Raw genomic sequence first — 144,179 nt, forward strand, 5'->3', positions numbered from 1 at the left:
AACATCCGACATAACTGGCCCCCCGTTTAACTTACTTGAGCCCGTTCACCGGCTGTGCTCGCCCCCGACGTCGTCTTTGCCGCTCAGCCTCGCCGTTGATTGGCTAGAGTGGATGGATTGAAAGCAGCGCAGCCATTGGCTCGCCCTGCTGTCAATCACATCCAATGACACGGCGGGCCCGAGGGATACAGTGAGCTGTATCACGGGAGCGCGCCCGCAACAAGAACTAACCACCATGCAAGAGAGCTCGCATGAAGGTGTTTATTTCTTGCGAGGAGGAGCCGAGACAGCCGCCAAGGGACCCCAGAAGACCAGGTTTGGGGCACAGTGGAGGTAAGTATAACATGTTTGTTATTTTAAAAAAAAAATTGCCTTTACAACCCCTTTAACCACTTAAAGCCCGCTGCACGCCTATTTACGTCCACAGAATGGCACGTACAGGCAGAAGGACGTATATATACGTCCTTGCCTTCTAGCGGGTGGGGGGTCCGATCGGAACCCCCCCCCCGCGGCGGGCGGATTCCCGCAGGGAGCGTTCCGGGACGACGGCGCGGCTATTCGTTTATAGCCGCTCCGTCGCGATCGCTCCCCGGAGCTGAAGAACAGGGCTTCCCCGTGCTTCACTGTGGCGGCTGCATCGATCAAGTGATCCCTTTTATAGGGAGACTCGATCGATGACGTCAGTCCTACAGCCACACCCCCCTACAGTTGTAAACACACTAGGTGAACCCTAACTCCTACAGCGCCCCCTGTGGTTAACTCCCAAACTGCAACTGTAATTTTCACAATAAACAATGCAATTTAAAGCGGATCTCCCATGCCAAATCGTTTTTTTTTTTGGGGGGGTAGTTAAACGGATATCAGGAAGGGTTAAATAAACTCACGTTTCGCTGGTTAATCGTCCGCTCCTTTCTCTTAGGGCTCTTTCACACGTCCGTTACGTTCGTCCGTTTTTTGGACGTCCGTTAACGGACCGCAATGCTTCCCTATGGGCTAGCGTCCGTTAGCGGATGAGCATCCGCTAACGTCCGTTAGCATCCGTCTGCGTTCAGTTCCGTTTTTTTGGACGGAAGAAAACCCTATTTTTCTTCCGTCTAAAAAACGGAACAGACGTTAACGGATGATCCGTTTATCATCCGTTCCGCTAACATCAGTTTTTCTATGTAAAAAGCCCCCCCCAAAAAAAAAAAAAGGATGAAAAAACGGATGAAAAAACGGATGGAAAAACTGATGCAAAAACTGATGGAAAAACTGACGAAAAACTGATGGAAAAACTGATGGAAAAACTGATGGAAAAACGGATCAACTGATGAAAAAAAAACTGATCTGAAAAACTGAACGGACGTGTGAAAGAGCCCTTACAGTCTGCAAGAAAGAGTTATATTCACCTGTGTGCGCCGTTGCCATCTTCACTGTGGGCATTAGAATCCCACCAGCAGCGACTTCCTGGTTTCGCTGACGCTGTAATCCCAGCACTGCGCTATCTCGCGCATGCGCACTCTTAGCAGGGAGCAGCGGCGTCAGCGTCTCTGTTCCCCTAGCAGCGGCTGGCGTTTCCGTCCCGCCCCCCGCCTTGCTGTAATGGAGGTTTTTGAGAAGCCCGCCCTCCTTCCTTTGTTTATCTCGGACGTCACTTCCTGCATACGAAATCCCGCGATATTTGAGATTACGGCTGCGCATTGAAGAAAGGGAGCTATGCATATTAGCTCCCAGAGTACACTGCTTTAAACGGGAAGTGACGGAATGCCCGTTTTATTCCCGCAACGTTGGAGACCGGAAGCCTCTTCTATTACACAGCTACTGTACATTTTTAGAAATTGAAAACATCGGTTTTTAGCACGCAAATGTAAAAGAGGCAAGGTTATAATTAGGGTGGAGCTCCGCTTTAAATGCATTTTTTGCTGTGAAAATGACAATGGTCCCAAAAATGTGTCAAAATTGTCCGAAGTGTCCGCCATAATGTCGCAGTCACGAAAAAAATCACTGATCGCCGCCAAGTAGTAAAGTAGTAGTAGTAGTAAAAAAAAAAAAATTAATAAAAATGCAATAAAACTATCCCCTATTTTGTAAACGCTATAAATTTTGCGCAAACCAATCGATAAACACTTGAGTGAAACAAAATCAAATAAAATAATTTATTTGCTGTAACACAGAGGGAGTTGTATACGCACTTGAATGTAGTTGCGGATTACAATATATAGGTCGGACCAAAAGAGCACTACGAGTGCGCATAAAAGAACATGTTCAAAACATCCTTAAAGGTTTTGATAAACATAGTGTATCAAGACATTTTCTCACTCATCATAATAAAGATCCGACACATCTCAGATTTTGGGGCATAGAGCCCTATGTGAGACATTGGCGAGGCGGCCATAAAGTTAGAACATTGAGCCAGTTAGAATCTCGCTGGATATTCACTTTGGATACTTTTGCCCCTCGAGGTCTTAACATAGATTTTGATCTTAATTGTTTTTTAAGTGACCGCTAGGATTACATTTTTTAATTTATTTTAATATCTTGCTTCATTTATCTCCTCTGTTCCACTTCCTTGCTATCCAATATTGATGACGTAGTTTGTTATAATATTTACATGTGGATCTATTCGCACACGTCATCTACGATTCTTAACCTTATGTGGCATACCTATCCAATGCAAAAATTAATATATTTATATGTTGCCATAAATTTTTTTAAATCTTTTATATTTTTTAATAAATAATTTTATTCGGGCTCCTAATACCTCTTATATGTGGTATTATTTGAGTTTTAACTCCTCTAGGTGCATCACGAGCTATTAAATACTTTCCCCCTCGTTTTAAATGTTTTTAATGTCCCCTTTGGAGGATGTTGTTTACTATCATTGTAATTGTAGCTCCGGAAAGATGGCCGCGGCTCCACTTCCGGTGGCTGCAAAATGGCCGCGACTCCACTTCCGGCGGCGCCTGCCCTAAGTTTTTAAATATTAATTATATAAATGAGATGGCATGCTTGTCACCCATCCCTTTGAATGCCATTAAGCCAAATATTTGCTGGGTGGGATATTAGTATCTCTACTTTTAATAAACACCAGCAGGCTACGGGAAAATGGCTGCAGCTGCACTTCCTGTATGACAAACAGCTGAGTTAATTGACAGTCTATCAAACAAGTCACCCTATATAAGGTATCTCCCCTATGCCTCTCACTACTCCTGAGGAAGTCACATGATAGTGACGAATGCGCATGAGACCACTGAGAGGTATCGGAGGTGACGTTGGCGACAGACTGCCCCCCTTCTTTTTTACATGCTTAATTGTATTTTTAACAATGTGAGTACCCTTGTTTATTAGTTACGAGAATTAAAATTTTAAAAACGATATCACACTATCGATGCTTCATTCCTTTGGGGCGAGATACTGATCAATCTGGGACGAGACTTCCAAGGAGGACCTTTCGTTTCTGGATCAGAGCCCATCTGGTTAACCATCTAATGTGGTTGGATCTATATGCTGTTACCTTACAGCAGTAAGGTAAGGGGACATCCTCATTCATTTTAAAAGGATCACTGGATACCCATCCCCCTTTCACCTCACACTGCGGACCTACATCAGCACCCTTTTCTCAATTTTTGGACTTTTAAATTAATATTTATATGTATGTATATATATATATATATATATACAGTGGGGATCGAAAGTTTGGACACCCCAGATAAAAATTTGTATTAATGTGCATAACGAAGCCAAGGAAAGATGGAAAAATCTCCAAAAGGCATCAAATTACAGATTAGACATTCTTATAATATGTCAAAAAAGTTAGATTTTATTTCCATCATTTACACTTTCAAAATTACAGAAAACAAAAAAATGGCGTCTGCAAAAGTTTGGGCACCCTGCAGAATTTATAGCACGTACTGCCCCCTTTGCAAAGCTGAGACCTGCCAGTGTCATGGATTGTTCTCAATCATCGTCTGGGAAGACCAGGTGATGTCAATCTCAAAGGATTTAAATGCCCAGACTCATCTGACCTTGCCCCAACAATCAGCACCATGGGTTCCTCTAAGCAGTTGTCTAGAAAACTAAAACTGAAAATAGTTGATGCTCACAAAGCTGGAGAAGGCTATAAGAAGATGGCAAAGCGTTTTCAGATGTCAATATCCTCTATTCGGAATGTAATTAGGAAATGACAGTCATCAGGAACAGTGGAAGTTAAAGCAAGATCTGGAAGACCAAGAAAAATATCAGACAGAACAGCTTGCAGGATTGTGAGAAAAGCAATTCAAAACCCACGTTTGACTGCACGATCCCTCCAGAAAGATCTGGCAGACACTGGAGTTGTGGTACACTATTCCACTATAAAGAGATACTTGTACAAATATGGTCTTCATGGAAGAGTCATCAGAAGAAAACCTCTTCTACGTCCTCCCCACAAAAATCAGCGTTTGAACTTTGCAAATGAACATATAGACAAGCCTGATGCATTTTGGAAACAAGTTCTGTGGACCGATGAGGTTAAAATATAACTTTTTGGCCGGAATGAGCAAAGGTACGTTTGAAGAAGAAAGGGCACAACTGTCCAACTGTTAAGCATGGGGGTGGATCAATCATGCTTTGGGCTTGTATTGCAGCCAGTGGCACAGGGAACATTTCATGAGTAGAAGGAAAAATGGATTCAATAAAATTTCAGCAAATTTTCGATGGTAACTTGATGCCATCTGTGAAAAAGCTGAAGTTAAAGAGAGGATGGCTTCTACAAATGGATAATGATCCTAAACACACCTCAAAATCCACAGGGGATTACATCAAGAGGCGTAAACTGAAGGTTTTGCCATGGCCTTCACAATCTCCTGACCTCAACATAATTGAAAATCTATGGATAGACCTTAAAAGAGCAGTGCGTGACAGACAGCCCAGAAATCTCAAAGAACTGGAAGACTTTTGTAAGGAAGAATGGGCAAAGATACCTCAAACAAGAATTGAAAGACTCTTGGCTGGCTACAAAAGGCGTTTACAAGCTGTGATACTTGCCATAGGGGGCAGTACAAGATATTAACTCTGCAGGGTGCCCAAACTTTTGCAGACACCATTTTTTTGTTTTCTGTAATCTTGAAAGTGTAAATGATGGAAATAAAATCTAACTTTTTTGACATAATATAAGAATGTCTAATCTGTAATTTGATGCCTTTTGGAGATTTTTCCATCTTTCCTTGGCTTCGTTATGCACATTAATACAAATTTTTACCTGGGGTGCCCAAACTTTAGATCCCCACTGTATATATATATATATATATATATATATATATATATTTTTTTTTTTGACACAGCTTAAGCCTTGTTTATGGACTGTTCATCACCTGTTTCATATTGTTACCCATCACAGTTATTTGGGTGTTGTGTTATACACAAATTTTTTGCACTATCCATTACCTCAATTTTTAGTGTATTCTATCACACTAAGAGAAATGTGTGGAGTTATATGATTTGCACCATTATTGTTCACTGATCATTTTTTTGTTTATGCTATTTTTGGTTTTCAGTTACACCAATTTTATTCCCTTCCCCCACTTGTCCATACACTTGCCCACCCACTACCCATTAGCGCAGCACTACCTTCCCCATTAACAATCGATAAACACTTATTGCGATTTTTTTTACCAAAAATAGGTAGAAGAATACGTATCGGCCTAAACTGAGGAAACATTTTTTTTATATATATGTTTTTGGGGGATATTTATTATAGCAAAAAGTAAAAAATATTGAATTTTTTTCAAAATTGTCGCTCTATATTTGTTTATAGAGCAAAAAATAAAAACCGCAGAGGTGCTCAAATACCACCAAAAGAAAGCTCTATTTGTGGGGGAAAAAGGACACCAATTTTGTTTGGGAGCCACGTCGCACGACCGCACAATTGTCTGTTAAAGTGACGCAGTGCCGAATCGCAAAACCTGGCCTGGGCATTTAGCTGCCTAAAGGTCCGGGGCTTAAGTGGTTAACTGCTTTCCGACCGCCGCATGCCGATGTACGTCGGCAGAATGGCACGGCTGTGCATATTGGCGTACAGGTACGTCCCCTTTTATATGCACAGCCGTGGGTCACGTGTCGCCGGGGGCGCGCTCGCGACCCGGTCAGAGAACTCCATGACCGCTCCCGTCGGCCCCGTTGGCTGCCGGTGTCCCGCGATCGGGTCACATAGCTGGAGAAGGGGGAGAGGTAAGCCTAAACAAACCTCTCCCCGTGCTTCCTGGTCAGACTGTTACTGACCGTCTGTTCCCTGTCATAGGGAACGATAATCAGTGACGTCACATGCCAAGCCACGCCCCCACACCGTAAGAATCCCTCCCTTAGGGCACACTTAACCCCTTCATCGACCCCTGCAGGTTAACCCCTTCACTGCCAGTGTCATTTTCAAAGTAATCAGTGCATTTTTATAGCACTGATCGCTGTAAAAATTACAATGTCCCAAAAAAGTGTCCGATGTGTCCGCCATAATGTCGCAGTCACGATAAAAATTGCTGATCGCCACCATTCTTAGTAAAAAAAATAAATAATAATAAAAATGCCATAAAACTATCCCCTATTTTGTAGACGCTATAACTTTTGCGCAAACCAATCTTATTGATTGGTTTGCGCAAAAGTTATAGCTTATTGCGATTTTTTTTTTTAGCAAAAATATGTAGAAGAATACGTATCGGCCTAAACTGAAGAAAAAAAATGTTATGTATTTTTGGGGGGATATTTATCATAGCAAAAAGTTAAAAATATTGTTTTTTTATTTTTGTTTATAGCGCAAAAAAAAAACCCCGCAGAGGTGATCAAATACCACCAAAACAAAGCTCTATTTGTGGGAAAAAAAGGACATCTTTTGGGTGGAACTCCACTTTAAATGTTATTAAAAATTACCTTTCCTCTTCAATCTGCAACTCTGTAATTTTCTGTAAATGCAATGCAATATGGCTACCTGGGGGTGTTCTGTACACAGAGTGCCCCCCAGAAACACCATTTCCTGATTTTGTGATTGTCTCACTGATTTTCTCAGAAGTCTGCATTGAGATACAAGTCAGATTTTAGGCATCCCCTGGGACAACAATGTCCTTTTTGGTGATATACTCCCAGTAGGAAATCATGTCTAAAGCAATGCAGACCCTGCAATTTTCCTCATTAGAGCCCTGCAGGTGCAGCAGCTGGTTGATAATTATGAAACCACTTCCATTTGATTCACTTTCCCTATGGATAGACAAACACACACTGGGATTTCTTTAAAATAACAAAAGATAATAATCTTCAACAAAGTTTGTTAAAATCCTTGCAATGTACATAGATCACCCAGAGGGGAATGTTTACTCTTTAATTTTAATTTACTTTTTAACCACTTAGGCCCCCTTCACTCGGTCGGTCCGTTCAGGTCCACCTGTCAGTTTTGTCGACGGACCTGAACGGCCGCTCCATGCAATCCTATGGAGCGTGTGATGTCAGCAGAGACATGTCAGCTGACATCCGATCCGCCAAAATCAGACGTATGGCGATACGTCCCCATCCGTTCATGGCGGATCGGGTGAGAGCTGATGAAAATGGACATGCTGTCCGTTTTTATCAGATCTCTCCATAGGAGACAGCGGCACTGCCCAAGCCCCTCCCCACTCAGTGAGCAGGGGGAGACTTCTCATCCGCCGGCTCAGCGGAGAGATCTCCCGCTGAGCTGGCGGACTCCGTAGCGACAAAGTCCACCTCGTGTGAAAGAGGCCTTAAGGACTGAGCCTCTTTTTCAGACTCAGTGTTTACAAGTTAAAAACAAGTTTCTCTTATCGTCCATGGACGGACACAGCTCCTTAAATCTTGACAAGTGGGTTATGTTCCTGTTCACAGGAGTCCTCTCCTGTGAACAGGAACATAACACACTTGCCAAGATTTAAGGAGCTGTGTCCGTCCATGGACGTCAGAGAAAAGGATTTTACGGTGAGTACAAAAAATTCTATTTTTTTTGCTAGAAAATTACTTAGAACACCCAAACATTATACATATTTTACCCTTAAAAGTCTCCATAGGTGATGTTTAAAAAATTCTACAGGTTGCATGTTTTCAGTTACAGATGAGGTCTAGGGCTAGAATTATTGCTCTCACTCTAACGATCGCGGCAATACCACACGCGTGGTTTGAACACCGTTTTCATATGTGGGCGCTGCTCACGTATGCGTTTGCTTCTGCGTGCGCTCGGCGGGGAGGGGCCCTTTAAAAAAAAAAAAAGATTCTTATTTCTTTATTTTATTTCTTTTTACACTGTTTTTTACACTCACTTTTATTCCTATTACAAGGAATGTAAACATCCCTTGTAATAAAAAAAAGCATGACAGGTCCTCTTAAATATGAGATCTGGGGTCAAAAAGACCTCAGATCTCGTATTTGGACTAAAATGCAATTTTTTTCTTTTTTTTTTAATTGTCATTTGAAAAAAATGTCCCTTTAAGAGCTAAGGGCGAAAGTGACGTTTTGATGTCACCGCTGCCCTAATCCATGCGCCCAGCCCCTAATCTACATGCAGGGCATCGGACACATGGATTTCAATGTGTTTTTTTTTTTAAGCACATGATTAGAGTCTGAGGCTCTAATTGGCTTCAAAAAGGGTGTACTCGGGTTGCAGATTGTGTACCCCTTTGAGGCAATCTACCGTATTTGCCGGCGTATAAGACGACTGGGCGTATAAGACGACCCCCTATTTTTCCAGGAAAAATGTTGGTTTTGGGATATACTCGACGCTTCAGATGATGTCACAAGACGAAACCGGTCGAGCAGCAGATGATTCCAGTCGCAAACACTCATGAGATACTGACAGGCTTGTTTTTCATGTGGCAAATGTGAGTACCTGGACTTTTTTCTTCTTGTAAAATAGAAACTTGTTAAACGATATCACACCATGTGGGCACTCTCTCTCTTTTGAGTCATATCACAGACTGAATGAGCATAAGTGGAGGTTTCCAGAGAGCGACACAGGGCTAACACTGTGAAGGCTTTATACCCCTTGAGGGTACCTGGATCTGGTGAGTGAGGGAACTACCAGAGCATGCGAAGAGGGAGCACAGAGTGAACACCTGCTAAATTGCATATTATAAGAAGCACGAAGCACTTTCCTCCTTTTCTTTTTGCATGGACTGTTGTTATCAGCACATGATATTGGTTTAATACCAGTATAGCATAGAGCACTTTCATTAATTTTCATTTATTTTTCCATTCAATATTTTTTGCTTTAGATTATTTTTTTCATAACACGGATTGTGCATATTTTTAATAAAAGGTTTAAAACACGGTAATTATCACTAGCGGATTATATCACAGTTATATGTTGGATAAGCATTGTTTTTTGTCATTTTACCTAATTTTTATACATCTATATATATATATATATATATATTTTTTTTTTCACTTATTGAATAGGAGGCGCCACCACCTACTATCTCATCCTTATTCACTCGCCGTATAAGACTACTCCCTTCCTACTAGTCTGTCTTGAAGCTGAGGGGTAGCCAGAACAACCGCTGACAGGAACAACCACTGACAGAAACAGGCATTTTTCAAATCTCACTGCACCATTCCATTACATGCCCCACTGTGCCATGTCATTACATGCCCCACAGTGCCGTGCCATTACATGCCCCACAGTGCCGTGCCATTACATGCCCCACAGTGCCGTGCCATTACATGCCCCACAGTGCCGTGCCATTACATGCCCCACAGTGCCGTGCCATTACATGCCCCACAGTGTCGTGCCATTACATGCCCCACAGTGCCGTGCCATTACATGCCCCACTGTACTGTGCCATTCCATGCCCCACTGTGCCATTCCATGCCCCCACTATGTCATTCCATGCCCCCACTGTCCATCACATGCCTCCACTGTGCCGGCAAGACGATCTCCATGTTTCAGGCTGTGGACATCCATGTTTCAGGCTGCGGGCATCCATGATTCAAAAGCAGCGTCTCCTCCTCAGACTGTTCCGTAATATTCGGAACACTAATTTTCCCAGTGGGGCCTCTGTTCAGTGTTCCGCCTATCACGGACGTCCTCTCGTCCGAGGATGAGAAGGCATCCCTGATAGGCAGAACACTAAACAAAGGCCCTGCTGGGAAAATTAGTGTTGTCCCGTGACGAGAAAAAGACTGACAGGAAACACGACAAGAAAAAAGAGAGCTGTTTCAATTCTTTGCGGGCAGTTTTTTCGTTGAGAAAACTGCTAGGGAGCACACGACCGGTTTTCACGACAAATATAAAAAATTGCAGTTTTCTCATTGTGAAAAACGGTTGTGTGTACAAGGCATTACCTTTAACCCCCAGTTTGCTATACTGGATGTTTAAGCATATTAGATTTTTAGATTTGAGCGCTTGTTAGTACTAGTCCCCTTGTCCGCCATTCAGGTGCCTCTTCTGTGCTGCCTTTACCACTTGCTGGTTAATCTGGATGACAATGATTGACTCCTGAGGAAGCAGTCTATACCGCGAAACATGTAGAGGACCATGTCAAGATCTACTACATCTGGTATCCCCAGTATTTATTGGGAACCACTGATCCTTTGAACTAATGAATGATGATGCACGGCTGTAACCATTTATTTTATCTCTCATAGTTTTTGAATCTGTATGTTGGCTTTTTTTTAACCTGCTTGCTGACCACACTACAGCCGAATGACGGCTACAGTGCGGCTCGATAACTCTGGGAGGGCGTACATTGACGCCTAGAATCGGGGTATCCAGAGGACCCGGCGCATCACAGATCCCGGTAAATGGCCACTGACAGCGGCCATTTAGCACGTGATCGCTCCACGGAGCGATCACTTTTAACCACTTGACCACCAGGCCTATTCTGGCACTTCTCTCCTTCATGTGAAAATCACAATTTTTTTGCTAGAAAATTAATCAGAACCCCCAAACATTATATATATTTTTTTTAGCAGACATCCTAGGGAATAAAATGGCAGTCATTGCAATACTTTTTGTCACACCGTATTTGCGCAGCGGTCTTACAAGCGCACTTTTTTTGGATAAAAATCACTTTTTTGAATTAAAAAATAAGACAACAATACATTTTGCCCAATTTTTTTATATATTGTGAAAGATAATGTTACGCCGAGTAAAATGATACCCAACATGTCACGCTTAAAAATTGCGCCCGCTCGTGGCATGGCGTCAAACTTTTACCCTTAAAAATCTCGATAGGCGACGTTTAAAAAATTCTACAGGTTGCATTTTTTGAGTTGCAGAGTAGGTCTAGGGCTAGAATTATTGCTCTCACTCTAACGATCGCGGCGATACCTCACTTGTGTGGTTTGAATACCGTTTTCATATGCGGGCGCTACTCGCGTATGCGTTTGCTTCTGCGCGTGAGCTCGTCGGGATGGGGCGCTTTAAAAAAAAATTTTTTGTTTTCTTATTTATTTTTATTTAGTTTTATAATTTTTTACACTGAAATAAAAAAAATAAAAAATTATCACTTTTATTCCTATTACAAGGAATGTAAACATCCCTTGTAATAGAAAAAAGCATGACAGGTCCTCTTAAATATGAGATCTGGGGTCAAAAAGACCTCAGATCTCATATTTAGACTTAAATGCAAAAAAAAAAAAAAAAAAATTAAAAATGTCATTTTTTCAAATGACAAAAAAAAAAATGTTTCTTTAAGAGGCTGGGCGGGACTGACGTTTTGACGTCACTTCCGCCCAGCAGAGCTATGAGGACGGGTGAAGGAGATTTCTCCTTCAGTCCCGTCCCCGCTCAGCTGCCGGACACATCCGATCCCCTCCGCCGCTACCGACGGCTCCGGTAAGCGGCGGAGGGCGCGGGAGAGCGGCGGGAGGGGGGGGCCCCTCTCCCGCCACCGATAACGGCGATCTCGCGGCGAATCCGCCGCGGAGACCGCCGTTATCGTGTACACCACCGCCCCCTGAAAAGATGAATATCTCGGTTGTGGCAGCAGCTGCTGCCGTTATCGAGATATTCAACTTTAAAAACAGGACGTCTTTTTGACATGGGGCGGTGGTCAAGTGGATAAACAAACAGGTGTCATGTCCGGTTCCTCTCTCCTCTCTCTGTACCGATTGGTACAGTGTGAGAGGATGAGAGATCGGTTGTAGCATCGCTGTGGGCTGCATGTGCAGTGCCCACAGCGATGCTCTATGACACAGAGCCACATCGATCCCTGCATACTCTGCCATGCATCCATATCCCTGCATACTCTGCCATCCATCACTGCATACTCTGCAATCCCTGCATACTCTGCCATCCATCCATACTCTGCCATCCATCCATCCATACTCTGCCATCCATCCATGCTCAGCCACCCCTCCATACTCAGCCATCCATCCCATCCACCCCCAGCCTTACTCAGCGATACCCGGCCATACTCGGCGATACCCGGCCATACTTGGTGATACTCAGCCATCCATCCCATCCACCCCCAGCCTTACTTGTCGATACCCGGCCTTACTCGGCGATACCCGGCCATACCCGGCCATACTCGGCGATACCCGGCCATACTCTGCGATACCCAGCCATACTCGGCGATACCCAGCAAAACTCAGCCATACTCGGTGATACCCAGCAATACTCAGCCATGCCCAGCCATACTCAATGATACCCAGCCATACTCAATGATACCCAGACATACTCGGTGATACCCAGCCATACTCGGTGATACCCAGCCATACTCAGCCGTAGACAGCCATACTAAGCCTCTGTATGTGGCCAGGCTGTGGAAGTCTCCCACATGTGATATCACCATCCTCAGGAGGAGTAGGAGAATCTATTTTGGGGTGTCATTTTTGGTATGTACATGCGATGTGTTAGAAATATTGTATGAATGGACAACTTTGTGTAAAAAAAAAATAGTTTTTCATTTTCTTTTCACATTTTCTAAAAACTTTTAGAAAAAAATGACATGTTTAAAAGACTCATAATGCCTCATAGATTATACGTTGGGGTGTTTTCTTACCAAAATGGGGTAATTTTTGGGGCGTTTCCATTGTCCTGGTGCTCCAGGGCCTTCAAAAGTGCAAGAGGTAGTCATGAAATTAGATGTGTAATTTATGCTCCTAGAACGCTGAAGGTGCTCCCTGCATGTTGGGCCTCTGTATGTGGCCACGCTGTGTAAAAGTCTCACACATGTGGTATTGCCATATTTAGGAGGAATAGCAGAATGTGTTTTGGGGTGTAATTGTTAGGGTCTCAAGAAATTAGATAGGCCGTCAGTACTTCAGGTGTGATCAATTTTCAGAGATTGGCACCATAGCTTGTGGACTCCATAACTTTCACAAAGACCAAATAATATACACAGATTTGGGTTATTTTTTTTACCAAAGATATGTAGCAGTGTAAATTTTGGCCAAAATTTATGAAGAAAAATTACTAATTTACAAAATGTTATAACAGAAATTAAGAAAATGCATTTTTTTTACAGAATTTTCAGTCTTTTTTTCTTTTATAACGCAAAAAAAAAAAAAAAAAAAAACCAGCAGTGATTAACCGCTTCAATACAGGGCATTTTCACCCCCTTCCTGCCGAGACCAATTCGTTTTCAGCGCTGTCGCACTTTGAATGACAATTGCGTGGTCATGCAACACTGCACCCAAATGAAATCTTTATGGGTTTTTTTTCCCCATAAATAGAGATTTTGTTTGGTGGTATTTGATCACCTCTGCGGTTTTTATTTTTTGCGCTATAAACAAAAGAAGAGCGACAATTTAAAAAAGAAACACAATGGGCCAGATCCACAGAGAGAGTACGCCGGCGTATCTACTGATACGCCGGCGTACTTTCAAATTTCCTGCGTCGTATCTTTAGTTTGAATCCTCAAACCAAGATACGACGGCATCTGGGTTCGATCCGACAGGCGTACGGCTTCGTACGCCTTCGGATCGTAGATGCAATACTTCGGCGTCCGCTGGGTGGAGGTTGCGTAGTTTTTCGCGTCGGGTATGTAAATTAGCTATTTCCGACGATCCACGAACGTTCGCGCGGCCGTCGCATTTTCTTACGTCGTATCTAGTCGGCTTTTTCCGGCGTATAGTTAAAGCTGGTATTTTGCGGCGTATAGTTAGACTTGCCATGTTAAGTATGGCCATCGTTCCCGCGTCAAAATTCGATTTTTTTTTTTTTTTGCGTAAGTCGTCCGTGAATAGGGATGGACGTAATTCACGTCTAAGTTAAAAAAATTACGTTGTTGCGACGTCATTTAGCGCAATGCACGGCGGGAAATTTAGGGACGGCGCATGCACAGTTCATTCGGCGCGGGCGACGCGCTTCATTTAAATGACACACGCCCCCTACTCGCCGATTTGAATTACGCGCCGAGAGATACACTAGAGAGATACACTACGCCGCCGTAGCTTACGGCGCGAATTCTTTGTGGATTCAAAGAATTAAAAAGTAAGTTACAGCGGTGTAGCGTATCTCACATACGCCTATCTAATTGTATGTGGATCTGGCCCAATATTTTTTACTTTTTGATTTAATAAATATAATTTTTTTTTTTTTAAAACAATTTTTATTCCTCAGTTTAGACCGATACGTATTCTACATATTTTTGGTAAAAAAATCGCAATAAGGTTTGCGCAAAGGTTATAGCGTCTACAAAATAAGAGATAGATTTATGGCATTTTTTATTTATTTCTTACTAGTAATGGCGGTGAACTGCGATTTTTTTTATTGTGACCGTGACATTACGACGGACATATCGGACACACTTGACACGTTTTTGGGACCATTCACATTTATACAGCGATTAGTGCTATAAAACCGCACTGATTACTGTGTAAATGTAACTGGCAGGGAAGGGGTTAACACTAGGGGGCGATCAAGGAGGTAATATGTTCCCTAGTGAGTGATTCTAACTGTAGGGGGAGGGGACTCACAAGGGGACGAGACCGAGGTGTGTTCCTCTGTACTGGGAACACACATTGGTCTCCTCTCCTCTGACAGGACATGGATCTGTGTGTTTACACACACAGATCCATGGTCCTGCCGTGATTGTGGGCAATTGCGAATGCCCGGCAGACATCAGGGCCACCGGGCATGTGCACCGGGTCCCGAGCGATGCGGTGGGCGCGTGTGCCCCCTAGCCTCCCGGGAAGCTCAGGACGTCATATGACGTCCACCCAGAGAGAGGGAGGGTTCCCGCCGGCGTCATTTTACAATGACTTGGTAGGGAAGGGGTTAAATATTACCAAAAGAAAGCTCTATTTGTGTGAAAAAAAGGACAATTTCATTATGGGTACAGTGTTGTATGACTGAGTAATTGTCATTCAAACTGTAAGAGCACCGAAAGCTGAAAATTGGTCTGGTTAGGAAGGGGGTTTAAGTGCCTAGTGGTCAAACTCGTCAAAACCCACAATTATGTCACTTCCGGTGAATTTCCAGCACCAGTAATTGCAGATTTCAACGACTTGGCTGTTTTCACAGAACACCAGCACCGTATTCACTACAGTAGGTACATGATGAGTTGGCCAAGTTATAAAAAAGTTGTTGCCGCCTTGGAGGCAGCCATGTTGTTGGTTACTAGTGGGCGGACTAACAATGTTTACTCATTATATTGTCTCCAGTGGTGTATATGCTGCCGGTGTTCTGTGAAAACAGCCAAGTCATTGAAATCTGCAATTACTGCCGGATATGACATGGTTGGAGATTTTGGTGAGTTGGCTGTTTTGACAGAATACCAGCAAGAAGCTCTGAAGTTCCGACGCGGTAAGCCAGACCTTTAGAGCGCATGTGCCCATGACATCAGCGGCGGCATGCAGGGTGAATATCTCATAGGAGATATTTATTTTACCTACAGGAAAGACTTATTAAAGGCTTACCTTACCTGTAGCTAAAAATCACCAAGTGGGCAATACAAGCGCTTTAACTTTGCGCTGACACCTGCTGAAGATGGCAAGGGCAGTGCGGTTGGAATGTGGTGTTGGAAACTGGCACAGAACATGGATTTCCCACACCACTTTCTAGTGTGACCCTAGCCTTAGTTCTGCTTTAAAGGGGCCCATTTATTTGCTGTCATAGTACATGGTAGTGACACCCTCAGACCACTCACACTTTCTGTAGCCATTGCTGAAAATGACAAGAAGGGTGTGTCTGCTCTTGGGAGTGCATTCCCCCTCCTCGGGTCATTACAGACACACTCCTGGGTGCCATAATAGCCAACCTCATGAGGAGCTCACACAAGGAGCACCCTCCCTACGAATTCAGGCTTCCCTCTCTTTCCAGGGCATGGAATCACATGGCGCGGTGATGTCACACCGAGGTCCGGTCACGTGACGGTGATGTCATCTATCGGTGGAATTTACATTATCGGCGGCGGCGGCGACTGATGGTTGTCTGTCAGAGGTCGGGGCGGAGGGAGAGAGAAGAGCGGACGGGGTCATGAAGGTAACGGGGCTGCTGGAGGAGATGTGCAGGGGCTTCTGTGATGAGGAAGAGGAGGATGATGATAAGGACCAGGGCAGGCTGTGTGTTGTCATGTTGTTACATATGTCATTTCTAGGTGTGACGCCATAATCAGGCCGGGCACGGCTCATTACATTCACACTGTGCTGGTACACCCGACACCCATCTTCTTCCAATAGGGAATGAGCTGTCTGTACTGAGCAAGTCCATGTATGCAATGATTGTGTGTTGTATACATACAGACACACACATCTCACTCTCTACCCCTCTCTCTTTATCTCTCTCCTCTCTCTCTTCCATCTCTCTATCTCTCTTTATCTCTCTCCTCTCTCTATCTCTCTTTATCTCTCTCCTCTCTCTCTCTCTCTCTCTCTCTCTCTCTCTCCTCTCTATCTCTCTACCCTCTCTCTATATCTCTCCCCTCTCTCGTCTCTATCTCTCTCCCCTCTCTCTATATCTCTCTCCTCTCTATCTCTCTCTCCTCTCTATCTCTCTACCCTCTCTCTATATCTCTCTCCTCTCTCTCCTCTCTCTCTCTCTCTCTTTATCTCCCTCTTTATCTCTCTCCTCTCTCTCTCTCTATCTCTCTCCCCTCTCTCTATATCTCTCTCCTCTCTATCTCTCTCCCCTCTCTCTATATCTCTCTCCTCTCTATCTCTCTCTCCTCTCTCTTTATCTCTCTCCTCTCTATCTCTCTCCTCTCTCTCTCTCTCTCTTTATCTCTCTCCTCTCTATCTCTCTTTATCTCTCTCCCCTCTCTCTTTATCTCTCTCCTCTCTATCTCTCTCCCCTCTCTCTTTATCTCTATCTCTCTCTCCTCTCTATCTCTCTCCCCTCTCTATCTCTCTCCCCTCTCTCTCTATCTCTCTCTCCTCTCTATCTCTCTCCCCTCTCTATCTCTCTCCCCTCTCTATCTCTCTCCCCTCTCTCTCTATCTCTCTCTCCTCTCTATCTCTCTCCCCTCTCTCTATATCTCTCTCCTCTCTCTCTATCTCTCTTTATCTCTCTCCTCTCTATATCTCTCTCCCCTCTCTCTTTATCTCTCTCCTCTATATCTCTCTCCCTCTCTCTTTATCTCTCTCCTCTCTCTCTTCTATCTCTCTCTTTATCTCTCTCTTTATCTCTCTCTCTCTTTATCGCTCTCTCTTTCTGTTTATCTCTGTCTCTCTATTTATCCCCCTATCCCCCTATCTTTCTATTTATCCTGCTCTCTCACTATTATCTATCTCTCTCTCTCTACCTATTATCTATCTCTCTCTCTACATCTATCTATCTATCTATCTATCTATCTATCTATCTATCGTTATCTCTCTATTTCTCTCTCTCTCTATTATCTCTCTCTCTCTATCTCTTTATCTATCTATCTATCTATCTATCTATCTATCTATCTATCTATCTATCTATCTATCTTTCTCTCTCTATTTATTTCCCCCTCTCTCTCTCTCTCTATATTTATCTTTCTCTCTCTATTTATTTCCCTCTCTCTCTCTCTCTCTATATTTATCTTTCTCTCTCTATTTATTTCCCTCTCTCTCTCTATATTTATCTTTCTCTCTCTATTTATTTCTCTCTCTATTTCTCTCTCTCTCTCTCTCTCTCTCTCTCTCTATTTCTCTCTCTCTATTATCTATCTCTCTCTACCCCTCTCTCTCTATTTCTCTCTCTCATTCTATCTATCTATTATCTCTCTATGTCTCTTTCTCTCTCTATTTATTTTTCTCTCTATTTCTCTCTCTCTCTCTCTCTCTATTTCTCGCTCTCTATTATCTATCTCTTATTACCTCTCTCTCTCATTCTATCTATCTATCTATCTATCTATCTATCTATCTATCTATCTATCTATCTATCTAGCTATCTATCTATCTAGCTATCTATCGTTATCTCTCTATTTATCTTTCTCTCTCTTTATCTTTCTCTCTCTATTTATTTCTCTCTCTATTTATTTCTCTCTCTACCTCTATCTATCTATCTATCTATCTATCTATCTATCTATCTATCTATCTATCTCTATTATCTGCCTCTCTCTCTCTCTCTCTCTCTCTCTCTATATCTATATATATAAACGCTCGCGCGCACATACACACACAAATATATATACCTAATCACCAATGGCTACTTTGTCATTTAAAGAGAACCAGTCACCACTTGGTAAACACGGGTTGGTAGTACAGATCTTGGCACCATTATGCTCATAGAAATAGAACCTCAGATGGATCCAAAGTCATCTGGTTCAGCAGGAACCGTCTAAATTTCCACCCATCTGTGGCCATATACAAAAAAAAAAAAGAAGCAGACAGCCCCTTACGGTACAAAGCTTCCACGGGGAGTAACCAAGCGGTTGATGACACAAAAAAACTAGGCTTATTTGAGTATGTTTAAAAGCATGAAATAATGAGTATAGTAACTCATTTAAATAACACACAGTGTACCACAACCTATGTTACATCACTAAAACAATAAAACCAATGTTACTATTAAATGTCCGTACTAAAATGTATCTATGTGAAATACACAGATCGGTGCGATGCAACATGGTATTGCTGGAGTGTGTAGCTCACGTAGGCCCCCGGATATCCCCCTTATACTCCTACTGCATAGATCACATACGTAAACAACACTTAGGTAAATAGAGCTAATAGCCCTTAATTCACGCAGCAGCCTGAGCTGCAAAATCCTGTATATGGCCAAGCATTAAATCACAGCTGACAGATGATGGTTGCTAAAGCCAGTATGTAGCTGGCAGGATTATGAGCAGAAAAGCCGGTGTGGAAACACTAGTGTGATAAAATACACTGTTCATTGCATGCCATCCATAGTGCTGATATACTTCTGCAGTATAAACGGAGAGAGGGGGAAGGAAAAGCTGTATTATCAATAGTGTCAAGTCCCTGCACTTAGGATAATCTTCAGTATCTGAATAACTTGTAAAATGAGGAGCAAGCCGATCTTATTGTACCCCAACGAGTCCTCAGAGCGTGCTGTTCGGCAGTCTATGGCCATGCCTGGTCTTCTTCTCATGGACATGTTGAAGGATGTTTGTTGGATAAGTGTATTCTGATAACAGAGAGCCCCTCTGTCATTATACAGTAGCTCAGAGGGGAGGATTTTTCCATACACCTTGCTTCTGTGGACGGGGGAATCCGTTCATTTTTTGGGGGGCTAATTGGAGAAAAAACGGATCAGGGTAGCACAATAGCTAAGTGTTAGCACTTCTGCCTTTCGCCACTAGGGTTGTGGGTTAGCATTCCAACTATGGCACTATCTGCACAGAGTTCTCCCTGTGCCTGTGTGGGTTTCCTCTGGGTACTCGGATTTCCTCCTACACTCCAAAGACTGGTAGGTTAATTGGTTCCTGTCTAAATTGGCCCTAGTATGTGTCAGTATTAAAAAAAACATGGCATGGGTTCCCCCTCTTATGCCCTGTACACACAGTCTGACTTGTGACTGGCCAAAATCACATCGGAACCATCCCAGGCCCTTTGTCTTTAACATGGGGGGGGGGGGGGGGTGGCTGCTATGTTGATGAGGACAAGGGCCTCTTCCCGACAACCCTGGCCGTTGGTTGTTGGGGTCTGCGGGCGGGGGGCTTATCAGAATCTGGGCGACCCCCTTAATAAGATCCTGGTCCCCCACCCTATGTGTACACCTACCCATTCACCTGGAAAAAACAGTGTCAACAATAAAACACACTGCACAGGTTTTTAAAGTAATTTATTAGGCAGCTCTGGGGGTCTCTTACAACTTCGGGGGTCTCGTCCGACTTCTCTGCTCTCTCCGGCCTCTTCTCCGCGCTCTCGGATTCTTCACCCGCTGTCCGGTGCCTTCTGCCGGGTTCTTCTGCTCTTTTGCTAACTCTTGCCCATTCTTCTTCCCTCTGCTCTTCTTCTGATGTTGACGCAGCGCTCTCTCTTGCTGTAATGCCATGTGCATGGTGCGCAACGACTTGTATTGGCATGGGGCGTGGTCACTGGGTGATGTCACCCGGTAACCCTGCCCCTTATGACTTCACCACCGGAGCACCGGGTGAAGAACTGGAGAGAGCGGAGAAGAGACCAGAAGACTGGAAAAGTCGGAAGAGACCCCCGAGCTGCCTAATAAATTACTTTAAAAACCTGTGCAGTGTGTTTTATTTTTGCCACTTTTTTTCCAGGTGAATTGGTAGGGGTACGGTGTACCCTATACTAATTCACATAGGGTGGGGGGCTGGGATCTGGGGGCCCCCTTATCAAAGGGGGCTTCCAGATTCCAATAAGCCCCCCGCTCACAGACCCCGACAAACAACGGCCATGGTTGTTGGGAAGAGGCCTTTGTCCTCCTCAACGTGGGGACAAGGTGCTTTGGGGTGGGGGGGCACAGGGCCCCCCTGCCCCTAAGCACCCACCCCCCATGTTGAGGGCATGCGGCCTGGTATGGTTCAGGAGGGGGGGGGGCGCTATCTCGTGCTCGTATAAGTGTCTGGTATGAATTTTAGGGGGACCCCCACGCAGTTTTTTTTCGGCTTCCGGGTTCCCCTTAAAATCCATACCAGACCGAAGGGCCTGATATGCTCTTGGAGGGAGAACCCATGCCGTTTTTTAATTAAAATTTGTCGTGGAGTTCCCTCTCAAGATTCATACCAGATACAGTGCCTGGTATTGTCAGGGATCAAAGTCGGTTCCTAGGTTATGGATGTCAGATGCATGTCGGACTTCAAGTCACAGGGAAAAGTCAGATCCAAAGTAGTAGGACTGTCGTGTTGTACCAGTGTGAAACCAACCTTATTCACCAGTTTGCTTCACTTGATTCTATCATCACTCCATATCTGGTCTTACACAAGGTTAGGCTTTCACCTCAACCAGGACATTGTTCTATATTTGTTCCCTTCAGCTCCAGTTTATCATTTGGACATTTCCCTTCACTGTCTGGATGTAGTATGTGCAGGCTTACCTTTCAGTCACTGCTTCTATTAGAAAAACTGACACCTTTAATTTTGTCATTCTTGATGGAGCCTGCAAAGGGGGAACAGGCCTTTTGGTGGCTCAAAACAGATCATTGTACAAGCATATGGCCTTAAAGTGATATTAAAGGCATTAAAAAAAAACAAAAAAAACAAATATGTCTTACCTAGCTGCTTTGTTTAATGGTTTTGCACAGAGCAGCCATGTTCCTCTTCTTCTCGGGTCCCCCACCAGTGCTACTGGCTCCTCCCCCTTGACCAGTGGCGCTTGCTATAGGAGCACTGGTGTGTGCTCGCTTTCCGAGCCCTGCTCTATGTGTCCATAAAACACTTAGAGCCGTGGCTCAGCCCCCACCCCTGCTCTCCTCATTGGCTCACTGGCTATGAGTGACAGCAGTGGGAGCCAATCGTTCCCGCTGCTGTGTCTCAGCCAATGAAGAGAGAGACCTGGGGCAGCCGAGGCCCCCGTGCACATCGCTGGATCGAGAGGGGACTCGGGTGAGTATTAGGAAGGTAAAAAACCTTCAGCCTTTACAACCATTTAAAGGACAAGTTCACACCATTTCCTACAAAGATGCACTCTACTCGACCTTTGATTCCTAAGCAGTTAAGCATCGAGCACCTTTCCCAGATTACAAGGGCACCAACTGGCCTTCTTTACATACAGTGGCCCAGATTCACGTAGATGGGCGCAAAATTGTGCGGGCGAAACGTATCTCATTTACGTTACGCCGCCGCAAGTTTTTCAGGCAAGTGCTTTATTCACAAAGCACTTGCCTGTAAAGTTGCGGCGGCGCAGCGTAAATCACCCGGCGGAATTCAAATTCGGCGGGTAGAGGGCGTGTTTCATTTAAATGAAGCACGTCCCCGCGCCGAACGAACTGCGCATGCGCCGTCCCTAAAATATCCCAGTGTGCATTGCTCCAAATGACGTCACAAGGACGTCATTGGTTTCGACTTGAACGTAAATAACGCCCAGCCCCATTCACGGACGACTTACGCAAACGAGGGGACGACGGCCATACTTAACATTGGCTGCGCCTCATAGACCCAGGGGCAACTTTACGCCGGGAAAAGCCTAACGTAAACGTCGTAACTTTACTGCGTCGGCCGCGCGTACGTTCGGGAATTCGCGTATCTAGCTAATTTGCATACTCGACGGGGAAATCGACGGAAGCGCCACCTAGCGGGCCAAAAAAAAATTGCAGTTAAGATACGACGGCGTAAGAGACTTACGCCTGTCGGATCTAATGGATATCTATGCGTAACTGATTCTAAGAATCAGTCGCATAGATACGACGGCGCTACGCAGAGATACGACAGCGTATCTGGAGATGCGCCGTCGTATCTCTTTTGAGAATCTGGGCCAGTATGTCTTCTAAGTTTTACCATGTATTGGAGATATTCAGGCCTCATCTGATGTCAGTTTCAGGCTTAAAGTGGTTGTAAAGGAAATTTTTTTCCCCCTAAATAGCTTCCTTTACCTTAGTGCAGTCCTCCTTCACTTACCTCATCCTTCCATTTTGCTTTTAAATGTCCTTATTTCTTCTGAGAAATCCTCACTTCCTGTTCTTCTGTCTGTAACTCCACACAGTAATGCAAGGCTTTCTCCCTGGTGTGGAGAAAGCCTATTGAGGGGGAAGGGGGCGAGCAGGAGTGTCAGGACTCCCACTAACACACAGCTCCTTTCTCTATCTGCAAAGTAGAGAGTGTCCTAACTTGCCTGCTCGAAGGAGGACTGTACTGAGGTAAAGGAAGCTATTTAGGGAAAAAAATGTTTCCTTTACAACCCCTTTAAGGTTCTTCAGGCAGTTGCCCCCAGTTTTACTGTTTTGTTATGTGGACCTGTTAGTGTTTTGTGACTGTTGGCCACCCCTTGGTGGACTGCTTTAGATTGTCTCGGAATAATTAAAATCTAACTACTTTAATTAAACGTAAAAACTATTATAACATCGGTGCCATCTGTCTGTGTTGTGATCTACTCCTTGTATTGCTTTTCTGCAAAGCTGAAGCATGATTGTAGTGGGAAGAGTTAGGCCTCGTACACACGACCAGTTTCCTCGGCAGAATTCAGCTTCCGACCGAGTTTCTGGCTGAATTCTGCCGAGGAAACTGGTCGTGTGTACACTTTCGGCCGAGGAAGCCGACGAGGACCTCGGCGAGGAAATAGAGAACATGTTCTCTATTTCCTCGTTGTTCTATGGGAGCTCTCGTCCCGCCGAGCTCCTCGGCGGCTTCAGTGCTGAACTGGCCGAGGAACTCGATGTGTTTGGCACGTCGAGTTCCTCGGCCGTGTGTACGAGGCTTGACAGTATAGTGCCAGTGTCCAATTCCTTCATATGGGAGTATAACCCAATTTTCTCAGAATAACCAAATCCTGTGTTCATTAATGAACTCTATTTCTGGTGTTATTCCACCATTTAAACTCTCTTTGTAAAGGTGAACTAACACTCTAAAGTGTTTGTTTACCTGTATGTTGTTGGGGTCCCCCAGTGGCGCTCCTGGCTCCTCCTCTACTTGAATGCCCCAATTGAAAGCTCAATGCGGGTGCGCTCCAGAGTCCTGCTGCTGCGTCCATTGACACAGACAGCAGGACTTGGCCCCACCCCCTGTGTCACTGGATTTGATTGACAGCAGCGGGAGCCAATGGCTCCCGCTGCTATCAATCTCTCCAATGAAGAACCGAGACAGCGCCTGGAGCTGCTATGCTCGTCCCCTTTGCTGGTACAATCGGGTTCAGATAAGTAAAAGGAGGGGGAGTCTGGGGGGCTGCTGAGAATGCATTAAGATGTAAAATCTTGAGGGTTTACAACCCCTTTTAACCTTCACCTCCCAGCCTGGGGGATCTTCCCTTTCTTTCCTCCTTTCCTTGCTTTTCCCCCCCTTTCCTCTCTTACTTTACTCTCTGGGCCAGATCCACAACGAGCGGCCGTAACTTAACTTTTCCTATTTAAGTTACACCGCCGCAAAATCTCTACCTAAGTGCCGATCCACAAAGCACTTACCTAGAAATTTTCAGCGGTGTAACTTAAATCCGTCCGGCGCAAGGCGTGCCCAATCTAATGGGGCGAGTCCCATTTAAATTAGGCGCGCTCCCGCGCCGGATGTACTGCGCATGCTCCCGACGCGATTTTCCTGACGTGCTTTGCGCGAAGTTACGTTGCGCCGAGTTTTGTGAATCGCGCCGGGTAAAAAAAGTTGCGTCGGGGAAAAAAAAGAGATGCGGCGGGGGAAAAAAAAAATTAAAAAAAAAATTTGACAGCGTCGCGGGAAAGAAGGGTATACTTTTACAAGGTGTACTAACTTCACACTTTGTAAAAGGTACCCTATCTTTGCGTTTGCAAACTAACAACTTACAGAGACTTCACGAAGGGAAACCGCTTTGTGGATCTCCGTAAGTGCTAATTTGCATACCCGAAGCGGAATTTCGACGAGAAATGCCCCCAGCGGTGGCCGCGGTCCTGCATCCTAAGATCCGACAGTGAAAACTATTACACCTGCCGGATCTTAGGAATATCTATGCGTAACTGATTCTATGAATCAGCCGCATAGATAGAAACAGGGATACGATGGCGTATCAGTAGATACGCCGGCGTATCCCTTTTGTGGATCTGGCCCTCTATTCCTCACTCTTCCTCTCATCACCCTGCCACTACCCCCTTTTTTTCTCACCCTCTTTCTCAATTAATTTTTTATTTATTTTTTATTCCCTTTTTATGTTAGATTTTGGTCCTGTCTACTCAAATTATGAGCGGGCAGATCTGCTCCACTCACCCACCCCCTGAGTCCTAGGGCTCAGGCTCTCTGTGTTGATTCCAGGCATGGTTGGAACATCATTGTTGGTTAATAGTCTACACTCTCTGGCACATTTTTCTTTCTGTGTTTTTTTCGTGAATTTATACATTGGGGGTTATTTACTAAAGGCAAATCCACTTTGCAATGCAAGTGCAAAGTGCACTTGGAAGAGCATTCGCTGTAGATCCGAGGGGGACATGCAAGGAAAATAAAAAACAGCATTTTAGCTTGCACATGATTGGATAATAAAATCAGCAGAGCTTCCCCTCTTTTCAGATCTACCCCTCAGATTTACAGCGACTGCACTTCCAAGTGCAATTTCAGTGCAATTTAAAGTGCACTTCGCACTTCTAGTTTGCACTTGTAGTGCAAAGTGGATTTGCCTTTTGTAAATAACCCCCATTGTGTTTATTGTTCATATCCGCTGCATTGAAATTTTATGACTGTTCTCTCTTTTTTTATATCTTAAAGTGGTAGTAAACTCTGTACTACCACTTTAACCTACAGGTAAGCCTATAATAAGGCTTTCCTGTAGGTATAAAGAATATCTCCTAAACCTGTAAGGTTTAGGAGATATTCCCTCCGCAATGTGCCGCTGACTGCAGCGGCGCATGCGCATCAGGGATCCTCGGCTAAAGGGTCGGCAGCCGCCGGACCTTGCCGGAGAGAAGTCTCCCGCACGCATGTGCGTGAGTGACGACATCGCCGCTCCAGCCAATCACAGCGCTGGAGCGGCGATACCTGGAAGACACGCCGAGGAAAGATGACATTTCCCTCGGCGTGGACCAGGCAAGTTCCTCTCACCTCAGGTTTCAGGTTTTCAGGTTTAAAAAAAAAAAAAAAATGACAGCCGGTATACAACCGCTTTAATAAAAATCATTGTACCAGAAAAACAGACTTACTGGCAGGATCACCAGGTGAAAATAAAGGAAAGAAAGCCTAAAAAGGAGAACTAACACAGCCATCAAATCTAAGAATTGGTATCCTGTAATTTAATATATGTTTGCTTTTTGGTTTAACGCTACTTTACAGTATAAGTTCACCTTATGTAACATATCTCATCCATATTCAGGGTGTAACATGTTACGAACGGAACGGCCCCCTCCCCTCCTGGATTTCCCGATTTGACAGCTAGCGGGGATCTCTCCCTTCTGCACCCTCCCCTGGCTACATTCACTCATTCAGTGGGCAGCACAATGGTGTAGTGAGTAGCACTTTCGCCTAGCAGCAAAAGGGTCGCTGGTTCGAATCCTGACCATGACACCATCTGCCTGGAGTTTGCATGTTCTCCCGGTGCCTGCGTGGGTTTCCTCTGGGTACTCTGGTTCCCTCCCACACTCCAAAGACATGCTGGTAGGTAAATTGGATCTTGTCCAAATTGGCCCAGTATATACGTGTATGACTGTGTGTCCCAAGCGTGTCGAGATCCTACGGGGTAAAATGACCGCACCAGCCAAGCAGACACTGGCTGGGAAAAAGCGCCTAGAGGCGATTCAGTTCACATGTGTAGCGCTATACAAGTCATTCATTCACAGTGTCCTGTGAATGGAAAACTACAAGTTCCGGCAGCCTTTGCGCCTGTCATCTTGTAGTTTTCAATGAACTACCACAGCACTGTGGGGCACACTGGTAGTTAATGCTCTCGTCCTGTTGGATTGTATCTGCTTGCCTGAGATGTGCGGACACACAGATACACTGGCAAATCTGCAAGAGACCTGCCAAAAAATGAATGCACATTTTATTCATTGCACACAAAATTTCTTTTTTTATTTATTTTTAAAAAGTGAACTTGTCCTTTTTAATTTAGTTTCTTGCAAGGTTTGACAGCAGGCCACTTGAGGCAGTGTGAAGTCCATTAGTATTAAACTGATTACGGCTTCTACAGAACCAATCTAGCAGGCTCTGTGTGGTTGTGTTTCTTACTACTTCTACAGACCTGTTTACATCCTTCATGTTTGTGTATAGTGTTGCTTTCTATTAGGTGTCATATGATTTATGGGAGGCAGCTTTATTCTCCACAGGGACTGCTGATTGCTCCATGGAAATGATCAGATGTATCTAAAGTGGTGTCAAGGAGCCTTTCCTATTTTTATCATAGCGATGTTGACAACAAATAAATGCAGAAACCGATTAGCTTGGTAAATAGCCGATTATAAATGTCACACTGAACTCTTTGATGCAGGCTTTTGTTCCAGGCGTGTTCATGAGTTATTAGTGTTTCAGAAGTGTAGTTTACCATTTTATGACAAAAAATATTGTACATGAAGGTGTTTTTAAAGTGGATGTAAAGCCACTCTCCTCCTTTCTAAACTACTGCCATAGTGCTGATCTATACGGATATAAACGCTTCCTGTATGTATCCTTACCTGTCAAATGTCTCCCCTCTGTCTGTTATAAGAACTGAAAAACTGCAGATTCTGTGGGTGGGTTGTCTGGAGCTCGGTGGGTGGAGTCGTGATGTCAATAGACTCCCCGCCCTCCTCTACACTCCCCTTGTCAACATGCATTTTTCCCTGTGTATTCCTTACACTAAATTCTGCTATGATCACCAACATCCAGTCTAAATCCAGAAAAGTAACCACATGACTTCAGAAAAGGAGTGGGGGTGGGAATTAAAAAATAATGCCTGTCTCAGGCTAGTGCATGAGATATGTAAATAACCTGTCATTCACAGCAAGGGGGAAGAACGGAGAAAAGTTTTCTCTGGTTATTAGATTTTCAATATGAAATTTGGGAACCAACCCCCCACTTTTAACCATACCAACAAAAGCCGGCTCAGTTTGTTTTTTTAAAGTACAGTGAAACCTTGGATTGTGAGCTTAACCACTTCAGATCCGCGCTATTGCCGAAAGACGGCCGCAGCGCGGACCTGAAGTGCCAGGTGGACGTCCATTAGTTTCCCCCTCCCCGAGCGCCCCCGCGAGCGTGCATCAGGGGAAAACTGTGTTGGCCGTGTCCCTTGGACACAGCCAATCACAGATCGTGCTGAATGGCCAATCACAGGGGCCATTCAGCACTCGATCTCGCTGTCCAATGAGAGATGATCTCAAATGTAAACATATGAGATCATCTCTCAACGCCCGCTTGAGAGAGAGCTACAGTTACAGTGAGTGAAAAAAAAAGATTACAGTTAAAACAGTGCTCACAGTCCCTGCCAGTGCCATCAGCCAGTGCAATCTGCCATCAGTGCCAGTTGCCCGTGCCATCTGCCATCAGTGCCACCTGCCTGTGCCATCTGCCATCAGTGCCACCTGCCCGTGCCATCTGCCATCAGTGCCACCTGCCCGTGCCATCTGCCATCAGTGCTACCTGCCCGTGCAATCTGCCATCAGTGCCACCTGCCCGTGCCATCTGCCATCAGTGCTACCTGCCAGTGCAATCTGCCATCAGTGCCATCTGCCAGTGCCATCTGCCATCAGTGCTACCTGCCATCAGTGCCATCTGCCTGTGCCATCTGCCAGTCCCATTTGCCTGTCCCATCTGCTTGTGCCAGTGCCATCTGCCGTCAGTGCCACCTGTCAGTGTCATCAGTGCCACGTGCCATCTTTTATTAGAGTCATTAGTGCCACGTATCAGTGTCATCACCAACAATGGCTAAAAGATCATTTTCAGCCGAGGTGGTGTACGAAATTCTTGCGGCCGACGGGAGCAACGGGGAGCTCTCCGATTCGGATTCCTCCGCAAATTCAGACACCGAATCTAACGTTGACTTCGAGCCAATATTTAGCAGTGGAACAATGACAGCCTCAGAGGAGGAGGAGGGCCCGCCCGCCAGACAAAGGCGTATTGCTGAGGAGGCAGTGCCATCCACCAGCACTGCAGGGCCATCCACCAGCACCGCAGTGCCATCCACCAGCACCGCAGTACCTCGGCAAGCAAGGTCACGTACCAGTGGGGTGTCACCTCAGTCCCAAAGGGTTAGATCCCATGCCAGCCTTCCCTATTCCCTTCAGAACCCCTTGTGGCTTCCTCCTAATTCAGGAGAAGCCAACATTCCATCCTTTCACTGCCCAGCCAGGAGTCCAGGTGGACACAGAAAATGTTGCCCCGATTGACTTTTTCAATTGAATTTTTACTGAGGACATGCTTGCCTCAATTGTGGCCCAGTGCAACCTTTATGCACAACAATTTATATCCAGTAACCCAACGTCCTATTATGCCCGTCCCATCTAGTGGAGAGCCCTAACAGTGGAGAAGTTTAAAAAAATTTGGGCCTCATATTCTGTATGGGACTAAACCATAAAAACCAAGTATGTTCATATTGGTCATCCCGCCCCATCTACCACATGCCCATCTTTTCCTCATCAATGCCCAGGACCAGATATCTAATGATCATGAGATTTCTACACTACAATGACAATACCCAGTGCCCTCCCCGAAATGACCCAAATTTTGCTAAACGTTATAAAATTCGGCCACTACTAAATTATTTTCCCCCCAGTTGTTTACCCCGGACCCACACGTATGCGTGGATGAGTCCCTTATAACATTTTCTGTCAGGCTGGACATAAAACAATTTATTCCCACCAAAAGGGCCCGCCATGGGGTGAAGCTCTATAAATTGTGCGACCGAGCCACAGGGTATACGTATGCCTTCATTGTATACGAAGGAAAGGACAGCCAGCTACACCCCCCTAATTGCCCAGACTACATAGGAACCAGCGGGAAAGTCGTTTGGGAACTCCTAAACCCACTCATGGAGAAAGGCTACGACTTGTATGTGGACAATTTTTATACAAGTTTGCCCCTGTTCCGAAACCTTCACAGAAAGAACACACCAGCATGCGGCACCGTACGGACGAACCTGAAGGGCTTTCCTCAAAGCCTCGTCAACAAGAAATTAAGAAGAGGGGAGACGGCGAGTTTATGTAATGAGGAAGTTCTGGCTGTAAAGTGGAGGGACAGAAGGGACGTATACGTGCTTTCTACCATCCACAACAATACATTCGTTGAGATCAGCAGGAGGAATGGGCGAATCCAAAAACCAACATGTATCCACGAATACAATAAGTTCATGGGGGGTGTCGACTTCAACGCCCAAATGCTCAAACCCTACCTTTCCACAAGAAGATCATACCAGTGGTATAAAAAAGTTTCAATTTATTTGTTTAATTTGGCCATGTACAATACTTATGTAATCTATCGGAAATCCACTCAAAGACCCAAATCCTTCCTTTTCTACGAGGAGGAAATCACCACTGCCCTTTTATACCCGAGCAGCCCACCAGTAAACATTCGATCCAATGTGATTAGCCGACTCTACGAGCGCCACTTTCCAAATAAAGTCCCTCCCAGACCAACAGGCCAAAAAAAATGCCGGGTGTGCTCCAGAGGAGGAGTGAGAAGAGACACCACTTATTGTGCCCAATGCCCTTCCCAACCAGGCCTCTGCGTAGTTGGCTGTTTCCGCCGTTACCATACCTCACTAAATTATTAGTCACTTCCTCCTATTTACCTTCACACCCCTTATGCCTTTGCTTGCTCTGTAACTGATCCTGGCTTGTTATTTGACCACGCTTCTGCCTACCGATTCTGTTTATACCTCTGCCTGATCTGAAACTGATCCTGGCTTATTATTCGACCACGCTTCTGCCTACCGATTCTATACATACCTCTGCCTGATCTGCCTGATCTGGAAATGACCCTGGACTGTTTGACCATCCTTTTTGCCTGCCTCTTGGACTGATCTTTTACCCTGCCAGTGGACTAGTGGGATTCATAGCACATGGGTCTCACATATGTGAGGGGCTCCAGAATTGTTTTTCTGGATGAAGAAAACAATTGTTTTTGTTTTCTCATCCTAGATTAGGGTCTGGAGACTTGGAGGCTTCAACGAGATTTGGGTGGGAGAAGCCTTTACCCCTTTCCCCATTCTGTCCTGAATGAGGCCCTACTTCTGCCTGCTGCCTGTAGGACCTATGCCATCATGCCTCTGCCTGTCACGTGAACTGAACACACCACATGGACCTGCCTACTACCAGAACCAATATTTTGGCACTGCTGACAATCTCTGCCTGCACTGACCCTGGACTGTATATGGACAGTATCCCTGCCTGCTGCCTGTACTGACTATGGACAATATCCCTGCCTGTTGCCTGGACAATTGCATTTGCTTTTGCTGACCTAGTCCCTGCCTGCTGCCTGGACCAGTGCTATTGTCCTGTGGACAACTGCGCTACTAAAACCACAGGTAATCTTTTGTTTACCCTTTGCTCAGCATAATGTATTTTGGGGTGTAATTCTTGGCATGTGCATGCTATGTGTCCCTAGAACACCTGCATGTTGGGCCTCTGTATGTGGCCAGGCTGTGTAAAAGTCTCACACATATGGTATCGCCATACTTAGGAGGATGTATTTTGGGGTGTCATTTTTGCTATGTACATGCTATGTGTTGGCAATATCTTAAAAATTGACAACTTTGCGTAAAAAAATTGCGTTTTAATTTTTTTCTCGCATTTTTCAAAAACTTCTGGAAAAAAATGAACTGTTCAAAAGACTCATTATGCCTCATAGATTATACGTTGGGGTGTTAGCTTTCCAAAATGGGGTCACTTTGAGGGCATTTCCATTGTCCTGGTGCTCCAGGGCCTTCAAAATTGTAACAAGTTAGATGTGTAATTTATGCTCCTAGAACACCTGATGGTGCTCCCTGCATGTTGGGCCTCTGTATGTGGCCAGGCTGTGAAAAAGTCCCACACATGTGGTATTGCCATACTCAGGAGGAGTAGTAGAATGTATTTTCGGTGTCATTTGTGGTATACACATGCCATGTGAGAGAAATAACCTATTACAATGACAATTTTGTGAGGGGGGGGGGAATAAAAAAATATTCATTTTGCAAAGAATTGCGGGAAAAAAATTACAGCATCAAAAACCTCACCATGCATCTTACTAAATACCTTGGAATGTCTACTTTCTAAAATGGGGTCATTTGGGGGGTATTTGTACTTTCCTGGCGTGTTTGGGTCGCAAGAAATGGAGGTACATCAGGTGTGATAATTTTTTTATGATTTGCACCATAGCTTGTAGACTCACTAACTTTCACAAAGAGCAAATAATATCCACTAATTTGGGTTATTTTTACCAAAGTTATGTAGCAGTATAAATTGTGGCCAAAATGTATGAAGAAAAATTAACAATTTGCTAAATTTTATTGCATAAACTAAGAAAATTTAGTTTTTTTTCAAAATTTTCCGTCTTTTTTCATTTATAGCGCAAAAAAATAAAAAGTCCAGAGGTGATGAAATACCACCAAAAGAAAGCTCTGTTTGTATAAAAAAAAGGACAAAAAATTCATTTGGGTACAATGTTGTATGACTGAGTAATTGGCATTCAAATTGTGAGAGCGCTGAAAGCTGAAAATTGGTCCGGGCACGAAGGGGGTTTAAGTGCCCAGTAAGCAAGTGGTTAATTCGTTCCGGAAACATGTTTGGTATCCAAAGCACTTGTGTATCAAAGCGAATTTCCCCATAAGAAATAATGGAAACTCAGATGATATAAAAAGATCATAGCGATGTGATAGGTTGTGTAACCATCAAATGTACATCCACAAATGGCAGCCTCCACAAGGGGATTAGAAGCAAAATCCAGCAAGAGCTACAGAGTAGGGTTGTCCCGATACCGATACCAGTATCGGTATCGGGACCGATACCGAGTATTTGCGGGAGTACTCGTACTCGCGCAAATACCCCCGATACTAAATAGAATACTCCCCCCCCCCCGCCGCTGCCGCCGCCGCCGCCGCATCGAAAACCGCCGCATCGCACCGCCCCGCCGCATGGGTTAAACGCCGTTCGGGAACATCACAGCTTTCATTTGAATAGCTGTAGTGTTCCCGGGCGTATAGACACTCCCCCTTGCCCGGGATTGGATGGGTGATCGTGATCTGTCCAATCCCGAGCAAGGGGGAGTGTCTATACGCCCGGGAACACTACAGCTATTCAAATGAATGCTGTGATCTTCTCCATGCAGCGGAGGCGGCGGCAAACAGGGCATACCCGCTACTAAACTGCTTAGAGAAGGGGGGGGTGTTGTAATTCAATTTTCCCGGGCCCCATCTGGTCTACAGAGGGGCCCAGGAGATGAGTGCAGCGTTTGGACTATTTTTCCTTTTTCGGGCGCATGTACAAAAAGCCGCGCCGCACATTGCTCTGCTAGTTCATTTTTTTTCCTGGCTGCCGCTGCCCATTGCCTTCCCTGGCGGAGTGATACTACGAGGCTCCGCTCAGCCCCGCCTCCCGTGATCAGGTGCTTACTGCCGACTCGAGACTCAGCCGAGGAGACAGTGGATGAAAGGGAGCAAGAACTTGAAAGGACAGTGACGCGTGGCTGCACATGAACTAAACACAGTGAGTGGAAAACAGAAGATAGAATGCTTCACTGTGTCTCAGGCTAACATACAGCATAGCAGGTTATGATTATCAGCATTCTGATACTCACGCAGGGAGCACAGTCAGCATATGTTCTGTCATGGATCTGTTACAGTGTGTCCTATTGCTGTTTGGTGCTTACTTTGTTATGGCTGTACTGGGTTTTAGTTTGTAAAACACAGTACAGTCGTAAGTTAACAAAGTCAGCACCCAAAAGCCATGTGTCACTGAGATCCATGACAGAGCACATGCTGCCTGTGCAATTTTCATAATGCTAATAATCATAAGACGCATTGAGATGTTACTCTACACTTGCGTTTGGGAGGAGGGGCAGTAAACATGTGCCCCCCAACCACCCCCTTTAACCGCTTCCTGTCCAGCAACATACTGGTACATTGCTGGATTGGAAGGGTGATATCTTGGTCATTGCTGCAGCAATGATCAAGATATCATATTCTAGCCTCAATGAGTCTGCACAAAGTAAAAGTAATCCTATTGGCTAAGAAGCCCCTGGATTACTTTTAAAGGCAGTAGAAGGGGGTTCCACCACCGTCCCTCCATCACCTTTACTGGGCTCTCCCGTGCAATCAGGGGCCCCATTTAAGATGTGAACAGCAACATCTAGTTCCTGGGACACAGAATGCGCGCATATGTAAACGGTGACAAATCTGCAGAGGTTGGGTCAGGGGTGGAGCCTGGTGGGGTTGAGGGCGGGGTTAAAGGGGGCCCCGTCGGGTAGGCTGTACGGGGCCCTGTGATTTCTAACAGCGGCCCTGGCGGCAAAGGTATGGGGGACATTGCTGGAGGGACATTGCATTGCTGGAGGGACATTGCTGGAGGTCCATTGCTGGAGGGACATGCCATTGCTGGAGGGACATGGCTGGAGGGACATGGCATTGCTGGAGGGACATTGCTGGAGGGACATTGCTGGAGGGACATGGCTGGAGGGACATGGCATGGCTGGAGGGACATGGCATTGCTGGAGGGACATAGCTGGAGGGACATGGCTGCATATGTGAGGGACATGGCTAGAGGGACATGGCTGCATATGTGAGGGACATGGCTAGAGGGACATGGCTGCATATGTGAGGGACATGGCTAGAGGGACATGGCTGCATATGTGGGGGACATGACTGGGGGGACATGGCTGCATTTGTGGGGGGACATGGCTGCATTTGGGGACACATTAAAAAAAAGTATCGGTATTCGGTATCGGCGACTACTTGAAAAAAAGTATCGGTACTTGTACTCGTTCCTAAAAAAGTGGTATCGGGACAACCCTACTACAGAGTATGAAAGAAAAGAGAGGCGTAGAACTAAAGCTAAAACTTTTTTTTTTTTTTTCAATTATGTGGATTTATTGACACTGATTATTTCCCAAAACCGTTACATTCAAGGCATGCTATTAATGATAACTGTCACAGTTGAATGTGCTCTCAACCGAACTGCAAGTCATCAACTGATGACATGGCAACTGCAGATCAAACAGAGGCTCAGATGGCAGCTTTCTTGGAGGTAAAGGATAGGAGGGTTTAGTTTCGGATTTAAATCCACAGATGAAACACATAGAGAACTGTTTTACTTGCCAAAGGCTATTTTCACATTGACGTGTTAGCGGTAAAGCACCGCTTTACCGTTGTTTTAGCAGTGCTTTTTAGCCGCTAACGGGGGGCGCTTTTAACCCCCGCTGACGGCCGAAGAGCTTTTCAGAAGCACTACCCATGCATTCCACTGGGCAGGGGTGGTTTAGGAGTGATGTATACAGCGCTCCCAAACCGCCCCAAAGATGCTGCTTGCAGGACCTTTTGTAACGTTATGCAAGCGCAACGCCCCAGTGTGAAAGCACTCTGGCTTTCACACTGTGATTGCAGATGAGGCATTTTTCAGGCGCTTTACAGGTGCTATTTTTTGCGCTACAGCGCCTGAAAAATGCCTCCAGTGTGAAAGGGGTCTTAACCACTTGAGTTAAATTTTTGGTTTACATTAGCGCTGCACGTTTCTGAATAAAATGAGAATCACAATTTTTTTGCTTAGAATCGCAATTCTCGCAGTGTAACATCTTTTATATTATACAAAAAAAATTGTGCTAACTTTACTGTTTAGTTTTTTTTTAATTCAGTGAGGTGTAATTCTTCCCAAAAATTTGCGTTTAAAAGACCGCTGCGCAAATACAGCTTGACATAACAAATTGCAATGTCCGCCATTTTATTCTCTAGGGTCTAGGCTAAAAAAATCTATTATGTTTGGGGGTTCTAAGTAATTTGCTAGCAAAAAAATACAGATATTTACTTGTGAGCAACAAGTGTCAGAAAAAAGTTTAGGGGTAGATTCACGTAGATCGGCGTTTCTTTGTGCGGGCGTAACATATCCTTTTTACGTTACGCCTCCGCAACTTTTACAGGCAAGTGCCGTATTCTTAAAAGAAAGTTGCGGCGGCGTAGTGTAAATAGGCCGGCGTAAGCCCGCCTAATTCAAATAGTGAAGAGGTGGGCGTGTGTTATGTAAATTAGGCTTGACCCGACGTGATTGACGTTTTTCATGCGCCGTCCGTGGAATTTCCCAGTGTGCATTGCTCCAAAGTACGCCGCAAGGACGTCATTGGTTTCGACGTGAACGTAAATGACATCCAGCCCCATTCACGGACAAATTACGCAAACAACGTAAAAAAGTCAAAATTCGACGTGGGAACGACGGCCATACTTAACATTGGTACGCCGCACTTACGCCACCATATAGCAGGGGTAACTATACGCCGGGAAAAGCCTAACGTAAATGGCGTAAATGTACTGCGTCGGCCGGGCGTACGTTCGTGAATTCGCGTATCTTGCTGATTTACATATTTCGACGTGTAAATCAGCATACACGCCCCTAGCGGTCAGCGGAAAAATGCAGTTACAATCCGACGGTCGGATCTAATAGAAATCTATGCGTAACTGATTCTATGAATCAGGCGCATAGATAAGACCGGCCGGACTCAGAGATACGACGGCGTGTCTGTGAATCTACCCCTTAGTCTTTAAGTGGTTAAACTGACCTCATTTACAGACTGAAGGTCATCCCTTTGATCCGAGAGATACATTGGGGGTTATTTACGAAAGGCAAATCCACTTTGAACTACTACAAGTGCAAGCTACAAGTAAATCTGAAGGGTAGATCTGAAATGAGGGGAAGCTCCCCTGATTTTATCATCCAATCATGTGCAAGCTAAAATGCTGTTTTTTATTTTCCTTGCATGTCCCCCTCGGATCTACAGTGACTGCACTGCCAAGTGCAATTTCGAGTGCACTTTGCACTTGTAGTGCAAAGTGGATTTGCCTTTTGTAAATAACCCCCATTGTATCTCTTCTCTATCTCTCTGCCCTGAGGAATATCTTTTTTTTTTTTTTTTACATCTCTGGCTCTGCACTGTTTATTTAGAATAGGGGACATGTCAAGTCAGATGGAGAGGGGGATTGAATCCTGATATCTTTTTTAAGGGTTAATCGTGCAGCTCTAGTATGCCTGTGTATGTGGGAGGCTAAATCTTTTTATTTATTTTTTATTTATTTTTTTCTGCTTATTTTATATCTATAACACAGGTGACCAATAGTCTTCTATGTGATAGCAGATATGTGGCAGGTCCTGTTTAGTGGGGGGCAGTGTGTACACGGAGAGGTAAGTCTGTATAGACAGGCTCCCTCACTTGCCGATGCTGACTGTCATTGTCAGCTCTTCTATACTTAATAGCGTAGAGAAGAAGCTGTCATCGAGCCCGCCACTAAATTAAACAAAGGGGCGGGGTCACCCAGTGTGCAAAACTACCAAACATAATTTAATAACCTGGATCTATTTTTTTTTTCTTAAATTAACATTTTCTGACAGTATGCATTCTCTGCAGTGCTAATTTGTAATATGAATTGAAGTAACCTATAATATTTGTAATGTTGTACAGTTTTGTCAATAACCACGTGTTTTTGTCTTTGGCTGTTGCAGGCGGGGGCCAGCTCCATGTGGGCGTCTTGCTGTGGGCTGCTGAATGAAGTCATGGGCACTGGTGCTGTGCGAGGGCAACAGTCGGCATTTGGAGGTGGAGCAGGTCCATTTCGATTTGCACAGAACACCGATTTTTCACCATATCCGTCCTCATCCTCCACCATTGTGTGTAAAGCATGTGGCCTGGGCTTTTCTGTTTTTAGAAAGAAGGTAAGCTCATGTTTGATGCAAAATTACATGTACACGAGCCATTCTTTGAGCTGATTGCAGCCTGTCAAGGACCTGAGATTTGTGAACAGTATATTGCCATAAATATGGTATGCAATGAAAGATGTTTTCTCACTTCAAATATATGTATGTACGTATGAAGAATATGTAAACCCAACATTTCATATTCCTGATAAGTGCCTGCTGTACCATGTACATGGATGAAAAAATACTCTATTGTCATTGTATTTCTTCCGTTGTGTGAAATCACTGGTGTTCCTGCCAGTCCCTCTGATTTCCTATTAAAAACAGACCACACTAGACAAGAGACATGTCCTGGGTGTCCAATGTGTTCCTGTGCCCTTAAGGAGGGGTGGGTTACCCTCCAGGCTAACCTGCCCTCTATCTATCAATTTTTATGCATGTGCTTCTACTTTGGAGGCTCTCAAAAATGTTAGGAGTTAGGACTGCAGATAATACAGGGGTGCAGTGGAGTGGCTCTGCCGCTTATGCATGTATTTGCAAATGTGTGCAAACCAAACCCCTGTTTTTAATGCATACTATTAGATTGGATAATTTGTTTGGTTGCAGTCTGGTCGGTAGGTTCAGCTGGGAATTTCTTTGGTTTTGTTTGACATGCTTCGCCCTTTCATGTGCTCCTTGCTGCAAAGGTCCGTTATGCCTCTTACACACAGTCGGACTTTCCGAGAAAAAGAGTCAGACAGGCTTTTTTTCTCAGAAAGTCCGGCCGTGTGTAGCCTCCATCCGACTTTTTTTCTCGAAGTCCGACGGACCTTAGATAGAGAACCTGTTCTCTTTCTTTCCGACGGACTCACAGCGGACTTATGCACGGTCAAAAGTCTGACCGTGTGTACGAGGCATTATAGGTGGCCATTTGTTTGTATTGAGAGCAGTGTGGTCAGTTCTCAATCTGTGCTGGGAACTTAGCGTGCTCTCCTCCAATGATCAGACATGTCCTGACACCCCCCCGCGCAGCCATTCACTGGGAAGAAAAGGGAGCTGCTGTTTCTCCTTCCCTAGCTCTTCTGCAGCTGAGAACAGAGGGATTAAGATCACTTATTAAAAAAAAGGGGAAAGAGAAAGGTATTTATAATTTTATATCTACAGTATACTAGAGCTGCACGATTAATCACGGAGACCCGCGATTCTGCTTTTTCACAGCTGGTTCCACGCAGAGTCATTATTATTATTCGCCGCAGCCGCCGCTAGAGGTCCGCGGCCAGGCGGAGACAATTTTTTGTAGACCAAGCAATAGGAATTGCTCAGTGCAGAGTGGACAGGACGGGAGGAGCCGGCCGGGTGGCTGCTAATAGAAATTGAGCTGCAGCACCGCCCACCTCCCGCCCCACTGATGTCTGTCTGTGAGTGTAATGACGTGGGAAGGGGCGGGGGTGGGCGGAGCTGCAGCTCAATTGTGCTGAGTCTATGCTGCTGGGGCATCATACCTGATGATTTAAGGGGGCCCTGCTGGAAACGCCTGGTGTAAGGGGGGACCCGCTGGGAACGCCTGGTGTAAGGGGGGAACCCGCTGGGAACGCCTGGTGTAAGGGGGGAACCCGCTGGGAACGCCCGGTGTAAGGTGGGACGCCGCTGGGAACGCCTGGTGTAAGGGGGGACCCCGCTGGGAACGCCTGGTGTAAGGGGGGACCCCGCTGGGAACGCCTGGTGTAAGGGGGGACCCCGCTGGGAACGCCTGGTGTAAGGGCGGACTCCGCTGGGAACGCCTGGTGTAAGGGGGGACCCCGCTGGGAACGCCTGGTGTAAGGGGGGACTCCGGGTTTCCACTGATTCTGCATTATGGTGAGTTTAATTATTTAATTCTATATTACAATGTAATAATAGAAATAATGCGCTGCAATCTTCCTGACACCATAACAACCATGGTCTGAGATGATTAAAGCGCCATCTGCTAATTTGTTAAACTTTCTGGAATACACATTTCTATTGTGGTGAAGGATCTGGGCCTGCTCTCTCTCTCTCTCTCTCTCTCTCTCTCTCTCTCTCTCTCTCTCTCTCTCTCTCTCTCTCTCTCTCTCTCTCTCTCTCTCTCTCTCTCTCTCTCTCATCTCAGACTAACCACGCCCAGGTAAGCCACGCCCATTTTTTGCCACCGCAGAGGGCCCCTTAGCAGAATTTTGCTTAGGGTCCCAGGGAGGTCAGGATCGACACTGGTTCCATGTAACCAGCGTGGAACACAAATGACGCCGACAGATTTATATGGGGGGGGTGTTCTATCATTCAGTTTTTGAGAATCGTGAGAGAATCGTGATCTTTAGTCTAAGCAAAAGAATCGGGATTCTCATTTTGACCAGAATCGTGCAGCCCTACAGTATACACAAATGTTGTGCCTTTCATTTCTATTTTAAACTGAATGGTTAGATTTACAAGTTGAGGGTTTACGTATACTTTAGTGACTATTTTAACACCGGTGAGTTAACTAATTACGTACTGCATTGTTAGATTTTCAGATGGTGTAAAAGTATATAAGCTGACGCGTGGAATGGGTTTTGGGGCCTTTACATGTGTTAGTGACCCCTTTTTTTTTTTTTTTACACCCAATTTCTCCTGTTTGGAACCCATTTGAGTAGGTTCTTGGTGCACACCGATGATAGTGGTGTACCTAGAAGCCAGATCTCACTCTGACACCAAAAATGTGATTGCTATTAGACTGACTGTACTAGTTGCTAGTAATGCTGTGGTCCTGTGTTTCTAGGGACACTATCTATATGGAGTTCTTCATTTTAATGTGTGTCCTGACATTCCACAATGAAAATTCTTGGTTATGGAGTTTTGTTTATACCCATATTGACCCTAGTGTATGAACCTCTGTCAGGGTTTTATTGCTGCTATGGAGATTCATGGTCTTTATTTGTTCTTGTAACCATTGTCATAGAGATGGGAAGTGACCCGAAATTCCAAAAGATTACAATTGTCAACAGAACATAATGTTAGGGAAAAAAGTTCTGTGATCCGATGGTGCCACCATTGATTTTGAAGTGACCAATCAAGCCTTCAATTTCACCTCATGTTGCTACAGAAAATAATTTTCATGGCCGGGAATCTTCTTCTTTTTTTTTTCCCAGGTCACAGCTCATGTGCATTTGTTTTGCAATTATATTTCTCGCACGATTCTCCCATCATTGATTAGAAATTTGTTTGTTTTTCAAAAAATTTCCAACATGACCGATCACTCAAATTTGATGGCCGCACAAAAATTGGCCATTGCTGCGGCCCACTAATGTTGAAAAATGTTAACGAAAATTCTTAGTTATGATTTTTAAAAGAAAATTCTTACAACATTCAACCCATGTATGGGCAGCTTAAGAAGGAGATTTTATTTTGCTTCATATTTTTGTCCCCAGAACAGGAAGTTAAGGCATAGCTCTTGAATGGAACACAAATCCCAAGAAAATGCTCAAGAAAGCACATGTACAGGCCTGTGTGAAGTTTGCTAATAAACATCTAAATGATGCAGAGGAGAACTGGGTGAAAGTGTTGTGGTCAGATGAGATCAAAATCAAGCTCTTTGGCATCAACTCAACTCCCCATGTTTGGAGGAGGAAGAATGCTGCCGATGACCCCAAGAACACCGGGCCAAATTCTCAAAAGAGATACGCGGACTTAACTAAAGTTTTCTAAATTTACATGGCGCGTATCTTTGCGCCCGATCTTCAAAACGAGTTAAGCCTAGATCTCCGGATTTTCCGTCCTACCTAAAAAAAATACACCTGCGCATCCCTGGGCGCAAATTACGCTAGTCACGCCGCTGTTTTTGATAGGCAAAGATGCAAATGAGGGAGATAGGGCGATCCACAAAATTAAGTGTGTCCGGCGTAGTTTCCGCCCTGTGCGCACCTGTTAGTTTCCCTGCGCAAATTTACACTTTATAAAAGCAGACCTAATTTTACACATGCCGTGTAAGGGTCTGCTCAAGCTACTGACTAGAGCTAGAGTTGTCAAGAATCTGTCAGAAAAAATGCCCGGGCCATCAATGGTTCTTACGGCAGTTGCCACTTTACAGGCACAAAGAAGGAGGAGGGCACAGATGAGGAGGATGCGGGCACAGGAGAGGGTTTACCGCCCACGGCGCAATCTGTTTGCCATGCCTGATTATGAGGTGTATGGCAACTTCAGATTTGACAGGGAAGCCATCCTGGAGCTCACCCAAATACTTCAGGAGGATCTCACCACCCCAACCAAACAATCCCATGCCCTGCCACCTCTACAAAAAGTTATGGCAACCCTTCATTTTTTGGCCACTGGGTCTTTCCAGCGTGCATCTGGAGGTCTGGCTGGGATGGTGCAGTCGTCAATGAGCCGATGTGTCCATCAGGTGGTCCCTGCCATACTGCGGCGCATGGGCAACCAGTTTGAAAAGCCCACCCAGGAGGAGCAGCGTCTGCAAGCCATGACTGACTTCTACAACATTGGTGGCTTCCCACGGACCATCGGGGCGATAGACTGCACCCATGTGGCACTACAGCCCCCCCATGAAACTGAGCACCTGTTCAGGAACAGAAAAGGCTGGCATTCGATCAACGTCCAAGCTATTGTAGATGCTCATGGCCTCATCTGGCACGTTTGTGCAAAATTTCCAGGGTCGTGCCACGACAGTTTCATTCTCCGGCAGACCAAGATCTACCAAGACTTGGAGCAGAATGTGTATGGAGACAGCTGGCTGATTGGTGAGTGACATTGGTGTCAGGTATGCCCCCCCCATGATGCAGACATCACAAGGGGCACATGCATGACTAATATCCTCCTGTCTTTTCCCTTACAGGTGACTCTGGATATGCCTTGGGACCCCACCTAATGACACCATTTAGGAACCCCCAAACACCAGGAGAACACAAATATAATGAGGTGCACATTCGCACCCGGTCAATTGTAGAGCGGACATTCGGGCTTCTCAAGTCCCGCTTCAGATGCCTTGACAAGACTCTTGTATTCCCCAGACTTTGTCTGTCAAATAATTGGGGCATGTTGCATACTACACAATTTTGCAATGAGAAGGGGCCTGCATATTGAGTTATGTCCTGACCTGACCCCCCCACCCAGGCAATCCCCCCCCCCAACCACCTCTACCCGGTCTGCTGAGGGCACAGCAATAAGGAGACGACTTGCTGAAGGCATCTTTTCCCAGTAAATGGACCTTCATTATCTCACTTTCTTGTTTGGTTTTACACCATAAACGCACAGATATTATGTGACATTTAAAATGTTTCTTTGCACAGTAAATGCACATTAATTATATGACAATGAGAATGTCTTTTTTCACAGAAAACGCACATTAATTATCTCACAATGAGAATGCATGAATGCACACCACTGTGGTCCCTAGCACAGACACATCACATGCACATCGAATTGGATTAGATCCAAGTACCCCCCCCCCCATTGGTACTTGGGAGCAGTAACGCCCCGCCACGGCTCCAATTATGTCACTGTGCATTCATACACCATTCAGGAACCTGGGAACACTTCTCCCTGGTCCTGGGGATCCCTACCCCACCAAAACTGAGGGTGACACCCTTATGTTATCAGGAATGCCACCCCCCCACATTCACACACAAAATTATAAGTACAGTATAATAAAAAAACAAAACAAAAGTACCCCTGCAACTTAGTGATGTTGCCGAGTGCTCCTTCTGGGCTGACCACGGGCGCGGCCACGGCCACGGCCAACTGGAGGATCTTCACGGGGGGGGGCTGTGCAGGGGAGGGAGTATCTTCACGGGGGGGGGGGCTGTGCAGGGGAGGGAGTATCTTCACGGGGGGGGGTCTGTGCAGGGGAAGAAGGAGCCTCCCCTGGTGTCTGTCCTCCTGCTGGCCTGCCCTCCAAGGCCACGGCTATCCTTGTCAGACAGGCAGTGATGTCAGCCGTATTAGCCTGGCCAGCCCGGGTATTGTCCTGCACAGCCCGGGTATTGGCCTGCACAGCCTGGGTCAGGGCAGTCACCTCCTGGGCCACGCCTGTTGTGGCGTTCTTCAGGTCCCACAAACAGGTGATGACCCCCACTGAGTTGGTGGCCACATCACCCAGTGAATCCCTCATTAAACCCAGGCTGTGCTCCACCTTGGTCATTGTTTTTTTAATTTCACCCAGACTGCGGGTCTGCCGGGCATTGTCCCTCAGCAGACTGACCGGCAGACGCTCAAACCCCCCCCTGGTTTCCGGGGTCGGCCTCCTACTTGCCCCTGAGGCTTGTGGCCTTGGAGGAGGGGTTGGAGTGACCCATGGGGGTTGCTGCATGTTGGAGGAGGGTTGGGAGGGGCCACCCCTGATGGTGGCCTGACTGCTGGGAGCCTCTGGGGTACCCTCAGGGGATGACTCAAAGGTCCTATCTTGGCCCATCATGATTTGCCGGCCAATCACAATATTTTCATCCTCCTCCCCCTCATCCTCCTCCCACTCAACATCCAAATTAGGGGAGTTGTGGGCACTCCCCTCCCATGGCGAATCCTGCCCTTCTTGGGACTCAGCATCAGCCTGTCTTGGGGGTGGTGCAGCAGCCTGCCCTGATGGGCCAGCAACCTCCTGCCCTGATGGGGCTGCCACCTCCTGGGCTGATGACCCAGCAACCTCCTGGGCTGATGGGGCTGCCACCTCCTGGGCTGATGGGGCTGCCACCTCCTGGGCTGATGGGGCTGCAACCTCCTGGCCATCTGGGGAGGACACAAAACAATCACAGGTTGGTGGATCCACACACTTGGCACATCTTCCCTTCCCCCACCCACACATGCTAATCACCAGATAGAAAAAAAAAAAACTTACCTGTCCTCACAGGAGCATCAGAGTCAAAGCCAGGCAGGCCCACCACCTGCTGTGGGTGGAAACACTGGGCCACTGCCCATTCCTCCTCACTCATCCTGACTGGGCAGGGTCCCCCTCCTCCAGTGCCCCTGGTATGGGCATGCAGCGTTGCCAGCTTGTTCCGGGACACGCTCTTTAAATCGTAAAATTTTTTTGGATGCCAGCGATGGTCCTGGTCTACCCCCCCCCTCGACGCATTGATCCGATCCGTGATTTTTTTGCAGGATCTCCTTCCTCCTGGCCGGGGTGGTGTTCTGGCTCTCAGGGCCATGGAGAAAGCGCCCATATTTTATGATGCCCTGAGCAAGAATATGCTTCTCTGCCACTGAAAAATGTTGCTTCCTGCGCTTGGGGGCCATCACAGACACCACCCAGCAACAGGAAACTCACCCAAAAAACAATCAACAATACACACACAACAAAGAAAAAAAATCACTGCAAAAAAATAAATAAAAACACAGACAGCTACTATAAATTCAAAAACAAACAGGCAAAAAAGGGAAACAAAAAACAATCACACACCAAAAAACAAACACTTATCAAAAACAAACAGGCAAAAATCAAAACAAATAACAAATTATCAAAAACAAACACCAACTATACTCTACAACTCCTCAACAACTTTTCTCACAAACAAATCTTACCAACAAACACTGACAAACGTTCAAAGCAGAAGCAACTTGCTTTAGGAAGGGAACACAGGGAAATACTTTTGCAAGGGAAGTGTGTTTGACTGGGGCTATTTAGACACAGGGCGATCCTCAAACTAAGTACGCTTGGCCTTTTACCTATCTCACTGATTGCGCTGAGCAAAGTTCTGCACATGCCCAGTGAGGTCCAGATTCGTGCGCGCATGCGCAGTACGGCCGGCCCTTCATTTGCATGGGGTCACGGCTCATTACAATGAAGCACGCCCACTTCCTTCTCACTTGCCATAACCACGCCTTACGCCTCGGAATTTAGGTTACGGATGGCGCAATTTTGTGCGCAAATGCGCTGTGGATACGGCACTTACGACACCAACTTAGGGCGCCGTAATTTAAATGACATAAGTTAGGTAATACTAAATTTGCACAGCTTTTTGAGAATTTGGCCCACCATTCCCACTGTCAAACATGGAGTTGGAAACAGTGGGGCAAATCCTCAAAAAACCTGCCTAACTTAACTTTTAGCAGTTAAGTTACACTGGCGGAAAATTTCTACCTAAGTGCCCGATCCACAAAGCACTTACCTAGAAATTTTCGGCTGTTTAACTTAAGTGCCTCCGTCGCAAGGCGGTCTTCTCATCCAGGGGGCGATGACAATTTAAATGAGGCGCGCTCCCGCGCCGGACGTTCTGCGCATGCGTGTGACGTCATTTTTCCCGACGGGCAGCGCGTGAAATTACGTTACGTCGGGCTTTGTGGATTGCGACGGGACAATAAAGTTGCGTCGGGAAAAAAAAAAGTTACGCGGCGAAAAATACAATTTGAAATTTAAAAAAAATAGCGGCGATCGAAAAAAAGGTATGTTTTTACAAGGTGTTACTAGTTTACACCTTGTAAAAGCATCCCTAATTTTACGCATGCAAAACGTAACTTACGCAGAAAACACAAAGCTAAAAAGCTTTGTGGATCTGCCTAAGTCCTCATTTGCATACGCAAAGCGGCATTTCGACTCGAAATGCCCCCAGCGGCGGATGCGGTACTGCATCCTAAGATCCGACAGTGTAAGGCCTCGTACACACGACAGAGTTTCTCGGCAGAATTCGGCGAGAAACTCGGTCAGAGCCGGATTCTGCCGAGAAACTCTGTCGTGTGTACACTTTCGGCCCGATGGAGCCGCCGAGGAACTCGTCGAGAAAATAGAGAACATGTTCTCTATTTTCTCGTTGTTCTATGGGAGCTCTCGGCCCGCCGAGCTCCTCGGCGGCTTCAGGGCTGAACTCGCCGAGGAACTCGATGTGTTTGGCACGTCGAGTTCCTCGGCCGTGTGTACGAGGCCTTAGTCTCTTACAGATGTCGGATCTTCTGCCTATCTTTGGAAAACTGATTCTGAGGATCAGTTCCAAAGATAGGCACAGGGATACGCAGGCTGAACAGCAGTTCCGCCTGCGTATCCCTTTTGAGGATTTGGCCCAGTATGCTTTGGGGGTGTTTTTCCGCTAAGGGGACAGGACAACTTCACTGCATCAAAGGGATGATAGACGGGATCATGTACCATTAAATCTTGGGTGAGAACCTCTTTCATTTAGCCAGGGCATGGAAATTGGGTCGTGGATGGGTATTCCAGCCTGACAATGACCCAAAACACACGGCCCAAGACAACAAAGGAGTGGCTCAAGAGGAAGCACATTAAGGTCCTGGAGTGGCCTAGTCAGTCTCCAGACCTTAATCTCATAGAAAATATGTGGAGTGAGCTGAAGGTTCGAGTTACTGTAAGGGCTTACCTTGGTTGGAGTCCATAATGCAGAGTTGTATGCTCACCCTTGCAAATACACACAGCCCACGGTAACAAGGTAAGAAGCTACCTGGGCTATCAAGCCCCCTGTGTACGGGGGCTTGATAGGGATTTGCCAAAGGATAGTCGAAGTAAAGCTGAGGTCAGGGATTCCAGAATTCAGAATAAACGATCAACAAAGCCAGGGTCAGAAGCCAGAGTCAGTCTTGTAGCTGAAACGGAACACAGGAACCTTTGGCAATGACAAGACAGAACAATGAACTGACAAATCCCTCAGAGTGAGGCAGTGTTTTATACCCTAGTTGATTGGGTAACCTGCCTCAGCTGAACTAGGAGAGACAGGTGCAGATTGCAAGGAGATCCAGAGAAGGGTGATCAGCACATCATTCAGAACCAGGCTGAGATGGAAAGCAGGCAAAATACCAAACTGAGGAGTGGCTCAGAGGCAAAGAACCGAAGCAGCAACAGAGAGGTCTCGGGTTCAAGACCACCCAGAGCCACTTGGGGCGCGACCACACCTGGCCACTTGCATGGCACGGTAGGAACCGTGACAGTTACCAATTGTCAGTCTGAAAACCTTAATAACTTGGAGAGGATCTGCAAAGAGGAATGGGATAATATCCCTCCTGAGATGTGTGTAAACTTGGTGGCATCTACAAGAAATGTCTGACTTCTGTGATTGCCACCAAGTACTAAGTCATGTTTTGCGAATGGTTCAAATACTTATTTCACTCATTAAAATGCAAATCAATTTATAACTTTTTTGAAATGCGTTTTTCTGTTTTTATTTTTATTTTTGTATTATTATTCTGTCTCTCACTGTAAAATTAACCTACCATTACAATTATAGACTGATCATTTCTTTGTCAGTAGGCAAATATACAAAATCAGAAGGGGGTCAAATACCTTTTCCCCTCACTGAATGAATGTGCGTTAGGGACCTTCGATTGTAAGCTTCTTGAGGGCAGGGACTGATGTGAGTGTATAATATATGTAAAGAGCAGCATAAATTGATGGTACTATATAAGTACAGTGGAACCTCGGATTGCAAGTAACGCGGTTAACAAGCGTTTTCGCAATACGAGCACTGTATTTTAAAAATTCCTAACTCGGTTTGCGAGTTTTGTTTCGCAAAACGAGCAGGATTCAGGCCAAAGCGGTGTGCAGTACCGCGTTTCGGCCTGAGGTGGGAGGGCGTCGTTCGGAATTGCATGGAGAGGCTTGAGGACAGCTTGGCTGACCTCGGAAAGGCTCGGGAACGGAGTCTATCCGAGGTTTGCCAAAGTCAGCCGAGGTGTCCTTGGGCCACCCCCCCCCCCCACCTCTGGCCACATGCGAAATTGCATGCCAATGAAGTCAATGCGGAACAAATTATTTTAGGTTCCATTGACTTCAATGGGGGAAACTCGTTTTGATATGCAAGTACTTTGGATTACGAGCATTCTCCTGGAACAGATTATGCTCGTAATCCAAGGTTCCACTGTACCTATAATAAACACATACATTTAAATGGTCAGCTTCTTTATTGCCAGGACTGGGTGTAAATAGTCTACTTGTGTATACTCTGTAAATCTCTGAAGTTTTTTTGGTGATAAGTTAATTTTATCAAATATTTCATGTTTATTGCACAGTACTAAACAAATCATGGCAAAATTGCAAACTATTTGTCTTGTGTTTCAAGGGAGAAGAGAAAATGGTTCCAGAGTGGTTCTGCAATAAGTACAAACCAGAAAGCTGTAGTAAATTATGGCCAGCCATTTCCTCCATTGAATATCAATCTGTTTTATGGAGGTCCCTGAACAACACTTGTCTGGTGTCTGACAATTATCGAAGAAAACAAAGCCCTAAATAAACCCTTTTTCTTTTCCGTACAGAATGATTTACCTTTGATTATATGCATCCATTAGGTAGAAATGATCGTGGCTTCCTGTGAGATGAAGAGGCATGTAGGAACAGCTGCACGCCCCTGCTACTTTCTATATTGTTCCGTGCTTAGTGCATTTGTCTGAAATCCCACTCTTCATTATTCCAAATGTACCCCGCAGATTCGCACTCAAAAGAAATTCATGTTGAGATTTCATAATAACTTCTAAACGTCCTTTGCAGCACCTGGACAATGGAACAAATTACAGAACTGCAGTTGTATGCCGAAATATGAGGCAAGTATTTACTGGCAAAACCTATCCCTATCAAAAAATATATTTTTCATCTAGTAACTGCAGCAATCATTTCAGATATTTGAAGTTTGACTAAAGCCAAAACATTTCTTTTTGTTTTTGGATAGAGTGGGAAATAGTGAAAATTCCTGTCGGCCTTTTTTTACATACCGTATTTATCGGGGTATTGCGCGCTCCGGCGTATAGCGCGCACCCCTAAAGTGGACCCGCATTCCTGTAAAAAAAAAAGATTTTAGTACTTACAGTTTTGGTGTCTTGCGCGGCGTCCATCGGCGGCCTCGTCGGGTCCGGCGTCCGTCTGCGGCTGGTGTCCTTCTCGTCAGGTCCGGCGTCCTTCTGCGGTGTCCTCCCCGCTCGATCCCCACTTCCCGCGCTGAGTTTGAACTACTGCGCCGGCATATACCGAGCGCTGTACACCTGTGTATAGTCGGGCAGGCTCGGCTCCTCTCGCGGTCACGTCCTGTGCGTCCTGTACGTCCAGGACGTGACTGCGAGAGGAGCCGAGCCTGCCCGACTATACACGAGTGTACTGCGCTCGGTATGTGCCGGCGCAGTAGTTCAAACTCGGCGCGGGAAGCGGATATCGGCCTATATCGCTAACCCACGATTTTGCCCTGAATTTCAGGGCAAAAAAGTGCGCGGTATACACTGATAAATATGGTATATGTCCCATTGTGGAGATTTCCTGTTCTCTAGACACAAAATAAAGTGAGAGCAAATCTCTCCTAAAGTGAGGAAAATTCCATCTTGGTGAACCGTCACCATAACAAGATTTCCCCTGTATTCCTGTTCTAGTGGAAGGTCAAAATTTGTTTTCCCAACTCACTGTTAGCCCCAGTGACAATGGTAACCTTGACAAATCGAGAGGGTATCTCTCAAACGGAGGCACAGATAATAATGAAAACCTTACAAGGGTTTTAACTACTCACCAATCTATCCAAACGTTAATAAAAGTTTTGGCTTGAGATTCACTTTATTAAATGTCCTCCAAAAGGACAACTACTACAACTACTTTATTTTAAAAATCTATATTAAAATGAGGCTAGCACATTTTTGTTAAATCTGCAAAAAAAAAAATTGTTATACCTTTTTGTTAATCGTACATCACAGGACACAGAGGACTTCGTGGACAGTGACCAAATGGCAGGAATTCCTGACCAGGCAAATCCCCCTTCCAGCTCAACTAAGCCTCAGTTGATAGCATTTGTCTTTAGGTGAGGAACATGCCTACCTATGTGTCCCTGAAACTTCCTTCTGTGGGCTTTAGTTCACCCATTTTCTGGCCTATTTTTAGTGATTTTTAAGGATCAGTCACTACAGCCAGTAAACCAAAGGGGGGGGGGCCTGTACCTGAACTCCGCATGCAAGAGTGGAGAAAGCCTGCAATGCTGCTGGTGGGTACTGGATCCTATGGGTGGTGGTCTTCAGGATTCAGTGTACCAGGTAAATTTGCTGCAATGGTGCTTTACAGGTCCAGGGTAAAGATCTCCTGGTGGGGGAGTCAAGTTCCTGAAAGCTCTGTGGGGTATGCCTGCTGTAATGGAAGGATTAGGGGTGGGCTCCTAAATCCATCTGTCAGTTAGGGAGGACCCCCTGCACAGTACATGGTGGATGAGGCAGATAAAAGGTTAGAGGCCCTCTTTAATGCAGCTTTTCTGGTGGGAGGGTCACACCCAGGAGATCCTGCCATCTTTTTCAAGAGCCTTGAGTTTTTTAGTTGATACCTTAGAAGACTCCATAAAGTAGCTTTCCCATGTGTGCACCATCCACATGAGAAGGATTGTATGGCTCAAGTGTTGTGTGGCAGAACTTCTCTGCAAAAAAACATCAGTTGCACTACCCTGTTTTTACCTGTAGGTGATTAGAATAAAATACAAGCCTCTGGCACTAAGCAAAGCCCGCGTTCCAGGTCTGTAAGAAGAACTGACTTCCTAACTACTCCAGCCCCAGAGGAAAGTCCTCCTCATAGTGAATTAACTTGGGCGGGTAGGGAGAGGCCTTCGTGGCCATCTGTACTCAGAACGTCCAGAGGTTAAAAAATAGAGTTTTCTTCTTTCCCCAGTTTCTTCACAGCTTCAAAAAAGAATGATCTTCTTTGCAGCTCTGGAAAGCCTGCTGTCCCAGGGGATCATCCAATCCATACTGGAGGGGGAGAGGTATCACGGCTTCTATTCAACCTTGGTACAGTTCACTGAATATGTCCAGCCTATTCTAGACCTCAAGGTTCTTAACAAGTTCCTGAAAGTGCAGAAATTCATGATGGAATCCACTTAATCTGTTGTTACTTTGTTGCATCAAGGGCATTTCCTGGCATCAGACATCAAGAATGCATACTTGCACTTCCTAATTTTGGCTTTGCCAAGGGTTTCTGTGATTTGCAAGGAGGATTGCCACTTTGAGTTGAGGCATTGCCTGTCCACAGCCCCCAAAGTGTCAAGATGTTGACTTCCTTTTTGGGGTTGTTTAGAACCCATGGGTATCCCTGTTGTGGGGTACTTGGATGACCTGCTTCTAAGGGTGCAATTGGTTCAGAAGCTGTCATCCACTATTAGCAGATGTTACAGGTCCTGTAAAGGTTCGGTTGGGTGTCAATCCTTCAGAGGTTTTGTCAGAACCATGGCCGACTTCTGGAGTGCTTGTCTGAACATCTGGAGAAATGCCTGTCTCTTCAGTCCCAGATGGCATCCTAAGGCTGTTTGAAAATCTCTCAAATCAGGTCTGCATGAAGGTGCTAGGGAAGATGATAGTCACCCTCAATGCGGTCCCCAATGCCAATTTTCACTTCAGAGCTCTTCAGTTCCATAGCCTGTCAATATGAGTCAGACATCAGACGTCCTTGGATTTGCCAATGCATCTAACTCCCAAGACCAGGTCAACTCTAGAAGGCGGATATCAACGCAGATGCTGGATGCCTAAAAATTCTTCCCCTGATGAATTCGAAGATCCTGGAATGCCAACCTGTTGGGCAAGAAGGAGAGAAGTGCGGGTGACTCAGCTGGCGTATCCTAACCTGGTCTGTTTGTCTACATGGTCTTGCCATCAGGGGAACTGTTTTACTGCGTACACACGATCGGAAATTTCTGACAAGAAATGTTCGATGGGAGCTTGTTGTCAGAAATTCTGACCGTGTGTAGGCTCCATCAGACATTTGCTGTTGGAATTTCCGACAACAAAAATTTGAGAGCTGGTTCTTAAATTTTGCTACAACAAAATCCGTTCTCGCAAATTCCGATCATGTGTAGACAACTCCGACACACAAAATTCCACGCATGCTCTAAATCAAGTACGAGACGGAAGCGCTCGGTCTGGTAAAACTAGCGTTCGTAATGAAGATAGCACATTCGGCCTGAAAAGCACAAGGATGAAAAGAGCGAAACTTCACCAAACTTCTACTAACACGACTGGTATTAAACTTCCCTTTAATAGGGCGTTGTACGTGACCGCGTTCTTGGCGATCGGAATTTCCGACAACATTTGTGCGACCGTGTTTATGCAAGACAAGTTTGAGCAAACATTCGTTGGAAAAAAAATCTATGGTTTTGTTGTTGGAATGTCCGATCGTGTGTACGCGGCATTAGAGTTTATCTGAAGTCTACAGCTTCATTTTGCACAATGAAATTCCCTGTTTTGTTTTTGTTTGTTTTTTTATTACATTTTTTTTTTCCTGAGGGTGCTCGCAAGGTTCAGGCTACTATTTCTGTCCACTATTTATAATTTTTTGTTGGTGGGTTTGTCAACTCATTTTTCAGGCCTATGGTATCAAGGTTCTTCCCTTTCTGGTCAAGACCCATTCCAGCAGGAGTGTCAATGCTCCCTGGGCAATTCAGCATCAAGCTTCTGTTGTTTAAAGTTTGTAAAGCTTCTACCTGGCTTCGAATACCAAGTTCTACCTGGTCGATTTTCACGCCTCTGTGGTTGCTAGTTGATGTGTAAAAGGTCTTGCTGGTAGCTTTGTAGAGGGTTTCCCCCTATTCTGTTTTTGGGCATGTTTAGCCTTGTTGCTGTGTTGTCCACTGGTCATTTTCAGTGCTGGGACATGCTAAGTGGTAATAGTTGGGTTTTTGGTTTACCTGTAAAATCCTTTTTTTCAAAGGACAATCGAGATCCTTCCCATCTTGACTGTTTCATTGCTTCATTGCATTCTACAAAATTTAAGCTTAGCTGTCTGGAAGTTATGCCTGAGTTCCTGCTTTTTTTTTGTGCCAGGGTCCATTTACCTGAAGGTGGTGGCATAACCCAAGTAGTCATTATAATGAGGTCCTCTGTGTCCCTCGATCTACAATAAGAAAAGGATTGACAAGCAGCTCCTGAGGCAGAGTTGCTGTTAATCACCGCTCTTGGAGGGTAGAAGCAGAGTGTGTCGTGTGTGTGTATAGCAACTAACTAGTATAACTAAAAACTAAACTATAACACTTTTTCTTTAGATTAGGTTATGAGGGGTTAGAACCACTGCCTGGTTTTAACTGTGGTGCCCCGTTGGGGAGATTTTCTAATTGCCCCCATTTCACCAGGAATAAAAATGAGGGTGAATCCAAAATTTGAGTTGCCAGTGCCACCAGAGCAGGAATTGGTGGGAAATCTTCCAGTGGGTTGTTCCCATGACAACTGTTAAGAGGAGATTTCATACCATATAAAGAGGAATTGAATTGCACAATGGTCACTTTCACTTCCACTTTTGCATGTGTGACTGGTAGGGTGTAGGTCCTGGGGCCTTCCCTGAAAGTCTCTGGAGGGGGTGGACATGGCCTTCTGGCTTAGTTCGCCATCTCTCATGGGGTCTCCCTTTGGGGGGAGCCCCACCTAGTACTTACCTCCAAAGAATGGGGTCCGTCTTGTTTCGGCCAGATGGACCAAGTGTAAGTTCCTTCGATTTCAGAGGAACATGTGTACACCGGTTGCACATTTTGTATATTACTATTTATGTGTGTGCACTTTTTTTGGCACTGTGTGGAGTTTTGGAGTGTGCTCACACACCACGAGTTAAAAAAAAAAAAAAAAATAGTTTGTTTCTACCATTTCGTTAGGCAGACCCTGGGAAAATCTTTGTAAAAAAAGTGTATAGTGAATGTATCTTGAAGACAAAGGTGCAGTTTTCATCCAAAATTATTTTTTATTTTTTTCTAATTTGTGATAAAGGGTTTATTTAGTAACTTAAATGCATAGGATTTTTTCACTTCCAAATACTTTCTACAAGTGGCCAAACCATGGAAAGTATCTCCATGCACAGTTAGCAGAATGACTTTGTCCCAATTCTGTAACTGGCTGAATCTGTGACAGCCAAATGACAGCTGGCAAGAAGCTAACACACCAAATCGCAGAACATTCAGATCTGTTCTAAATTAAAATTCAGAATATAATTGATTGTTTAGTCAGCACTAGCAGCAAAAGATGAAGAAATGTAATTTAAGGTACTCTGATAATGCCTTTTTTTTTTTACAAACTGTCTCTATGAGGTTTTGGTAGTAGATGTACAGTAGGTTTGGGCTGTTTTTTCTCCTAAACGCAGTGTTAAAGTTAGTGATGCACCGAATTTTAAGCCGCGGATTGGCTTAAAGTAGACCCCTTTCACACCAGGGGACCAATTGGGTCCACCTGTCTGTTTTTCAGGCCGGACCTGATTGGACCACCCATTATTCTCTATGGGGCGGAGGATGTCCGCTGTCACCCGCCGGCATTCGATCTTCTAAAAGCAAACGTATGGCAATATGTTCACCATCCTTCGATCAGATCAGTTGACAATGGGATGGAAACAGACATGCAGTTTGTTTCCATCTGACCATCCCATAGAGAACAGAGGGCTGTGTCTGTGTCCACTCTGCATAGCGGACTGTACACGGACATGGGATCAGTGGAGAACTCCCCCGCTGAGTAGGCAGATCTGCTTGGACAAATTCCACCCCATGTGAAAAGGGCTATAGAGTTTTCAGCGTTGTGTCGTAAGGAGAAAAAGAGCAGATTAACCAGTTGCTCACCGCCCTATAGACGAAATACGTCTACAAGGCGGTTGCTTAACTCTGGGAGGACGTCCATGGACGTCCTCCCAGAATCGCGCTCCCGCGCACACGGGAATGTCCGTTACCGCCGGGTCCGGCATCACGGATCACGGTAAATCGCCAACTATAGCGGCGGTTTACCACGTGATCGCTCCGTACAATGACAGAGCGATCACTTATAAACAAACCAGCATCATGTGATGACGCCGGTTCCTCCCTCCCCTCTCTGTACCGAATGGTATAGTGTGAGAGGAGAGGGAGAGAGCGGATGCAGCAGGAGTGCTGTGGGCTGGATCTGTGACAAATGCAGTCACAGATCCAGCCATCCATCCCTGCCCCATACTAAGACTACTCTGCAATACCCCACAATACTCTGCAATACCCCACACTACTCTGCAATACCCCACAATACTCTGCAATACCCCCACAATACCCTGCAACGTCGTCTATGGGGATTTTTAAGTAGCGAAGTTTGGCGCCATTCCACGAGCGTGTGCAATTTTGAAGGGTGACATGTTGGGTATCTTTTTACTCGGCGTAACTTCATCTTTCACATTTATGCAAAAGAATGAAGAAAAAATACTAAATTTGCTAAATTTTATAACAGAAACAAAGAAAAAATCATTTTTTTTACGTCATTTTCAGTTTTTTTTCCTCTTATAGCGCCAAAAATAAAAAACCCAACGGTGATTAAATACCACCAAAAGAAAGCTCTATTTGTGTGAAAAAAAGGACGAAAATTTAATTAGGGTACAATGTTGTATGACTAAGTAATTGTCATTCAAATTGTGAGAGCACCGAAAGCTGAAAATTGGTCTGGTTATTAAGTGGGTTTACGTGCCTGGTGGTCAAGTGGTTAACGGCTGCCGAAAATGCCCACGATTTTACCACCATTTTGCTGTGCTTATGATGTGTTGTTCATAGGTCACTCAAAAAATGCACCAAAAACACAACACAAGTGTATTTTTGGTGCATTCTTGCTGCGTTTTCAATGCATTTCCATGGGGAGGTGTTTTTTTTTAACTGACCAAAAATACTGCAAGCAGGATTTTTAACACTGCTTCCAAAGGTGCCGATAATGGCCGACAATGAATTTATATTCATTTAAATTCATTATATTAACTTAAAAGTCGAATATAATACAATTATTTATAAAATATATGTATATATACCGGTATATATTTGTCAATTTGGGTTTCAGCCAAGTGCATCTGGAATTTTCAGTTTCAGTACCGGAACTTTAATTTCGGTGCCCCACTAGTTAAAGTATAATTTATAGACACAATTTTTTTGTCCTTGCTAGTTCGTTTCAAACAGTGATGGGTTAGGCAACACTTTAATAATGCATAAGAAGTCATATATACTTTGTGCACTTAAAGGCTAAGTTGACCTTTTAAAAAAATGATATGCATTTAAAGTGGAGTTCTACCCTCAAATAGTTTTTTACCAAAAATCCCCCTGAAAATTGAAAATTAAAAAAATAAATGTTTACTTACCAACAATAGCGGTTGCTATGCGGAAGTCCGTAATCTGCCTCTTCATCGTCCGGGGCAGGTCTTCTTCCTCCGTCCTACTCGTGGTGTCTTCTGGTGAATCGGGTGCGCTGCCTTCTGGGAACTGTGTGTATCCCAGAGAGCAGCCCATTCACAAAGTGCCGCACGCAACAGGAAATGGGCAGTGAAGCCGCACGGCTTTACTGCCTGTTTCCCTTACTGAGGATGGCAGCGCCAGGAGCTGCCAGGATCGAGGGATTGGCCTTGGGGGGGGGGGGCTGATATTACGGGCGAGTAGGACAGGTAAGTGTCCTTATTAAAAGTCGGCAGCTACAGTGTTTGTAGCTGCTGACTTTAAAAAAAAAAAAAGCCCTCACAGCTCATTGAGAACTACAAGCCATCAGCAGCAGTGGCTGACGGTACTTGTAGGCATTCATTCACAGGAATCTGTTGAATGACGCATCCATGTGTGACAGCTGGTGTGGGGAGAAGATCCCCCGCCCGCTTTCTCAGGGAGGAGGGGATTGGAGGGGAGAAGAGGCAAGAACTGGGACATGTTACATGTTCCAAAGGTGAACTTTTTCCTTTAAAAAGTCCATGGCTGTATATTGGAATAACAAGGTCAGAATTGGAAATCACATTCCCATGAGCGAAACCATTTTTGATTCTGCAGTTTACCAAGCTGATTAAATTGACTGACTGCTTCCTTTTGAAAGTTAGTTAAAAGCTTGTAAAGCCCAGAGGCACGTACACTCCATTTGGTGTTAAAACCTGCATATATCGTATGCATCACATGCTTTTCCAAAGGAATTATCCACTGATCTAAAAGCAGTTCCGTCTTGGAGCCAACAACCGAGATAGAGAAATGCATCTCAATTAACACCTGTCAGAAAAAGCTTAAAAAAAAACCTGAAATGTGTTGAATACCATTACTGAACGCCTTGTGATGCTAGCTGCCTGAGAGTTTCTGGTTTCAGTACTTCCTGAGTCACTGGCCTAGAATAAGCATGCAGTAAGTAAAGTTAAATGGAAGAGAGAGTGTCTGATGTGCATAGTTTGTCTGGGTCAGTGACTAGTAATCTTGAGGCAGTTATGCCATTAGACCAAACTAGTAGTAATTTAAAAGAAAAGTATTTTTTTTTTGGCATAATCATACTTACCTAGGGGAATGCGCATCGGTCCGATGCTGTATCTGTCCATCTCCGGCTCTAAGACTGAGAACCAAGCGATCTAACACAGCCGATCGCTCGGGTCTCTGGGCTCCCTGAGCAGAGAGCTGGTGACTGTTCGCTGCTGTTTTGCATTTATTCGCACATGCAGTGGTTACCTACGGTTAAGGACAGATGATCCGCCCTTGGCTCAATCAGTGTTCACAACTAATCGCAGGTATAAATGAGCTGCTGAGGTGTCAGAATCCTTCCTGATTAATAAGGAAAGGAGTCTGTTTATTGTTGGAGCGCATGTCGTGGGGGTCAATACAGTGAGTTTGCCTAAAAGGGATTAATTTGCAGAATTTACCTAGGAGTGATATATATCACAAGTTGTATGGGAATGCCACATTCACAATTATATGGACTTTTCTACTTTTTTTTGATTCATTGATAATTTTTTCTGATGATTGCTGAAAAAACACATACAGCATCAGTTCAGACAGTGGTTATTATTACTCACTATGGGTAATAAGCGCAGCATTCATTTTTTTAAATATAAACATGCAAGTGTAAATGAGGTTTTTACCCTGCACTTGTCCTTACACCTATTAAAGTGTATTTTTGGACAATTTTGGATAGAGGATAGGGTTAGAACCACCTGATACGTTTTTATTGCTCTCTGTGTCCCCCTGAATTAATTAATTGTCATTAAAATGAAAAGTGATAGGAAATCCTAAATGTTATGGTTGTCACTGCAGCAGAAGGTGAAAGAAGACCTTCCAAAGAGGACTCTTCTTATGCCTCTTACACACAACCAGTTTTCCCGTCTGGAAAACTGCCATGACAGCTTTTGGCTGGGAAAACTGGCTGTGTGTATGCTCCATGGCATTTTTCCCAACAGGAAAACCGTCGGGAATTGTGGCAGGAAAAATGAGAACATGTCCTCTTTTTTTTCCTGCCGCGATTCCCGGCGGTCTTTTTCACGGCAGTTTCCCTATAGGAAACACTGCGGTGGAGCATACACACAGCTGGGATTCCCGCCCAAAGCTCTCACCGCAGGAGAGAGGATTCTTCTTCACCTCATTGAGCAGTCTGCGCTGTGCTCTTGCAGTCATCTTTACAGGACGGTCACTCCTAGGTAGAGTAGCAGCAGTGCTGAACTTTCTCCATTCATAGACAATTTGTATTATCGTGGACTGATGAACAGCAAGGCTGTTGCAGATACTTTTATAACCCTTTCCAGCTTTATGCAAGTCAACAATTCTTAATCGTAGGTCTTCTGAGAGCTCTTTTGTGCGAGGCATCATTCACATCAGGAAATGCTTCTTGTGAAAAGCAAACCCAGAACTGGTGTGTGTTTTTATAGGGCAGGGCAGCTGTAACCAACACCTCTAATCTCATCTCATTGATTGGACTCCAGTTGGCTGACACCTCACTCCAATTAGCTCTTGGAGATGTCATTAGTCTAGGGGTTCACATACTTTTTCCACCTGCACTGTGAATGTTTACATGGTGTGTTCAATTAAAACATAGTAACATTTAATTCTTTGTGTGTTATTAGTTTAAGCAGACTGTGATTGTCTATTGTTGTGACTTAGATGAAGATCAGATCACATTGTATGACCAATTTGTGCTGAAATCCATATCATTCCAAAAGGGTTCACATACTTTTTCTTGCAACTGTATCTGTATTTTATATGCAATGCAATGTATATTCTGAGTTTGGCATTCACGTCCCTATTATGATAGAATGCTTTTTAATGTTTTTTTTTTTTTTTTCAGCATGTCTGCTGTGATTGCAAGAAAGATTTCTGTTCAGTTTGCTCAACACTTCAGGAGAACCTCAGGCGTTGCAGTACGTGTCATCTACTACAAGAAACTGCATTTCAAAGGCCTCAATTAATGAAACTAAAAGTAAAGGATCTGAGACAGTATCTGACTCTAAGAAACATCCCCACCGACAGCTGCAGGGAGAAGGATGACTTGGTGGAACTGGTGCTTTGCCACCATGGCTCATGTCCTGAAGAGGAGATGGATGTTAATATGGACAGCTCTGCACGATCACAGACATCTGCCTTCTCTTTTTTTTCTGCTTTATCAGCGCCTTCATCTTCCTTATCCTCATCTCAGGGAGAACTATCTGATAGAAGCGGGAGCATGGCAAGTGCTTCTACATCCCAGGTACTTGGGATTGCAACTTCATGGGTGTATCAAAAATGGCACCATTCACAAATCCAAACATATCATGAATTTGCCCGCAGATTACTGTAAACTGCAACATTTTTATTTGAAACTATTCCAGTGTTTCATCAATATAATTGCTTATAAAAAATATCCTGATAATGGAGCAATTATAGTTATGTAACATTGGCTTAGGCTGGCCATACATTCTACAATTGTCTTGTACAATTTTTCTTTAGATTTACCAAAGTTCTATAATATGAGGACAAACATAAACACTTTTCAATTTGTATGCAGTCTGTCAGGACCTTGCACTACACAGTTGAAGGTAAATCTAAAGGAAATTGAACAAGAAAATTGTATAATGTATGGCCAGCTTTAATATGAACTGTTGGGATAGTTTGAGACATTTTTGTGTGCTGGCTTCATCAAAATTTGCAAGGTGCCCTGGGCCCAGTTCTCTGTTCTGTTACCATTAAAGCAGAATGGAAATTATAAACCATCCTTTCCCTCAGTACATATAAGTACACAGTAACAGATCCCAGATGAGCTGTGACCACCCTGGACTCTACCATAGCTTTGTTCACTTCTATTAATCTATAGGCAGCCCTTGCATGCTCAGGGGTCATCTGTATAGTGCTTTAAACAAGGCACTAGAAATCCAAGGTTAAAAACAACGCTGGGAAAGCACATGCATTGGTCACCTAAGAATGGGGTAAGGAATGGTCTGAGGTCTGGTGCTGAGCACTTGTGTGACAAGGAGACCATGGGGATGATTGGGGATAAATGATTTATAATTTCAATACGACTACGGTTTACTTTAGGGAAGCCATACCATTCGTTTTTACCAACCTTGTTCCCCTACCCTCTGTTTTCTTTTGGCTGTTGAATGTTAGGCCCCTTTCACAGCAGTGGACCAATCGGGTCCGCCTTTCAGGTGGACCCAGTCAGACCATCCATTGTTCTCCATGGGGGAGGCGGATGTCAGTGGACATGTGTCCCTGTCACCCGCCGGCATCCGATCCAAGCTCTAAGCGTACACCTGGCTAAGGACTCAACACCATTTGACAGCACTGTGTGCCTGAATAGTGAATCGCCAAGCACCAGCTCTGCCAAGGAACAGAAGGGTTGCTAGTGGAGCCGCAATTGAAGTGAATTTGTTATTGTCTAGCATGGGCAAATCACAGATTCATTTCAACTTTTCATTCACATTCTATGGCAGGGATATGCAATTAGCATTAGCAATTAGCCATTGCAAAACTACAAGTCCCATCATGCCTCTGTCCTGCCTCTGGGTGTCATGCTTGTGGCTGTCAGAGTCTTGCTATAACTTATGGCACTTGTAGTTCTGCAACAGCTCGAGGTCCACTAATTGCATATCCCTGTTCTACATGGACTCCCCCACCCATTCTGGGTAAAACTATCACCCCTAGCACCAAAGTCAAAAGTCTCGGAGTAATTTTCGATACCTACATGACAATGGATGCACAAATGGGGTCAGTAGTCAGCGGATCCCACCATCTGCTGCGCCTACTACGCAGACTCACGCCCTTTATCCCGAAAGAGGACATTGCAGTCGTGGTGGGAACAATCATCAATTCCAGACTGGACTACGCAAATGCCCTCTATCTAGGACTCCCCAAATACCAAATCACTCGTCTGCAAGTCGTTCAAAATACGGCCGCTCGACTAGTGACTGAGAAAAAACCATGGGAATCAATCTCACCTTCACTGAGATCCCTTCATTGGTTGCCAGTAAAAGACAGAATCACTTTCAAGGCACTCTGTCTAATGCATAAGTGTATTCAAGGCAACACCCCCCAATATCTATGCGAAAAAATAAAAGCCCATAACCCCAATCGCATTCTGCGATCCACCAATCAAAACCTCCTCCAGATACACAAAGCCAGATACAAGTCCAAAGGAGATCGAAGATTTGCAGTCCAGGGACCTCGCCTGTGGAATGCACTACCAACCACCATCCGATTGGAGTCGGACCACTTGGCCTTCAGGAGAAAGATTAAAACCCATCTCTTCTGAGGTCAAGGGGTTCCTTACCCATGAAATGGATACAGCGCACAGAGGCGATTCAGTTTGCATGTGTTGCGCTTTCCAAGTCTCTCTCTCTATCTCTCTCTCTCTCTCTATGGTATAATGTTACAATGATTGACAACCCCCCCCCCCCAAACTGCTAACTTCTAATTTGGGTGATTGGCTCTTGAGTTATTTATGAATTTGGGCAACCGTTTAAAGGCTACATTCACCTTTAGGAGCATGTTACATATTACACCCATAATTGGGTTCTAACATGTACTATACTCCCACCTCCCCCTGTGTGAGAGTGGGCGGGGGATTTTCTCCCCACACCCACTGTCACTTTTTGAAAACCACGTGGTTCTGCCAACACAGCCGTGTAATTACCGTCAGCCACCACAGCTCTTGTCGTTTTTAATGAACTGAAGAGGGCGCTGGTTATCGCTCTTGTATTTCATTGATTCTTCCTGCAATTCAGTAACTGTCTACCAGTACGGGAGGTATGAGTAGACAGCTGACTGAGTCTGCAGGATCCTGGCATTGCGGCCACAATCTGCTGATCGCAGGTGCAGTGCTTTACAGGCTGCAATCTAAAAAAAAAAAATGCAAATTTTTTACCTGCTAAAATATGTGCATTTATTTTTATTATAATTTTTTTTTTAAGGTGAACGTATCCTTTTAAATGTGAAGTTGAATTTAATGGAATGAATCCGCTTTGTTTAATTTTAAATTGACTATAAATCTGTGTATAAGCTTGCTTAAGAAAGCTTCATAATCATCCCTTGTCTGTGAAGGTTCTCATTTACTATACTTTATTGAGTGTGATACTTCTGTTTATGTCAGGGGATTGAAAGCGAGCATAAGGTAAACCAGTACTCTATTTTAAAGTTTTAGGCTGGATTCACACCTATGGCAGTTTTAGTGCTTTTTGCATTTTGCAGATTTGCACTACAGTCCATTTAACATGGTTTCCTATGGAACATGTTCTGCAGTGCAAATCTGCAAAATGCAAAAAGCACTAAAACTGCATAGATGTGAATTCAGCCTTAAAGGTCTAAGAACAGACATTACACTATGCCTAAGGCTGGATTCACATCTATGCATTTTTACTGCTTTTTGCATATTACCGATTTGCACTACAGTCCATTTAACATGGTTTCCTATGGAACACGTTCTGTAGTGCAAATCTGCAAAAAGCACTAAAAATGCATAGGTGTGAATCCAGCCTAAGAGCTCATGAACAGTATGAACAGTTTTGTTTATGTGACTGGAGCTGCATGCAAGCAGTCTGTAAGGCCTGGTTCACACTATACATTTTTTTGTGCATTTTCAGTTTCGCAGGAAAACACTTCAGTCCATTTAACATGGTTTCCTATGGATGTAGTTCACATCTGTGCATTTCATGAAAAGGGCCAGGTTTTTTTTCCTGGTTTTTGGTTTCATAGACTTTGATCAACAATGTGTATTGAAAAATGCACCTGGAATATGCAAACTGCAACCTGCATAGGTGTGAATCAGGTCTTATGCCTCGTACACACCATCACTTTATGTGATGAAAAAAAATGACGTTTTTAAAAACGTCACTTTAATTGACCGTGTGTGGGGGAAAACGTTGTTTTATGTTTTCTAAAAAACGACCACAAAAAATTGAAGCATGCTTCAGTTTTATGTGTCGTTTTTCAAAACGTCAACTTTTACTTCACAGAAATTGACCGTGTGTAGCAAAAACGTCGTTTAAAACGACGTTTTTTCACCCGCGCATGCCCAGAAGCTACTTATGAAGCGAGCTTCAATGGAAAAACGTGGTGAACTTAACCTCGCTTTGCTAGAACATTGTGAGAAAAACGATGGTGTGTAGGCAACTTCGTCTTTGAAAATTGAAGTTTCAAAAACGTCATTTTTTACTTCACAGAAAGTGTCGTTTTTTTTCATCACATAAAGTGATGGTGTGTACGGGGCATTACTGAATTGTCACACATCCTAATTTTGACAGATATGTTTGTAGGGGCAGGTGTGTGGCCTTGCACAGAATCTGGTGCCGCTGTGCATATTATTCAATTCGCTCCTGGGTTTTATTGTCCAAGCTTAAAGCGGTAGTAAATTAAAAAACAAATCGGGCCCCCAGCAGCGTTATGACATAATGTGCTGGCGTAAACGGCACATTATGTCAGACTTGCCTGCACACAAAGCCCTCCAGTGCATTGTTTTTACGGCTATCCGGTGTTCTGTCGTTATGAGTCCCCTGTCGCATAATGCCCGGGCTGGACTGCACAGCTGCAAACGGAGCCGCTGAAAATCTCAAAGGATGAACAGCTGTTCTGTACCTGTAGACGGCGCATGCACAATCAACACGCCGCTCGCCCCCGATGCTCGGGGTGGGTTATTTATTGCATACAACAAGGGACGGATGGTTTTCTCAAAGGGGCGGATGTATTCTTGAGCAGTGTTCTTTTGGGAAATGGTTTTCTCAATAAACTACATGTCTTTGCGGGGCGTGTTTACACAACTGAAGGGTGAGTTTTCCAATGTTAATGGGTGGGTTTGCAGGACCTATTTAATGAAATAACACAATTTCCAAATTACAAATGAGAAAACGCTATTTCCCACAGTATTACTGCGAATTTAGATGTTTTGTTACAGATTCATTGAAGGACCCTCTTATTTGCACACTTTTGTAAGTACACTTTTACATGCCCCACAAACCATTCCCCAAAAACACACTGTTTAAGAATACATCCGCCCCTTTGAGAAAAGCATCCGCCCCTTGTTGTATTTCATCCCTTGTTGTATGCAATGAATAATCCTCCCCGAGCATCGGGAGCGAGCGGCATGTTGATTGCGCATTGCGCCGTCTACAGGTACAGAACAGCTGCTCATCCTCTGAGATTTTCAGCCACTCCGTTTGCGCATACGCAGTCCAGCCCGGGCATTATCCGACGGGGGAACCATACCGACAGAACACTGGTGCTTCCATCTTCACCCAATTTTTCTTCCGGGTTTGTGTGCTCCGACTGTATGAATGGCCCGGGAACGCAATGACGTCACTGAGCTCTGAAGGTACGACACAGATTTGCCATCCTTTCAGAATGCATGCGCCAGTGACGTTATTGGCTGGATCCCTTATGAATATCTCCTAAACAGTGCAAGTTTAGGAGATATCCAGTATGCGGCTTGTCACTTGCCAACAGATGCGGCTTGTCACTTGCCAACAAATGCGGCTTGTCACTTGCCAACAAATGCGGCTTGTCACTTGCCAACAAATGCGGCTTGTCACTTGCCAACAAATGCGGCTTGTCACTTGCCAGGTGCAGCTTGTCACTTACCAGTGAGAGTGGAACCGCCGAAACTCAGTGTAGTGTTCGCAGGCCGGCTGTAAGGACTGGACTGTGGTGGGGCGGGCGGTGAGAGATGACGTCATCTCTCTGCTCGCCCGCCACCACCGAACCCCTGAAAGTGCAGCCTTGACAGCGGCCCGGCTACAAACAGGCTACGGGCCGGCAGTGGGCTGCGGCCCGGGGGTTGGGGACCCCTGCTTTTAAAGACAAAAAAGTAATAAAAAAATACCTCCAGACCTTAACTTCTGACCACTTCATAAAGGCATCAGTGATGTCATTGTGCCATGCCAATGTCTGCTGGGAAAGCTGGATCTTGCAGGGGTGCACTACCACACATAAGAGGCACCTTGCTTAAATGTTGGGTTGAAAACAGGGGTCTGAGGTGTTTTTCAATGGTTTTTCTTTTTTTAAATATCTTTTAGTTAATTTTTCTGAAGTAGTGGGGGCTCCCAGTTCCCAGAAAAGCAGACTGCCTTTTTTGTGCAGGGCCTGCTTTAAAGTGATATTAAAGGTAGATTTAAATAACAAACATATTGACCTGCTCTGTGCAGTGGATTTGCACAGAGCAGCCCTGATCCTCCTTTTGGGTCCCCAGCCAGTGCTCGTGGCTCCTGCCCCCCATAGTTAGCCACTGCTCTGTCTGTCCATTCAGACACAGAGTGTGGCCTGGCCTGGCCCCGCCTCCACACTCTCCTCATTGGCTCACTGGCTGTTATTGACAGTAGTAGGAGCTGTCTCAGCCAATGAGAAAGCAGAGAGGCCAGAGAGCCACTGATCTGATGCTGGATTGAGATGAGGTTTGGGTAAAGATGGGGGGGGGGGGGCTGCTGCCCACAAAGTTATAGAATGCTTGAAGGTAAAAAAAAAACGTGAGCCTTTGCAATCACTTTAAAGCAAATCCTCACTCTCCTCTGTAACTGCAGTGCTTCTGCTACGAGGAGAAAGTGCCTATAGCTGCAGAGGTAAGAGATACCTTGTTTTTAAGCTCATTTAGGCTACTTTCACACTGGGGCACTCGGGTGTTAAAAGCACGCCGCTAGCGGTCAAAGAAAAGGTTAAAAGTAGAGGTGCACCGAAATGGAAATTTCAGAACCGAAACAAAACCGAAATAAAAAAAAATGTCTGGCCGAAACCGAAAACTACTTTTCTTTTCTTCCCCCTATTTCAATTTTTTTTTAACAACTTAAAACCCAGACCAAAATGCAGGTAAAAGACCAGGCCCCTTTTTGCGATTTGGCACTGCGTCGCTTTAACTGACAATTGCGCGGTCGTGCGACGTGGCTCCCAAACAAAATTGGCGTCCTTTTTTTCCTACAAATAGAGCTTTCTTTTGGTGGTATTTGATCACCTCTGCGGTTTTTAGTTTTTGCGCTATAAACAAAAATAGAGCGACAATTTTGAAAAAAAATCAATATTTTTTACTTTTTGCTATAATAAATATCCCCCAAAAACATATAAAATGTTTTTTTTCCCTCAGTTTAGGCCGATACGTATTCTTCTACCTATTTTTGGTAAAAAAAAAACGCAATAAGCGTTTATCGATTGGTTTGCGCAAAATTTATAGCATTTACAAAATAGGGGATAGTTTTATTGCATTTTTATTTTTTTACTACTAATGGCGGTGATCAGCGATTTTTTTCATGACTGCGTTATTATGGCGGACACTTTGGACAATTTTTACACATTTTTGGGACCATTGTCATTTTCACAGCAAAAAATGCATTTAAAAAGCATTGTTTATTGTGAAAATTACAGTTGCAGTTTGGGAGTTAACCACAAGGGGGCGTTGAAGGGGTTATGTGTCACCTAGTGTGTGTTTACAACTGTAGGGGGGTGTGGCTGTAGGTCTGACGTCATTGATTGTGCGTCCCTATATTAGGGAACACACAATCGAAGATCAGCGCCACAGTGAAGAACGGGGAAGCCGTGTTTACATACAGCTCTCCCCGTTCTTCAGCTCCGGGGACCGATCGCAGCGACTCTATCGGCGATCGGGTCCGCGAGTCCCGCGGTCACGGAGCTTCGGACCGGCCAGCGGGCGCGCGCCCGCGACCCACCGCTGGGCTTTATACAACCATGTACAGGTACGTGATTGTGCCAGCGGTGCCATTCTGCCGACGTATATCGTCGGTAGGCGGTCCTTAATTGTATGTATTACATGAGACATTTTAATTAGCTTCATTGATTTAAAATAACCAGAATTGAAAATTGGACACAAATACATAGTATATTAATATTAATATATAAAACTTATTGTTGCAAAACAGGAACAACAAATCCAGTAATAAACTCAAACAACAGCTCTAGACTTAAATTTGTTTCAGTGTAAATGGGCAAAATACCATTGTGTTTATTAGCAAACCTGCTATTGGCTATTTCAAAATGCAATAGCCAATCGCAGGTTGGCTATTGTACCCGCCCACTGCCTGCTGTCAGTCAGCAGAGGAGCGGACCTGAAGGAGAACTTACTCCTTCATCAGGCAGAGGGTGGGTCCAATAGCCAACCTGCGATTGGCTATTGCATTTTGAAATAGCCAACAGCAGGTTTGCTATTTTCAGTTACTGCGGTACGACCTTACCTCCGTTAAATGGTATACGGGAAGCGGAGCTGGCAGGGGCCCCGGAGCGGATCGGCCAGCGGGAGATGGTGAGGTGTGATTGGGGGGGGGTCTTGGGAATGGGGTGATGTGGGGGAGCGGAGATGCCTCCGCAGTGCCTCAGACGTCCAGGCTGGAATCAAGTAAAAGACAGCTGCCGGCCGCAAGATTATGCCGCCGGGAGCTGATTGTAAGCACGTCAAATAGCTGCAGCTTAGAGGTGCGGGCCTGAAGGAATTTAGCTGTGCCGATCCCCCCCACTCCCTCATTTTCAATGTGGCCATCTATTGATATACCTGCACTGTATCGGAGAATCTCAGCCGCTCACACAGGTCAGTCTGAGTGGGGTCTGGGCAGAGTCACAGCAGGTGGCGGGGGCTTCAGATTGGTGGGCAGTGTTTGGAGTTTGTAATGTGAGCGGGCAGGGGAGGTGGGTCATTATCGGCAAATTGTTTGTTGTTTCGGCATTTCCCCAAAAGAGCTATTTTCGGCCGATATGTATCGGTCTCCGATATCTCGGTGCATCCCTAGTTAAAAGTGCAGCTGCCGAAGCGCGTTGGCAGCGCTGCCCATTGATTTCAATGGCAGGGGTGGTTTGGGAGCCGTGTAAACACAAAGATGCAGCTTGAATGACTTTTTTTTTCTCCATCCTGCAAGCGCACCGCCCCAGTGTGAAAGCACTCAGGCTTTCACACTGGGGTGGCTTGAGAGGTGCGATTTTTAGTACTAAAACGCCTGAAAAGCGCCCCAGTGTGAAAGGATCTTACTGCAGTGTAGTAATATGAAACTATAAGCATATCGCAGGCACCCCTGACCTCCATGACATGTTATGTCGCTGTGTTATTCATACTAGTACATGAGGGCATAAATATGACTGTATATAAGCCTTGCCTGAAAGAAGATGGATTGTTAATGTAGAGGCCTGTAATTATCTCTTCACCTTTTGTGGTTTCTAGTGATTCAATCTGCCTGCGCTGTGATATTATCGAGTGATGGGATTCTTTATAACCCTCCCAGCTATCTTCTGCTTTAGAAAGTAGGCTGTGGTGTTACAGGCAGCATCTGATTCCGAAACCACGAAATGTTTGTAGGCAAGTGCAATGGGAAATTGCCAGATAATTATAAAGGTAACAGGCCTATAAAAAAAGATTTAATTGTCATTTGTTTGTTATGTGTGTGTTTTCAGGGAACAAGTGAAAACATATCAGTAGCATCAGATACAGAAGCCCTGGAAAACCAAGTAAGTACCTTTTTAACTGACCTACACAGAAGCTCAGACTAGTATGGCCGTGGGGAAAGGTATTTGAGGAAGGGTCCCTTTGTAGTAAACTCTTGTACAGTGCAGCTTATTTGTGAAAACTGGAGCCGAGGAGAAAGAATGGTCTGATTTGCTCACTGTTTTGCTCACTATCAATGTTTAGAGCCTAATTTGTTACCCAAGATGACACCTGCATGCAAGGGCGGACTGACCATTCGGGCACTGCCCGAGGGCCCCATGCCACTAGGGGGCCCATCAGGGTTGCCAGCCTCAGTAAAACCAGGGACAGTTTGTAAAAATCTTTTTTTTTTTTTTTTAAATCCCAAGATTATAGCTGCCCCGTCTCTCCAGTATCTTTTCAGTGTGTGTATGTGTATTCTGTGTGTATGTATATTGTGTGTGTATGTGTATACTGTGTGGCCCCATAATCTCCAATTGCCTGGGGGGCCCCATATCTCCAATTGTCCAGGGGGCCCCATAATCTCCAATTGCCCGGGGGCCCCACGAGTTGTCAGTCCACCACTGCCTGCATGCATGGGGGTGCTAGATTCTTAATTCCCCTTGAGAGGGGAAAATATATATATATATATATATATATATACACACACACACAGTATCTCACAAAAGTGAGTACACCCCTTACATTTTTGGAAATATTTTATTGTATCTTTTCATGTGACAACACTGAGGAAATGACACTTTGCTACAATGTAAAGTAGTGAGTGTACAGCTTGTATAACAGTGTAAATTTGCTGTCCACTTAAAATAACTCAACAGACAGCCATTAATGTCTAAACTGCTGGCAACAAAAGTGCGTACATCCCTAAGGGAAAATGTCCAAATTGTGCCCAATTAGCCATCTTCCCTCCCCGGTGTCATGTGACTCATTAGTGTTACAAGGTCTCGGGTGTGAATTGGGAGCAGGTGTGTTAAATTTTGTGTTATCGCTCTCACTCTCTCATACTGGTCACTGGAAATTTAACATGGCACCTCATGGCAAAGAAGTCTCTGAGGATCTGAAAAAAAAGAATTGTAGCTCTACATAAAGATGGGCTAGGCTATAAGAAGATTGCCAAGATCCTGAAACTCTGATGCAGCATGGTGGCCAAGACCTTACAGCAGTTTAACAGGACAGGTGCCACTCAGAACAGGCCTCGCCATGGTCGACCAAAGAAGTTAAATGCACATGCTCAGCGTCATATCTAGAGGTTGTCTTTGGGAAATAGATGTATTAGTGTTGCAGCATGGTTGAAGGGGTGGAGGGTCTGCCTGTCAGTGCTCAGACCATACGCCACACACTGCATCAAATTGGTCTGCATGGCTGTCGTCCCAGAAGGAAGCCTCTTCTAAGAATGATGCACAAGAAAGTCCGCAAACAGTTTGCTGAAGACAAGCAGACTAAGGACATGGATAACTGGAACCATGACCTGTGGTCTGATCATGAGACCAAGATAAACTTATTTGGTTCAGATGTTGTCCAGCGTGTGTGGCCGCAACCAGGTGAGGAGTACAAAGACAAGTGTGTCTTGCCTGCAGTCAAGCATGGTGGTGGGAGTGTCCTGGTCTGGGGCTGCATGAGTGCTGTCGGTGACTTGTCGTTAAGGTTCCCCTATCCAGATGATTCCTATAAGGACTGCGCAGGCGCAATCCTTGCAGACGGAAATCTCCGAACCTCGGCCGGCATCCAGGCTCATTCCTTAACATCCCCGTGGATTGGAGGATGTTAAAAAAAAGAGCCAGGAGGCGGAGCGAGCCGTCCGAGCAAAGCGAGGACGTGAGGCCGACTGGCCACTTTCCTCAAATTCCACGTCACCCTGGATGCCGGCCGAGGTTTGGAGATTTCCGTCAAGGATTCCGGCAAGGATTGTGCCTGCGCAGTCCTTACAGGAACCATCTCGATAGCCGGAACCATATTGGCAGATCACCGGCACTGGGGAGCTACAGTTTATTGAGGGAACCATGAATGCCAATGTGTACTGTGACATATTGAAGCAGAGCATGATCCTCTCCCTTCAGAGACTGGGCCGCAGGGCAGTATTCCAACATAACGACCCCAAACACACCTTCAAGATGACCATTGCCCTGCTAAAGAAGCCGAGTGTAAAGGTGATTGACTGGCCAAGCATGTCTCCAGAGCATCTGTGGGGCATCCTTAAATGGATGGTGGAGGAGTGCAAGGTCTCGAACATCCACCAGCTCCACAATGTCATCATGGAGGAGTGGAAGAGGACTCCAGTGGCAACCTGTGAAGCTCTGGTGAACGCCATGCCCAAGAGGGTGAAGGCAGCGCTGGAAAATAATGGTGGCCACACAAAATATTGACACTTTGGGCCCAATTTGGACATTTTCAATTGGTGGTCTACTCACTTTTGTTGCCAGTGGTTTAGACATTAATGGCTGTGTATTATTTTGAGGGGACAGCAAATGTACACTATTTTACAAGCTGTACACGTGACTCACTACTTTACATTGTAGCAAAGTGTCATTTCCTGTGAGGGTGTACTCACTTTTGTGAGATACTGTGTATATAGACTTTTTTTTTTTTCGAGAAATAATTCTTCCCTCACAGGAGGGGTGTAAAGGATCGTATTTGTGGTTCTGAGGAAAAGCAATGGAGGGCCTTGCTGTCTTTCAGAGCAGTATATCTTCCTATATTATACACCAGGGATGTAGGCACTGGCAGAAAGGAACTCTATAAACATTAGCTATTGCAGGTAGCAACAGAATGTGAAAAGGGTACATAAATAAATACATACTATCCAGACATTTTTTCTTTGCTCTGCTAAATTTCTTTAGGTTATAGATCCCTCACGAAAACAGGCGAGAGCCTCCCTGTCTGACTTATCAACGCTGGATGAAATCGAGGCGCTTACGATCCGACAGCTGAAAGAAATCCTTGCTCGCAACTTTGTCAACTACTCAGGCTGCTGTGAAAAGTGGGAGCTTGTGGAGAAAGTCAATCGGCTGTACAGAGAGAATGAGGAGAACAGAAAGTCCTGTAAGTGAGGGGATTTAGTGCTTTGTTCTTTATCAGTTTAGCTCTGAATTAATTATTGTAGGCAAAGAATAAGGATTAAGCTACTTTCATAGAGCCTATTTTACCTCACGCTAAAATAGGCAAAGTACTCCTACTTGTCACAGATGTCAAAAGGCAGATTATATGCTACGTATGGCTTGGGACCCTTCTGGTCACAGATTCCATGCTTTCATTTCTCAAAAATCCATAAAACATTCTTACAGGGGTTGTAAAGGTAAAACATTTTTTCCCTAAATAGCTTCCTTTACCTTAGTGCAGTCCTCCTTCACTTACCTCACCCTTCGATTTTGCTTTTAAATGTTCTTATTTCTTCTGAGAAATCCTCACTTCCTGTTCTTCTGTCTGTAACTCCACACAGTAATGCAAGGCTTTCTCCCTGGTGTGGAGTGTAGTGCTCGATCTCCCTTGAGGGGGGAGGGGGCGAGCAGGAGAGTCAGGGCGCTCTCTACGTTGCAGATAGAGAAAGGAGCTGTGTGTTAATGGGCGTCCTGACTCTCCTGTAGTCCAAGGGAGGGGGCAAGCACGACATTCCACACCAGAGAGAAAGCCTTGCATTACTGTGTGTAGTTAGACAGAAGAACAGGAAGTGAGGATTTCTCAGAAGAAATAAGGACATTTAAAAGCAAAATCAAAGGATGAGGTAAGTGAAGGAGGAGGACTGCACTAAGGTAAGGGAAGCTATTTAGGGAATTTTTTTTTGTTTACCTTTACAACCCCTTTAAGTTTTTTTTTCTTTTATGCCAGAAAAATAGTGAAAACAGTCAAAAAGGATTCGCCCCGGGACTTCAAATGAAGTGGGTAACGTTTCCGCCAGTAAAAAGAACAGTAATTGTATAATATATAATTTATTCAAGTGAAATTGTTTACATGCGTGAAGTAAAATTGTTACATAAATAGATAACACCAACAATTGCCAATTGAAACGATACATAAACAATAAATATTAGTACACAAGTATAATAGTGGACAGAGTATACGGGCATCGTACTACCCGACTAGCCTAGTTTCGCAAGATCCAGCTCGCTCTTCAGGGGTGTGTAACACTGTACCTAGGATGAAAAAGTATATATGTTTGGCAATCTGGCAAAGATTTGCCAGATTGCCAAACATATATACTTTTTCATCCTAGGTACACACCCCTGAAGAGCGAGCTGGATCTTGCGAAACTTGGCTAGTCGGGTAGTACGATGCCCGTGTACTCCCGGGGCGAATCCTTTTTGACTATATGTAATAGGGATGGAAGTGTGTCACTGGGGACACCAGACCTTCTCTTTTTTCATATATTTTGGGCCTCATGTACACGGCTGCTGCTAAATACACGTTCAGAGGCAGTTGGACACTTTTTTAAACTCATTCAATGTTATCTTATGTATACATGTACACAGGTTAGTTTACTGTCGTTTTTTAAGCAGTTATGTTTATAGGCCTTTTTTTTAAGGCAAAAAAATGTGTTCAGATGCCGAAGTTTCCAACGTTTCAGACGCCAAACGGGTCTAAAGTGGCAACCTGCGTCTGGCCGCATTTCGTTTATAGGCATTGCTTCTAGACGCAAACGCGGCAAAAAACATGGCATGTAAACGCGGCTAAACAGTCGTTTTTAGACACTGGTTTCTATCTGTCATGTTAAATCGTTCAGGAGAGGTTGAACAACGTCTCGTGTACACAAAGTATATGAGGCCCGAGGTAGCAATATGGTTACATTTATTGAAGGTACAACATTTAGGAACGTATTGCTACACTTAGCGGTGCCTCTCTTCTCTTTTATACACTGTAGAAAAATGCTTTGATATACAAGTGCTTTGGATTACAAGCATGTTTCTGGGAGAAATTATGCTCGCAATCCAAGGTTTTACTCTATCAGCCTTATTTCAATAAACTTACTATAAAAAAAAAAAACAGTAACTGCCTTGTGCTATTCAAAGTCATATGTTTGTAAGAAAATCTTCATGCTAAAACTTGCATCTAAATGAGATAGCAGTAGTAGATTATCCACAGTGATGGTCTAGTCCAGTGTTTCTCAACTTTTTTTTCAGGTAAGACTCCCTTTAAAATGATGCACCTAATCTTGAGACACCCCAGTTTAAAATGTGAAAAAATAAAGCACATATACATGTAGCACACACATTAGAGGCTCATTTTTACAATAAAAATATACCTTTTGTACACTGATACTGTTACGGACTAGTCTTCCAGTGTACCTCATGTCTCTCGGCTTCTCTTCCTTGTGCAGCTAACATGACCCCAGTACTGATAAAAAGTAAACAAGGATGCTGTGCAGGCACCTGACATGCTCCTGCTTTATCAACTAATGACAGTTGTTAAAATGCCGGCAGCTGTCCTATATGGTGCCCAAAGCTGCACAATAACAACCTGTGGCTTGTGTGACATAAAAAGGCAGGCTTGTTAACTATTTTTGGGCAATTAATAGGCGTTTTGTTATGGCACCGATTGAAAATAGGCTGCTCTAGTCTGATGCAGTGGCACATATAGGAAAAGAACTTTGCGCACACTTCTTATAGGAGATACTCTGTGTACAGCTGTTTCTTCTTTTTATCTCTGTGTGCTGAAGGCACTCTTTAGATATACCTACAGTTATGGTGAGAGTACGTTCTGTCGGGGTGAGTGAGTGAATTAGCAAACTGATGCATTGTCACTGCTGCCACCTAGAGAATCATCTGAGAAGGAATTCTTATCCAGTAGTTGCACTGTATTGTTTGCAGAACAAGTTGTTATTCAGCAGAGCGAACGCCCTTATATTTTTGCATTGGCTTTCATGTGTAATTGAAAATACGCTGTGCATAATCTACATCTAATTAGTTTGTGTGTTCTATATACAGATTCGCTTTAAAGAAGGGATGGTGTTATTTATATAATCATATTTGTAGTTATCTTTAAAAAAAATCATTTTCTTTTTCAGTGCAACATCTGGAATTCAAACCTGACCAAGGTTAGTTACATTTTATTTTGATTTTTTTTCAGGTACTTAATAGCCCTGTCAATTTTTGCAGCACTTTACATACCGTATTTGCCGGCGTATAAGACGAAAGGACGTATAAGACAACCCCCTATTTTTCCAGCAAAAATGTTGGTTTTGGGAAATACTCAGGGTAAAAGATGACCCCCTTCCTACTAGTCTGTCTGGAAGCTGAGGGGTAGCCAGAACAACCGCTGACAGGAACAACCCGCTGACAGAAACAACCTTTTTTTAAATCTCACTGTGCCATTACATATGACTCACTGTGCCATTACATATGCCTCACTGTGCCATTATACATGCCTCACTGTGCCATTATACATGCCATAGTGTGCCATTACACATGCCTCACTGTGCCATTACACATGCCTCGACGATCTCCCTACCTTCTCCTGTTTGCACAGTTTGTCAGGCTGCGGGCGTCCATTATTCAAAAGCTGCGCCTCCTCCTCAGGCTGTTCTGTGATAGGCGGAACACTAATTTTCCCAGCAGAGCCTCTGTTCAGTGTTCCGCCTATCACGGATGTCCTCTAGTCCGAGGCTGAGGATGAGAAGGCATCCGTTATGGGCGGAACACTGAAACAGAGGCTCTGCTGGGAAAATGAGTGTTCCGCTTATCACGAAACAGCCTGAGGAGTGGGCGCGGCTTTTGAATAATGGATGCCCACAGCCTGAACAGACAGGTATCGGCATATAAGACGACCCCCGAGTTTTGAGGGATTTTTTTACATACAAAAGGTCATCTTATACGCCGGAAAATACGGTATACATTGTACATTCACATCAGTCCCTGCCCTCAAGGCGCTTACAATCTAAGGTCCCTAACTCACATTCATACATATTTCTGTCTTAACAAAATGTGAACACCAGAGATCTGCACTTCGCTTTCCCCATAAAGTAAACCTGCACAAAAAAAGAAATAAAGGAGAGGATTTCTCTTGGTTTTATTCTTTATATTTTCCTGGGCTTGTCTTCGTGTGTGCAGGCATAAAATTCTAGCTTTTGTATTAGAAAGGTGGCTTATAGATTAAGTTGGGGAAGGCCAAGGCAGGGGGAGGGGTTAGGGTTGCGGAGAGACATCTTTGCCGGGAGAACACAGTGATGATTGCTAGCGGCTAAGGCCGCTGGCAATTATTGCATGCTAGAAATCGAACGTGCTGGTTGTACCCAAGTGGCATCAAACAGCCTGCCCATACATATTAGAATAAACAAGAAGCAAAAATGGGAGTTTTAGGGTGCGAAATGAATTACTTTAAGAAGTGATAACAATCTCATCAATTTTATTTAAACAAAGCATGGTTAAAAAGTTAAACTTAAAACCAACACAAAGTTAGATGGTCAAAATACAAAAGTGGGTAGTCTCTACATGTTTCGCCATAATCATTCCGGAGCTTTTGTAAGACCCTATGTGCAAAACCACCCGAAACAGAGACAGAAACTCCAAAGGACCATCAAGGCCTTGCCGGCAAATCAGCGGAGTATTAGTGTGCCATACAGTGAGCAAATCCCTTCAAAAGCAGACCCTGTTTAAATAGAGAATCAAGAGAATAGGGATTAATAGTAGCGTTGTTTCACGTATCTACTTCAAATAGAGATATGTGACCGAATAGGGAATAGATCATCCAGATATTTGTTTTCTTCATCTGAAATTACCTTTCTGATCCTCAAGAGGGAAAATGTTCATTTCAGATGAAGAAAACAAATATTTGGATGACGTAGTCCCAATCAGGTCACATATCACTATTTGAAGTAGATACGTGAAACAACGCTAGTATTAATCCCCATTCTCTATTTAAACAGGGTCTGTTTTTGAAGGGATATGCTTCCTCTATGACAAACTAAGCTGATTTGCCGGCAAGGCCTTGATAGTCCCCTGGAGTTTCTGTCTCTGTTTCGGGTGGTTTTGCACATAGGGTCTTACAAAAGCTCCGGAAGAAGCCACGATTATGGTGAAACATATAGAGGCTACCTACTTTTTTTTTTTTTTAATAAACATTTTTATTAAAGATTTTCAGCAATACAGCAAAATCCTTGACATAGGTACATTGTTCACATATCAAGTTAAGACTTAACAGGGTCCTACAGTAACAATTACATATAAAGGCTCATGTATATGAGTATATCATATGAAACAGGTCAATGAAATACCGTTCAAACACGGATCATAGTCCAAGAGCAAGTGTCAAAATGTAAACCATAAATACCATACCAACCAAGGAATTCGAGACCTCTTAATTCCCATTCTATATTTGTGAAAGAAGCTCCCCTCTGCCCTCCCCACCCCTGATCGGGGACAATCTGTGGGGAGCGCAGAGAGGAGAGTGGTGGGGGTCAAGGTAAAATAGATCTGGCCCACAGCAATCAAGCCAAAAAGAAAGAAAGGGGGGGCAGAGAGGGGAACAGCGAAGAATAGGCCTGCCCGGGCTATCTATGTCCTAACCCATCCCATCCTACCCCTTGAGAAGAGCGAGGCCGGACTTGATGTCCAAAGGGGGGTGAACATCCCTGTGTGGGAAAGAGGGGGAGGGGGGATTGAGGCAGATGGGGAGGACACATGAGTGGAGGAGTATCTGATTGTTAGATCGTCAAGTGAATCTGATATCTGGTGTTATGCTAAGGTTTTCTAAGGCACTGAGAGGTATTTATGTAGGGGGGTTTCTATACAGAGTCCAACATGCCCATGTTTGTCTGTATTTCTCGTGTGTGTCCTTGGATTGATGGATAAGACGCTCCATTTCTTCTACCCTGTCAACACGTGAATGCCATTCTTCAATTGTTGGAATAGTTTTAGATTTCCAGTAGATGGGGATGCATTGGGTGGCAGCATTTATTAAGTGAAGAATTAGTGATCTTCGGTATTGTACTCTTGGTATGGGGGTGTGATGTAGCAGAAATTGCGCTGGAGTAAGGCTTATTGGTATTGTTGTAATTTGTGTGATACGTTCATGCACCTCCCTCCAAAACTGGGCTAATAGAGGGCATTCCCACCAGATATGGAAAAATGAGCCTTCCGCCCCATCACACCTCCAGCAAGAAGGGGAAACTGCTGGAAAGATTTTGTGAAGCTTATCTGGTGTTCGATACCACCTGGTGCACAGTTTATATCGGTTTTCTTGTGCGGAAACATTAACAGTTCCTTTATGTGTGTGTTCCCATATAATGTTCCAGTCTTCGTCAGATAGAGACATGGAGAGATCCTTGTCCCAGGCTGAGCGAGTGTTTGAAGAAGGAGGCGATTTTGGCATTAGTAATGAATGTAACGTGGAAATCAGATGGCGCTTTGGTTCTCCCGCCGTGCATATTTGTTCTAAGGGAGAGAGATCTCTACACCATTTCGGATGTGACTGAGTGGGACCTAAAAAATGTTTAATTTGGAGATATTTAAATATAGACATGTTCACCTGAGGGAATGCTTTTATTAGTTCTGGATAGGATAATAAATCGCCATTGTGGAAGAATTGGTACGCTCTAATGGCTTGGGAGTTGGGCCCCGTCACTGGGTTTTTGTAGGTTATATTTGGTATGAAATCGGGATTGTGCGATAGAGGTGTCAACGGTCCTGGGGATGGAGTTAATTTCAGGGTTCGACATATCGTCTTAAGATTCTGGAGTGTAGGACCTATTAAAGGGTGATTAAGGCATTCTGTGGGGATCGAGCGCTGATCTATCCATGGCAAATGGGTAATCGGGAAGGAGAGGAATGCATTTTCCAAGGTAATCCAGTCCTTATTTCCAATGTGGAGATGCCAATCTACGAGTCTAGTAAGCAAACAAGATTTGTGGTATAGGGCTAGATCAGGTATACCCAGGCCCCCCTCGTGCTTTGGTTGAGACAGTCTATCCCAACTCAGTCTGGGTGCCTGGCCAGCCCACAGAAATACTCTACAGTGTCTTTTGAACGTTGTAAAGAAGGCCTGTGGGATCATGATTGGGACCGCTTGGAGAAGATATAAGATTCTTGGAAGGATATTCATCGTAAGGATTGCTGATCTACCAAACCACGAAAATCTGCCATTGTTCCAGTCCACTAGGTCTGTTTTGATAGTTGAGAGAATTGGTAGGAAGTTTAATGAGAATAACTTACTTAGGTCTTTGGGGATTTTAACGCCCAGGTATGTGATATATTCAGGCTCCCATTTGAATGGAAAGTTTTGTTTACAAAGGTCCACTACTGGGGTTGGAAGAGAAATGTTAAGAGCTAGCGATTTGTCGAAGTTAATTTGTAAATTAGCCAAAATGTTAAACAATTTAAAGTCCTTCAAGAGATTGGGGATTGTAGTTATTGGATCCGAAAGGAATAGCAGGACATCATCTGCGTAAGCCGCTGTCTTGTATTGCTTTCCCCGGATCTCAATACCCTTGATTGCGTCGTTCGCCCTAAGTTTTCTAAGAAAGGGTTCCATCGTAAGAATGAAGATGAGGGGGGATAGGGGACAACCCTGACGGGTTCCATTGGCTATGGAGAAGGCATCCGACAGGTGGCCGTTTACCCTGACCCGGGCCGTGGGACCAGAGTACAGCAGTTGGATCATCTGGGTAAGACGTGGTGGAAGTCCCATTTTAGTCAGGACCGCCTGCAAGAAGTCCCAGGCCACTCTGTCGAACGCCTTCTCGGCATCCAACGACAGAAAAAAACCAGTGTTCCTTGTGGAGGACAGCCAGTGATGAATGTTGAGAGCTTTTATAGTGTTGTCCCTGGCCTCTCTGCCAGGGACAAAGCCAACTTGATCAGTTGTGATAAATTTAGGGATCAGTGGGAGGATACGGTTGGAGAGTATTTTGGCGTACAACTTGATATCGACGTTTAATAGCGAAATCGGTCTATAATTGGTGACAAGCGTAACATCTTTGCCAGCTTTGGGAATCAGGGAGATATGGGCCTCTAACAAGTCTTTTGTGTGTGAAGGGGAGTCCAGAAGGGTATTAAAGGTAGAGAGAAAATGGGGGGATAGTGTGTCAGAGAATGTCTTGTAGTAGCTAAGTGGCAGACCGTCTGGGCCAGGACTTTTCCCCGGTTTAAGTTGGCTTATTGCTAATGTGATTTCATCCGCAGTGATTGGGGAACCTAGGTCGGCAATATCGTCAGGGGCGGTATGTGTTGGGCAAAATTCTGACAGAAAATCCTCTATCAAGGTCTTCCTATCAGGAGCTGTTTCTTGTTGACGGGAGTTCTGTAGATTATATAACCCAGAAAAATATCTGACAAATTGATCTGCTATTCCGTTGTTAGTAACTATGGATTCCCCGGAAATGGCCGTGACATTGTTAATGGTATGGGATGCCTTTTTTTTTTTGTAAGGCCGCTGCCAAAAGTTTACCCGACTTATTCCCATATTCATAGAAAAGTTTATTTGTCAGTGTATGTTTACGGGCAAGTCTTTTTTTGATTTCACCAAGGAGTTCTTCACGGGCTTTAACTAGCTCGTCGTGTGTTTGGGTAGCTAATGTTTGTTTGTGTGTTAGTTCCAGGGCCTTAATTTTTTCTGATAGCTCTAAAATGTGCGCTTTCCGTACCTTGGCTCTCTTGGCCATTATTGAGATGAAATGTCCTCGAACCACGCACTTATGGGCGGCCCAGGCCAAAGGGGCGGACGTGTCTTCAGTTAAGTTTTCCGAGAAATAATTGGAGAGGACCTTAGATATGTCCGAGGTGTGATTGTTGTCTAACAAGATAGAGTCATCCAGTCTCCAAATGGGTGATCTGGGACGACTCGTAGGGATCGATAGTAAAATGGTGATCGGGTGATGATCTGACAGTAGCATTGGGTCGATAGTGGCGTTTACTAGGGCGGTAAGATCGTTTTGTGAGAGGAAAAGGTGGTCTATCCGTGAATATTTTTTATGCAGTGGTGAGAAGTATGTGAAATCCTTCACGTTTGGGTGGAGTGTTCTCCAAGTGTCGTGAAGGGACAAAGTGGAGAGGGTGGATTTAATAGCTTTCAGCGCACTGAATTTTAGACAGGTGGAGCCATTGGATGTGTCTAGATCTGGTTGCAGGGGAACATTAAAGTCCCCACCTAAAATGAGGGTACCTCTTTGGAAAGATGTAAGTTGGTAAAGGGTCGAACGGAAAAAGGGAACTTGTTTTGTGTTGGGGGCATAAATATTCGCTATTGTGTACATCACATTGTGTATGGTACCCCGCAGGAATATGTATCGTCCCTGAGGGTCCCTCTGGGTATCTAGAATTTCAAAAGGACAGTGTCGCGAAATTAATACCGATACTCCCTTGGATCTTGCCTCATTATTAGGGGCGTGAAACACTAGTGGGAAGTTCCTGTCAGTTAATTTAGGTATTGTATCTGCACGAAAATGTGTCTCTTGGAGGAAAGCTATGTGTACTTTTTCTTTTTGTAGTAAGAAAAGTAAACGCGACCGTTTTTCGGGGGTGTTCAATCCCCTAATATTCAGGGAGTATATTTTAATGTGACTTAAAGGTCCCGCTCTCTGTGCAGGGGGTAAGGGGGGTGATATCGGGGTCATATCTGCAATGTACTAGATCTGATGGGAAAATGAAGGGAACTATGTTAGGCACGGGGCAGGATGGGAAGTATACAGGCCTCAAGTGAGGTCTACAAAGGCAAGTGCAGTGTTGGTAGAGCGGGCCAGGCGACCCGTGAGTTCTAGATACCGATTAAGTGGTGAAGGTCATTCCACTCACTTTCTATATACAAAGAACAATCGGAAAATTACAGTGGATGCCAGACCCCCAGGAACCTACCACAATCCCCAGAGGGCCAGCACACCACTGTTGCGGGGTTAGCCAAGCCAGCCGAGGAAAAAGAAACACTATTATTGAAGCTTAACCTGAAAGTTTCTAGCAAAGTTATTAAAGTTATTAAGCAAACAAATAAATGTAACCAATAGTAGCCAAGCCACCTCAGAGTGGATTCAGACTGAGAGGAGACAGGGAGTACATTAAAGATGTACTAGGTACCAATTTTGTTGGTGACTAAAAGTAGATCACAATCACCTATTTAAATTTGAACCGTGAGGGGTTTCTCAGTGTGAATCTCATTCTGATCAATACAACAACTTTTTCTTATCACCTAAGAAAGTGTAATAAAGAGAGACCGTTAACAATTAGAATATACTAAATAATCGCTATTAACAGTAATAATAATCAATTTTGAGACTACCACATGACCGAGCCTATTCTGCAGTCTCCTTTCTGGGAGAAATGACAGTGGTGTGGATCTGTTGCGAACACACCCGGTCAAGCTAGTTTACCTGTTACCTCTGACACTCCAGGATCTCGAGGGGCCAGTAACAACATAGAAGGGAGGAGAGGTGCCAGAGAGGCCCTGGGTCTCTGTTTAACCCAAAGTGAGAACCTTACTGTACTCGGTTTTGGGTTTAAAGTGAGTTGCCAAAGTCACACTACCCCGGTGGAGTGAAGGACAAAATGACACTAACACTAGAGGACGAGATGGCAGTACAATGTCCTTTGGTTGAAGTACATCTTAAGTGTCCTTAGCGGAATTTCTGGGGTCAAGATGTGTCCACTGTTAATTCCAGAGGGAAGATTATGCAGATAGGCCCCGTAGCACCAGTCAGTGTGAAACAAAAATAGCATCGTGACCCAAGTGCGCAGGAGAGAGGTATCTCTCAGTATCAAAAACTTAGATGGGGGATGAACTTGGTTGAGCCACGGGGAAAACTTTCCCATTAAGAACTCAGGAGGAAGGGGTAGAACGGAACACATCAACTAGCAATTGATAAAACTTTCAAGGGCCGTTGGATGATTTGAATCAATGTCAAGTCTATTACTCGTTATGGTCTCTTCTGGCCCTCCTGGCCTCCGGTGGGGTCATTTGGTCTTGTTCTCTTCTTACTTCTGAGGAGTTCTGAGGGGTTCTTGAGTTAGAGGGAGATCTCATCCTGCGAAACCTGGTGGTTTGGGTGTCCATGGGTGTTTCAGGTGGTTTCCCTCTTCTCCCAACTGGCGGTAGGGTGCGTACCAATCAGGCACTGAAATTGGTGGCAGGCCTAGTGTTTCACAGAACCTGGGCAGGTCTTCTGGCACTCTCAAAGAAGCATTGCGACCTTGGTTCGAGGCTGCCAAACAGAAGGGGAATTTCCATTTATACCTAATGTCTTTTGACCGCAACACATCCAACAATGGTTTAAGATCGCGCCTATGTTGCAGGGTGATTCCTGAAAGGTCTTGGTATAGTTGGACCGGGGTTTCACCGCAGTACAGTCTCTGACCTCTGGCCCTACTCAGGATTTCTTCTTTTAGTTTGAAATTAGTCATACAGCATATTATGTCCCTAGGGGGATCTGTATCTCTACCCCTTGGGCGTAGGGCACGGTGTATTCTCTCAAAGTCGATGAAGGTTTGAGGGGGTTTACCTAAAATCGAATTGAATAGGGCGGTGACTTCTTTTTGGATTTGATCTCCCTCAATTACCTCAGGCATTCCTCTCACGCGAAGATTCCGGCGTCGGCCTCTGTTGTCTAAATCTTCCAGTTGTCGATTAACTTCCCTTAGCTGGAGGGTATGGTCATCTATCTTTCTGGTGGATTTTTGTAGAATTACTTCGTGTTCATCCGTTATCTGTTCAGTAGCAGACACCCTGTCGGCAAGAGAGCGCAGGTCTATGCGGAGTTCTGCTATTGCTGCGGCCAGAGTATCCTTGATGTCTGCCGCTACTGCTCTTAAGTCCAATATATTGATCTGTTGCATTCCAGCACTCCCGGTGCCTGCCATAGCCCCTGTCATTTGAGAGGTTATCTCTGGTTCTGGAGCTGTCAGCACAATTTCTGTGGGAGATTGTGAGGATGTTTGGGAAGTATTCTGGGTACGACCCCGGCGGGTGGGTGCCATGCTACCTTGGGAATTGCGATGTTGATCCGTAGTACTATGTCCTGCTACACCAGTGTGTTCTCTGGGAGACCGGGACCGAGATGCCGAGGAGTGGCGTGATGAGGTTCCCATAATCACCGGTACCCGGGAGGAGAAGGAAAACGACTACAGAAATATCTTCCTTCTTTTTGAGCAGTCTGTGCTTTATTATACTGCAGTTTCTCCTCAGGGTATGCTGTAATGAGGTACAATGCAACTCAGCAGTGAGGATAGTGAGTTTACTCAGGAGTAATTGTCGGCCACCACTGGGTGATCCAAGCTAGCAGTCGGGTAGGAGTTCTGACTGACTTTGCGGTTTTATTCAGCGTTCAAGCACAAAATGGCCTATAACACTTGATGTTCCTCCCCTGCCTTCCTTTCAGAGTAGTTGGTGGGATAATAGGGGTTCAGCAAGACCGGGCGTAGAACAGAAAGGGGTCTCCTGGATGAACTGTATGACCCAGTATATAGGGTAAGGGCCGGTATTACAGACCGCCAGGCACTCTATCCAGGGGGGGTGATATCTTGGTCATGTCCCCAAAAACGTTCAGGCCCCAGTTCCAGGGATGCTGTGGTTTGGGTCAGTCAGGGGTGTCAGGTGTACTCCACAGAGGCATCCACAGGGAGGACCAAGATGGCCGCCGACACCGGGTCTTTCTGTTCAGTTCAGGGGCTTCCAGGTGAGTATTACCTGGTGCTGGTGGTGTCCTCGGGCTGTACAATCCCCGATCCGGGAGGTGATAATGTGTACCGGAGCAGGGGCGAGCTAGATACTCGGCTGGGCGCCTTCACTGAGGGGACCAAGATGGCCGCCGCGTCAGACTGGGAGCCGAGTGCGCGGCCCCTCAGGGAATCCGTGAGGTAATTTGCTGTGGTTCGGAGGTGCCCCCCTAGGCTGCGCGGACCCCGGTTCAGATAAGGGAGGGATGTTAGAGAGCGCTGGGGGTCAGTTGAAACCGGGCGGCTCCGACGCCGGAGGGATCAAAATGGCCGCGGCTCCGTGACTAGGCCGAAGCCGCGGTCTTTCCTGAAACGCGTCCCCCGGTCCGGGAAATTCGTCCACGGCAGAGGCTACCTACTTTTGTATTTTGACCATCTACTTTTATGTGTTGGTTTTAAATTGAACTTTTTAACCATGCTTTGTTTAAAGTTGAGGTTCACCCTCAAAAAAAATTCTGACATCACATGGAGTCGAGCCATCCTACCGACAGAATGCCGGTGTTTTTTTTTTTTTTTTTTTCTCAGCACATACCTCGTTATCACGATTTTCACCCCCCGGCAATCCCGCGGGACTGGGCGTTCCCAAGAACTGCCTGTGATTGACAGGCTTCCGAACGGCGCATACTGCGCGTCACAGGTTGCCAACAGAACCCGAACGTTGGTGCGAAGGCGCCGTATAGAGCCGCACCGACGTTCGGGTTTTTTCGGCAACCTGTGACGCGCAGTATGCGCCGTTCGGAAGCCTGTCAATCACAGGCAGTGCTTGGGAACGCCCAGTCCCGCGGGATTGCCGGGGGGTGAAAATCGTGATAACGAGGTATGTGCCGAGAAAAAAAAAAACACCGGCATTCTGTCGGTAGGATGGCTCGACTCCATGTGATGTCAGAATTTTTTTTGAGGGTGAACCTCCACTTTAAATAAAATTGATGAAATTGTTATTGTTTCTTAAACTCCCATTTTCGCTTTCTTGTTTATTCTATTATTATTATTATAGGGAGGTGGTGTATTGTTAAGACCTCCTATTCTTGGATTTAAAACCATTTTTTCAGCAGGAACAGATTCAAACCATCTATAGCCGGCTTAAGAATTGGGATGGGTGATGGCTGTTGTGTTTTTTTTGCTACGTATCTGTCTCAAAGCTTATATGAAAATAAAATGTTACAAAAACGTGTAAAAACCAACAATGGAAGGGGGAAGGATAATAGTGGTTGGGAAGGGATTCAAAACCACCCAGACATCAGAGAGTCGTTGCCTACAGAGAACAAGCAATTCTCTCATGCCCATGTACACCAAAAAGCCAGATACACACGATCTGATTATCAGACACATTTCCGTCCGTTTTTTTGTATGCTGCTAGTCTCAAATCGAAATTGAAGATGTTACTCGACATACAAAAATTCTTGTATGACAGAATTCAACGTCAGAAGTGACGTAATGTGTCTCATTGTTTTGTATGTGTTCCTTCATTTTTGAGCATGCGTCGTCTTGCTCTTTTTTTTCGGCCGAAAACTACTAATTAAACAGAAATTGGATGTTGTGTTCACACCCAACAAAAATTTTAGAGCCTGCACATCCAGTTTTTGTAATCGGCTGTTGAAAGCACCGTACTATTGATCCGAAAATCGGGCATTGCACAAAATTTTACTTCAATTTTCTGATCGTGTGTAGGGGGCTTTACTAATTATAACAATTAAATAGTCTGTCCATGAAGTAATACGGGTTCTGTGCCCATCATAATCTTTCACTTTTGTTGCTCTCCACACCTCCCCCTGAATAGACTTTCTAACATATCTGTCTCTTTCAGAACGAGATCGGCTGCAGCTGACTGGTATAGATGATAACCTCTGCCGTATTTGCATGGATGCTTTAATCGATTGCGTTCTCCTGGAATGTGGCCACATGGTAACATGTACCAAATGTGGCAAGAGGATGAGCGAGTGTCCAATCTGCCGACAGTATGTGGTGCGGGCTGTTCACGTCTTCAAATCTTAAATATCCAGACCAAATAAAATGTGTGACTTGGCTCTATGTCTTGGGGCTCAAAGTGTGTAAAAAAAAAAAAAGGGAAAAATGGTTTTCTGTATAGCTTCTGAGTGATATGATGTTTAGAGATGTTTTGTAATACCATTAGGATGTATACATGAGAAGTGTTCAGACAACTGCATGCTGGTGTGTGTTTATGAATCTGGAATGAATGCCCTCATTCTAAGAAATAAAATATTTACTTGTGGAATGGAAGGCTAAAAACACATTTATTAAAGTAAATATCCACATTACATTACTGATGATTTCCAAATCTTAAGTGGAGCATTTAAAATTCTCTAAAGCCTAGTACATACGTTTATAAAGTCAGACGAAAAATTCGGCTTTCAAATCGATCGCATGACAATCTGATCGTTTGTACACAGCTTTCAAGAGCCAATCACAACAGTTCATCTGAAGGGATAAACACAAAAATTTATTGTACGATTTTTCGTTTTAAACAGTACAGTATTTGTTCGAAAAAAAATAAATAAAAATCAGAAGAGTAGGACCACGTATGCTCGTGAACGCAATTCAACACATTGCATCACTTCCAAAGTTGTATTCTCTCATATGAGAATTTTTGTAAGTTTAGTAGCCTCTTCATTTATAAAAAAAAAAAAAAAAAGACAATCATTTGTCCGATATTCGCTTAAAGCGGGGGTTCACCCTATTAAAAAAAAAAAATTTTTTTTTTTTTATTATACCATTACATTCGGCATCGTAGCGCGAGCTACAGTATGCCGGTCTTACATTTTTTATCCCCGTACTCACTGTGCTATGGATCATTGAAGATTCCGGGGAATGGGCGTTCCTATGGTGAGAGAAGGTGATTGACGGCCGGCCCTGGCACGTCACGCTCCTCCGGAAATAGCCGAAATAGGCTTGGCTCTTCACGGCGCCTGCGCATAGCCTGTGCGCAGGCGCCGTGAAGAGCCGAGACCTACTCCGGCTGTCTTCGGGGAGCGTGACGTGCCAGAGCCGGCCGTCAATCATCCTCCCTCTCCATAGGCACGCCCATTCCCCGCGGGAGTCGGAATCTTCAATGATCGATAGCACAGTGAGTACGGGGATTAAAAATTTAAGACCGGCATACCGTAGCTCGCGCTACGATGCCGAATGTAATGGTATAATGATGTTAAGGAGGGTGAACCACCGCTTTAAGGAGGTAGAAGTGTTTTCAATTACAGAAGAGACATACAGTACTTTGCCTCTTCTGCAATAAAGGATTCTTCTAGCAAACCCTACACAGAGCTGTGCATGTGCATACCAACTGCTATCGGTATTGATGATAAATCGGCAATAGAACTATTCATAATCTTTAAATGGTGGCACACAAGCATATAGAAATGTATACTATACCTTTCAAGAGATGCTTTGTAACCCTGTGATTATCTAAAACAATGCAGATTCCTTAGGCCCCTTTCACACTTGCACACTGCATGTCCGCTTTTTCATCCATCCGTGTACGGATAAAAAAAGGAACATACATTGGTCCCTATGAGATTGCGGGTGTCAGCGGATGAACATCCGGTGACACCCGATCTCGCCCGCCTCCGCATTCCTCCGTTTCTGCAGACGGAGGAAAACCCTATTTTTTCTTCTGTCTGCGGATCGGGTGAACACGGACAGACAGTCCATGTTCATCAGATCCCCCCATAGGGGAGAGCGGAGAAAAGACAGGGCCGTCCCTGCACAGTGTGCGGGGACCGCCCTGTCATCCGCCGGCTCAGCGGGGATCAACGGAGCGATCCCCGCTGAGCAAGCGGAGGTTCACGGGGCGGAGAATTACTGATCTGCCCTGTGTGAAAGGAGCCCAACGGTTCAAATCGCAATGAAGCACTTGCTGATGCGCCCTTTATTGTATTAACCACTTCCTTACTGGGCACATATACCCCTTCCTGACCAGGTGAAATTTCAGCTTCCGGCACTGCGTCGCTTTAACTGACAATTGCGCGGTCATGCGACGTGGCTCCCAAACAAAATTGAAGTCCTTTTTTCCCCACAAATAGAGCTTTTTTTTTGTGGTATTTGATCACCTCTGCGGTTTTTATTTTTTGCGCTATAAACAAAAATAGAGCGACAATTTGGAAAAAAAAACAATATTTTTTACTTGTTACTATAATAAATTGCCCAATTTTTTTTAAAAAAAATTTTTTCTCAGTCTAGGCGATACGTATTATTCTACATATTTTTGTTAAAAAAAAAAATTAAAAAAAAAAATCGCAAGAAGCGTCTGGTTTGCGCAAAAGTTATTGCGCTTACAAAATAGGGGACAGAATTATTATTTTTTTTTTTTTTTTTTTACTACTAATGGCGACGATCAGCATTTTTTTTTCGTGACTGCGACATTATGGCGGAGACATCGGACACTTTTGACACATTTTTGGCGCCATTCACATTTATACAGCGATCAGTGCAATAAATATAAACTAATTACTGTATAAATGTGACTGGCATTGAAGGGGTTAACACTAGGGGGTGAGGAAGGGGTTAATGTGTACCCTGAATTGTTTTACTAACTGTGGGGCAAGGGGGGGTGACTGGGGGAGGTGACCGATGCTGTGTCCCTATGTACAAGGGACACAGATCGGTCTCCTCTCTCCCCTGACAGGACGTGGAGCTCTGTGTTTACACACAGAGCTCCACGTCTTGTCCCTGTAGCCGCCGATCGCGAGTCCCTGGCGGACATCGCGGCCGCCAGGCACTCGCATCGGCATCTCAGCGATGCGGCGAGCGCGCGCGCCCGCGCCGCTGGCTGCGCGCGCAAGCCGTAAAAACACGGCCAGTCAGAGATGTAGAGCCACCATGCGGCCGTACAATGTCGTACGGCCGTCGGGAAGTGGTTAATAATATTCCATTTCTGAGCAATGACATTTTTGGGTCAGATGCGTGTTTGTGCCAACACAACAGAGTAAATTGTTCAGAAATAGTGGTGCTTATTTATACAATAAAAGGAAATGGCCTGTTATTTTTACAGAATGGAATCTACCATAATCATTCTAGGTAGTGATATAGTATCTAAAGCCAAGAGCAAACATGTATTACAGCTTACCAGACCTTAGATGTGGTGGTTGTATTCGTTTCCTTTCATGGTGATGCTGCCAGTAACATGCTCCCTGTCCTATGATAACACTAACTCACTGTACTTTATAGAGAAGTAAACCTCTCATAACATATGGGGGGGTGTTTTGATGCTCACAGAGATAAACTGTAGATAATACGATTTATGTACTTACTGTAAAATCAAACTTTTTTTTCATACTTGCCGTATTTTCCTTTCAAGATGAGCTCCATCGCAGCATGGACATGGGTAGTCTCCTTCTCTATTCCATAGGACCGTCTATCTTATACATTTGTACCCCTTCTTAGACACAGCATTACATATTTACATAGTAGGTGAGGTTGAAAAAAGACACAAGTCCATCCTAAGTGTGTGATTATATGTCAGTATTACATTGTATATCCCTGTATGTTGCCGTCATTCAGGTGCTTAACTAATATTAACTATTGATGCCCCCCCCCCCCCCCTGCTGGGACCACCACCTGTGGAAGGGAATTATAGTAAAGATCCCTCTATGTAGTTTAAAGGGTCACTAAAGGAATTTTTTTTTTTAGCTAAATAGCTTCCTTTACCTTACTGCAGTCCTGGTTTCATGTCCTCATTATTCGTTTTTGATTTGAAGTAGCTGTAATCCTTCTCTGATCTCCACACTTCCTGCTTGTCTGGCTCCTTATGAAAAAAACTCATACAAGATTCTCACTGTGGTCCATGATCAATAAGGTGTGATTACTGTGTGTCTAAAACTCCTCAGAACCAATCAGATTAATTTTAAAAACAAACACTGCCCTGTATTGGCTCTGTGCCTCTGTACTTCACAGAAACATGAAACTAGTTGAAAAACGAAACTAAACTGCAGGCACATTATATGATTGATTGTTATCTATTTTTAATCATTTTTAAAAGGAATCCGTTAACTATTATGTGTCTATACCCTGTAAACAGTCATTTCAGCAAAAAAAATGTTTTCCTTTACTGCTCTTTTAAGGTTAAACATCTTTTCTTCTAATTTTAATGAGTGGCCACGTGTCTTGTTAAACTCCCTTCCACAAAAAAGTTTTATCCCTATTGTGGGGTCACCAGTACGGTATTTGTAAATTGGAGTCATATCCCCCAGAGAGAATAAATTCAGTGCTCGCAACATTTCCTCATAAACAATATCCTCCAGACCCTTTATTAGCTTTGTTGCCCTTCTTTGTACTCGCTCCATTTCCAGTACATCCTTCCTGAGGACTTGTGCCCAGAACTGGACAGCATACTTCAGGTTCGGACAGACCAGTCTTGTAGAGTGGGAGAATTATCGCTTTATCCCTGGAGTTAATCCTTTTTTCAATGCATGCCAATATTCTGTTTGCTTTGTTAGCAGCAGCTTGGCATCGCATGCCATTGCTGAGCCTATCATCTGCAAGGTCCCCCAGGACCTTTTCCATCCTAGAATCCCTCAGGTTTTCCCCCCTAGTGTATAGATTGCATTCATATTTTTGCCACCCAAATGCGTTTTTACATTAAACCTAATTTTCCATGTAAGTTGCCCACCCCATTAATTTGTTTAGATCTTCTTGCAAGGTCTCCACATCCTGTGGAGAATTTATTGCCCTTCTTAGCGTAGTATCATCTGCAAGTACAGAGCTTGAACCCCATCCTCCAGGTCGTTTATGGACAAATTAAATAGGATTGGTCCCAGCACAGAACCCTGTGGGACCCCACTTTCTACCCCTTACTATTCCCCATTTATCACCATCCTCTGAACTCGCCCTTGCAGCCATTTTTCAATCCATGTACTCACCCTATGATCCATGCCAACTGACCTTATTTTGTACAGTAAACGTTTATGGGCAACTGTGTCAAATGCTTTTGCAAAATCCAGATAAACCACGTCTACAGGCCTTCCTTTAGATGGCAACTCACCTCCTCATAAAAGGTGAATAGATTGGTTTGGCAAGAATGATTCTTCATATATCCATGCCGATTACTGCGAATGATACCGTGTTTATTACTAAAATCTTGTATATAGTCCCTTATCCCCTACAAGAGCTTGCATACTATTGATGTTAGGCTAACTGGTCTGTAATTCCCAGGGATGTATTTTGGTGCTACATTGGCTTTTCTCCAATCTGCTGGTACCATTCAGTATTCAGTAGAGTGTCATTACATCACTAGCTGACTTCAATGGGGTGGGATTGTGCTACCATGGAGCTCAAACTGAAGAGGAAAGATAGTTTTGATGGTTTGTGTAAAAACTTTCCTGATGACTAGTTGTTTCCCATGTGTATGCTGACATGTAAACAAGATGAGCTGGGAATGTAAATATTTTAATCTGTAGAGGTGACAGAAGAAAGTACTCTCAGGAGAAGCTGGTTCAACACAATAATGTGCTTTAAAGGTGTGCTCTAAAGTTCAGGAAGCCACTCCTACAAATGATCTCTGGAGACACAATCGGCTGTTGCCATACTACAAGTGAAACTTGTTACCTTATCCGGTACTGCCACACCTTTGAAACTGCCCATGCAGATTGTCTTGACCAATCAGGATGCAATCACCCAAATGGAAGCCCTTTTGCCTTTTATTTGCACCAGCTGGCAATACAATCAGATTACCTGAAAGGAGTTTCCCACTGCTTACTTGCTCCCAGTCCTAGGAAGGACTATGCCCTGCTTTAAATAGAAGTCCAAAGTCACCCTTGGTGTAAATCCCAACATTGGAACTAGAACTACCCTGTTGGCAAAGAAAGTGGTGAAGGGCTGGTTAGCAGCTTTTTCTGAAACCCTCCTTGCCAAAGTGATTGCAACTAGAAAGGCAGTTTTCAGTGTAAGATTTCAAAAAGTAGGAAGAATGGAGCGCCCGGTGTCCAAGGGGACACAAATTTGAAAGTAGGTTAAAAGCTGCACCTGCAAGTCAGCTCTATGATACTTTGCAAATATACATTTAATAGCATGCAGTGACAGCCCTGAAGAAGGGGGGGGGGTCCTTTCCCCCCAAAATGTGTTGGCTTGATATACTTTTCAATAAACACATCTTAACCCATCTTCAAAATTTGCATTCATTTGGACACCGGGCACTTTTTTTCTTACTTTTCCAAGTCTACCTGTGGAAATATCCATAAAGCTGTACACAAAAGCCAGAATCCCAAACACAAGAGGTTCCAGCACCATTATCTAATACTGGGCACAACCCGCTGGAAGAATTGTCCAGACAACCATCCACTCATGACCAGCGACTGATCAGGTCAGTCCAACACCATCTCCAGCACAAATGAGACGCCTTCAGTGTAAGAGGTAAGCCTAAAACCCCCTGCTTCAGGAGAAAACTTTTCAGAGGAGAGGAAGTCCAAGACTAGAGGAGGATCCCACTTTAGAAAAAGGAGTTTTCTTGGTGGTCTTAATCTCATCACTGCCTTAAAGTATTGGATCATCAATTCGTTTGATGCTCACCAGTGTCGAAAAGGGTAAGATGGCCAAAACGTGCCCTTTCAAGGTACTGAGGCTCCTATCAATGCTCTTCTGTAGGAACACTAGCACATTGTGTATTTGGGTGTGTAATGATAAAAAACCTTGGGCAACCTCAAACAGTTGAAACTGTTGAAATTGTGCGGGTTTTCCTCAATTTAGAAGTGTGTACACCACAGAAGGAGCTTCTCTGGAGCATAATGGAAAATGGGGCCTGAGTCAGGTGAGTCTGAAGTGTTAGTAACCTTAAAGGGTTACAGATACCATGGTCGTTTTGGCCAATCTGGAATTATTTCTAGGACTAGCACCTTCTTTCCCAGTAGATAATAAAGATGAGAGTTGATAGAAAGGCATAAGCCAAGTGGAAGTTCCACTCCATCCTCTGTGCATCTGACCAGCTTGCATGTGGACATAGAAATCCTAAACAGAAATCAACTTTGCATTCATTGGGGTCACAAAGATCTATCTCTGGCAAGTAGGCCCAGTTTGTCACCTTTCTGAATATCTCTGGCAGGTGAGACCACTTGTGGTGGTTTCTGCTAACTCTGAATAAGTAATCCACTTGTTCATTACCTAGACCTGGAATGTATACTGCTGAAAAATGCAGAAGGTTGGGCTGGTATTTCTAGGAATCTTTCAAGACACAGTTGTCCCGTTCCCATCCCTTGGGCTATCCCTTCTATAGTTTGTATTTGAATTTTTTTCACTCCGTTTCCTGTGGTGGTAGTCTACTCCAAACTCATCTGAGGGCCTAGAGGGTGGGAGGGGTGTTTCCTTATGCTTCCTTAAGAAAGTGGAACCAAATCATCCCTCGCATGGCTGTCCTGGAAGAATTCTAAAGATAGAATTTCTGGTAAATCTTGCCGAAAATGTTTGCTATTGTCCTGGGGCGGTTGGATGTTCTGGGCTGGATACACTCTATACAATTTTCTTTAGGATTTTTTCCTTTAGAGTTACCAAAACCATATAATATGAGGTTGAACCTTAAGAGTTTCATTTTGTATGTAATCAGGCAGGCCTTTGCACTACATGGTTTTGGTAAATCTAAAGGAAAGCAGACAACAAAAGTTGTATAGTGTATATGGGGTCTTAGGCTCTCAGTGGACCGCTGAGAAGCTGAGCCAGCTGCCAGTCCAGGCTTCTGGGCAGATCCCAACCATATGATCAGGATCTTTTCAGAGCCTGGACCAGATCTGTGATGTCATACGACAGAGGGGGTCACAGGAGTACAGAACTGCACTCCTGTAATTCATAGATAAAGTATAACAAAAAAAAAAAGCTTTGGCTATACCTCTCCTTTAACTGTTATACAAAAACTATACGGTTGACTAGATATGTGACATGTCAGGATGGTCATGTGGTTTTGCAGTCCCAAATCTTCTCTCTTTTGAGCACAGGAGGCAGGGTCCTTCAGGGGCGGCTACACACAGACACTTCAATCGCTGTCTAGTGGCAGGGACATTCCAGGATCAAGAAGATGGACCGAAGTCATGATGTCAGTGCAAGGGGACAGGTTGACTGTGTGAGCACATCTGCAGTGCTGGATTACCAGGCCCCAGCACCTGTAAATTACGTTCAGGAGAGTAACAGATATATTAAAAATAAATAAAAAATGCTAAATGGGTTAGAGCAGGGGTCATCAACTACCGGGCCGTGGCCTTACTACAGACGGGCCGCGGGTGCGGGCGGTATGAGATAGCCGGGCGGCTGGGATATAAGGTGGAAAAGATAAGCGAGCGTGCGGGCAAGCAGTGATGACATCTCTCTCCGCCCCCCGCATTCCTGCTCTTTCTCCCTTTCAGCGTCAATGTCGGAGGTGCGCAGGGGTTTAGAGAGATGACATCATCTCTCTCTGCCCCCCGCATCGCTGCTCTTCTGCCCTTTCAGCCTCAATGTCGGAAGTGCACAGGGATCAGAGAGATGACATCTCTCACCGCCCCCCGCATCACCGCTCTTCTGCTTTAATTTGGCACCCACCACATGGACTAGTGCTGCCACCAATGCAGTGACAATTCGCATCTGGTGGCAAGTGACATTCCACATCTGGTGATAGGCAACGTGGCAAGTGACATTCCGCATCTGGTGGTATGCGACGTGGCAAGTGACACGCTCAGTGCTCCCACGGATTCTGCATTATGGTGAGTTGAACCATTTCATACTACAATGTAATAATATAAATTATGCGCTGACAAATTGCCCATGAAAAATCGCTTACCCCCCCCCCGTGTGCCGACCCCAACCCTTGGCACAATTTTCGTCCACGCAGCTGGTCCCTGGTGCTAAAAAGGTTGGGGACCACAGGGTTAGAGGGTTAAGTTTTGGGCAGGTAGGTGTTTAACTCATGGTACTCAAGATCTACGAACATAAGCCCTTAATCATCACCCTGAATGCCAGTTTCACAATAATAAGACAGACCATTTAGTAAAACAATTTAATAAATGTGTCCATAAATAAACATGATACACTTTAAATCCAACAACATTACTTACATTAAAAAAGTATACATCTGACTCCGTGGGTTTGGAGTAGGATAGGCTTGTAATGCATTGGTGTAAATGCATTTACCTGTTCAATCTCCCTTTATAATGATGACCCCATTCTTAAGTTTCCAGTGCAAGGGGCATCTCTTTTACTAAAGGAGATTTACAAGTGGTGATTGAAGAGACCCAAATTCTTCTTTGTACCTGATCTGGCTCTATTTTTTTTTTCTTCTTTTTTTTTACAATCTGTAGCCAGGAAATGATGGTAAACATTTTTTTTATGTCCTGTGAACAGTTAAACTAGAAGTTAAACTGGTTACAAGAACAACACCTTACAACAATGGCACTTCTGAAGGCAAGTATGTTACTGTCGGGCCTTACGTTTTGGACGTGTTGTCCAATGGCACATTAGTGGAGACTGCCTGGTTAGTTTGCCCTGCATAACAAGAAGTTTGTTCAACAGGCCACAAATCATGCGATGCTGGATCTTTGTGTGCAGAGAGGATGCGTGTCAAACAAAGAAACGTAAATGTTTGCTCAGCATGCACATGTCTCATGTAAAAAAAAAGCAAATTTAAACATGCTTTAGAAGTGGTCACAATGTGGGCTCATTAATAAGGTATCACTGCCTTCAGTAACTGTACATGGAAAAATTGGCAGTTCTCCTTATACCTATATTATATATCCCCCAGAAAAGAACACCGGTATCATACACTGCAAATATAACTTTCAAATAGACGTGTAGAAAAATATTTATGACAAAGTATTTTTTTTTCACCAGCTTTTGGAAGGCTTCCGTGTTCTGTATGGTCCACTTCTAAAGACACACAAAGCTCGGAAGTTGAACAGTTTAAGAGCCAATACAATAAACATTACCAAGCGCATTCCCTTGGATTTGTCAAAAAAAAAAAAAAGTCCTTGAAAGGTCAAACCCTTATTCCAGTGTCAACCTTTAACAGCTGGTGTTTGCGGTGCTGGAGAAACCATTGGATGAAAATGTGACATTTCAGAGGTGAACCTCAAACCTCTCTACTTTTAAGGCCAATATTGTCTTTCAGGTGCAGCTTGAAGGAAAGTATTTTATTTTCCCATTACATTAGCTAATCTTTTGAAGAAGCTTTTCTTCTGTTTGTCCAAACTGTACAATTACTGACATTTCGGCAATGAACTGTTCGCAGCTTTCCTTGGTGACCTGCTTGCAGTACCTGAGGTCAATCAGACAGATGTTGCCACAGCGTTTAAAGTAAGTCAGGCACTGGTCTGTAACATTATTGCAGTCTGAAAAGAAAGATAAAGTGGTAATTTAAAAAATGGGCAATAGAGACAAAAAATGCATTTAAAAAAAACAAAATAAAAAGTAGCATAATTTGCATTTTTAGAGCAAATCTATGGCAATTTCTGGTGTAGTACGTCTAGACCAGTGGCTCTCAACCTGGGGGTCGGGACCCCTTCGGGGGTCAAATGATGATTCCTGAAGCCTGCACCACTCTCCCAGCCTTTTTGCAATCACCCAGCCAGGCTGTCCCTGGAGCCTGTGGCCACCCAGCTGGGCTGTTGCTGGAGCCCGCGGCTGCCCACTCAGCCTCTTCGCAGCAACCCATTCAGTTCACGGCATAGCTGGGGGACAGAGACTAGAGGTCAGCTAACTGGTGAGGGATGTAAAGTGGGAGGGGCTGGAGGAGACCTCAGATTTTGGCATAGGTGAGAGAGATAAAAGGGAAAGAAAGGAGAGCAAAGAGAGTGGGACATCCTAAAATGTACCATAAGGTTTTTTAATACTGTACAAGTGGAAGGGACTCAGGGAGCGCTAAATATCCGTGGGTTAGGGGCGGAAAATCCTTGTCTTGCCTTGGGTGCTGACAACCCACACTACAGAAATAATTTTACTGTTCGGGGTCCCCACAACTTGGGAAATTTTATCAAGGGGTCACGGCACCAGAAGGTCGAGAACCACTGGTCTAGACCATGGGTTCTCAACCTGTGGCCCTCCAGCTGTTGTGAAATTACAAGTTCCATGAGGCACTGCAAGTTGCTGACAGTTACAAGCGTGACTCCCAATGGCAGAGGCCCCATGGGACCTGTAGTTCCGTAACAACTGGAAGACCAAAGGTTGAGCACCCATGGTCTACTCTTAAGACATAAAAAAGCTGTCACCTTCTTTCTGATCTGTGGCACTATTTACCTGATAAATTAATTTCTGACAGAGAATCCCTGGTAGATGTACCCACTGCAGTGAGCAGGTTAATGGACTGATCAGTCACGTGGTTACAGTAACTCAGGTCCAGTTTGGAAAGAAGAGGCATGTGTCGAATCATCAGGCGCAGTGTGGCATCTGTAATGTCCAGTCCTGCTAGACGAAGCTCTATGATGTTCCTCAATTTGCTACGGTTGTCTATCTGACCTAAAAGAAAGCAAATATTGTGTAGAAAGCAAAGCCTTAGAAACCATTTAAAATAACCGTCGTTATATATAAAAAACAATCCCCCCCCCCCCCCCCCCCCCAAGAAAAAAGTTAATATACTTATCTATTCAGCCACCCACGCCAAAAATACTTTCTTGTCCCACTATCTGTGCTGCAGTTTTTTGCTCTTTTACAGTTACTGAAAAGTTTTCAGCTTCCAGCCCCTCAGAGTACTGGATTCCTGGTCCTCCTCTATGTGGTGTGATGAATTCTCCAGGTCACTGTGTCACTACAGGACACAGCAGTGCGGCAGAGGCCAGCGGGAGGAACCATGGCATGAAGCAGGGGGACCAGGAATCTGACACTGCATGAAGTGTCAGATGCTGCAGAATGTTCAGCAACTGTAGCTGAAAATAAAAGCCTGAAACATGGGCAGTGGAAAAGGCAAGTATTTACCCTCTTCTTTGCAGGAAATGGTTTTAGTCTTTTAAACCGCTTCCGTACTTGTATATATGTCCTTGTATGGGAGTGGTGACATTAGGATAATGGCTGCAGCTACAGCCATGATCCCAGTATTGTTCTTTACAGCAGGCGATGGTCTTTCTGGCAAAAGTGATCCATGTGGCTCTACAGCCACCCAATCACTTTTGGGAACAGAAAAACAAACAAGGCGCCTCTAAGTGCAGAAATATAAAACTTTTAATATCCCCTAAAGGGGTTAAAAACACTTACAAGATGGTGGATGAAGCAGGCATGTAGCAGGTAAGTGTGTCCAGAAGATGTTCCAGTAGCAGGGCAGTCCCAGTCTGATGATAAAGCTTCCAGGGAAGTCCACAAGATAACAGCCAATTTGTGCTGTGAGTGTTTAGGGAACACAATGGTGATGGAGCCTGGGGATGATGTCAGAGGAAGCGAGACAAAAACCAGCATGGAACACAAACAGGAAGAGGGCAGGAAGTGTGTCATAGAGGCGGGATGCTTTCGGAACAGCTCATTGGCTCCTTCTTCAGCCAGTGACTGGCTCTTCCTGTTTGTGTTCCATGCTGGTTTTTGTCTCGTTCCTCTGACATCATCCCCAGGCTCCATCACCATTGTGTTTCCTAAACACTCACAGCACAAATTGGCTGTTATCTTGTGGACTTCCCTGGAAGTTTTATCATCAGACTGGGACTGCCCTGCCACTGGAACATCTTCTGGACACACTTACCTGCTACATGCCTGCTTCATCCACCATCTTGTAAGTGTTTTTAACCCCTTTAGGGGATATTAAAAGTTTTATATTTCTGCACTTAGAGGCGCCTTGTTTGTTTTTCTGTTCCCATTAGAGATTGCTTGTCTCCCTGAGTGCTGCCTAAAGTGTGTGAAGATCTGCTACCCTCTCCAACACAGACTTTATCTGTCAGGATTAAAATTCTTGGAGCGCCCTGGATATACACATTTTTCTGGACCCAATCACTTTTACAGGTGGTGGAAGGAGGCCCCCTCTCCTCCCGCCAGCTTTCGAGATCAATGCAACCGGTCCCATCTGCTGCACTGTAAAGACTGGTGAACATCTGTTAGTTCCTCCTCGTCTGCTGTCAGAAACCTGAAGCAACAAGGATTTTTTCACTTCGGGTTTGTTTGCTTTTTTACAAGCCGTCAATGGCTTGTAAAGCAGCCGATCAAACCGATCTCTTGTGATCGCAATAAAAGTTCAATCTAAAAAATAATAATAAAAAAAAAGAGACTGTGTAACAAAAACATTTAAATAAAATAGGGTTCCCCTCCCCCTGCGAACGTAAGTTCCACACGCATATGTAAAACGACGATCGCACCACAGATGAGGTATCCTGTTCAACTCTATACTGGTAACCTGTAAAGGCTTTTAAAGCATCCCCTATGGATATTTTAATGTACTATCGTTGGTCGCCATCCCACTGGTGTGCGCAATTTTTAAGTTATGTCTTTACTCAGCACAGTGCAACATCATCTTTTATATTTTACCAAAAATGTGGGTATTATAGTGTGTTCCTGTGCACTAAAACAAAGGTTTTTTTTTTCTTCTGACATTAACAAAACGGCTGCTCAGAAATCATGCAACATAAAAAAAAATTACAACTCCAGCCATTTTATTCTCCAGGGACTTTGTGACAGTTTCAAAAGTTCTCAAAAAAATTCGATATTGTCTGAAAGCAGATGGCAAGTGGTTAAAGCAGAATTCCATCCGCTTTTTAAACTTTGCTCCACCGCGTTCGTGATCGCATGTAAAATTACTAAATTAAACTTTTTTTATTTATTTTTTATGGCTGTTTACTCTATTTGGCAAGCATAAAGTTTCTGCCTGCCCATTAGCTCCTGGAATATGTGTCATCAATCCCAGGAGTCAATGGGCAGTCTCCGCTTGTAAAATCACGGTATTTCCAAACCGGAAATTACGCAATGCCAGGCGGAGATAAGTGCCATTTTTAAAAAGGGGCAACCAGACTGTTGTTGCGTTGTATGCTGGGCAGTCAGCAGCACTGTATCCCGGAAGGAACAATGACTGGGCTTCAGATGCCCACACTGAAGATGGGAGCACGCTGGATGAGGGGAGAAGAATGAGTTTGAAAGCATACTAGTATTATGTATTGTGTACATTGCAGGGATGTTTAAAGAAGTGGAACCTCCGCTTATCTGCGGTGCCACATTTGGCACCATTTAGAGGGGAGAGCGGGTACCTGTTTTTGACAGGTACCTTTCCCAAATTCTGGGAGACTGTGCCGCGGCACCATCCCTCGGAGGTTTGGCCCCCTTCTTCCTGGCCAGTTAGAAAGTGCAGCCCACTTTGCGCATGCGCAGTAAGGAACCGGCTGTGTAGCCAAAATGCTTCACTGCTGCCAGTTACCCTTGGCAGCAGAAGCACCTGAGAGCCAATCTGAAAATCGGCTGGGGTGCTGACATCGCTGGAACCCAGGACAGGTAAATGCCCCAATATTAAAAAGGCAGCAGCTACAGTATTTGTAGCTGCTGACTTAAATTTTTTCGTGGGCGTGGGACTCCTCTTTAATATAGCGACAGGACAATTTAATAGTTTTTATCGTAGCAATTGATGCAATACTGATCAGTCTACACCAGGCATGTCCAAAGTTCGGCCCGCATTCCAGTTTTGAATGGCCCACCTGGTAATTTGGACATGTATAACTATTGTGGCCCCCAAGGAAGCCCAGAGAGCTGGGGCCACAAAAGATATATATGCTGGCTGCCTTGGAGGGAACAGGGAGGGGACGGAGCGAGTGCTGTACATACAGGAGAATTTCCTGTTTACACGGCAGCCTCTGTAATAGGAAGTCCAGTCTTATGCGCTGCCTTTGGACTACTGTTCTGTCCATCATAGGAGGCAGGACTTTGTATTAAATGGCGCTATATAAGCGCTGCGCAAACTGTTGGCGCTATATAAATCCTGTATAATAATAATAATAAAGAGGCCGCAGAGAAAACAAATGTTCCTGTATGTAATGTGTTGGCACTTGTCCTGTCTCCTTTGAGGCTGCAGATGGGCATGGATCAGGCTGCATTCATGGCAATGGTGGGGCTACATTCATGGCACTTGTGAGGCTGCAGATGGGCACTGATTAGACTGCATTGATGAGCACTGACCCTTATTTTGCGTCACAGATCTTTATTTAAAATGTAGTGTTTTTTTTCCCTGAAACTTCCTTATTAAAGTGAAGGTGCGTGTTATACGCCGATAAATATGGTATATCCAAATAACACGCCCAAGCTCATCTCTTCACCACACACAGCCACAAAGGCAAGATAATTCTTGCTGGGCAGTGTATTAGTGCTTGGACGAACGCTTAGACAGAATTTTAATGGTTCAAAGAATGTCAGGCAAAATGGTCGGCCCTCGAGCATGTTCACTTCATCAAATCTGTCCCTCTTTGAAAAAAGTTTGGACACCCCTGGTCTACACCATATGCAAACATTTAGTCCACCCTCCAAAATGTTACAAGTAAAAGAAAACTGGTAAATTGCGGGAACAATGAGATCCCACAAACTCTGTAGCCCGTGTTATCCAGTAAATCATTTAAGCCAACTTGAGCAACCAGTCAACAGCCTGACATAAGATCTCATCGACTACTTTTTTTTACAATTATACACCGTTGGCTAAAAATGTATGTCAATATCCTTTTAAATGAAGTAGTAGAACTGGCTGAGCCATACCTGGTCTGTTATCGGTTGGAGGAGACAAGAGATCCCTCATTTGTGCATCTTTCAATCCTTCTACCCACTGAACATTGAGCAATCTCAGCAATGGACAACTGGAACTACAAAGTGCAGATACGGCAATCCAAGAACAGCCTGATAAATTCAGATCCCTTAGAGCTGAGGAGAATAGGAAGAAGAAAAATGGTCAAGTTTCATTAAAGAGAAATACCAAACATTCCAAAAGCTACAACAGCATAAATGCTAAATAATAACACGCACTACAATGGTCTGTCAATGCAAAAATATTTCAAAAGACCTCTGACCTGTAATTTTTTTTATGGAAAATCAGTTTAGTTTTTGTATGTACCAAACAACGATTTAATCTCAGATTCCCAGATTGGCAGGCTATTAAAATGCAAACGAACACCACATGTTTTCTGTGCCCTCCAAGCTTTCAGGCTTGTATTGAAGCCCATCGACACTTCTGTTTTCTAACAAACACATTTTTATTCTGAAATTAGCCACTCGATCACTTCTGCAGGTGGCGGACGGGGATCCCTCCCACCGCCGCCTCTCCGTGTTCTCCTGTCCCATTGCGGTACCCGGGGGCAATGGCTGCCCCGTACAGAGAAAGAAGAACTACCGTTCCACTCTCTCGGTGCCTGCCGCCCCTTTGTTTACCTGGCCACCAGAGACCAGGAAAGCAGCCGATCAGACCGATCAGTGTCTGATCGGCCACATGGTAGGCCAGAGGAGAGATTTGGGGTATAATAGTCTAATGTTGTTCATACCTTGTGATCGCACTAAAGTTAGCATGAAAAATAAATACATTTTTAAAGCGCCCCTGTCCTAACGCAAACACGCGAACGCATACGTTACTCCGACGCGCATATGTAAACAATGATTGCACCACACATGTGAGGTATTGTCGTGAACGTCAGAGCGAGAGAAATAATTCTAGCACCAGTCCTCCTGTACAACTCTAAACTGGTAACCTGTAAAAGCATTTAAAGCATCGCCTATGGAAAATTTTAAGCACCGCAGTTCACCGCCATGCCACGGGCAGACACAATTTTAAAGTGTGGCATGTTAGGTATCTATTTACTCAGTGTAACCTCATCTTTTACAGTATACAAAAAAAATTGTTCTAAGTTTAGTGTTTTGGTTTTGTTTGTTTCTTAAAGTGGTTGTAAACCCTTACAGACCACTTTATGCTACAGGTAAGCCTATATTAAGGCTTACCTGTAGCTACCCAATATATCTCCTAAACCTGCACGGTTTAGGAGATATCCCCTGTCCCCTGAATGTGCCAATGTCATCGGCACATGCAGACTGGGGCAAACTGAAGCAATGGCACCTATGTGCTGTTGCTTCAGTCTGTGTGCCGTTCACGGCAGCTCCCGTGCCCATGCGCTGGAGGGACGCCAATCACAGCGCCGGAGCCCGCGATACCCAGAAGTCACTTCGGGAGAGATGTCGCCGCCGGAGGGGGGAGACGAGGATCACTGAGGGGGTTTCGATGTAAGGCAAGTAATTCATAATGAGCTAGTGTGCTATGTATACTAGCTCATTATGCCTTTGTCTTGCGGGGGGGGGGGGGGTTGGGTTTCCTGAGGGATTTCTGCGGGGGGAAAAAAAAATAAAAGGTTTCTACATGTAGAAGTAAAGTGTCAGAAATGGCCCCGTTGCAAAGTGGTTAAAGCGGTGTTCTGCCCAAAACAAATTAAAAGCCAGCAGCTACACATACTGCAGCTGCTGGCTTTTAACAATAGGACACTTACCTGTTCAGCGATGTCGGCACCCGCTGTCGCTGCCATTGTGGGTAAGGGTACCCGGCAGTGTAGCCATAACCCTATTGCACATGCGCGAGTCCCCGCTCCTCTCTTCTACTGGCCCGGCCACAGGGAGAGGAGGAGGGAGCCCCACGGTGTTGTCACAAGCTGCGGCCCGGACTTCCGGAAGTGGGAAAGGATACCTGTCAAAGACCGGATATCCTGTCCCCTCTCCCCCCGAAAGGTGCCAATTGTGGCACCGGGAGGGGAGGAGGAGACAAAGAAGCTGAAGTTCCACTTTTGGGTGGAACTCCACTTTAAGGTTCACAAAAAAAAGCTTCAACCTCTCTGGATAGTATATGAGAGTAAAGCTCTTCAATGACACAAACAGCAACAAAAATCTGTTGGAGCCAACTCGATTAAAAAATATATATTATAGAGAAAAAAAAAAAACTTTCCATTTTGAGCAAGTGACCAAACTATATAGGTAAAGTTACGTCACACAGATTTGGGCTCAAGCTAGGCAATGTAGTACCTGGGAGCCGGTTCATGAGCCAGCTTAGTTGTTTCTTCGAGATATTCGTCCAGCTTAAATCTAAGGACACCGGCTGCCTCCTGATGATCCCACTGAGCATAAGAGGAGTTATGGATTTGCAGTGGTTTAAATCAATTCGCATCCACAATCTTTTATCACAGCACCTGCAACAGAGGAATACAGTTAGTTTCCTATCACATAATAATCACTGTAAAGATTGTTTACTAGAAGTATTTTACAGAGAACAAGAATATTAGCAAAAAGACCACATAAATGGGACCACAAATGATACAGGAGAAGTGCACAAGTCCCTGGCTCTCATCAGGTTCCCCGTGTTTCATATATTAGGCTTGATCCAGGACTGCACAGTGTGCACAGCTGCATGTGAATAGACGTACGCTCTGAATACCGATAGTGTGCACTCAGACCATACAGCCCATGCATTGTGTTTTAGGCAACCCTGCGGCACATAACCGTGTACAGCCACACCACTTAATTCATCTCAATGGACAGCCATACTTGGCAGCTTACAATAGGCAGGAGAAATCTGGCGCACAGAGGGTATATGCCCAGGTACAAGTGAGCCTCTATGGCAGTGATGACGAACCTTGGCACCCCAGATGTTTTGGAACTACATTTCCCATGATGCTCTTACACTCTGCAGTATAGTGGAGCATCTTGGGAAACGTAGTACCAAAACATCTAGGGTGCCAAGGTTCGCCATCACTGCTCTATGGTATATACAGTATATGTTACAAGCAAGGGGGAGACATGATTAGTTCATAGTCTTTAAAGAGAAGGAGTAGCTGTGAACTGATTAACAATCACATGTTCTGGTTACCCATAATTCTTTATATCAGGGCTCGACAAATCCCGGTCGCCAGGGCGACTAGAAATAGCCTCCTGGCGACTTGGTTTGGAAGGTGGGCAAAAAAAAAAAAAAAAAATTTTTTTTTTTTTTTTTTTTTTTTTGTGAAGTCCCCAGTTCTTCCTTGTGTGAGCTGGCGCCATCTGGTGGTGAGCCGTTGGTATTACAAGTTAAGCATTACAAGTTAAACAGCAATTCTAATGTCATTTTTCACTATTTTCACTGCCATCTTCTTCCCTCTAATTAGAACCCCCAAACATTAGATATATTTTTTATCCTAACACCCTCGAGAATAAAATGGCGATCGTTGTAATACTACTTTCTGTCACGCCGTATTTGCGCAGCGCTCTTACAAGCACACTTTTTGGGGAAAAAATTACACTTTTTTTAATTAAAAAATAAGACAACAGTAAAGTTATCCCCATTTTTTTTAATATTATGAAAGATAATGTTACGACGAGTAAATTCATACCCAACATGTCACGCTTCAAAATTGCATCCGCTCGTGGAATGCCGACAAACTTTTACCCTTTAAAAACTTCATAGGCGACGTTTAAAAAAATCTACAGGTTGCATGTTTTGAGTTACAGAGGAGGACTAGGGCTAAAATTATTGCTCTCGCTCTACCAATCGCGGTGATACCTCACATGTGTGGTTTGAACACCGTTTACATATGCGGGCGCTGCTTCTGCGCGCAAGCTCGTCGGGACGGGGTGCGTTTTCTAGCTCCTAACTTTTTTAGCTGGCTCCTAGATTCATAGCAAATTTGTCAAACCCTGCTTTATATCATGCCAAACGTTTGATATTTTTTGCACAAAAAAAAAGACTTACTAAAAATATAGCTGAACTCCAGGCAAGCAGCTAAACACACAAAAGTAATGCATGTGCCAGAGAACTTGTAACACTTTGTGTAACCCGGGTACTCCTATCCCATAACACACCCAGATTCTCAGCCTCCAGTGCATCACAGTCCAGAACAAATTCCCAGTTATTGAATGGATAATCATCATTCTGATTGGCTACTAGTGTGGCTGCCACTCCCCACCTTCCAGAATGGCACAGTGTGGGCAGCTATAGAGTAGGTTTGAGTTTGCTTACTGCATTGGTCCCCAGGAAAAAGCTGAATGCTTTGAAACACATTGTTATACAATAGATTAGCCTAACTGCACTTGATCTAGCTCCACCATCAAATAACTTCTTCCGGCTAAAACTAACAGAACGGGGATTTTTTTATTTTATTTTTTTTCACACAAAATGAGCTGATTTCTAGACTTATTTTCTCTAGGCATTTTCTGTTAAAAGGCTTGTAACCCAAATCACTAAAATCTCATTTAATCTTCAACACATTCAAATCATTTTTAAAATATTTTTAAATGCACAGCTTTTGTTCAAATCACACCTGGTGATCCTGCCATGAAGGTCCTGATCAGGCACTTCTTGCTATAGGCCGACAATGTTCTGTCCCGGTTTCCCAGCAGTGCTCCTGTGCTGCCACCCAGTCACACAGGGTTCTGATGGAGGCAAGTGGCCATTCCAGCACACCTTACACTGGCTTGGTCAACTGTTGACACCATCAGCGAACCCGCCCCCAGAAGCCATGTATGCGTCACTGACTTGCATGCAGTAGTGCACTTAGGTTTTGTGCTGCCCTAGGCCTGACTAAACTTGTGCACCCCCTAATTTAAATATGACCCAACCCTTCCTATCAAGGCCACACCCCTTGCTGTTTAAGACCCTGCCCTTCCCTTACTATTTTCAAAATGGGAAAAAAAAAAAGTGTTCCTATAGTTCTACTTTAGGCACAAAATTCTGATAATTTTATGGAGAGGATTAAGAAGATATAACCATGCCAATGGTGCAACAGAAAATACATGGATGATAAGACAGTCAAAATTAGAACCCCCCACCCACACAGTTGCGGAATGCTGGCCGCCTGCATACCGGAAGCAGTGCGGCTGCTTTATGGGGGCACTAGACTAATTTGCCTCTCTGCCCAGTCCGCCCCAAAAGACTGGCGCTACACTAACAGTGTACTCTAAGGCCCCGTACACACGACCAAACATGTATGCTGAAACTGGTCCGCGGGCCAGTTTCAGCAGACATGTTTGGTCGTGTGTGGGCGCGAGCGGGCCGAATTCCAGCAAACATTTGCCCGCCGGGCCTTTTCCCAGCGGACAAATATTCCTGGACGTGTTTTAAAACCGTCCGCTGGAATCCTGCCCGCTCGGACATGTACGGTCGTCAGTACAGACCTACCGTACATGTCCAGGCGCCCGCCGTCCCTCGCATGCATCGAATGACTTTGACGCATGCGTGGAAGCCTTTAAATGGCAGGCCCGCCCACGTCTCCGCGTCATCGCCGCGGCGACGACGCGGACACGCCCCGCGTATTGTTTACGTGCGGACTTCTGTACGATGGTGTGTACAACCATCGTACAGAAGCCCTCTGGCAGACATGTACGGTGAAAACGGTCCGACGGACCGCTTTCACCGTACATGTTTGTTCGTGAGTACCCGGCCTAACAGTGTAGCGCAAGCCGGCGGGCACTCTTTCCATGCTGTCCCCCCTGCAATGTGCTGCCCTAGGCCTGGGCTTGTTGGTTTAGGCCAGGATACAGCACCGCTTGCATGCACGCCAATGGGAAGTGGTTGCAGATTGGCTGTGGGAAATTAGCATGCACGAGATGCAAGGATGAAAAACTATTTAAAACCCAAATGGCAATTGTTTCTGATACACACAGCTTTACAAACTAAATATCGATCAGTTCAGATAGCATGCCCTTTTTTTTTTTGCTCTATGGTTAATGTTTAAAAGCAGGTTCTTGAATGAATGAATGAGTGACTTGTATAGCGCTACACATGCGAACTGAATCGCCTCTAGGCGCTTTTTGCAGCCAGCGTCTTCCTGGCTGGTGCGGTCATTTACCCCGTAGGATCTCGACACGCTTGGAACACACAGTCCTACACACATGTATACATATACTGGGCCAGTCTGGACAGGATCCAATTAACCTACCAGCATGTCTTTGGAGAGTGGGAGGAAACCCGTGTACCCGGAGGAAACTCACGCAGACACAGGGAGAACATGCAAACTCCAAGCAGATGGTGTCGTGGTCGGGATTCGAACCAGCGACCCTATTGCTGCTAGGCGAAAGTGCTATCCACTACACCACTGTGCTGCCCTATTATGGGACTTCCATAGAGTGGTTGCTATAAAGTAGATGAGCAATGCCTGTGAATTGACATTCTTTGCTGTTACTCTAGCTGTACAGGCTCTGCACTTATCAATTAGATTAGTTACTTAACCATTGTTGTGCTCCCCTCCCCCGTTTTCCCTTATCTAGCTTTCTAGTTTAAAAAAATTCTGGATATATCCGCTTAATTTCAAAACTGACACATTTTAAAAGACTAGGATAATGAATGATAGAGCATTCGAGGTCCCGTGTATTATGCATCATCCACTTTCTAGTGATCGCTGTTCTTTCAATGTCTGCAAATAAGCAACACCTACTGTATTTCTTGGTGCTCAGGGCACGTGATGTACAGAGCTTTATGTCATTATAAAAAAAAAAAAATCCATGTTTATTTATAGAGAAATATCCAAGAATAGCCATGCAGGAACAGAGAATCAGCTTTAAATGCTGATGTGGCTGTATTTACCCGGGACTGCACTGTCAGCTTCTTTCTGGTACACCTTGCACAATGTAGCACCATTAATTCGTATTTAAAGAGAAGTATGGGGTTCTGTTTTTTTGTAGAATTATACTAGCCTAGGTGGATGCAGCATCTCTCCCCCCGCTGGTTCCAACACTGAGAACCGAGCGATCAAACACTGCCGATCTCTCGGTTCTCAGGGCTCCCTGAGCAGAACACTGTTAGACAGCAGCTCTCTGCTCTGCCCCCCCCCCCCTCCATGTCCATGCTAACTGGAGTGCTGGGCTGTGGAGGGAGCGGGAGTGGCTGGCTCAGGCTGTGCCGGGTGTCCTGCCGAGAATTGTCCCCCGGCGGATAATGCCCGCTCTGTACTGCGCAGGCACCTCACTTGCGCAGTAGAGAGCACAACGGACCTCCGAAAAATCCCCGAAGATGAACACAGACATAACTCATCTGTACACGGCACATGCGCAATGAGCGCTGCACGCTCCCGATGCTTGCTCCACTCTGCAAGGGGCGGATGTGTATTAGTGTTATATCGTGTAAGGGGCGGATGGCTGCAGCAAGGGACGCCCTTATCATCTATGTCTATCAATTAAAAATACCACCTCTTCGCCCTTCATTTTAAACATGCCGTGTAGTTTCTACACCCGCCCCTTGCTGTAGCCATTCGCCCCTTTCACGATATAATAGTCAAACACATCCGCCCCTTGCAGAGTGGAGCGAGCATCGAGAATGTGCGGCAACGTCTGTCACAATGTCCTGTTCATTGCGCAGGCGCAAGCTACAGCTGATTCCCAGCTCTTCATGTTCGGCAGCTCCGTTTGCTAGAGCGCTGCGCAGTACAGGGGGGGCATTATTCGCCGGGGGGGCACTCTTCGGCAGAACACTGGTCCAGGCATGTGGGCGGATCCCGACTTTGTCGTCATGATCTTTCCCCAGCCGGGACCAGCTCTGTCACATCAGCCAACAGCAGACTTCAGCCCGCTGTCAGCTAAAAACGGGTCACAGGAGTGCAGAACGTACATTTTACATGTAAGCTCTCACAAGCATATAAATCCTGTATAATAATTTAATAATGTATATGTTTAAAGCTGAACCTCAGGCAAACTGCTAAATAGACATACAATAAACATAAGGGAGTTTATGTGCAAAGTATACTGTCTATACTTCCTGACATTTACATATAGTTGGGCTCAAAAGTTTGCATACCCTGCCAGAAAGTGTGACATTTTGGCATCAATATTGAAAATATGACTGATCAGGCCAACAAACTGTCTTATTTAACTACTTGCCACCCAAGCCTATTCTGACATTTCTCTCCTACATGTAAAAATCATAATTTTTTGGCTAGAAAATTACATAGGACCCCCCAAACATTATATATGTTTTTTAGCAGACACCCTAGAAAATAACATGGCAGTCGTTACAACTTTTTATCTTGCACACCATTTGCGCAGCAATTTTTCATGCTTTAAAAAAAGTTAGCCCAATTTTTTTGCATAAATGTGAAAGATAATGTTACGCTGAGTAAGCAGATAACCAATATGTCACGCTTCAAAATTGCACACGCTCATGGAATGGCACCAAACTTTGGTACTTAAAAATCCCCATAGGCAACGCTTTACATTTTTTTACTGGTTACAGGTTTTGAGTTACAGAGTAGGTCTAGGGCTAGAATTATTGCTCTTGCTCCAACGTTCCCGGTGATATCTCACGTGTGTCATTTTAACACCGTTTACATATGTGGGCGCGACTTGCGTGTGCGTTCGTTTCTGCGTGCGAGCACACAGGGACACTTTTTTATTGTTAATTTTACTTTTATTTTTCTATTTTGTGACTTTTTTAGATCACTTTTATTTCTATTACAAGGAATGTAAACATCCCTTGTAATGGGATTAAACATGACAGGTCCTCTTTACAGTGAGATATGGGGTCAATAAGACCCCACATCTCACCTCTAGGCTGGGGGAGCCTGAAATACCCAGCCGAGGTGGCGCATTTTATTCAAGTGCAGAGACCGGGCTTGACGTCATGACATTGATCATAGAAACTCCGGGGACCACCTGGTCCGCCAGAAATCTCTATCATCAGCGGATCCGTTCTCCGACTAACCGATGGCAGGGGCGAGTCTGTATAAGCACTGGAGGGCGGCGGGAGGGGGACATCCCCTCTCGCCGCAAGTAAGAACGATCAAGCGACTGAACAGCCGCTATGATTGTACTTTTGGTGTAGGGAATAGTCGGCTCTAAAAGAAGTTATCTGAATGATGCCTGTAGCTGCACCCATCATTCAGATATCCCCGCAAGTCAAGGACGTCATATGACGGCCGGCGGGCAAGAAGTGGTTAAAGGGTTCATCTTCACAGAAAAATCTGTAAGTTGAACTTACACTGGTACCCCCCCCCCCCCCCCCCCCCCCCCCCCCCCCCCCCCCCCCCCCCCCAGTTGACCTGGAGTCCGGCAATCACCCACTCTGACACATCGGATAGCCGTTTTACTGGTCCGGGGCTTAGAAATTCTTTCGGCTTAATCTCCTAAACGTACCCCGTAGGAGGCATTCTAATTGGTCAGTGCCATCACAGTGCCAATCAGAACCCGCATAGCCCATCCTGTCAGCGCTGGAGAAGAGGAGAGAAAGCCACAGTAAAGCAGCTTTACGATGTGTCAGAGCAGGTGGTTGCAGGACTCCAGGTCAACGGGACCGGGGGGGGGGGGTTTAGGGAGGGGGTACAGTGTAAGTTCAGATGAAGCCATTTATTATTTTGCTCCTTTTTAAATCATAAACAACAGAAATGCCAAATAGACTCAGAAATATTTGGATGCAATCGGAAACCCTCGAACTGAGTATTTCCAAGTATTTCCGAGCGGCCAAGTGTCACTGGCGCCCCCGCACCTCTGGCCGTATGCGGCACTGCATACCGCAGAAGCTTGAATCCTGCTAGTTTTGAAAGACAACATTCGGTAGTCAGGATTTAAAAAAATAAATAAAAAATAGCTCGTATTGCGAAACGCTCATTACTCGCAATCAGAGGTATTACTGTACTGCCAAAAGGGTAAATTTATATGAATTCATTGCTGTCATTTCTCAGACTGTTGGCTGGATTGTGAAAGAGCAGCAGTAGATTAATGAGGTAATCCTTCCACTCGCTCTCAGCATGATCCTTATTAACACAGTTGAATGCGGCACACCTGACTGGCTCCCTCTTTCTCCCAGTCTTAGTGCTGCTGTAAAGGGGATTGCAAGAGTATGGTACCAAGTCAAATATAGGTACATACACTAGCTGCATTTTATCACCTGAAAGATTCATTAATGATAACATAGTTGCTCTGCCTGGAGCTCAGCTTTAAATGTATTTTATGTCGCTTTCAGTGAGGCGCGGAAAAGTTGGGGACTATGGCTGCCTTTAAATCTAAGTAATGCATGAAAGTGACTAAAATGTAGAGCTTACCATCTATTCCACGTTTTGCAAACTCTCATACAGATGCACAGATCTTTGTGGCTGAGGTAGCTAAAGATGGCCATCCAAACCTCTCTCTGCATCACATGGGTTGCACCATTCTCCAGGGGTAGAGAGTCTGGAGGAGGGCTGATTGGAGGAGGCCTTATTACATGGCGTTCCATCTGCACACATTTGGGAGGTGACAAAGCTGGAGGAGGGCGATTGGTGACCCTTGGCGTTGTCCTTGGACTTGGAAGAGACTGGTGCTTAAACTCCTTTGGGGTCCCATTCAGTTCTTTGCTGAAGCGATGCATACGCTCCCCATTGGTGTTCGTACATTTCTTGGGCTCCTCGTCCTCGCTCTCTGGCTCAGATTTAATAGGATGATGGTTCTCATTGGCCAGGCTATTTTCTGTTTTTTGGATCTCTTGGTTTAGCTCCTTGCTTAATTCTTTGCTTAGTTCCTTATTAGAGACTTTTCTTTTCCTTCTGATTTTCTTCTTTTCCTTAGACTCTGCACCCTCTGTGCTGGGACCCGCAGTGGGTGAACTCGATCTGGACTGGTCACTCTCCTTCGATTTGGGGACAGATTCTCCCATATCGTCATCTGGCTCCTGTTTAATGCGCTTCAATGTTTTGGCCATAAGTGCTCGTTCTTCCGGTGTCTTCCAGGTTCTCTTCTGAAACCACAGAAAGAATTTCATTGTAAGGATACATACATACACACACACACCAAAGCGATTGAATAGAATATTTCTATGCAAAATTCACAGAAAATAAATTTTATTTATATATACATATATATATATATATATGTTATTTTTTTTATTTATTTTTTAAATAAAACGTTTTGCCTGCATTTCTATTTTAAACTGAATGGGTTGATTTACAAGGTAAGGGTTTACATATACTTTAACCAAAAAAATTCTTCCTAGAAAATGCAAAGCCACGATCTCAACTCATCTGTAGCAAGGCAAGAATCTCATTGCCTTCATCTTACTATATAAAAGAACAACCAATGATATAGGATGGATGCCTTTAAAATCCCCAAGAATAAAGTTAAAGTGATATTAAAAAGTTCTATTTATTTTTATTTTTTAAATAACAAACATACTTACCTCCACTGTGCAGTTCGTTTTGCACAGAGTGGCCCCGATCCACCTCTTCTGGGGTCCCACAGCAGCTCTCCCGACTCCTCCCAGCATTAGAAAACCCCCTCTGGGAAGCCCTATCCTGGGGGGGTCACCTTGCAGGCGCGCCCATAGACGCAGATTGTATGACTCGGCCCCCCCCCCCCACTTAATTGGGTTTGATGGACAGCAGTGGGAGCCAATGGCTGCGCTGCTATCAATCTATCAAATGAAGAGCTGAGAAGCCATGGAGAGAGCGACGCAGGATCGCGCCCATGGAAATTCGGGGGCTCAGGTAAATAAAACGGGGGCTCGGGGGGCTGGACACTGCAAGGTGTTTTTTCACTTTAAAAGCGAAGGTTTGCCTAAAAAGAAAAAATATATATTATTAAAATCCAGCAGCTTCAAATACTGCAGCAGCTGACTTTTAATAAATGGACACATACCTGTCTGGGGTGCCCGCGATGTCGGCACCCGAAGCTGATCAATCGCTCGGCTCTCAGCTGCCCCCGTCGCCATCCTTGGTGAGGGAATCAGGAAGTGGAGTGTTGCAGCTTCACTTCCTGGTTCCCTACTGCGCATGGGCAAGTCGCGCTGCGCGTTCTAACTGGTCCCCGCTGTCTCCTGGGACATGTGTGTTTCCCAGAAGACAGTAAGTGGGGGGGGGGGGGGGGGGGTCTAAGCCCAGAAGTGGGTGCAAATACCTGTATTATACTGTTGTTTTTACTGTAATATGTACAGCTACCCAGTTAAAAAAATAATCTGCTTCCCACAATGTATCACCATAAAATGATTCCTATGCCAACAGCAATATGCTAGGTGCTTCTGCTGACATGTCTGAAAATGCTAACCGCTTGGCTGTCATGCCAACAATACTTTCTAAGCCACCGACCTGGATCAGGGACGTAGATCAGGATTTCTGATTACGCCATGACGTCAATGGCAGCATGTTCGTTTCTGTGTCAGCCCCTCACAAGGTACTAAACCCAAAGAGAGCGAGCAGTGTGCATTTTCAGTTTTTTTTCAATTTGATCAGATTTATATTTAAAGCATTTTCACCAAGTCAAACAAAAGAAAGTGTACTCATAATACATTATCGGGTACTTTTTTTTCAAGGTCCTTTATCCAAGCATCAATGAGAAATATTCTACATGCCGTTAAAATGCTCCTTTTAGTAATCACACATTTTGAACTCTGTTCCCCTGACGTTACCACCAAATCACCCCAAATTATGTGCCTACACTGTCCTCAAAAAAAAAGAAAAAATGCCACTGGGGTTTGAAAAAAGCAGATAACTTTCAACATTTCTCTTCGGGTACAGAGGATTTTTAAAGTATAACTAAATGCAAAACTTTTTTTTTTGTTTTGGACAGAGTGAAAAGGGATTAGAACGCTTGTCAGTTTTATAACGGTCTGTGCTCCCGTTAGGGAGAGTCACCCTCTCTATTTGTTCCATTTACATTGAAAGTGATAGTAAAAGAAAATCCCAAATTTTGGGTTGTCCCTAGAAAAGCAATGGAGGGGAAATCTTCCAATGGGGACACTAGTTCTGGTGATCCCCAAGGAATGCCTTTAATTTGCAGGAATTTCCTCTTACTTCCTGTTTGGCTATGGGACAGGAAGTGTGAAGGGAAATCTCAGCAATGGGATACAGGTGGCGGAAAAAATCTGACAGGGGTTATAACTCTCCCTTACTCTATCCAAAATAAAATTCTATTATTTTGCCTATAGTTCTACTTTAAAGTCATGTCCAAGTGTAAGTCAACCAGGCAGTAGAGGTTACGTACAGAATATAGTCAGAGATATTATTTTAGGAACACTGCAAAATACTAAATTCCAAAAATGTCATGATTTGTACTTTTCTAATTATCACTTGCTTAAAGTGGAGGTTCACCCTATAAAAAATTTCTAACACTACATCCAGCACCGTGCTGCATATAAAATGACACTGACCTTTATTTTTTTTTTGCCGTAGATATCGTTTAGCCGTGGAATTCACCGCGGCTTCCGGGTAGGGAATCCCGCGGGAGTGGGCGTTCCTATTGTCATGCCAATTGATTGACATGCTAAACGACGGCGCACACAGCGCGTCACAACTTCCCGAAGGAAGCTCGGCTCTATTCGGCGCCTGCGCACCGGCGCCGAATAGAGCCGAGCCGACCCGAGCTTCTTTCGGGAAGTCGTGACGCGCTGTATGCGCCATCGTTTAGCATGTCAATCAATTGGCATGACAATAGGAACGCCCACTCCCGCGGGATTCCCTACCCGGAAGCCGCGATGAATTCCACGGCTAAACGATATCTACGGCAAAAAATAAATAAAGGTCAGTGTCATTTTATATGCAGCACGGTGCTGGATGTAGTGTTAGAAATTTTTTATAGGGTGAACCTCCACTTTAATCAGAAATATCCATAATCAGTATTACCTGGCTGGGCAATTCATAAATGAAACATATGACAAGCCTAGTCACTGAAATGTGGCCTCCAAAAAAACGTTCCAATGACACAAGACTGTCCTGAGATTCTAACTTAATATCAGGCCAATTAAAGACAACCTAAAATGTCTCTACTGGGGCTTTCATTAAGGCACAAGGCCATCTGGGATTTAATAACTTATAAAGTACAGAATTAGAGAACTCAAGCCGGATATAGTTATGCAGAGACTCATTATCCATCTGGATGTTGTATGTACATAGCTCCAGGCATTCTGTGCAGAAAGCTTACAGTATATACACATTGCTGAGAAAACCAAACAACCTTATTGCATGTCCTGAAGAGACACAGAACCAGACTGAATATTCAATGAGAGTATTTCTTGAGAATAATATCTGAAGGACATGCGGTTATAGATTTACATCAATAAAGCAACTCTCCCTGCAATAAGGTATGGAGTCAGAAGAACGCAATATATGTTTATGTTCATAAGTAAGACTGCACAATTATACTAATCTTATTGTAATGATTACATTTTTTTTTGTATAACGTGAAAGATGTTACGAAGAGTACATAGATCACCAACATGTTAGACTTTAAAATTGCGAACACTCATGGAATGGCGCCAAACTTTGTTACTTAAAAATCTCCAACGCTTTACAGGTTATCCGTTTAGAGTTACAGAGGATATATAAAAGAAACCCTCATGATGGGACTTTAACGACACTAGGTTATTGTGTGTGTAAGTAGAAAAGGGTTGAAGAGGTTTTAAAAGTTTACAAATTCTCACTACTTCAAAGAAGGCAATCTGCTCTTTTTAATGTTTATGCACCCCTGAAGAAGAAAATCTATTTTTGAAACGCGTTGGGCGTCTTCCAACGCCACTCTGGTGATTTCCTTCTTGAGTATACTGTATCTAGACAAATTATCAAACCCATTTTTAATATGTATTCTCATATTTTGCACAGTTTTGTATTAATAAAGAATTTGCAAACTCTTAAAACCTCTTTAACCTTTCTCTACTTACTCACACAATAACCTAGTGTCGTTAAAGTCCCATGATGAGGGTTTCTTTTTTATAAATTATTATATGTACTGTATTTATTGGCGTATAACACTCACTTTTTTACCCTGAAAATTAGGGTTGTCCCGATACCGATACTAGTATCGCTACCGATACTGAGCATTTGCGCGAGTACTTGTACTCACGCAAATGCTCTCGATGCTTCCCCCGATACTTCCCCCCCGCCGAGAGCGGGCGGAGAGCGAGCGGAGCAGAGCAGTCCTCGGGTATGGAGGAGAGGAGACTTGCTGCCGCTTAGTCCCTAAAGTGAAAGCCAAGCCCCCCCGCCGCTGCCGACATCTAGTTGATCAGCACGGGGAACATAACAGCTTTCATTAGAATAGCTGTGTGTTCCCCCGCCGCGCCTCGTCATGTATAGCCCCTCCCCCTTGTCCGGGCACTTTGATAGACAGATCACCCGTCCCAGGATTAGACGGGCGATCTGTCTATCAAAATGCCCGAGCAAGGGGGAGTGTCTATACATGACGAGGCGCGGCAGGGAACAGCTATTCAAATGAAAGCGGTTATGTTCCTTGCGCTGATCAACTAGATGTTGGCAGCGAGGGGGGGGGGGCTTGGCTTTCACTTTGGGGACACAAGGCTGCATTTACGGACATGGCTGCATTTACGGACACAAGGCTGCATTTGGGGACACAAGGCTGCATTTTAAAAAAAAGTATCGGCGAGTACATGAAAAAAAAAGTATCAGTATCGGCGAGTACATGAAAAAAAAGTATCGGTACTTGTACTCGGTCCTAAAAAAAAGTGGTATCGGGACAACCCTACTGAAAATAGAGGGTAAACTGTGCCTGCGTCTTATACGCAGGGTGCTGAGTAACGTTTTTTTTTTCTGAAACTTCCCTCTTAAAGTTAGGATGCGTGTTATACGTCGATAAATACGGTATATATATATATATATATATATATATATATATATATATATATATATATATATATATATATATATATATAATATCTTAGGGATGTTGGCACATTAGCATCTACTTTCTAGTTACAGAGGAGGTCTTGGGATAGAATTGTTGCTCTCACTCCAATGTTTGTGGCGATACCTCACATGTGTGGTTGGAACACTTTTTATACATGTGGGCGTGATGCGTTCGCTTCTGTGTGTGAGCATGCGGGGACTGGGGCACGTTACATTTTTATTTCTTTTTTACACTTTCCCTTTTTTTACCACTTTTATTTTTATTACAAGGAAACATCCCTTGTATGTAATTATATTTAAAAAAAATAAAAAAATGAATGCAGCAACTACAACCAATGACTGGTTAGCTGCAAGATATTACATTTAAAGAGCTACTAAACTCAAAACCAAAAAACAGAATTAAACCCTCTTTATCCTTAAATCCGTTATGACACTATGAAAGTCCAGCTGAGAACACAAGCATCCGTGACAGTCATCATTGACAACATACCCTGAATAGAACGGTTTTGGAAACCATTAAAAAGATGGGTTTAGCACGACTTTATTGCAAGATGTGCTCTGCAAACGTGTACTAAAAAAACATCAGCGCGAGGTAAGCCATAGAACTCTATTGTACAATTCATCGAGTCTCCGGAAATTAAAAGCCAACAGCACAGAAATGTAAACTAATGAATATGGAAGCAATCAGTAGCATTAGTGTACACAACAATCTACCAACAAAAAGATGGAGAACCAGTTGTTCTACATGCCCTGCAGACATTTCCAGCATGTTAATATTGGCTCTGAACACACGCACCATCACTAAACCTGTTACCTTTTCTGCGAGTCCTTCACACACTTCTATACACTGTAGCTAGTAAACAGATGTTAAAAATGATCCTTCTAAGGCAATTTTAATATATCATGTTTAATGCATACTCTGTTACTGTGCGCCTTTATGCGGTTTGACTGTTACCATGGCAACACAGCAAGAACAAGTTCTGAATATAGTAGGAATGACAGGCTACAACTATCATGAAGACTCGCAGATCATCACCGATTCTCAAATCTTCCACAACCTACCCTCTCTCGTACAATAGGCATATGTGAATGTTTACAACGTAATAACATTCATACAGAGCTTAAAGGGTAGGTTCACATTTACAGAATGGTAAACTTACACTGGCTCCTCCCTCCTGCTGTACCAGAATCCCGCGATCCTCCACTGTCAGGCACCGAAACATCGCTTTACCGGTCCGGGGATTTGAAATCCTCCTGGCTTTCTCTCCTCTCCTCCAGCACTGAGGCGGATTCAGATTGGTCAGCGCCGTCCATGTGACAGTGCTAACCAATTAGAATGTCTCCAACCCATACCACAGAGTTACGGATAGGAGATTAAGCCTCGTGGATTTCAAATCCCCGGACTGATGAAGTGGTGTGTCTGACAGCGGGGGATTACAGGATGCTGGCACCAGGGCCGGCCTTAGGTGTTCAGGCGCCCTGTGCGAGATAATCCTGTGGTGCCCCCCCTCCCAAATGGCCCCTGTAAATTAAAGTATAGGGTGGTATTGGGACCGCTGGGGCGATATAGGGCAGGTTGGGGTAATATAAGGCAGGTTGGGGTGATATAGGGCAGGCTGGGGTGGCATAGGGCAGGCTGGGTTGGCATAGGGCAGGCTGGGGTGGTATAGAGCAGGGTGTGGTGGCATAGGTCAGGTTGTGGTAGCATAGGGCAGGTTGGGGTGGTATAGGGCATGTGGCGCCTGGGTGAACTGTACCCCATCTAGGATCGGCCCTCATGTGACTCACATTCTGGGAGCTGTGTGTGCCGCACAGCGCCCCCTGTTGCCCATGGCGCCCTGTGCAGCCGCACACCCCAAAGGCCGGCCCTGGCTGGCACAGCGGGATTGGGGAGGGGGTCCAGTGAAAGTTACAGATTTTCTGTAAAGGTGAACTTACACTTTAAAGTGGAACCAACCTCTCGCTCCTTTAGACCTCATACACACTGGCGCTGTCAAACCTGCATTTATACGCATTTAGAGGACAGTTCACGACACATGAATGTATATAATGATTTTTTAATGGTGCCACTCACATTGTGCATGTCATTGATTTTTCTAACCAATGAAACCACAAAGCTCCTAATTCACACCCTGGTTATCTCTCACCTCCACTACTAAAACTCCCTCCTCATTTTCTTACTTTACAAAAGCTATCCCCTCTTCAGTCCATTATAAATGCTGCTGCCAGACTCATCCACCTTACAAACCACTTTGTGTCTGCTACCCCTCTCTGCTAATCCCTCCACTGGCTGTCACTCACCCAATTCAATTCAAAATACTAACAATACCTTACAAAGCCATCCACAATTTAGTCCCCAGTTACATCCCTAGCCTAGTCTCAAAATACCAACCAAATTGCCCTCTTCGTTCCTCCCAAGACCTCCTGCTCTCTAGTTCTTGTCATCTCCTCCCATGCCCATCTCCAGGACTTCTCCCAAGCCTCTCCTATCCTTTTGAATTCCCTACATCAATCTGTCCAACTGTCTCCTACTCTATCCACTTTTAGGCGATCCCTGAAGACTTTTCTCATCAGAGAAGCCTATTCTGCCTCCACCTAACAACTGTACTTACCTTTTGTATCACTTGACCCTCCCTTTTAGATTGTAAGCTCTAAAAATGAGCAGGGCCCTTTGATCCCTCCTGTATTGAATTGTATTGTAAACTGTACGGTTTGCCCTAACGTTCTAAAGTGCTGCACAAACGGTTGGCGCTATATAAATCCTGTATTATAATAATCACCAATGTAAGCCAGTCATTTTCAGAAATAGAATATAATGTACCTTTTTCTTGAAGAGCTTGTCTTCTTTAACTAGTTTTAACTGTGGAAGAAAAAAAAAACAATGTAAGTTGACAAAAAAACAAAACAAATTACATTAAATTATTAAACGTTCTTAACATTTGCTCACGATATGTTATAGGTTTATTAATAATAGACCACTAATTAGGATTCCCCATATGGTATCCCAATGGGAACATCACATTCCACCCCTCCTAACTAGTAAGCAGCAGCCTCTATCAATGTTCATGCTTCTTTCCCCATACAAGTCTAACACCCCTTTCACACTGGGGCGGTTTGCAGGCGCTATTGCTAAAAACCGACCTGAAACAGCGGCTGCTGTTTCTCCAGTGTGAAAGCCCCGAGGGCTTTCACACTGGAGCGGTGTGCTAACAGGACCGCTCCAAAAGTCCTGCTAGCTGCATCTTTGGAGCGGTGAAGGATCAGTGCGTTTTACTGCTCCTTCCTATTATAAGCAATGGGAAATCGCGGCTATACCGCCGGCAATGCGCCTCTGCGAACGCTATTAACCCTTTTTCGGCCGCTAGCGGGGGTAAAACAGCACCGCTAGCGGCCGAATACTGCAGCAATTCCGAGGGTAAAGCGCCACTAATAATAGCGCCGCTTTACCGCCACCTCCCGCCCCAGTGTGAAAGGGGCCAAAAAGAACCCAAAAGCAGCTCACAAGGAGGTGAACTGTAGGCCAAATGGACCCACAGTGTATGGCTTGTATTACTCTTTCCTTTTTTTGTTGTATTAAATATAATGATTTTTAGATAATTCAATAAGAGCTCAAAATGTATCCCATTCTCTCAGAATTGCAACAAAACAACTGTAGACACAGGATCTTAGTACCAGTGTAACTGAAGCCTAAACAAAGAACTCGCTGCTCCAGGTGAGACAAGAAGCCTAATGATATCACAGGTGCCTGCCTCGGCTCGCCTCTGCATACGATAAATACTGAAGAAATGGCAGCACTCCAAGATCCACCAAAATTCTTATTTGGTAGACGAACATCCCACGTGTTACAGTTCAAATGGTAAACTGAAGCCTGCAAGCGTGTCTGCATGCTTCATTCATAAATATGTTGCAACAATCTGCACATGAGAAAGTTACACATTGCACCTACAACCCCTAGTTAAACTTAAAACAGACCTAATTAACACCTCCCTTTGCTAGCATCACCAATTCTGCCAACAGCCATGATCACAATCTTAAAGAATATGCAAGCCCAACATTTAATATTCCTGATATGTGCCTATAGTAGGATGTACTTGTTGGAAAAAGAAGCCTATTCTTTCTGTATTGCTTACTTTGTGTGAAATCCCTGGTATCCCTGCCTGTCCCTCTGCTGTCTTAATAAAAACTGACCACGCTAGGCAGGAGAGCACAGCGTGAGAACTCATCCTGGTCTCCTCAGATGGTTAGACTTCTGCTCACACTACCCCCTCTGCACAACCCTTCACTAGAAGAGGTTCAGTGTTATGCAGCTTATTCTCCCCCAGCTCTTATGCAGAGAGCTGGGGGAGAACAGAGGTAATGTGATCACGTATCTTATGAAAAAGGGGGGGGATTATATATATATATATATATATATATATATACACCTGTATATTTATTACATACACACACACACACACACACACACACTATATTATATATATTACACACACACACACACACACACACACACACTATATTATATATATTATACACACACACACACACACATGTTTTGCCTTTCATTTATATTTTAAACTGAATGGGTTGTTTTACAAGGAGAGGGTTTACATATACTTTAATTCAAGAAGGTCTACAGTCTTAGAGCTCATGCACACTGTGGCTCAAAGGAGCGGCTCCTACAGGCTTTTGAGCTCTCATTTTTGTCTGCCTAGAAATTCCCCTCCATGTTAGCCAATGGGGATTATTTACTAAAGCCAAATACACTTTGCACTACAAGTGCAAAGTGCACTTGAAATTGCACTGAAAGTTCACTTGGAGGTGCAGTCGCTGTAAATCTGAGGGGTAGATCTGAAATGAGGGGAAGCTCTGCTGATCTTATCATCCAATCATGTGCAAGCTAAAATACTGTTTTTTTTTTTTCCTTGCATGTCCCCCCCCCCCCCCCCCCCCCCCCCCCCCGGATCTACAGCGACTGCACTTCCAAGTGCACTTTTAGTGCAAAGTGGATTTGCCTTTCGGAAATAACCCCCAATGTGTCTAAGCACACCATTGCTTTTTCAGGCATAGGCTCCTACAGGCAGAAAAAAAACATCAAACTCGCATTTTTGCAAGGAGCTAGTATCCCAAAGAGCTCAAAAAAGCTTGAAAATGTTTGTTCCAGCTTTTCTTTTTTGTTTATACGGTGGTTAAAAAAAATACTATCTAGGAGGGTTTGTGGGAAAAAAACACACTTATGCTCAAAAAAGCCCAAAAGATCTTGAAGCAGCTCAATAAAAACATACACAAGAGCCCAAAAAAGCACAAGCTTCTTCAAGCTGAAATAAAAGCTCAAATGCCCTTGAAGAGGTACACTAAAGAACAAATCTAGTAACTATATAATTCAGAGCAACAAACTTACACTACCTGGGCCATGTATGAATCAACATTACTCACTACTGGGAGCAACAAATCACAGGTCATATATTTAGGCCTCATTTCTGTAATAAAGGTATGTTTGTGTACTTTAGCCAGTAAAGTAGACAGGGTTTAGTAGGACGGGGACCAGGCTTACATTATTAAAGTGACACCAAACATTTATATTTACTGTAGAGTCCCCCCCTGCGCTATAGAGGCCAGGAGCTGCCACAGAAGAACTGTACAGTAACATGAATGGAGTACTCAGCACATAGCAGCCACATGTGTATACAAGTCTGGGCCTGTCACTTTCATACACGAGGCTGAAAATAACCAGCAGTGGTCTAGTGACATGCATGACCACAGACATCCCAGAATCAAGCAGCTTTTTACTTTCAACAACCATTCAAACCAGATAAAGCATCCTCATCAGTCACCTCACAATGTCACTCTGTTTCTAGCTCACCCTCTTCCTGACTGCAGGGTCAGAAGTTTTTTCCAGTGGCCGTTTCCTCTTAAAGGGGCCATCCTCGGGTTTTCGTTTTACAATTCCCTCCAAGACCTTCTTTTTGGGCTGTTCTTCCAAATTCTGCCTGGGGGTTTCCTCTCTTTCTTTCTTCTTTACAAGTTCTGTTATCTCTTTATTATCCCGATTCATCTTCTGCTCTTTAAGCAAGGACCCAGGCAGGTTGGAAGCATACTTAAATCCTGGACCTCTTTTTTGCTTGTAGACCAAAAAGTGAAAAAAACATAAAACTCTTTATATCTTATGCTTATGGTTAAGTTGCGTTTCTTTCAAGAACTACAAAAACTAAAACGCTGCCCTTGAATAGATTAACAAATGAAACTAGAGGTTGCCCTGCAAAATTTTAGAAAATATGAGGGGGCAGTGGTTAAGCAATGCAGGGACTTATGATGCACTTGACTAAGCCATGACCAAGCTCTGTGGGCATGGCCTGGTTGGAACCCGTCTGAGGCGGTCATACACCACCTTACGGGGTATTGCAGAGATGCGCGGCTTCCAGGACTTTTCCCCTTTTCCAACACATCTTAGGCCTCATGTACACTGTGCGTTAACTCGATGAATGCGACTCTGGCGTTTAGGTAGAAGGCACAGGCACAATGTTCAACCCCACCACCGGCAGCCTGTGAATCTCTATGAGGGACTGACAGCTGCTGCAGCTGGATGATGCTCCAAAGGTGTACCAACAATTAGGGCAGGAATTTCTCAGGGACAAATGCCCTGAGGGCAGACTGCTTGCGTTTTGGGCATTTAGGTTAAATGAGCAGAACAGACATATGGCCTAAATTTGTGCAATATTTCAATTTATGAAGACACCAGCATTTTTTTTACTAAAAATTAAGGTCATTTCAAAGTTTCCAGTGACTGGTCCAGCATTAAAGTGTTTGTTAACCCAAAAAAAAAAAAAAATTATATCCTGGTCCCTTAAAGCAGATTAAACAGTACAGTGCTTGCGCTGTGTAATATGCCCTCCTCTAAACTGTAAAAAACCTCCCTGTTCCTGACACTTCCTGTAGGCCCTCTCTATACTGACCACAAAATCAGTGCTGCTGAGCCCTGACCACCGTGGTAAGTTTGCGTCCCTCTGTCATCCGCAGCCCTGCTCTGCTTTCATCTCTCCCCCTCACCCCCTCCTTCCTGCCTGTGTCCGTCTTCTTAATGCTCAGTGCCAGCCCCTCTAATATAGCCTGCCATAGCACACTGTACATGCCTTTTATAAAAACAAGCTTTGTAAATACTGATTTAGCGCAGTCTTCAGGCCAGTCATGTGACTCTCGGTCGGTTTCCAGGGCTACTGCAGGAGAGGGTGAGCGACAATGATCTCCCCGTCTGACATCAGAGGGAGATCACGGCCCCTCCTGCAGTATCCATCCATCGGAGGTATACAGCGGCCAAGAGTCATGTGACGGGCCTTAAGATCACCCTAAAACTGTATTTTTAATGCTTGTTTTTTTAAAAGACATATACAGTGTGCTATGCCAGGCTCTAAGAGAGGGTCGGCATAGACGTGGTTATGTAGGTTCACAAACACTTTAAGTTGGACACCCACAAAATATCCAGACAGCCACCAATTTGGAGGTACACAAGATTCCACTACTGAGGACTACAAATGGAACCCACAAAAAGGTCTAATGTAGGTTTACCGTTACCATGCGCAAATATTTTCCTGGAACCTAAATACAACTGCAAAACCACAGTTATCTGCCCTACCGCACATATGAGGTTAACAGATGTACACCCATATGCAATTTTCCCAGATGCCAGTCTATCCTCTGACATGGCATCTTATGCAGTAACCATATACTCACTTTCCCAGTTTTCCCAGCATGGTTGCATTTTGGACATTCCCAGCAGTTTGGAAGTTCATCATTCACCACACCATCAGATTCCTTTATCTGTAGAAACAGGCAATTAATTATGTTTTCTCAACACAGTTTTTTCACATGTCAAAGACACACAAAGCCAATACTCCCCTTTCCTGAAACTACCACAAGTCACAACAGAAGCTTCAAGGTTTAAGGTTTGTGATTTGTGTGCGATCAGTCACAAACCAGTTACTAGTACTACGTATGTAAACCATTAACCAGAACTTTATGTATGCATATTTTTTACATAGTTACATTGGTCATGCATGTACCATATCATTGAATTGATTAAAGATTGAAATCACTACAGTAGGCACCACTACAGCGACTACCGCTAGCTTCTAGGTCCTGTGCCGAGTGGCTGCTCTGCTGCTTTCGTGAACGCAGGAGGTCACTTGCTGGGCAGGGGTGCCATTCCGAGAATACTTTGCATTTTCTCATTGTGTTGTTGCCACCCTACCTCTCTACCTTGTCCACTTAAGCCTAGTAAGCACAGGCTGAATGTCTTGGTGGCATTGGCTGGTTCAATAGAACCCGTGTGTACTGCAGCCAGTCTGAATGAAGCCGGCCTTTCGGCTGGCTTCTGTCGAAGAAGCATGATGAAAAAGGTCTGCTGATAGGCTCCTGATTAGCGCTTTCAGCTAATGGCGGAGAGCGCTGAGCGGAGTTATCTGGCGGGGGGCTGTCCCCCCTGTCAGAACACAATAGCTCCTCCCAAGCTGTCTGTGTACCAGGCTTTAGCTTCTGGGTCTGAGTCTCAATGAATGCACACAATGTCCACTGTAGTAGTGGTGCTCACAACAGTGATTTCCAGCTTCCAGGGGATCATCCAGGTATGATGCATGCATATTTACACGCAACTATGCAAAAATATCCACACCTTAACTTCAGCTTTGTTCTTTTTATGTCCTGTGAGGAAAATAGTATTCATGTGCACCCATAACCACCCCTGCAGTGTTTTAAAGTGTTAGGCATATTAATAATGTATCTAAATTCTATTGAACTGTATACAGAATGTGTTATGTCACTATCTCATCTTTTTGTTTTTAATGCTATGCACTGTAAATTTGACAATCACCTTTTATTTGCTCCTTTTGGTATGTTAAATATACCACTGAAAGTCTTTGTTATTATCAGTTTGACAAGTGGAAAAAGAAAGAAAGAAAGAAAGAAAGAAAGAAAGAAAGAAAGAAAGAAAGAAAGAAAGAAAGGCTGCGATTCAGTAGTTAAGCAAAAGTCAACTGGACAGGGCTGGCACCAAATAGTCTAGGAAAACTCTGCATACAATACAGGGTGGCGTGGTGTGTTTTTTCCGTGTCTGCACACTGAAACTTCGGTGGAGGTCCTATATCTTCAACTTCATTGATGAACATATATTTTGTGGACTTTATGTACACATTGTTTATATGGATTAATTTTTCATTCCATTTATTTTGAGCGCTGCACTATTGGATTATATTGTTTTTGTTTGCTTATCTACAAACTGTGCTAGCTGCTTTGTATTCTTTGTATTACTTTTAAGTTAGCGCAGATATTTGTTTCCCTCTTTTTTTTACTATCCAACTGCTGAATCTGCTTACGTTTTATGGCTAGATGCAAATCTATGTTAACACGCATCTGAAATAAAAGGTGGCATAGACCTGCAGGAGCAGTCAAGTGCAGGTATGATAGACTGCCCTTAGGCATCACAGACTGCAGCTATATAGTTTAACTGAACACTTGTGTTTATTCCTATAGAAAATAGGAAGATCATACAGACAATGCCGTTGACATGTATTTCTTGAGGTAAAAAAAAAAGCATTCAGGACAGGTTTTTTACTGGTTTGATCCATAGGCCCGGATTCACCTAGATCGGCGCATCTTTAGAGCGGCGTAGCGCATCTCATATGCGCTACGCCGACGTAACATAGAGAGGGAAGAACAGTATTCACAAAGCACTTGCTCCCTTTGTTGCGCCGGCGTAACGTAAATTGTCCGGCGTAAGCCCGCCTAATTCAAAGTAGGAAGGAAGTGGGCGTGATCCATTTAAATGAAGCTTGACCCCATGCAAATGATGGGCCGAACGAACGGCGCATGCGCAGAATCACGTCGAATTTACTCCCTAAGATATGACGGCTCAATGCCTACGACGTGAACGTAACCTACGCCCAGCCCCATTCACGTACGACTTACGTAAACGACGTAAAATACGACGGCTGTTCCGTCATCCATACCTTTGCATGGCTTGCGCCTCCTATGTGGTGGAATAACTTTACGCCGGACGTAAGCCTTACGTAAACGGCGTATACTACTGCGACGGGCGCAAGTACGTTTGTGAATCAGCGTATCTCGGTCACTTGCATATTCGACGCGTAAATCAATGGAAGCGCCCCTTGCGGCCAGCGTAAATATGCGCCCAGGCCCCAACAGCGTAGGAAACTTACATCAGACGTATGTAGCCAAATTTCAAGCGTATCTTGTATTAAGAATCAGTCGCATAGATACGCCGCGTAAGTGCACGGATGCGCCGGCGTATCAGTAGATACGTCGGCGTAAGTGCTTTAAGAATCCGGGCCATAGTTCCGAGCATTGATTCACATTGCACTGATTTGGCATGCGATTTGACATGTCAAATCGGCAGCTATTGCCAGCAATGGCACGTCTGAATCGGTGCGACGCCGCATTTGCGGCTCCACATCGATTCCCAAAAGTAGTTTCTGTACTACAGAAACCTGCACAGATGTCTCTCAAATCGCCCCCGAAGTCGGGACTGACATGCGGGAATGAAATTGTGCGAGTATGGATGAACTCGTACTATTTCATTCCCGCTGTCAGTGTGAACCTAGGCTGAAAAGCAGTTGGCAAGTGTAATCAATGGGTATGAAACGTTTGCCCCATGTTCAATAAAGGGCCCGTGTTGACAAGTTTTGGGCTTGCATTAATGGCCAAAACGACCTTCCTTTCAGGAATATTTGAGATCAGTTTGCGATGCCTCTGAGATTATTCCGAGTTCGCTGACAGGTGCATTGGACCTCTTCCTGACTTCCTAAGCTGCACCAACCCAATTCAAGCTGCTTTTAGTTTCCCTCTGACATGGGGGGAAAAAAAGGCAGTCTGGCACAAACAAAATCCCACGGCACTTAAAATGATCAGAGTAACATACGACAATGGTAAGCATATATAACTGCATTAAACACTGTAACCAAAGAAAAAGGATTAGAGAATACTTCTATCCTACCCTTTTATATATGAATTTGACTTCCTGCATTTCTTGCCCTCATACCGTAGTAGGACAATGAGCAAAAGAAAAACAAATCCCCAATATCTTGATAAAACAGCTGAAAACAAACCTCAAGCTCAGCACTATCGTCTTCTGCATCACGAAGGTCCTTTCATACGGCAGAAGTCATGATTACTGCATTATTTAGCTCTTTGTATCAGATAACTTGAAGCAGCACAGCAGATGTTGGCACTTGCATAAAAACTAATTATAGCTACAGAAAAGCTATTGAAAAATTCTGCAAAGACTATTAAATAATGGAACTCCGCCAAATAAACAGGAATTGTGCTGCCAGAAAGAAAAGGTTGATCAACTAGGAATTTTGTACAACCCCATTAGAGAATATTATAAATGAGGGTCCTTGTACAATAGCAGAGACAGCGGCCATAAGGGCGCAGTTTACTGCAACAGATTTTATTAAGTGACAGGATTATGTGTGCTAAGAGATTTACCATTTAAGCCTTCATGTCTGCCCATAACCCATCCAATACTGATAATGGGACAATAACATACACAAGATGACTGTCAATCAATTCGCTACATACATCAGCAGGACATTCATGAATCAGCCAGCGTCTACTCCATTGTGTGCACAGGGATGAACAATGACATTGACAGAGTCTAGTACTTTGGGTATGTTATTATATCTCTAAAACTCACAAGCGGGTTGATTTACTAAAACTGGAGCATGCAAAATCTAGTTTAGCTCTGCATAGAAACCAGTCAGCTCCCAGGTTTTATTGTCAAAGCTTAAGGGCCCTTTCACACGTACGGACCATATGTCCGCATTTTCATCCGTCCGTTGCGGATGAAAACGGGACATACATGGGTCCCTATGTGATTATGGGTGTCAGCGGATGACCATCCGCTGACAGCCGTAATTGTCCGCCTCCGCAAAGATCCACATTTGCGGACGGAAGAAAATCCTAATTTTTCTTCCGTCTGCCGGATCGGATGAACACGGACATACGGTCCGTGTTCATCCGATCCCCCATAGGGGAGAGCGGAGGAAAGACAGGGCGGTCCCTGCACAGTGTGCGGGGACCGCCCTGTCAGCTGCCAGCTCAGCAGGGATTTTACGGAGGATGCCCGCTGAGCTTTTGCGGACACACGGAGCGGATCATTACTGATCTGCCCGTGTGAAAGAGCCCTAACTGAACAAGCTGAAGTTAGAAGACGATTGGTTACCATGCACAGCTGCACCAGATTTTGCACTATCCAGGTTTAGTAAACCAAGCAATCAAACCACCTCCTACTGGTGGTACCGACATGATCCTAACCTTGTATAGATTCGCAGTGATCTGCTGCATTACATATTTTTTTTTTTTTTAACAAACCAACTATTTACTTGCCAGAACTCTGCAAAGATGCATAACAGCAATACAGATGGTAGGATTTAAAGGGGTTGTAAAGGTTCTGTTTAAAAAAACACAAACGTGTCATACTTGCCTTCACTCTGCAGTTTGTTTTGCACAGAGTGGCCCCGATCCTCCTCTTCTGGGGTCACTCCGCAGCGCTCCTGGCTCCTTCTCTTCTCGAGTGTCCCGCAGGAGAAGCGCTGTCCGATGGGACACCTATGTGGGCACTCTCCCCTGTCCTGCAGCTGTGTCCGTAGACACAGACAACAGGACTCAGCTTTGCCCCCCCCCCCTCCCATGCCTGCGTAGTTGGATTTGATTGACAGCAGTAGAAGCCAATGGCTGCGCTGCTATCAATTTATCCAATAAGGACATAAGACACTGGACAGAGCTGGTGTGCTAGTTTGCGTTGTGGAAATTACGAGGCTCAGGTAAGTATAAGGGGGGTTCGGGGTGCTGCTGCAGCACAGGAGGTTTTTACCTTTAGGACACCATTTATACATGCAATATATACGATTTGAGCTGTATAAATATTTTGTTGTGTACTGTACAACCTCTATGTAATTTAATGTTCTTTTGCTGTACCGCAACTCATATTCTATTTATGATCCCAACATTTTCCCCTTTTTTTGATAACTTTGATACATGTGAATAAATACTTTTTTACCACATTGTATCCCATTCGTCTAATTGAGCTGCCTAAAAACCCCACTTGGGAAATTTTCTCTGTTTTACCTTAATGCATAGAACGCATTAAGGTGAAAAACGGCAAGGGTTTACAACCACTTTAACAAACCTACAGAAATAGAACTGCATTGAACTGTAACTACTGTACTGTAGCTTTGAAGTTAATAGGAAGATTTCATTTTGGAAGCAGACCAGTGGTAATAAGTTCATTACTCAAGCTGTATTTCACTATACATTTATATAGCACAGTCATTTTTGTTAATTAACTTGATTCCATCTAAATTGTGCATATTACATCAGCATGCCAGCTCAGCATATTTATGGGATGCAAAGCATTACAAACCCACTGAAATAAAGAATAAATTAAACTTTCGACCCCAGCATAAAAAGCATTATGCCAAACCCCTAGACACTGGGTCTAAACATTCTTAATACATGTACAAAGCCTACATATGTTGCCTACCTTAAGGCATCCTGGATGGATTATTTCATTGCAGATGGAGCATTCCATCAACATGACATTAAATTTTGCTTCCTGGCCTTCCACACAGTCCTCCTTTCCTGCTTCTCCACATACTAAACAGACAGCTGTATGAGGCAAAACAGGCTGAAAGGACAAAAAAGCAAAAGAAGAAATCACAATGACATCTATACAATTATATACGATTCATTTTAAATGTAGACATGTTAAATGTCTATGCACTTAAGATTTTTTCCATTGTGGTTTGGACCAATAACTGAAGCAAGACGCTTCCAACCTGAAGACCTTTGGTATTGCTTGTCTGAAGTCCACATTTGTGTGGGCCTGTGTGCACAGCCTGCAGCATCTGCTCTCTCATTACCGAATCCATACAGCGATAAAAACACCCTCCTGTACGCAGACCATAATGTTTAAACAATGAGCACTGGTAGACATTTCAGCAATTGCTAAAAAAAATTAACTGCCTTCAAATTTTCATCCAATAGCTTTGAATATAAAAAAGATCAAAAGACTCATTATCCAAAAATGAAGGGTCGTTGGTGAAACCCTGCTAATATATCAGGGGAGAGGTACTCGCCTACTACTACTATTCAGGATGGGTGTAGTCAAAAATATCTATTAAAAAGGGACTTCTCCTTTTTCACCAAAAGACTCATATTTCTAAAGCATTTTCTCCATAAATCTTGAAAAAAGTTTTCCCATCTTTTTACTAAATACATGTCAATCTTAAAAAACCTGTGCAGGTTTACTTGCAAGAAGTGTATATTGCTACCCACTCTTTCTGAGCCAATGAATATCTAGGGCCTGGCAGATTTCCTGCCCTGTAAACTGCCAAACTTCACTCCTGATAACACACTCCTTCTCCCAGCTCCTTAATGTACATCTACACTCAGACAAACATTGAAGTATTAACCTATTCTTAACCAGCAAACGAGTCCTCGCCAACCCCTGTAGCTACAGGCACTGTGGGGAAATTCCCTTTCAGGGCCCATTCACACTGCAACACTGTGTGGTGCAAGGCCCCTTTTACAAGGGGCGGACACCGTCCAGGGGATTTACCTGCTCAGCAGGTTATCTCTCCGCCAATTCCTGCAGAGCAGGCGGATGACAGGTCCGTGTCCGCTCTGCATAGTCTGCTCTTCTCCATGGACGGTCGGATTGAAACAGACTGCCTTTCTGTTTCCATCCAATCCACCGGATAAATGGGGAACGGATGTTTTTGGGTGTCAGTGGACCCAAAGTCTGGGTAAAGGTGAACATTTTGATAACAGAAGCTTAAAAAGGGATAAATATTATTTTTGATGAGTAAACCTGCACCGTTTTTAAAGCTGAATATTCAAATTCTAGCTCTATAAAAAAAAATGTAAGAATTCACCTTAAAAAAAAAAAGATAAATGTCTATTACTATATACTTCTGCAACAAAGCCTTCTTACCTTCCTGTTTGCAAATGTCTTAATTGTACATGGAGCTACGCATGTGCAGTTCAGTGTACATTCTCCAGAGTGCCTTGGTACCATGATGAATTAACTCTTGCGCACATGCAAAGGAGTTTCATTGTCCCAGGCCAGCCAATCAGGGAGGCCAAAGATGCTACACCCAGAAGACAGGCAACAATATTGGCACCAGTGAGGGAGCTCACAGACACCCCATTACTAGTGGAAAGGTAAGCACTTCAGACTTCGAAAGTTACCCGTGTACTGGTAGATATTGACAGTACGTTTGTAACTGCCGTTTTCTGTGGCCCATCAATACACAGCATACATAACATGACATCCCTCCTCTATGCGTATGTCTCCTAAAAATGGAAGGGAACACAAAAAACGCTCCTGTAGTTGCAGCCTGCCCTGTTTATTTTTTTTGCAGGAAATCTCAATAGCAACAAGGAGGTTCTAGAAACAAAACTGGGCAAAGGGCCATATTTATCAAATGGTCAGTAGGAAAAACTAAACTTGGTGCCAGTGCTATGCAATAAATTTCCAAAGTATGGGAGACTGAGTCGGAGAAGCTAACCAGTTGCTAACACACAATTATCAACAAGAACACAGAAAAAATTTTTGAAGGCCGATATTCGATGGATTGTTAAAGCCCAACTCCTGGACACCGCAAGGTTAAAATGCTCATTAACTCTGGGGGTAAGGAATTAGGTGTAATACTTACTGTATTCTTAGCTCCAGGAGGAGTGGCAGCTTCATCTGTGTGTCTGGCCCCCTAAGGCTGCATTCACACCTGAGCGTAGTGGTTTGCAGCGTTTTTTACCGTGATTTGCCATGACAAAAAACGCGGCATTTTTTACCGCGATTTGTCGCGACAAAACGCTGCGTTTTTTACCGCGATTTTTTACAGGTCTAGGGTCACCAATGTAAAACACCCAAACGCCCAAATTCGAGCGACAAAAAAGGGTCCAGAACTTGTTTGGGCTTCAGGCGTTCGGCGTCAGGCGTTTTGTAGTGGAGATGTGAACCATCTCCATAGAGAATAATGTATTTTTTTCCCCTCTAGCGTTTTGGGGCGTCACGCTTCAGGCGACAAAACGGTGAGGTGTGAATGCAGCCTAAAGCCTCTTCTCTATAATGCTCTGCCATGGGTTACCCGATGACAGCATCAAGGACCACCCACAACCCAGAGTGAATGATGGCACCGATGAGCAGGGCAATATTACATTTTATTTCTCATACCCTACAGTTAACATTTAACCTTTTCAGTGCATGGGGGGCCCAAAAAAATGTTTTCCTTGATTCCTGCAAATGGGCTGAAAATTTAGTAGGGCGGACCGTTATATTACCATTTGCCGTTAGTAAGAGTTAGCTTATAAAATGACATTTGGCAGTCGTTTTTTAGCCATCTCGTCTGTTAACCAATTGCTCATTTGAGCTTGAGGGTCATAAGAGAGAGAAATACATTATTTTTTGCTCCCCAAGCAGCCAGTTCCCTTCTCCACTCCCACCCTGGAATGTGAGTGGGCCCTTAATTTCCTAACATACAATGCAGGACCAATGGCCCTGCATTGTATGCGATTATATTGACATGGGAATGGCCACACAACTGCGGAACAGGAGCAGATTTGTGTGATCAGTGGCAGGGAGGAAGCAAGAAATAAGTGAAGTATTCATTTCTATTTTATCTCCATAAACAGGTATTAGTATGAGAGAGGGGGCACCAAAAAAAACATTATAAGCTGACCGGAGTGCAGCTGGCGGCCCGTTCAGGTCCGTCTGCCAGTTTTTTTGGCAGACCTGCACGGGCGCTCGATGCTCCTCTATGGAGCCGCGGATGTCAGTGGTGACATGCCCGCTGACATCCGACCCGCTCCGATCCGCCAAAGTGTGACAGAGGAAAAACCTACTTTTCCATCCGTCTGGCGGATCGGGTGAACACGGACATACGGTCCGTGTTCATGCGATCCCCCCATAGGGGAGAGAGGAGGAAAGACAGGGCGGCCCCCTGCACAGTGTGCGGGGACCGCCCTGTCATCCGACGGCTCAGCGGGGATGAACGGAGCGATCCCCGCTGAGTAAGCGGAGGTTCACGGGGCGGATCATTACTGATCCGCCCCATGTGAAAGGGGCCTTAAGGAAACCTGAAATAGAAGAAATACGAAGGCCTCTTGCTGACCATCGTGAGAAAATACTATTTGCTTGGCTGTTATACTTTCTGGGACACTGGCTTAAAACAAGATTGCAAATCATGAATATCAAAGGACTTAAATATGCTTATTACAGGTCAGTGATTCAAAAAAGGTGAATGCATAAAATTCCTTCCATGCACTGTTACTTTAAACAGCTTATTGCAGGCGGTGAACAGTCAGTGAATGTCATTCTATTATACAGGACTAGCCCATTTATTACAGAAATACACAACATATCATTTTCAATTGGCCCTTCACTTGGCGATTACCTACAACAGCGCAACGCTGCCCTGAGATTCAGCTTTGGATTTGTGATCTGGTAACCAATGGACTAGTCCTTGTAGAATAGAATGATATCCAGACACTATTTTTTAATGTCAGATACTTATGAAGCCTCATGGCAGTCAGATGTAGAACTTTTTTTTTTTTTTTATGAAAGTAAACTATGATGCATCCCATACATCCAACAGTACAGGATTCATTTAAGAGTCACTAAAAAATATGGAGATAAAAAAAAAAGGGAATTACAAGTATAATCTACAAAACAAACATCAAATATATTATTTTTAGAACAAGGATAAAAAGTTAGCATCCATATACAGCAAGGGATACCTACAGCTATGCACTGCCGCATTATACATGACTGTTTCATCCTCCCCGGACCACCAAACTTCTTCATGTCTTTGCAGAAGTGGCATTCTCCACACTCTGTACGTAAACATGCTTCACACTTGCGACACCGCGTCCGTCTCCGACGGGCACCAGCGCTGGTCCGGTTAGTAGATAATTTGACTGCAGGAGAGGTGGCAAGTTTCCCTTTTGGTCTTCCTACTGCCCGGTTCTGTACCAATAAAAAAAAAGATTTCCAGTTATTTAGAAGATGAGAATTTACAAGATACCAAATTCTACGGTTTCCTCTATAGCAGGATAAAGCTTTGAGAGAAAAGAAAAAAATACTTTTACTGATACACTGAAAAACACAAAACTATTGGTAATAACTAGGGATGCGCTCCGGCGTGTTCGCACACTCCACGTGCAGAGATCGCCAGGAAGTTGTATGATGAACACTCTCCAACGACACAGCTGTCAGTGTTATAAAACACAGTGGGGTAGATTCAGAGAGCAATTACGCCGGCGTATCCATAGATACGCCGCGTAATTGCCAAGTTGCGCCAGCGTATCTTCTTTCTGTATTCAGAAAGCTAGATATGCCGACTTTAGCCTAAGATATGACTGGCATAAGTCTCTTACGCCGTCATCTTAGGGTGCATTCTGACGTTGGCCACTAGGTGGCGCTCCCGTAGTTGTCAGTGTAGAGTATGCAAATGATATACTTACGCCGATTGACGAACGTACGGCGGTAGTTTTTTACGTCGTTTGCGTAAGTCGGTTTCGTCGGAACGTTGCTCCTGCTATTAGGAGGCGCAGCTAATGTTAAGTATGGCCGTCGTTCCCGCGTCGCGATTTGAAAATTTAACGTTGTTTGCGTAAGTCGTCCGTGAATGGCGCTGGACGCCATTTACGTTCACGTCGAAACCAATGACGTCCTTGCGACGTCATTTACCGCAATGCACGTCAGGAAATTTTAGGGACGGCGCAGGCGCAGTACGTTCGGCGCGGGAACGCGCCTAATTTAAATGATCCACGCCCCCTACGGGATCATTTGAATTACGCGCGCTTAGGCCGGCCCCTTTTACGCTACGCCGCCGCAACTTTACAGGCAAGTGCTTTGTGAATCAAGCACTTGCCCGTAAAACTAATGTCATACATTACGCCGCCGCAGTTTTGTGCGCCCCTACCTGAATCCACCCCAATATATTTAAATATGTTGTGTGTGACCAGCTTGGCTGCGTAGATTTCTTTAGTTTGACAAAAGAGAAAGTATTCCGTTTGACATTCATTTGTTTTATAAATAAATACATGTTTCTGAACAATATTTCTGGTAGATTTTACTTATTCCTTCCTATCCTGTTCTCAGATTTTACAAATATTTACCTTGGAAATAATCTAAAAGGTATTTAGACCTGTAAAACATACATATCAAAGGCATGACATTAAGCAACGGACACAACTGGAGATTCAGCAGAAGGTTTCATTGAGAAATTGGCACAAAATGAATGTTAGGAGGCCATTCATAGAAGGTGCGACTGTCCAGCAACCAATCGCAGTGACAGCACACATAGTGTAAGGGTGAACAAATTCATCTGCCATTTGATTATCCAGCTCCAGATATTGAAGATGATTTAGTAAATCTCAAGCAAAAAAAAGACAAAATAGTATTCAGTTCCTGCAAATCTCACCCCTTTGCTGCAGCGCCAGATCTACTCAAGTCAAGGGGCATACTGTCAATAGCATGCCAGAGATAGAGGGAACTAGTATTCCCTGTTCATTGGGCATGCTTCTGGACCACCAGTCACAGGGAGTGCAGAGGCAGTGCAGGAGTCAATGGGGAACACTAGTATGTATTGGGGCCTAATACATACTAATCAGGCTGTCATTAGATTAGGATGATTAAACAAAACCTGTGCAACCTTAAAGCAGGGGTCCCTATCAGAGTCCATCCTTACATCAGGAGTTTCATCAACTGTCCCCATCAGATTGCCCCCTTAAATCAACTGTCCCCATCAGAGTGTCCCCTTTATGTCCTCATCAGAGTGCCCTCTTTATGTGCACCTCCCATCAGAGTGCCCCCTTTATGTCCCCCCCATCAGAGTGCCCCCTTAAATCAACAGTCCCCATCACAGTGCCCCCTTAAATCAACTGTCCCCAGAGTGTCCCCTTTATGTCCCCATCACAGTGCCCTCTTTATGTGCCCCCCATCAGAGTGCCCCCTTTATGTCCCCCCCCCATCAGAGTGCCCCCTTAAATCAACAGTCCCCATCACAGTGCCCCCTTAAATCAACTGTCCCCAGAGTGTCCCCTTTATGTCCCCATCACAGTGCCCTCTTTATGTGCCCCCCCATCAGAGTGCCCCCTTTATGTGCCCCCCATCAGAGTGCCCCCCTTATGTCCCTCCCATCAGAGTGCCCCCTTATGTCCCCCCCATGAGAGTGCCCCCTTATGCCCCCCCCCCATCAGAGTGCCCCCTTATGCCCCCCCCATCAGAGTGCCCCCTTATGCCCCCCCAATCAGATTGCCCCCTTATGCCCCCCCAGAGTGCCCCCTTATGTCCCCCCCATCAGAGTGCCCCCTTATGTCCCCCCCATCAGAGTGCCCCCTTATGTCCCCCCCATCAGAGTGCCCCCTTATGCCCCCCCAATCAGATTGCCCCCTTATGCCCCCCCAGAGTGCCCCCTATCAGAGTGCCCCCTTATGTCCCCCCCCCCCCCATCAGAGTGCCCCCTTATGCCCCCCCCATCAGAGTGCCCCCTTATGCCCCCCCAATCAGATTGCCCCCTTATGTCCCCCCCATCAGAGTGCCCCCTTATGTCCCCCCCCCCATCAGAGTGCCCCCTTATGCCCCCCCCATCAGAGTGCCCCCTTATGCCCCCCCCATCAGAGTGCCCCCTTATGTACCCCCCCCATCAGAGTGCCCCCTTATGTCCCCCCCCCATCAGAGTGCCCCCTTATGCCCCCCCCCATCAGAGTGCCCCCTTATGTCCCCCCCATCAGAGTGCCCCCTTATGTCCCCCCCCATCAGAGTGCCCCCTTATGTCCCCCCCATCAGAGTGCCCCCTTATGTCCCCCCCATCAGAGTGCCCCCTTATGTCCCCCCCATCAGAGTGCCCCCTTATGTCTTCCCCCATCAGAGTGCCCCCTTATGCCCCCCCCCATCAGAGTGCCCCCTTATGCCCCCCCATCAGAGTGCCCCCTTATGTCCCCCATCAGAGTGCCCCCTTATGTCCCCCCCCATCAGAGTGCCCCCCATATGTCCCCCCCATCAGAGTGCCCCCTTATGTCCCCCCCATCAGAGTGCCCCCTTATGTCCCCCCCATCAGAGTGCCCCCTTATGTCCCCCCCATCAGAGTGCCCCCTTATGTCCCCCCCATCAGAGTGCCCCCTTATGTCCCACCCATCAGAGTGCCCCCTTATGCCCCCCCATCAGAGTGCCCCCCTTATGCCCCCCCATCAGAGTGCCCCCTTATGTACCCCCCCATCAGAGTGCCCCCTTATGTACCCCCCCATCAGAGTGCCCCCTTATGTACCCCCCCATCAGAGTGCCCCCTTATGTCCCCCCCATCAGAGTGCCCCCTTATGTCCCCCCCATCAGAGTGCCCCCTTATGTCCCCCCCATCAGAGTGCCCCCTTATGTCCCCCCCATCAGAGTGCCCCCTTATGCCCCCCCATCAGAGTGCCCCCCTTATGCCCCCCCATCAGAGTGCCCCCTTATGTACCCCCCCATCAGAGTGCCCCCTTATGTACCCCCCCATCAGAGTGCCCCCTTATGTACCCCCCCATCAGAGTGCCCCCTTATGTCCCCCCCATCAGAGTGCCCCCTTATGTCCCCCCATCAGAGTGCCCCCTTAACATCAAATGCCCCCATCAGATCCCTCCTTCAATTGTCCCAATTAAGTCTTATGAATTAGTAGATGTACTCTTAGATCTGGGGGGGTCACTGTAACAAACAGTGAGAATACACTTTTCAGAGTGAAAACGTAACTGATGCGGGTTCTCAATATTGAAAACTGCCACAGATCCCTGCCCGATTAGACCGGATGTACGGGATGTGAACGGTCTGCTGCATCAGATTGCTCCTAATCGAGTCCCCTTTTCGCTAGGTGCAGAATCTGAACGGTTTTCTCAGATTAGAAGAGTCGCGGCGGAATTATGCCTGCACCACCCTTTGTAAAGTCTACTTGAAGGATGATGCTTTCAAAACACCAATGATATGTAAACAATCAATAAAATCTCTTAAACGCTATAAAATGTTTAAAGTGATTAAAAATATAAATGTTCTGTATTTTAAATCGCCATCTCTCATTGAAATAAGAAGTGGCGATCCTGCGATCACCTGTTATACAGCAACAAAGCTCTGTCCCCGTCTCCCAATTGTTCTTTGGTGTTGTCCCCCTGTCACATGCTCTCCCAATGCCCATTACACAGGCATGGAAACCACCTAGAAAAAAATCATGTGTGCATGCATGTAGACTGAAAGTAAAAGAGTATTTGGTTTTTAAAAAATGCCAATGATTTATGATCCACAGTGTTTTAACCCCTTCCCACCCTGAATCCCGTTACGTGGGTCTTAGGCCCAGTGTGTGGGGTGGATGTCCTGATCTTGTGACCACGTGGTTGGCTGTCACATTACAGGGAACCTGTCCCGCCAGCTCCTTATCATACCGAGACACAGAGCGGTCTATGGGAGTGGGCACAGAAACCTTTGCCATCCATAGACACATATGTACAGCATGTGGGCACCAAAACCCAGCCTCATGTGTGCTGGGTGGGTGGCAAAAGCTTAAAGTGGAAGTCCATCCTATCACTAAAATCTCTAAATCTACAGACACCCATGATCTAAGACTAACCTACCTAGCCCTGAAAGAAGAAATCAGTATACATTCATGTTTTGATGCCGATCTGATCGCCAGTGGCGGAAGCTCTGCAGGGGACACAGCCTACAATGGCTGTGAAATGAATGGGGAGTGACGTCACCCATAGAGTTACAATGGGGCTTCCGTTGTCGGCTGTGTCCTCTGCACCCGCCTCCGCAGAGAAGCCACGTCTGACAGCTCGGCGTGGATCGGAATCGATCTTAGATCGTGGATTTACAGATTTTAGTGTTAGGGATTAACACTTGGGATTTACAGCAGTTAAAAGTTTTCTTTTTCTGCCCTCTAACGAGTGCTTGGTCCATGTCCAATAGGAGGGGGCGAAATGGGTAGCCATGGGCAATAACCCCAGTGTACAATGTCCATGTGAGGCTCTGAACTTCCCAGTATGAGTCAATGGGAGGGATTTACAAAGACTGGAGCTGCTGCTCATGGCAGCCAATCAGCTTCTAGTTTTAAAGTTTAAAGCCAAACTGAAGCAGCTGAAGGTAGAAGCCGATTGGTTACAGTATTGGTGATTATTGCACGTGAAGTGTGCTGTGTCAGGGGAAGAGATGGGGAGGTTCTGATGTCCCCCAGCATGATGTAAAGGTATGAGCTCCATGACAGCAGCCATAGATCGGATGTGACAGGGAGCTCTTACCTGGGGCTCATACATCGTTCACCCGGAGGATCCCCCTCCCCCCATACATGATACAGGAGCGATCACCCGGGAGCCCTATTCTATGTAGGGATTAGATCGGTGATCGCTCAGTCCCTCCCCCACCTCCACGCCAATTTCCACTAGAAGCCTGTTTCCTGCACAGCGATCGGGACCTTCCCCCCCTCCCCCTCCCCGGACACCGACCTGATCCTGATCCGAGTCGTACTCCTCATCATCATTGCTCAGGGACAGGGCCATGTCTGTTCATCCGGGCCCAGTGTGACATCGATCGGGGGACACTGCAGACTCAGCCTGTACGGCTAGTGGGAGGGGGAGGAGGAGGAGGAGGAGGGCGAAGACACAAAGGGGAGGAGGGGTGCTACTACCATCATTATTCATGAGGACGGCCCAGGAAAGGGTTTGCCACCTGCTGGTCACCAATCACACGAGCTGCCAGGAGAAGGGAAGGCCAGGTACCAGCGCGGACACCGACTGCCAGATCTGCGGCGGATATCGCTAGAACCACGATCCGGGGTCACCCCAGAGTCATCCTGCCCGTCACCCCAGAGTGTGATCAGGAGGGGATCACCCCAGAGTGTGATCAGGAGGGGTCACCCCAGAGTCATCCTGCCCGTCACCCCAGAGTGTGATCAGGGGGGGTCACCCCAGAGTTATCCTGCCCGTCACCCCAGAGTGTGATCAGGAGGGGTCACCCCAGAGTCATCCTGCCCGTCACCCCAGAGTGTGATCAGGAGGGGATCACCCCAGAGTGTGATCAGGAGGGGTCACCCCAGAGTCATCCTGCCCGTCACCCCAGAGTGTGATCAGGAGGGGTCACCCCAGAGTCATCCTGCCCGTCACCCCAGAGTGTGATCAGGAGGGGTCACCCCAGAGTCATGCCCGTCACCCCAGAGTGTGATCAGGAGGGGTCACCCCAGAGTCATCCTGCCCGTCACCCCAGAGTGTGATCAGGAGGGGTCACCCCAGAGTCATCCTGCCCGTCACCCCAGAGTGTGATCAGGAGGGGTCACCCCAGAGTCATCCTGCCCGTCACCCCAGAGTGTGATCAGGAGGGGATCACCCCAGAGTGTGATCAGGAGGGGTCACCCCAGAGTCATCCTGCCCGTCACCCCAGAGTGTGATCAGGAGGGGTCACCCAGAGTCATCCTGCCCGTCACCCCAGAGTGTGATCAGGAGGGGTCACCCCAGAGTCATCCTGCCCGTCACCCCAGAGTGTGATCAGGAGGGGATCACCCCAGAGTGTGATCAGGAGGGGTCACCCCAGAGTCATCCTGCCCGTCACCCCAGAGTGTGATCAGGAGGGGTCACCCCAGAGTCATGCCCGTCACCCCCGAGTGTGATCAGGAGGGGTCACCCCAGAGTCATCCTGCCCGTCACCCCAGAGTGTGATCAGGGGGGGTCACCCCAGAGTCATCCTGCCCGTCACCCCAGAGTGTGATCAGGAGGGGTCACCCCAGAGTCATCTGCCCGTCACCCCAGAGTGTGATCAGGAGGGGTCACCCCAGAGTCATCTGCCCGTCACCCCAGAGTGTGATCAGGAGGGGTCACCCCAGAGTCATCCTGCCCGTCACCCCAGAGTGTGATCAGGAGGGGTCACCCCAGAGTCATCCTGCCCGTCACCCCAGAGTGTGATCAGGAGGGGTCACCCCAGAGTCATCCTGCCCGTCACCCCAGAGTGTGATCAGGAGGGGTCACCCCAGAGTCATCCTGCCCGTCACCCCAGAGTGTGATCAGGAGGGGATCACCCCAGAGTGTGATCAGGAGGGGTCACCCCAGAGTCATCCTGCCCGTCACCCCAGAGTGTGATCAGGGGGGGTCACCCCAGAGTCATCCTGCCCGTCACCCCAGAGTGTGATCAGGAGGGGTCACCCCAGAGTCATGCCCGTCACCCCAGAGTGTGATCAGGAGGGGTCACCCCAGAGTCATCCTGCCCGTCACCCCAGAGTGTGATCAGGAGGGGTCACCCCAGAGTCATCCTGCCCGTCACCCCAGAGTGTGATCAGGAGGGGTCACCCCAGAGTCATCCTGCCCGTCACCCCAGAGTGTGATCAGGAGGGGTCACCCCAGAGTCATCCTGCCCGTCACCCCAGAGTGTGATCAGGAGGGGTCACCCCAGAGTCATCCTGCCCGTCACCCCAGAGTGTGATCAGGAGGGGTCACCCCAGAGTGTGATCAGGGGGGGTCACCCCAGAGTTATCCTGCCCGTCACCCCAGAGTGTGATCAGGAGGGGTCACCCCAGAGTCATCCTGCCCGTCACCCCAGAGTGTGATCAGGAGGGGATCACCCCAGAGTGTGATCAGGAGGGGTCACCCCAGAGTCATGCCCGTCACCCCAGAGTGTGATCAGGAGGGGTCACCCCAGAGTCATGCCCGTCACCCCAGAGTGTGATCAGGAGGGGTCACCCCAGAGTCATCCTGCCCGTCACCCCAGAGTGTGATCAGGAGGGGTCACCCCAGAGTCATCCTGCCCGTCACCCCAGAGTGTGATCAGGAGGGGTCACCCCAGAGTCATCCTGCCCGTCACCCCAGAGTGTGATCAGGAGGGGTCACCCCAGAGTGTGATCAGGAGGGGTCACCCCAGAGTCATCCTGCCCGTCACCCCAGAGTGTGATCAGGAGGGGTCACCCCAGAGTCATCCTGCCCGTCACCCCAGAGTGTGATCAGGAGGGG

At 45.0% G+C, this 144,179-nt stretch overlaps 2 protein-coding genes across 6 annotated transcripts in view; one reads left to right on the forward strand and one right to left on the reverse strand.

The window, feature by feature from the left end:
• Window positions 1-16,168: 16,168 nt before the first annotated feature.
• Window positions 16,169-86,977, forward strand: RNF34 (ring finger protein 34). The gene is made up of 7 exons (XM_040346869.1): window positions 16,169-16,375; window positions 37,466-37,675; window positions 59,543-59,941; window positions 69,094-69,147; window positions 71,962-72,163; window positions 75,120-75,149; window positions 86,549-86,977. Exons 1-7 carry the CDS (start codon window positions 16,370-16,372, stop codon window positions 86,734-86,736), a joined length of 1,089 nt encoding a protein of 362 aa, XP_040202803.1. The 5' UTR covers window positions 16,169-16,369; the 3' UTR covers window positions 86,737-86,977.
• An 8,995-nt stretch (window positions 86,978-95,972) lies between these two features.
• Window positions 95,973-144,179, reverse strand: part of KDM2B (lysine demethylase 2B) — a 199,085-nt gene continuing 150,878 nt past the window's right edge. For 2 of the 5 annotated variants that reach the window (XM_040346880.1, XM_040346905.1), the window contains 10 exons: window positions 135,973-136,197; window positions 131,713-131,856; window positions 125,889-125,975; window positions 124,024-124,290; window positions 120,985-121,023; window positions 112,602-113,272; window positions 104,629-104,792; window positions 102,337-102,498; window positions 97,936-98,154; window positions 95,973-97,031 (listed from right to left, as the gene is read on the reverse strand). In XM_040346880.1, coding sequence (XP_040202814.1) covers window positions 96,850-97,031; window positions 97,936-98,154; window positions 102,337-102,498; window positions 104,629-104,792; window positions 112,602-113,272; window positions 120,985-121,023; window positions 124,024-124,290; window positions 125,889-125,975; window positions 131,713-131,856; window positions 135,973-136,197 — 2,160 coding nt within the window. In that variant the 3' untranslated portion in view covers window positions 95,973-96,849. The remainder of the gene's footprint in view (window positions 97,032-97,935; window positions 98,155-102,336; window positions 102,499-104,628; window positions 104,793-112,601; window positions 113,273-120,984; window positions 121,024-124,023; window positions 124,291-125,888; window positions 125,976-131,712; window positions 131,857-135,972; window positions 136,198-144,179) is intronic. The other 3 variants (XM_040346888.1, XM_040346897.1, XM_040346913.1) reach the window with 3 other exon arrangements.

The sequence above is a fragment of the Rana temporaria genome, chromosome 1, assembly GCF_905171775.1.
Source record: "Rana temporaria chromosome 1, aRanTem1.1, whole genome shotgun sequence".
NCBI classification, from domain to species: Eukaryota; Metazoa; Chordata; class Amphibia; order Anura; family Ranidae; genus Rana; species Rana temporaria.

Excerpts from the sequence above, each read along its gene's own strand:
- RNF34 (XM_040346869.1), top strand. Across the intron at positions 59,942-69,093 it reads CAAGTGCTTCTACATCCCAG|GGAACAAGTGAAAACATATC; the intron begins GTACTTGGGATT and ends GTGTGTTTTCAG. Across the intron at positions 72,164-75,119 it reads TGAGGAGAACAGAAAGTCCT|TGCAACATCTGGAATTCAAA; the intron begins GTAAGTGAGGGG and ends TTTCTTTTTCAG.